Source organism: Poecilia reticulata, linkage group LG13 (genome assembly GCF_000633615.1).
Source record: "Poecilia reticulata strain Guanapo linkage group LG13, Guppy_female_1.0+MT, whole genome shotgun sequence".
Taxonomy (NCBI): Eukaryota; Metazoa; Chordata; class Actinopteri; order Cyprinodontiformes; family Poeciliidae; genus Poecilia; species Poecilia reticulata.
Window position 1 is genome coordinate 27,012,596 of NC_024343.1, and position 116,098 is coordinate 27,128,693.

Sequence of the window (116,098 nt, forward strand, 5' to 3'; positions counted from 1 at the left end):
TTCTTCTTCTACAGAAATGAATAATTAATCCCAGGTCTTTAGTCAAAACACCTAGAGATACTTATTTTCCTGGGTAATTTAAAACTTTTTAAATCTAACTCAATTTTGTCTGTCCCTGATAGGGTAGAAGAAAAGTACAGGAGGAGGCTCAATCTTACCCTGAATTCTGTACTTTTATTAGGGAACAAGTTAATTTTCTCATTTTAACAAATAGACCATCCGTTCCAAATATTTTTATTTCTTAGGAAATATTAAAAACATTTCTGAGGGGCCAAATTATATCATATACTAACAGACACATTTCTGACCTTGAGAAAACACACCAAATTGCCCCAACTAAGGACATAAACAGAGAACTGGTGAATCTGAAACTATAATACAACACTATGAATACATATCAAGCAGAGAGAGCAATAATTAGGTCCAAACAACAATTTTATGAACCTGGAGAAAAGGCACAGAAAGTTTTGGCATGGCAGCTTAAAACTGAGGAAAACAAACAAACAATTAACGCTACTGAAAACCCCATAAAAGTTATAGCGTATAATCCCTGAGGAATCAATGAGGCCTTTAAAAAGTACTATTCAGATCTTTATACATCACAATCTCAGGGGGATTTATATGAAATCAAGCCCTTTTTATCCTGTATTGATTTGCCTTGCTTATCGGAGGAGGACAGGGATAACTTAGACAAAACCTTTCTTAGGGCGGAATTACTCTATGTTATTGAGTCACACCCAGGAAATAAATCCCCTGGTGAGGATAGTTTTCCATCAGAGTTTTACAAAGAATTCCTAGACCTTCTAGCACCACTTTTGATGGATGTTCCCGAGGAAGATAGAAAAAAATGGGGGTTTCCAGACTCCTTTGCTCAAGCTGCTATAACAGTCATCTATAACAAGGGGAAAGATCTTCTAAAATGTTCTTCTTATAAACCAATCTCACTCCTCAATACCGATTATGAATTAGTTACAAAAATGATAGCAAAAAGTTTGGAAAGGTATCTACCCTTACTGATCAACCCCGATCAAACTGGGTTTATTCTAAATAGATTTTCCTCTAATAATTTGAGATGACTGTTTAACATGATACATATTGCTGACAAAAAAGATACCAAGTATAGCTGTATCATTTGATGCCAAAAAGGCTTTCGATATGGTTGTTAGGCAATATTTCTTAAGGCCCGAATTTCTTAACGAAATTCGGGCTTGGTGTTGGCTTTGTCAATTTGATACAATCTCTTTATAGATCTCCTCTAGCTAGAGTTGTCACCAATGGGATCACCTCTGATTCATTCTGGCTGTATAGAGGCAACAGACGGGGAGATCCAGTTAGTCCTGCCCTCTTTGTGCTCGCCATCGAGCCCCTGGCTGAGGCCATTAGAATAAATTCTAATATTAGTGGTTTTGAGATTGGTACTGACATACACAAAATTTTGCTTTTTGCGGACAACATTATTTTATTTTTAACCAATCCAGAAAGCTCTCTTTGTCACCTTCCAGAATTACTGAGTAAATACAGCTCATTTTCTGGATGCAAAGTTAACCTGGAAAAGAGTGAGGTTTTACGGATGTCTGTTTTTGACCACAGTAAAGTTAAAAACCTGTCTAATTTCAAATGGTCTCCTGGGGATTTCAAATATTTAGGGGGGTTTGCTGATAGTAACCTTAAAAACCTCTTTAAACTCAACTTAGCTATCTTCCTTCAGAAGGTGAGTGAGGATTTAGGAAAATGGATGGATTTACCTCTCACATTACTGGGCAGAATTAATGTCATAAAGATGAATATCCTTATGAATTCTGTACTTGTTTCAGTCACTCCCAATTCACATCCCAATAGCATTCTTTATCTCTCTTAAAAAATCAATTAGAAAATTTACATGGCACGGTAAGCCACCAAGAGTCAGCATGGATGAATTATTTCTCCGGTATGAGGATGGAGGTTTGAAGCTCCCTAATTTTTAATTGTACTATTATGCGGCTCAGTTTAAGTTCTTGGCACAGATGTTTGATTTGCAGACTCCTCTTTCATGGCTCAAAATTGAAACAGGGATAAAAGAAGAGATGGCAATAAATTTGCTTTATAAGTGGGATAATAAAACTATCGAAAATCTAACTGATAACCCTTTAATAATACAGTCAATCCAAATTTGGTATAAAAGTCGTGAACTGTTTAGGTTAGCAGGTTCCCTTTCTCCTAAAACCCCGGAATGGGGAAATGTACTACCAAAGATCTTTCAGTCTGGTAACTTTAGATCCTGGCAGGAAAAGGGAATTTGCCAATTGGAGCACTGCTACGAAAAGGAAGTATTTATGTCACTACAGCAGTTAAAAGAGAAGTTTAAGTTGTCAAATAAAAATTTCCTTGGCTATATCCAACTTTGCGACTTCATGAGAACTAATCAGAAAGGAAGTTGGAAGTTGCCATCCATGTCTCCCGTTGAGGAAATGTGTCATGCCAATCAGCCATTATGGAAAATCATCTCAAGGGTATATACAGCACTCATGTCAACTTTAACTATAATAACTGGTATAGAGAGTTCCAGAATCAAAAGGGAAAAGGATTTGGGAATATCTATTGAGAGGCAATTATGGAATAATTTGTGCAGAGAAGGTCTCACCTCTTCTCTAAATGCTTGATTTAGACTAGTACAATTCAATTTTTTATATCAGTTGTATGTTACCCCACAAAATTTACATAAATATAACTCCAATATATCTCCTCTTTGTTTTAGATGCGGCATGGAGGAAGGAACGTTCCTCCATTCCACCTGGCAGTGCTCTAAATTGTAGGGTTTTTGGAAGGCAGTTTGCGAAACGCTATCAGACATTCATGGCATCACGATTGATAAACTTCTGTTGTTTCATAAGTGACTACAGCCAGTCGTTTAATACATTCAAAAAGATGAAAGTAGATGAGATATTTCTTGGGAATACAATGAGAGCAGATGCTTTGGGGTGGGATGGGATACTGTGTCCATTACACTTTCAATAAATGGATATTCGTTGTGCATACCAGAAAGGGAACGCATACCCAGTCACATTTTTATTTAAATAGCATTTCGAAGCTTTGGTTTGGCGCCTTACATTTTTGCGTTCACGATTGCATTCTCACTGTGTATTTATCAGAAGGCAATATTTAAAATCTTAAATATTTTAGGACTCTAAATATTTATGAAATATTTAGGAATATTTAGAATTTTTCCTAAATATTCCTAAAATAAGAAATTCAGATTACAAGGGGGCATCATCAAAAACCTGATAGATGACTTACAAACAAAAGTAAAAAGAACGCAGTGCAAGAAATGCAGAAAATAGTAATTCACCAAAACACAGAGTTGAAGAAGGCACCCATCCATCTAGCTGTGCTCTTCGTATGCAGAATCGGGTCAGGGGTTACAAGGCCCAGGACATCGATTTCCCTGGTACCACCGTTCAGCTCATTTCACAGACAGAAGGGATAAACAGTGTCTTATGTTCTGGGACCAAGGAAGCATCCAGATCAAAAGTTGTGGAGATCCTTAGCTTATCTCTAAGGCGTGCCCCTCCTATAGACTAGAGGAGGTTCAATCTGCGCTCTTGTTTCCAGGATTTGCTCCTTTTGGTCATAATTTGGGCTGTTAATGAAGAAGTATGTAACTTTTGGAAAAAAAAAACATGTTTTTTTCCATATTTTTTAAACACTATCACTATGTTGTAACACTATGGTATGAGACAGACAATCTGAAAAAAATCAAGCTCCTCTGCCTTCTCCCTATGGACCTGCTTTCATTTGAACAACAAATCAAAGCCAGGAGGAGGGTCTTAGCGCTGTCAGTCACCCTTCTGACATCTCCCTCTTTGTTGTCTGCTACGCTACAGCTGGTTCATCACGACACCGCAGGCTGCCATGAATGCTCCAGCTAGTTAGCGTGGCCACAAATGACAGCAGATAAAGGGTTTTTCTGGAATGGTTAGTCACTTCTCTGCCATTAGCACGTTTAGCACCACAAACATTAGATTGAGTGACAGCACTAAGACACTCCTTCTGGCTCTGATTGGTTATTTTTGACCAGAAGTGATGCATTTCTTTAGACAGCTATAGTAGGGCTGGGAGATGGTGGAGGAGCCTAATCGTTTTACAGACAATGTCTCATATTGTACTGTCACGACATGGACACAGACATGTATGTAAAAAACATATTTTTGTAAAAGTTATATGAGCTTTAACGGTTGATCTAAAAAGTTCAATGCGTTAATAATTCATAATGCAGAATAATCACATTTCCTAATTTTTTCTCTTTTTTAATGTAAAAGCCTCCCTCCCATGGAAAGTTACTTAGTTCATAGTAGTGCGTTACATGGTCTTGCACTGCATTCAACAACGCACAGTGTGTTAAGTCAGCGAGATGTACGAGGAGGGTCAGACTAGTGTACTGAGTAGAAAATTTCACTTTAAAAAACACAGTGGTAGACACTTGGATTAATCCAAGGTAGTCGACAGCCCACTTATTGCAATGATGAATTATTCTTCCATGCTTCAGTGGAAATGTTAGCATTTCTACATTACGTTTGAAACAAAAGACCTTCTTCTAAACCTTCCTGAACATGTAAAGAACTGAGACATTTGGTTTGAGCCAATAAAACAATAATAGTTTTATTGTCTCAATTATAGCTTTATTGCATTTTTATAGTGTATATAAAAACTGATTATTATTTTTTTAAATGAGCATTTTTCATAGAGTTAATATCAGTGATTAATTGCGATTAATCACAGTGCTAGAGTGTGATTAATCTGGTCACATATTTTAATAAGTTGACAGCACTAGTCATAATACATATTTCATGTATAGAGAGGTAAGTCGGGAGCGTTTTGCTTCCTCTCGGGTCTTTTTTCACCACAACAGACTGGAGCAATGCTTGTATTGCGTCAGGCAAGACCACAGTCCAAATATTTATCCCGTTCTCCATCCTGCCATCATCTTGCAACAGGACAACAAGATGCTTTAGCTCCTTTTCTGGACCCAGAGGCTCACACCCTACCCAGAAATAGCAATTCATCTTCTTCTGGTTGTGAACCATCGCTTTGGAAGAGTGAATCTCTGTTAGTTCACATTCCCCTGTAAACTGTTCAAGCGCACGCTAAAGGCAATGGCTTGAGAATCCTAACAGTACGTAATTCACTGGCAAACAGAAAACTTGAAAGCCGAACATCCCCTTACCAGCTTTCTACAGCTACACCTTGAAATTCTGTCAATGAACTCCTAAAACAGGACTGGTGAGAAAGGGAAGCCCCTCGCTTTGTTCAGTCTCCAGCTCCTTGTTTCCTTCCTTGTCAGAATTATTTCAAAAACATGTTCAGAAACCTTCTTCAGATCCACAAAAAAAACACATTACAAACTCTGATTCTAAGTTCTTATAATCTGCTCAGCAAGTCCCTGAAGGTGAAGATCTGGTTGTATGTTTCACAGCTGAAAAAGCTGCACAGCACCTTATAAATCAGAGGTGAGCCTATTGGCCTGAGCCTCCTTCCCAACACCCTGAAGGGAAGCTGAGAAGTGTGATTCCTCAATAGTTGAAACACACCCACTTAAAAGGCCAGGCGCATTATTCCTGTTTGATACAGATTAGGTGTTGTCCCAGTCTGCCATCTGACTTTGAAACCCTCAACGCCGTCCAGAGCAGGAGTCTACAACCTTTAAAAGTCAAATAGACATTTTTTACCCTCAGTCCAGCTAAATAAAACTAGTTGAATATTACATGACTTTTTGAAAAAACAACTTAGAATTAAAAAAAAAATAAATATCTACTACAGGAAATATGTTGTAATTTTTAAAGAATGACTATTTCCCCCTATTTTAAGGTTTTGACATAAAATAAAACACAGAAAAATGTCAAAAATTTGATGGCTACGTTTTCTTATGAGGTGTTATTTGTATATGTCGAGCCTCATAAGAAAAATAGATCTAAATGAAAAATGACACGACAAAAAGATACCAGAATTATCCCATGAAAAAAACCATTTGCTAAAAACTTCAGTGTTTATGTATAATTTTTAGTCAAAGTCATAAAGAGCCAATGTGGAAGGTCCAAAGAGCCGCTTGCGGCTCTGAAGCCGTAGGTTGCAGACCTCTTGGAATATCTTAAACATCTTTGGTCACAGCATTTGGTTATGTAGTACCAAGGTGTGTGTCGAACATTTCAGTTTAGTTTAAACAAAGAAAATATTCAGGGTGAAAAATAATGTCAGGGAGCAGCAGTAAGGCATTTAATTTTATTTTTCAGTTTTAATTAAAAGCTTTTGAAGACTGTGAATGGACCAGGAGTCACAAAGACGCTGCTTTTAAAATGGGCAGAATCTTATTAAACTTAGAACCCATTTACAGATTTTTCATCTTTGTTAACTTCTAGGTGAAAATCATGATTCACTTTCCATTCTTTGAATATGAAACTATCTACTTTGAACTTTTAAATCACATATTCAAATAGAGAAAGCAGCACTTTATCATCAACTCGGCGCAAAAGTAAGTGTTTCAGACTTTTAACAACTGGGGAAGTTCAACTTTAATCACAGAGTGTGAATTACACGCGAGCTGCACTCAGATGGTCTGATTTACCTTTTCACATTTCATTTTTCAGCATGTCCCATCTGGAGTTGTCAGTTATTAGCATATGCTGATATCTCGAATGTAAAGCTCTGCAGATCTGCCACAATCAAAGCTTCATTCCCTTTTGAATTTTTAATAAACAATACATTATTTACATTTCATTATTGTGCTGACATGTTCTTTTGATCTTTATCCTCCAACATATGGATCATGAGTGGCGCATTACAGGAAATCACTGTTTTTTAATGAGTCTTGCAAAAATAGACAATCGTAATTAACACTGATCCCTCCCTACAGTTTGGCTGTTCCATTCCACAGCTCTTCAGGAAAATGCCAGAAGCAATCTGTACTCTCCTATGATGTTTAAATTTAGAAATTTTTACTGCATAATGGTGACAAATATGGAGAGAGGCTCCTTTTTTCTTCTCTGCCTTTGGAAAATTATCTTTGTTTAGGTTAGGATGAGACTCTTGTGATAATAAATAACTCGAAATGTTTATATTTTGTCACTTTAGCACATATTAGGTGTTAAAGAGGCGGGTGGTGACAGTTTTAGCAAACTATGTGTGAGATTAAACACATAGTCTTTATGTGTTACTGTTTTTGAAAACATGTGAAGTTATTTTTATGATAAAGGAACAGTTTTTCTGCATGTGCCAGTTGCCTTCCTGTCCTGGTTTAAAGTTTCAAACTCAAATGTTTCCTTAAAACTGTAAAGTTTTTTCAATCATGAGGCATTACTTTTATGCGATGCTGCGTTTATGTCAGTGCATACTGAATAATCCATGGTCATAAGAGAAAATCTGTCTTGCATTAATATTTCTGAAGAACACTGATGTGTAAAAGGTGAATTATCTTTACACCCCCAGGCAGTACCTGTGCAGTCAGAGCATCCAAGTTAAAGCACGTGGGGCTGTAAGTAAAAAAAAAAAAAATCTTTCCACCAACTCTGTGCCATGCTTGTTCAGAGTTTTACTCAGTAGCTGGGTATTTGAAAAATGTCTAAATACTTTGGACTCCACCATTCTTACCACATTGTTGTTTGGTAACACGCTGATTTACAAAGGAAGTCTGTCTCCTGAGCTAAGTGAAACCAGGAACGATATGAGGACTGGCAGCCTGAAAAACACATGCAATACTGAGTCATACGCTTTGTCATATTCTACATTTTACAGGAAAGGCACTCACTGAGAAGGACATTGATCATAGCAAAGCCATAAAAAAGCAACAGCTGAGAGTATTCTGACATTTTTAAGATAAAGTGTCCCCTACATGAATTACAGTGAAGAGGCATTTATGCTTCCACAGGTTTTCTGTCACATTTAACTTAATTTCAATAAAAGTGTCAAATGATGATTCAATTTATTAAGAGAAAGAGGAATCCAAACCATACTGATCATATGTAAAAAAAAAAAAAAAAGAAAAAAAAAGAAATTTCTCCCATAAACCGAACTGCTTGTGCCAACCTTAACTGGCAATCAATGTTCTACGACACAATGGAAGAACGTGTGTCTACTCTTCTTTGCTAATTTGTTTCAGTTTCACCATATCTGAGAGTTTCCAAGCATGTTTAATTGGTTATAAATTAAGATTTGACATTGCTTTGGATCATTATCCTCCTGCAGAACCTAAACACACTTGAATTTAATGTCATGAACTGTGTGATGAACATTGTCCTTCAGGATTTTCTAGAGAGCAGAATTTATTATTCCGCTAATTACAGCAAAGGCTCTAAAGTCTTAAAGGCTGTCACAATCCTGTCAAAATGTTAAAAAATATATATTCTAGACATAAATAATGCACTTTATGTTTTTGGAAATGTGCCTTTCTGCTTTTGTTTGTCAATAGAATAATCAAATTTTCACCTGGGGCTTCTTCTACTGTTGCAGTCTCTTTGTTAAGCCAGCAGGGCTTTAGAGGTCGCTCTGGCTTCTTTTGTGACATCTTGTCAATTTGTGGATAATGGCTCTCACTGTGGTTTGTTGGAGTTCCATCCATCCATCCACTTTCTTTCACCCTTGTCCCTCAGTGGGGTCAGGAGGGTTGCCGGTGCCCATCTCCAGCTAACGTTCCGGGCGAGAGGTGGGGTACACCCTGGACAGGTCGCCGGTCTGTCACAGGGCAACACAGAGACACACAGGACACACACTCACACCTAGAGGTAATTTGGAAAGGCCAATTAACCTAACAGTCATGTTTTTGGACTGTGGGAGGAAACCGGAGTACCCGGAGAAAACCCACGCATGCACATGGAGAACATGCAAACTCCATGCAGAAAGACCGGGGCCGGGAATCGAACCCAGAACCTTCGTGCTGCAAGGCAACAGCTCTACCAACTGCGCCACTGTGCAGCCCTTGTTGGAGTTCCAATAACTTTAAAAATGTCTTTGTAACCTTTCCAAGCTGATAGATTTCAATTACTTTCCCATCTTCCCACCTGTGCCTGAATTTGTTTAGGTCAACGTGGCATGTTGCTTTTTCATGTTGCTTTATTTCACTCCATCTTGTCAGTTCCGTTTAACTGATTTATTGATTCTGCGTGTTTGGCAGTATCCAGCCTTACTTGTGGTCGGTGAAATAGGAAAGAAAATGTGGTTTATTGCGGTTATTTATAACTTAACGACAAACTTCTATTGCACAACAGTTCAAGTTTATTTGACCTTATGCAAAATGTCTTTTAAAGGGTGTAAAAAATGTAAGTGAACAAAACCTTTCTCATGTCACTGTATGTATTCAGTTGCATGCATAATAATCCTTTGCATATATTATTTTTAATTGGGAAACTTTAACTTAATTTATCTGTGGTATGTTTTTACAGACTACATGTCTAATGCACTGCAGTGAAATATTGCATAGGTATTTCTTCAAATCTTGTCAAAGTGGAATAAACTGTTCAGTGCATGTGTTCCAGTGCACAATAGTGAGACTTCAGTGATAGTTTTCATGCATGTGTGTGGAACCGACATGCAGAGGGCTAACAGGAAGGGACCACCACACACAACCAATGTGTGCTTTGAATTGAATGTAACCTTAGCTCACTTTGTGGAAGATGAGAACATCAGTCAAGTTATGTTCAGCTTCTATGAAACAAGAACAACAAGAACAAAAGGTTATGTGGTTTCTACTATGTGCTACCATGTGAATAATTTGTGACCACTGAGAGTAATAATCTAGCTTTCCAATATTCCACTAATGGTTAAAAAAACCCATTTGGCTATGGGCTTAGCACATAGTTTAGAATCATTCACAGTTGAAAGAGACTGTTGGGTAGAAATCATTTAAACTGTTGAAAGACAAATCTTCCAGTGACCTAAACAATTTACAACCATATTCTTTTTGCATTTCTTTGGCTTACACCATTGTTATTTTTGACCAGGAGCTGTCCTTTAACTCACTAGAATGCCTTAATTCATCCCTGAAACTTGGAGGGTGGAGAATTGCAACTTTCCATTATTTTAGGGTCCAAATAACTTTCTTGAAAAGCCTCCAGCTGATCCGAAGGGCTGCAGCAGGGGTTCTGAGTTGAACTACATAAATCTGCTTTTTTTAGCAGCTCTTCATGTGCTCCCTAAATACCAGAATAGATCTTAAACACTTCATAGAAGTATATTATTCCAAAAAAGCACTTTGCTTTCGGAGTGCATACTTGCTTGTGGTCTCTAAAGTTTCTAACTGTAAAACGTCCATGCACGCTTTCATGCTACTATTTTATGTCACTAACTATGTGGCACTCTCTCGTTCTCTCGCACACAGTTTGTGACTTTTTGCTCTGTGATTTTTTTTTGTCCAAGTCATGATGATGGGTTTTTCCCCGTGGGCTGCTGACAATGGAGAAACTGTCCTTCAGTATTAGGAAAAGACAATTAGCAACAACAACAAACAAAATCATTTAATCAATGCTTAGTTTCTAAATAGCTTAATGTAGCCCTGCTCTGTCCCCAATAAACTAACACCCATATGGTTTGTGTCAGCGCTTTCCTTTTACTTTCCTGACTATGAGTCTAACTCACCCTCTGAAACAGAAAGTAATAAAATGGAGTTTAAATGTTGGATTATGTATATAATCAGTCATTGCAGTTAACAGTCAAACAAGAAAATAAAAGACAAAAATGTGCTAGCTTTCTATATTTTATTCACCTTAAAACTGGTAGGAACCTGGCTTTGTTTCCAACTTTGGCAGTGACGCTAAGACTAAATCTTCTATGCCAACTGATAGAAGAATGAACTGGCCAGAGAACAGTCATTGCATTCATTGACTTTCAGCCATAAACTGTGATGACCGGATTGCCTTAAGGAGATTCTTCTGCAATTGACCCATGAAAGTAATAACAGTCTGGTCCAGATCCAAAGCAACCTCTTTGAAAAATTGACCATGAAGGTGAGTGTGCTCCAAGGAGACACGGTCCCTCCATTAACTGTAGTCATCAAAAGGAAAGCGAAGGTTTGACACAAATATGTTCATGTTATTATTATTTTGGTGAAAAAGTATTCACTTTTAAACCAAAAATCTACCAAGTTTGCCCTGGATGTCTGTAGACAATTTAGGCATTGTTTAGATGTGGTCTAATGATGGCTACAATTAAAAACGGAAAAGAAGTCTGAGCAGCTGTCACACTTTGAAAAAGTAGAAAACCATTTGAGGTCCAGGCCACTGCAACAGATCACAAAGTGTTTAAAAAAAAGAAAAACATTGTAGAAACATCCACTGTCACCTGCAGGAGTGTATGGCTGCTAGCTGCAGGCTAGGGATCAAATAAGAAAACTTAATAGCAGAGGTCTTCTACTCCAGTCCTGCATCTTTAAGCTGGTTCAATACTCCTGAATCGGATTGTTCAACGACTGTCTCAGCGTCCAATCACATTTGACCAATTCCTACTTACCACCTATTTAATTTGATTCAGAATCATATACGTGTAAATACTACAGCAGACTGGTTCAAGAAGTTTGAAAGCCGTGGCATATTAATAATAATGATAATATTCTTCTTCCTATTTTGACAAATGATGAATTTTCCCCTGCTTTGCATTACAAGATGAGTAAATCATAATAATAATAATGTTGTTGTTTTTCTTTAGTTTTGCTGATACTTAAAGGGTAATTCTGTCTAGTTCTGAACTTGGATAAAAACAGAGTAAATTCATCTTTGAATGAAAATTGCGTTGCGTCCCAATCGTTCTGAAGTTGCTTATAAAGTGTTTATTGGTGTCTTTTATAGCTGTGGAGGCTTTTTTAAGAGATACCAGAAGATTAGTAGGTTCAGTTTTGCATTGGGTTTATTCTCACTCAAATCTTTAATCCGTCTGTAAAATACTCAAATTACGTCAGTCTGTAAAATACAGACTGATGTGAATCAGTGATGAGAAATACTTGCCATCAGCACCGCATGCTGCTGTGAGTCATTACTCTGTGGCGAATGGCTTCATTTTAATTCATGTAGTGTCTGCAATATTTTTCTCCCCACCAGACTGACAGATTGTAACACATTTTTCCCAGAAAATGAATAATTACAGATATTATCATATAAACGTGATTGAGAGAAAATAAACATGCTTCAATAAATATTTTTTTTCAAATTTCAAGAGAAAAAGCACAATTTTAACTTGAAATGTTCACCCTAATTGACAAAAAGGACTGAACATATGTCATACATTTAAAAACAATGTGAACAGAGTTGCTGTTAAACTCGTCTGAGGGACTGATTTATTTTTTACGGGCTTTCCCTGTATGTTGTAATATATTGATCTCTGACATTGTTTTGCAGTCACAACTAGTTCAAAGGTATTTTCAGACACTATTTCAACTTCTGCCTTCAGTTAAATGTAAATGATTCAACGGTTTTGCAAGCCTCTCTTGCAGAAATGTATTTTCCAAACCTGCGTAGTATTTTGAATGTAGAATGAGAGGTACATTTAAATGCAGCCATTTAAAAAGGGTGAACTTAAGACAAGTTAAAAAGGGTAGAAACAAATCAAAACAAAGTCAACCCTGAAACACAAGCAGATGGCCTTGTAATGGGAAGCAGGCTGGCCTAGTTGCTAAGTGACAGGGGCTAAGAAGAGAGTCCATAGTTTTGGCCGCGGTTTTGCAGGAAAAACACTTCTCCTCCCTAGTCTGAGCCACCCTTTTTCTCCATAGTGCTGTGGTTCTGACGCTAGTGGGGAAGGATGGAAGGCAGGCCTAGCCAAATGAGAAACAGACACTCTTCACCCCAGTATTGCCTATTTCTCCCTGTGGCTTTTTTTTTTTTTTTTAAAGAATTCTATCCAAAAATAGATTTGGGGCTCGCGTGCCATTGGGTTTTGAAACCTTTTTTTTTCCCCCACTCCCTCTAGTCACGCAAGTAGCCTGGCAAGATCTTGAAAAAGGAGCAGGGGAAAAAACACAACTCATGAGAGACATGAAGATCGTAGGGGTGGGGGGAGTCTCTTTGAAGAGTTTGGAGTAAGGATCATGTTAAGCTGAGGATGGGATGCTTTGGACCTTGGCCATCTGTTGAAACAACAAGAAGCAGAGACTTCCGTGCAAGCTTCAGGTATGAGGCGTTTATAGGTAATCCAAGCATGAGTGGAAAGACACTGCTCTGCTTCATGTGTTTAATGAATGGAAGCCTGGCTTTCACCGCACAAGAGTCTGTTCCCTACTAAAGCACAATTGCAAAGATTCCCATGCCCTCTCTGTGTATGGGATGGATGTCTGCCACTGATTTTTATCTTTTCACAAGTGTCTTCATATAAAACCTCATCAAAATGAGAACACCGCCTTGGTTGTAAAAATAAGACACACCCTTTACACCTTGTTAAATGCTTTTAAAAGTCTGTTTTGGTTGAGTCGCAATAGAAAATACCTTTAAACATAAGGCAGAGAGAGTGACGCACAGCCAGAGCATCTTCTGTGCAAGTCATTCTTCTTGTTGTCATTTTTCCTGCAAAGCTGGAATCCTGTATCTAATTAGCAGGGGTATTCCTTGGAAGATGTTCGTAAGAGGTGTGACCATTTTCTTTCAACAAATGTTATATGCAAAAACAAAATCTGGCCACTGTGCTCTTCATCCTAAACTGCAGTCACTCTGTAGATTCTGTTACTTCTCCAGGTACGCAACTGATAGACCGATTCATCCACAGTATTTTATTGTTGCATTGAGAACGGGGACCACACATGGGAGAGTCGGTGCTAGTCTTTACTAAAGTGGACCAGAAAGTGGATCCCAACGATTGAGGAATTGCACTTCTCAGTCTAGAGTTGTAAAGGAAGTTGTAACTGGTCGGTTGTTGGATCTGGGAACAGTGAGACTTTCCTGGCCTTGGGACAGGTAGTAATTTCAATACTCACTGATTTTGCAAACGGCTACATTTGTCCATCCCCTAGGAGACCACGATGAGCAGCATCTGGAAACCGTACTTGTTATGGCCAATGGGCTTTATGTTCAATGTGTCATGGTTTAGGGGTTTTGCTCTATGTGTCATGATCCTTGAGATTTTCTTGTTTTGTGTGGAAGTCTGGATTTTTCCAATGTATTTACATGTTCTGTTTTGTGGTTACGTTTATTTTATGTGTTATTATGATATTGCTTTGTGCACCTCTGTTTTTTTTCTCCTCCTGTTTCTGTTTACTGTTTTGTTAGCTGAATCCCAACACATGCAGTTTGTTAGATGATTAGCCTTGACAAGAACTTAGTTCTTTTTGTTGTTGCCAGCATGTCATCAATGTTTCATGAGTGAGCTGTTCTTTGTTTCAGTCTTGTTCCGTTGTTTGTCGGTGGATTTAGGATGTTATAGTCTGCTTTTTAGTGTTGTAACTATTTTGATTCTCAGAATTTAAAAAAATCATTTTTCGGGGGAGGAAGGGGCTCTTCATCCTGCTGCCTCTGCTCATGAGTCTGCATTTGGGTTTTTCTTTGTCAAGTACACATGCAACCCACACCGTTTGCCAATACTAAAAGGTTTGTTTAAAACTTCCCATTAAACTGACAAACAATACTCTGGGAAAGTCCAATGAGGTCACAACAAACCAGAGAAAAAGAGAGCTGCTCAGGTTTCAGAAAATGTGATGGAATAATGAGGAATGCCATTCAAGTGGTCTGCTATCAGGTGATCGGGAGTGATGCGAGTATCTAAGCACGTAGCCAAGCTCTTCAACACAACAAACTTGCATTTCTCAAGAAGTAGAATTTCCACGAAAAGCTTATACAAGACATTCAAACTCAACATGTGGTTTGAGCTAGAATGAATTGCGGCAGCTTTTAAAGTTGTGACGCTCGTTGTGTTGCAATAAAAAGACAATGTTGCATCCATTTGGAAGTGTGCAGCACAGGTACCAGAGCAAAATTACTCAACATGCATGAAATGACTTGAGCAGCATATTCCTTGATCAAAGTGTGCAGCTGATCAGCATGGGTAGCAACACTCACTTCTCCAACAGGTTTAAGGATTTCAAAGAATGAATGTTTGTTCTGTGGAAAACAGCTTTAAGCATGAATATCATAAACACAGAAAGCTAAACAAACCATTGCTTCACTTGCTCGCTCACTTTACTGAGAAACTGAAAAATAAACGTCAATAGCAACGTTTATTTATGATGTAAAACTAGAAGTACCATATCTATATTCTTTCTACAATATAGTTTACCACAGCTTGCTCATAGTTTACGACAGCTAGCTCACAGTATCTCAAAAACACCCATTTAGTTATATTACAATGAAAAATATCAATTTACTTCACTGATACTTTTGTGATAGACCAACACAAATCAGTCCATTATCATGAGGTGTAAGAAAACTGGTGAATGTATATATTTTACATATCTGAAAAACTTGGCATGGTTGGCAGAGCAAACTTTCACTAATAGTTGTTTTGAGGTATATCTCTACCAGTTTTGAATATCTAGAAAATGACAGTTTTTGATCAATTTCCTTTCCAAACTAGTCCAAGCTCAGTCAGAATGGATAGAAAGCAGTTTTTTGGCATTGCTTTTCACACATTTCGCCTTGCGTACCGCTGCTCACACCTCCTCCTTGCTCTTTGCTGCACTGCTCCTAGTTTACTACAACAGAGTCTAACCATGAATGCTCAGGCTAATTAGCATGGCCACCAATAACGGCAGATAAAAGGTGTTCCTGGAACAATAAGTTGTATCCCTGTCATTAACACATTGAGCTCAGCATACACAAATGTGACTGACTGCGTCAAGACCTTCCTCCTGCCTTTGGTTGGTTGTTTGCCGTGTCCTTCACATCGCCTTCTAGGCCTGGTCACCAACACATCTAAAGATTTTCTGTTGGTAATAAGCACAATTAATACTTTTCATTTTGACAGATTCCATGAGCCTGCTAGCTACTTCTCCTGTTATTCTGTTTAGATGAGCGAACATGTGTTGGCAAATTTTCAGTATTCCTCAGTTTTGGATGATCAAGTGGGCAGTGGTCCATGAAATATTCAAAGCTAGAAAAATGTCCGGTAACACTTTATTTGACGCATAAGACTGACATGACACTCTCAAAAACATGACAAAAACATGACTTAACACCTGTCATGAACAAAAAGAAGTCTTTCAGTGATTCTTGAGAATAGGGACAGAACAGGTCCTATGGATAAAGCACAACATTTGAATAAAATATACACAAAATGCATTTTTTAAAAATATCTGACTAAACAAACCTGGGTCATGTGAACACATCAATGTATATTTTCCTGATGTTTGCTGAATATTTTTTTTTATTTTAAACATTGTAGTCAGTTAATGATGCCTGTAAAAGCCCTTGTCCAGGAGCAGAACTAAATACATTATAATAGTTTAAAACAATTTAAAACAACAACAACAAAATACTAAAATTATATATTATGACAATTAAGTATAAGTAGTCATATAAATATGCCCTGCGACAGACTGGCGACCAGTCCAGGGTGACCCCGCCTCTCGCCCGGAACGTTAGCTGGAGATGGGCACCAGCAACCCTCCCGACCCCACTGAGGGACAAGGGTGTGAGAAAATGGATGGATGGATGGATGGATGGATGGATGGATGGATGGATAGTCATATAAATAATTATAAAAGTATCAATAAATTGAATGAAAAATAATTTTATATATTTTCCAACTCCATTGAAATTTGTCCCTATAGTTTTTGTCAACACCATCAGACATGAAAAGAATGTAAAAAAATCATGCATTATTGGGGGGCACCAGAACTTCTGAGGACCCCATGACCACTTCCTTTCTCTTCCTTTGCTGTAAGGGCTAGTTAGCTCTGGTTAACTTATGTTATTCTTAAGTTTTTTCTTCTTTTTATTCCTAAGTTGTTTGTCACAACCATGATGTGTCAACACCATAACTGACAATTTACAAAACTCTGATGAAATTTTGTGAAATAAAAGCTTAATTTTGGTATATTATAAAGACTTCATAGACCTGATGAGCAACAATATGGCCTCCTTCAGAGTAATGTCATATAAATTAAGGTAGTTTGGGATTTTGTCAACTCAGTCAGATGTAAACTCCATCACAGTTTTTCTGACTCTTTCAGTGAAATTGTTGTCAAATCTCACTCAAATGTGCAATGAATTCATTTTAATGTATTTTACATAAATTGCATTACTTCACATGTATCAAGTTTTTTCATTTTACTCACTAGTTTGTCATCAACTTCAGTTCTGTGTCAACTCCGTCATGCACTGTCAACTCTGTCAGATGGACTTTTTGTTGTTTTTTGTTTTAAATAATATATTTTTTGTTTTTTGAGAAGCATTTGTCTGTAAAATGAGTAAAAATATCAATAATAGGGTATTTTAAAAATCATTTTATATTTATTTTTGTCAGATGGTGATGACAAAGTTCTGGGTCAGGTCGATTAAAAATGTAATTTTTTAAAAAATGTTGCAACTGGGGAGCCTGCACCTTAGCATATTTACATTTCCAAAACATTTGTCATATTTGCATACATAAGGTTGAGAAATAATAAAAAAAAAAATATGGGAAAATTAAAACCCATTTTGTACCTATTCTCAAGAATCACTGCTTTATGAATGTTTATGACAGTTGTCATGAAGAGTCATTCAGTAAGTAATGACACTTTTAATGCAAAGTTGCTCTAAAGGTTGCATTGAAAGTCCATTAAAAGTGCCAACTTTGCATTAAATTGTCATTATTTACAAAATCATGCAAAGTTGGCACTTTTAATGGATTTTTAATGCAACTTTTAGAGCAACTTTGCATTAAAAGTGTCATTATTTACCAAATGACACTCCATGACAACTGTCATAAACATTCAGAAAGACTTCTTCATATTCATGACAGATGTTATGTCATGTTTATGACAGTGTCTTAACAGTCTTATGCACACCCCATCAAATAGAGTGTTACCAAATGTCCAAAATGTAATCTCTGACCTGGACAGTGTGTCCCTTGGTCTTCAGAGTGCTGCTCATTCATTCAAGATGGCCTGCACAGAGCAGCTGTATTTAGATTAAACACACAAAGGTGAACATTTTATACTAATAAGGGGACTTCTGAAAGTAATTGGTTGCACTTGATTGTATTCAGTGGTATCAAGGTAAAACAGAGCTGAATACAAATGCATACCATTTTGGGGCATTTTCTTTGTTAAATTAAATAAAATTCACGATCAGTTTGTGTGGATCGGCCATATAAAATCCCAATAGAACAAATAATTTTGCAATTGCGTGACAACTTAAAAAAAGTACTTTGTCAAGGCAAGGTATACTGGTTCTATTATTTTTTTTTATCATTATTTCATGGATTTCTAACCTTGAGGAATACAGTTTTTAAAACATAGGCATGACAGCAGTGACAAATCACTGAAAGCCACAACAGTGAGCATGAGCAAAAAGGCAGCCTGGCACTGAAGATTGCATGCTAAATGCAAACCTTTGTGTATTGACCTTGTGTTGATGGGAAAATGATAGACTTCATTCGATTTACACACAGCCTTTAATTTAAGCTTGGGTAATTACTTGCCTTTTGCCCTCTTACTCATATCAACTGAGCTCTGTTGTAAATACACTGACTTCTGATGCCAGATTTGGACCACAAAACTTATTTCATAACCTGAGCCGGTTATGAAGCTATAGCTTGTCTGTGTCCTCAAATTGCTACTAGATTCTGTTTACTTTGCCTTGCTGAAGTAAACCAATCTATCCCGTCTTGTTGAAAATGGATTTTTCTTATATTTGTTTTAGGACGCAGCCTGCAGTGAGGTGTTCAAGAGCCACTACTTTCTTGCTGGTCATATTTGATAGCGAGTGAGTTTCGGAATGGAGAATTTATAAAAGCTTAAATAGCAGATATCCTTTGAGAAACCATCCGTAGGAATGAAATTGGATGATTTTACGACTTTTTTTTTTTTTACAACAATCTTTTTTCCACCACAAGTGAACACACCATACTTAAAGGGCACCTATTATGCCGGTGGGTCTTTCATTTTATGGTTTGTATGAATGGGAGTTACGGACAGCTACATAATTTCCTTTTTGGGATCAATAAAGTGCATGTCTGTCTGTCTTTCACATTTAGCATGTTCTTATACTTCTATTTTGGTCAAAACTGCTTCTAAAAACAGTTCAAAACACACTGAGTGTTCTAAAAACACCCAGACATTTTTGGTAATAAGTTAATGTATTTTTTGGGTGTATGGAATTATAGTATTATGACTGCAATCCCTGCCAACGCCTCACAGAAAAACCCAAGTTCACATTATGTAATAAATATGTTTAGATATTTCTAGGCCATCAATGTGAGCTTGGAAAAATGCAACAGAGGCAACAATGAGATATCAAGAACTTTAATCAGGCACTTTTTCCTTAAAACATCACTCAGGACAAGTTTAGACTTGATATGCAGTATTTTCTGTTATGTTTTCTCTTCAATACTGACCGTAAAAGAAGGCAGATGACAATTTTTTTTCAACATCTGTTAAATAAAAATGTTACATAAAGCAAGGTGCCTTCATTCAGTTAAATATGTAGTGCTTATTTTGTCATGGTCAGGATATTCTAACATTACTGTAAATAATTTATCAAGCCCCTCTTTTTCTGGGCCTGTTTTAATAAGGTTACAGTTAAATGCTAGATGATAACATAACTATAAAACTGGCAACTAAGTAGGGGAACTACAAAGTTAAGGAAATAGACTTGAACATGTCTTGTTCTGTAAAAGCCAAAAGCACATTATAATCATGAAGGTGATCAGATCTCTGCATAAAAACAACTGAAACATTCCTGCTTGAAGATCAAACATCAAAAATGTTAAAATTTGTTAGCTGATGATAAAAAGTTTAAATAATGTACACAAAGGCTTACCAGAAAAAAGATATGTCCCAAATTAGAGTAAAATAATGGCCCTGTTATTGTGTTTTTACCAGTACAAAAAAAACCAAAATGTTAAAGTAGCAGAATTGCTTACATTTTCTGGAATGGTTCCGCTGCAGACAGAGTAGGTGTTTTTCCATTTTTCACATACCTGCTTATCAATTTTCACAATATAACATGAAAAACAGTAAGGCTTAAAGTGATAAATTAAAGCCGTTGCTCTTAATGTACAATGGGTGTCATGTTTTCCTTTCCTTTGTACAGTTTAAAGGAGCGTGTGTTAAGGACATTTCAGCTTTTCACATTCATTATTATCAGTTGAACATATGAACACAGAACACTTTTTTTCTGACTGAAGTTCCATTTAGGAAAGTAAAGAAGTCTCTTCTACTACAAATATTTACAGTTATCTCATACAAATACCTAAACTCATAAAAGCTTGATGAGGAGCTTCATTTGAACCACAAGGTTGAGAATATGTACAATGTCACCAACATAAAGTATGGACATACAGTACAAGCTACAAATATACAGATATATTCTGGTGTGTTCTACCCCTTGACACTTTAATGCTTTTGACAGAAACCACATGTAAGTACAAAAATATAAACAATTACTTTGTACAAAATATTGACATCATGTATAAATCTCCATCTCAATGTGCAAATTAACACTGATCAACAAAATAAAAATACATAAAACACACAAGCACACACAGAAAGGCATAATCCTTTTTGGCCTGTAAATGATGTTTTGTCTCAGAAAGCACCACAGCTTCAACTTTTTGGTCTGAATGTAACACTGTGTACTTGTTCTCTTGAGAAACACACCAGAAGAGAGCTTAGCATTTCAAGTTGCAGCCTACAGTCCTACAGTAGCACAAGTTTTGAACAGCAGTGACTGGGTTTTAATCCAGCAGTTTAACATTTAAATCTGCAGATCTGCCTCCTCACTGTGTTCAAAACTGTGCTCAGTTGTGCTGATCAAGGAGGCAGAGGGCCCCTGTGAGACACTGAAGGGTGTAACTGCAGGAGAACGAGCTGCCAGCGGCGACAGAGATGGGGAAAAACTAGGAGACATTGCGACCGAGGAGATGGAGCCTTCAGCGCTGATTGGAGATCTTCTTAATGAGGCCAAGTGAGAGAAAGTCCTCGATATGGCAGGCTTTGGAGGTACAGTTTTGGCCCCAGGGTGGGCCACAGAGGTTATGAGAGGCGGAGGGTCAATCCTTGACTCTGCTTTTACTTTATGATGAAATGACCTGCGGGAATGAGGAGGAGCAGTTTCATCTTTTAAACGTGCTATTTCTGTAAAAACATTAGCTAGGGGTTGGAACTGGGGGCACCAGTTAAGAAGGTAGTCCCAGTTGTAGCTGCCCCTCAGCTCTTCATCACTGGCCACAATGGCTGTAAGAGAACCGTCCACAGGAGGCTTCCCGTCCTCTGGGAAGGTATAGTCTTTAGGCTGGGAGATGCTGAGTCCTCGCCCGACACCCACATACCCACCCCGTTCATCCCTATACACTGGCACCTGGCCAGCTATTAAAGTACTATTTGTGCTGCTCAGTTTCTTTCCTTTAAACCAGTCTAAAGGTGGTTCACAGGAAACATCTGACAGCTGATCAGCATCCTGCTGAATTCCAGAGTCTGGACCTCTGGCAGATATACGCTCCTGCATGGAGGAAGAGATGCTTGACACTCGAGGATACTCATTAATCATTCGGATCTCATCATCCTCTGCTGCCTCTGCAGAGCCCCGGCCACTGGAATGAGAAGGATCCAGGGATCCCCCACGAGTGTATGGACCCCCAACATTACCACTCTGATCAGATGCGTACCCAGGAAGTGCCTGATGGTATATAATTTCATTTGCTGCTAGTTTTGTTTCCTCAAAATTATGTAGCAGGGTTCCTGAAATTGTGTTTCTTTTATGCGTTCTTTGCTCCCTTTTGTGGCGTCCCAATCTCACAAAAAATAGTGCCACAGCAATTACTATTAGAATCATTATGGTCCCAAGTGAAATAGCAATGACACTGACAAGCAGCATATTTATGTCTGTGTTAAGGCCAAAAGATGTATGGCTCACATCAATGGTAACTTTGGCGACGGCTGTGCGAGAAGTCTCTAGAGGGCTGTGAGCGGTCACATCCAGAGTAATCAGGCGTATCTCTCTTTTAGATCGGCTTATATGCCTAGAATTGCTGTCCATCTTTGTAGCAATTTCTCCTGTTGATTCATTGACTTCAAAGTAAGGAGAATTTTCCAATAACGAGTAAAGGACAACGCCATCCACACCTCCGTCTTCATCTCTAGCTTGTATTTTGCCAATGATCTGACCTTTCCTTGCCCCTTCTGGCACTTCAAATGAGAAGTCTGATGAGATGAAAACAGGATCATATTCATCCTCCCCGGTGACATAAACCTGTACTGCTACAGTGGAAGAATAATTGCCAGCATCCATGGCGACAGCTACAAAATGGAAGGAGTTGACCTTCTCAAAGTCAAATGTAGAGCGTGCCCGTACTTCGCCTGATGTTTGATTTATGAAGAAGTCCTCTTGTCTATCTTTAGAGGTATCTAACATGTAATACTTCAGCTGTCCAAAGACTCCCTTGTCATGGTCAACTGCATGCAACATGGTAACTAAGGCATTGGGGGGCTGGTTCTCCCTGACACTTGCAGTTACTGATTTGAGAGGGAAGAAAGGCCTGTTGTCATTTATGTCTTTAACCTCAATATTTACTGCGGTCAATGCATAATGGCCTTGACCATCGGTAGCCTGGACAACAATCATATGTAACAGCCGAGTTTGGCTGTCTAGAGGTCTCTGCAGCCTCAGTACTCCAGTCCAACGATCCACCTCAAACAGATGTGTCTCATCTCCTGAGCTTATGGAGTACTGCACCTCTCCATTGGGGGCAGAGTCTGGATCTGTGGCTGATAAATGCAAGATCTCCGTCCCCATTGCTGTACCTTCACTGAGCACAACACTGTAATCTGTTCGACTGAATGTCGGAGGGTTATCATTGGCATCTGTAACACTGATTAGGACGGGCACGCTGGAGCTTCGCTGGGGGATCCCCCAATCTGACACCACAACAGTCAGGTTATAAGTTGGGACCACTTCAAAGTCCAGCTTTTCCACCAGAATCAGGCTGCCAACTGTTTGGAATCCCCGGCCCTCCAAGAAGTGCACACTGCTCTCAATCTGGAAGGTATTACCAGCGTTGCCACTGGCGATGGCAAAATCAAAACCACAGTTTTCCCGGAAAAGGTCTCCATCCACAGCTTCTAATGTGAGAACAGTTGATCCAGGAAGACCATCTTCAGAGACGGTGGCTCTGTACTCCGACTGGTGGAAAACGGGAGCGTTGTCGTTAACGTCGGACACTTGGACCTGGACAGTGGCGATGGAGGATAGAGACGGAGAACCATGGTCCCGTGCCTCAATTGCCACAAGGATGGTGGGATATTCAAAATCCAGTTCTGTCTTCTGGCTAATGAAAAGAGTCCCTGCAAAAAAGGGGATGTTTTTAATTAACTTTCAAAAAAAGTTGCTCATTGTAAACAACAGAGTGCCTTTCACTAGTCATCACACCCTAAGATCCTTTTCCCATTTAGTCATATTACAAGCTCATGTTTGAATTAGTAATGGGACTCAATTAAAATTTTAATCGAGTTAATTTCAGGGTTTGTAATTAAAAAATCGCAGTTAGTCACATTTTAATTGAAAGCCATATCTCAACAAAATAAGCAACATTTTCAATCCAAAAACACTTTTTGATGCCAAATTGTTAAGTAAATGGACACATAAGCTCAACAACAAGAATATTTCTTGTTCTTGATCTGTAAAATAGGTTATTCAGCCATAAGATTACCGCAAACTGCTATTATATCCATCCAGCTTTCCAAGTCACATAATTATTAAAGAGATGTATGAATCCTTTTGCAAAGCACTCCAGCTACTAGCAATAACTACTCAAAAACAAAATAGCAATAATAAATATGAGGAGTGTGCAATTTATTGTATATAACAGCATCACAGTTACACACTGCACATTTAAGCATTTGTTTATTTATTGCACTCTATGTCCGCATCACATTTACCAAACTTATTGCATATTGGACATTTTCATGATCTCATGCTGCTCTGATAGCTTCATTATCAGGAATATATATTTATGTATGATGCTATTACTATATTTGGTAGAGTTTATATCAGGTTTAGGTACAAGATGAAAGCATAAAAATGAGTTGAGGCAAATGAGCTAATTATATTTAAAAAGTGACAGGAGTAAGTGAGGCTACAGCAGCTCTTGTCATTTTAGTGCAAATTTTAATAAAAACTAATGATTAAATAACATGTTTAGGTTTATACTATGTTTTATTGAAGGAGAACTTTAAAAATGTTTTGCTTTCTTGTTCTAAACATGGAAAGGACTCAGTTAAAGCATGCGCAAGATTATTATAAACTTATAATATGCACACATTATGCTTACCATTGCTCGGATCAATGAAGAAAGCACCCTTAGTGGATGACATTACTCTGTAGGTAATTCTTCCATTCTCACCAGAGTCACGGTCAGTGGCTGTTAAGGTGATCAATGCACTGCCTGCTCCGAGGTGTTCTGACACGGTCACCTGTTCAGGAGCACAATGCAAATCTATAACTAATGTCTAGATAACTTTCAAACAAGAATTTGCTTCTCTAACAGATGCGATACAGAGGTATGTTTAAACATGTTTGAAGGTAATTTTACCTGGTACAAATCTTGAGTAAACGCAGGGGCATTGTCATTCACATCATCCACCAGCACAGTAAGATTGGCTTCACTTTGATGTTCAGAGTCAGATGAGCGGATTGTTAGGGTGTACCATGTCCTTTCTTCATAGTCGAGAGACCCTGTCAAAGACACTCCTCCCCCATAATGATGAACTCCAAACATGCCTTGGCTGTCAGCATCTAGGTGGAGTGTGTAGGAGAGCGGGGGTCCCGAGTCCACATCATTTCCTGTGACCTGAGTGATAACTGTCCCAATAAGAGTGTCTATATGTATAGGGGATATGGGGAAAAAGAAAAAAGAAAAACAGTCAGTTAGGTTGCATCTGAAATGAAGCAGAGTCTATAATGAAAAACATTTTTTTTTTTTTTTCCTTCATGAAGAAATATCCGGTTCTGAAAAGCCTTGACTGAAGACACAGGAAATGAATGCAGAAACACTGGCAATAACTTGTTTCATAAAAAGGGGTCTGATTTTTAAACACTGAGCTCCAGTGAGCGAGCTGCCAGAGAGCATGATGCGAGGCTTTATGATAAGATCACTGAACTAACTTCCACTGAGATTCTTACCCTCAGGCACACGGATCTCTCGAGGCAGAGGAATCATGGGGCTGTTGTCGTTGAGGTCGACGATGATCACAGTGAGGGTGGCGGAGCCAGCCAGCCGTGGGGTTCCCCGGTCTGTTGCCACAACAACGAGCCTGGTGCCACAAAATTAATATCAGTATCTGAACTGCAGCTGAACCTGGACGGATAAACCGTCATAGCAAACAAGACAAAGAGCAACCACAAACCATTTTTTTTTACTTTAAACTCAATGAAAAATACTATAAGAATAGAACATACATTAAAATTTAAGTGAGTACTTAAGTAAAAAATTATTATCTTTAAAACACTTCAAGCTATGACAAGCCTAACATAGAAAGAAGAGCTAATGACTGACAATAAACTCACTTTGTTTGTGTCCATATCTCCCGGTCCATTATGGCACCAGTGGTGATGCTGCCAGTCAGCGGGTCAATTCTGAACAAACCACTCATGGATGATGACCTGATGGAATATGTCACCTGACCATTCTGACCCTGGTCCAGGTCATCTGCAGCAACCTGAAATGAAAATGTCCATATTGGAGAGAAATATGTTTTTTAAGATAAATATTTTCAAATATTGTGTTAGTGTACCTTGAACTTTGATGTCAATTGTTCATTACATTTTATAGAACCACATTTTATGGTATTAAGAATGAATAACTATTTACACTTCTAGAATTGGAATATGTTTTTTTTTTTTATTCTAATCTGACCGTAGGTGCCAACTCAGTTTGTGTTTCAATTTTATTTTATTTTTTTCCAAATTCAATTTCCTAGGTTTTTCCAGCAATTATTTATTTATTTAACATTATGAACATTTGACTTCCAAACCTTCACCAGGTTAGGTTTTATTAGCTGCTCTTTTCCCACCTAAAGCATAAATTATCACTTTAGTGAAGTTGGTTTCTGGTCCAGCAGTTTGATAAAGCGCTGCTTGATTCTTTTGTGCTCTGGACAAGCTTAAATTATTTAAAATATGAATTGATCAAAAAAGGTTGGGATGAGCAAAAGAAGATTAATCAACTCAGCATAGATAAACATAAAAAGACCATTTCCCTCCCAAAAGTCTTGTCTATAATTCAGGTATTTAAAGATGAAACAAAAGAGGATCAAACTTTAATTCCATATTCAGACTTAGGAAACTTGTCCAATCTGCTTAACGACTCAAATTCACTTTTAAACTCCATGCAGCAATAGAAACATCAGAAAGGGTGGCTACTGTACCTGAATAATAGGAGAATTGTGACCTTGCGCCTCTTTGATGTATGCTACATAGTTCTGGAGCTGGAAGCGGGGTAAGTTGTCGTTCACATCCTGTAGAATTAAGTTGACAGCCATGTAGGAGCTGGAAGATGCTGTCTCTGCTTTCACCACTAGGCGGAGTTTTGGAGTCTCCTCAAAGTCCAGTCCTTCGGATTTCTGCACCCAAATTTCACCTGGTTCACGGGAGAACATTCACATCAGAACTTAATCAATGACTTGGACTGGAAAATATTTCCTCGCACCTTTTGCAGCCGTGAGTAAACCTACCAGTAATAGAGTTTATCCCAAAGGACTGCATTTTATTTCCACTGAAAATGCTGTAGATGATCCCAGTTTTAGAGCCATCAGGATATTGAGCTTCAGCTTTTGTCACTGCTGTGCCTAAAACATCAAGAACACACAATATTGAAACATTTCAATTTAGCTTCCTGTTTACATCATGATACATTATGGTTTATTCAAACCTTTAGCAGCGTTTTCTTGCAAACTGACGTCTCTAGCCGTACGAGAGAAACGGATCCCTCTGTAGTTTTGCTCCCTAATATAAATGATAACAACTCCCAAGGAAGACTGAGCAGGGTTTCCTTGGTCCATGGCCTGAACTATCAAAGTCCTTTGGGTTTGGGTGAGAGTTTGAAGCTTTTCTGTCGCCTGGATGTCTCCTGTTAGTGAGTTGATGGTAAATCCTTTGACAGGGTTGGCAAAGCGATAAAACACAGATCCATTAGCCCCAAAGTCCTTATCCTCAGCTCTCATCGTGGCTAAGATTCGCCGATTAGATATGCTGCTGGTAGAGATGTTCAGAATAAGTGGATCCTGAATGAAAAACGGTGCGTTGTCGTTCACATCTTGGATGTAGACTGTCACTTCAGCAGTTGAATTTAGAGGGTTGGCAGGGGATGAGTCAGTGGCACAAACCTCAAAGGTGTAAGAGGCGGTTTTTTCTCTGTCTAGGGGTGCTGCTGTGATGATGCGGCCTGTGTTCTGGTCTATAATAAACATGCTCTGAGAGCCATGGCTCAAGAAGTAGAAGATTTGACTGTTGGGTCCATTGTCCAAATCAATGGCTCTGACCTCCAGAACCAGGGAGCCAATGGGGACGTCTTCTGAAATGTCGGCAGTAAAGCTGCTGCTTTCAAACTGTGGCCTGTGGTCATTGACGTCCAGAACTGTCACTTCAACAGTGGTGCTGCTACTGAGCGGAGGACTGCCTTTGTCCTGAGCTACAACTGTTAAAGTATACCCAGGTCTCTTTTCTCGATCCAGCGGCCTTGAAGTATACAACACGCCTGATTTACGGTCAATGTGGAAGTTTCCAGATGGATCCCCAGCTGCCAAGAGAGAAAAATTTAATAATGACAGTTAAATATTGTCACCCTAAACTAGAAAAAAATAACAATAAAGATGTGGAAAACAAAAAAGGCAATTAAATACAAAGTAACACCTGTAATTCTGTAGCTAATCTCTCCACTGTCTCCTGCGTCCGGATCTGTGCCTTTTAGGGTGAACAGAGGTAACGCATCCAGATTTTCAGGCACCTCTATGCTGTAGTAGAGACGTCCAAAAACAGGGGCGTTGTCATTTACGTCAAGGACCTTGATCTTCACTGTTGCTTTAGCAAAGTTGGGTGGGAGGCCTCCGTCTTTTGCGTAAACTGCCAGATCATTAAAAACACACAATATAGTTGTAATAAATACCAAACAATCTGGTGTTGATAGAATTTTAAAGCCCACAGTTCCTTGCAAAAATATGGTTACCTCTGAAACCTTTCCATATTTTTGTCATCTTTTGGAAATTGTGAGATTGTATGTGTTAAACCAACACAAGATATTTGTGAAGGGGGGAAAAAAAAGATATGTTTTTTTGTAATTTTTGTGCAGTTTACATGAGAAAAGTGTAGTTTGCATTTGTGGAAAAACTCCACAAAGTATTTGCAGCTATTTAAACAGCAAATCTATTTATAAAGTTGGATTTAGATCTGGATTTTAATGGCCTAATTTAAACCATTGAACAATTTTGTTCAAAATCACTCCACTGTAGCTCTAGCTGTATGTTTACAGTTGCTGCCCTGTCAGAAAGTGAACATTCACCCTAGATTGAAGCCTTTTTAAGTCTCTAAGACAATTTCCTCTGTCTTCCCAATTAACTATGACTGGTTTTACTATCCCTACTAAAAGGGACAGTAAAACTAAGCTTGGGTAAAAAAAACCCCAAACAAACAAACAAAAGTTCAAATGTCTTCTGTTTGGTTGTTTAAAAGGAAAACACTGGGTCTTACAGGGCTAAGCAATCTCCATCCATTTCTAAGCGATGCGTTTTGGCATGCTTAAATTGTGGATGCTTAAATTGTGGAAAACAGACATCTAACAACCTTGCTTTAAACTGATCTGTGTGGTTTTTTTCGTTAGTCTTTATTATGCTCTTTGCACACTGGGCCTTCCGAGAACAGATGTAATTAGAGTTAGACTAAATTACACACAAGTGGAATCTATTCACAAATAAATGGATTTTAGAAGATCGTAGGCTGCATTTAGATTATTTTGGGGTAAAATGAGCTTGATATAAATGCCCTCCACATCTCAAATTAAAAAAAAAATCTCTTTTCTCCTGCTTGTGGTATAACTTCAGTAATGTGAAAAAGTTAAAGAAGAGTGAATAGTTTTGCAAGAAACAGTTAAAGAACAGGTTTTTTTCTGTGATAGCTTGAGACACACAATGGACATTACCTGTCACAGAGTAATAATCCTGAAGCTCCCTATCCAAAGACTTAGTAGTCGTTATGATGCCTGTGATCGGGTTGATGGTGAAGCTTCCCTGTGAGACACCATACGTCACGAGCCCATTGGTTCCTACAAAGAAGCATGCAGTCACAACTCATTCATTTAGACACTGATTGTAAAAAGAAAAACAAAACATTCCATTCTAAAATCTGCAAAGGAAGTTAATAATTGCTGTCTCATTTTAAGCCTTTATTCTTGTTTGCTGTGAAATTTGCTGTTTAAGCGCTTGGCAGTGATGGCAGCCTCCCTTCTGTTACACGGATGCCAGATTGCGTGCTAAAAGAAAGCAGTCTGGCAGCCTCACTTGTTTACTTCGCTAATTGCTTTTAAGTAGAAAGTTTATAATTTGCTTTTCTGTTTTATGTGCTTCTTAGTTCGGGCCAATGCATTTTCTCTGTATCTCCTTGCCTCCTGTGATGCCTTTATAATTGGAAACAATTGTTAACGTCAACGCAGTGATCACAAAAAAAGCAGGAGTTAGAGTAGAAATAGATTCTGTTTACTTTTTCAGTGCAAATTAAGGTTTTCTGTATACAATAACATGATGAAAAGAATGCTAATATGCATTTCTGATTCCTAACACAATGCTAAGAACACTTTAATCCCCAAATACTTTATATCCAAATCACATACAGTAGGATTCCATGTTCTATGTCTTCACCTTGATCCAGATCTGAGGCCAACACCGTTAAGACACTCGTTCCGGCAGGTTTATTCTCAGAGATTTGGGCTTCATAATGACTCTCTTCAAACCAGGGCGCTTCATCGTTGACATCAATCACATGGACACACAGCACCTGGCTAGACGAGCGTTGAGGTATCCCATGATCCTCAGCAATTACTGTGAGGTTAAAGATGTCTTGTTCCTCACGGTCAAGATGTTTGAAAATAGAAAGAGAGCCTGAAAACAAATGAATGAAAAGTCAATTTTGACAAAAGAAAAAAACAAAAAAACCTTTGCAATAATACAGCTTGTTTCACAGAGTCTGTTACATACAAAACCTTCAGTGTGTCATCAAAGGCAGGAAAAACAACTGCTTTCTAGGACTGTGTGACTGCATCTTATTTAGAGGGTAAGTGTGAAAAGTTGCCGTGTGAAGGCCAAATCAAAGCTAATATCCTCCACATACACAGCTTTGCCTACCTGAATGCTACCACCACCACTGTTGTAACAGCCGACCGGTCTGGCCACAGTTTACGAGATTTTCCATTGAGGAATACCACAGCCATCGAGAAAGAAGCTGTAAACACACACTCTAGACACGCAACAGCCAGGCCTGCCGTGCTCCGGAGAAATTAGGGGCACCCTCGCCTTTTCATTATCCTGCCTTTGGAGGTTAGAGCTCACATTGATTTAATTTCAATTTCATGCTATTAAATGGGATGTAACCGTTTAAGGCAGACGGGGCAAAGACTGTTTTGTGTTGAACTTCTTTATGTTTTTTTGGGGTTTTTTTTCACTTTGTTTTGCTTGGAATGAGATAACTTGGCCCTAAGCTTTAAGCTGGTAAAAGTTAGGGCTGGGATTTTTTTTCACCTAAATTTGACTCCTCTCTGATCCTGCCCTGCTTCCAGACACTGATAACATGTGAGAGGAAACAAAGATTGTGGGTTATTCAAGAAAGGATTTTGGATGTTCTAACCCCAATGTCTTACACCTGTGTAGGTTTTTATGGCGCCACATTCTAACTGTGTTGCTTTTAGACATCACAGTTGCCTCCTACATTTTACCACAGTATCTAAACATCCCATTTGGTGCACTGAGGCATGCAAATGCTTCTTACTTCTCTGACTGTAGTTGACTCAACGAGGTAACCCTTGCAGAATCTTATTTTTCCATTAGCCTCCTTGTGTAGTTCCCCAAGGTCCCATCCTTGGACTAATTTTATTACCCATCTACTTTGTAGACTCGCTGTGAGACTCAAAATGAATCCTTCCCTGGCAGATTTAGGTGTGAAGTAATCTATTTATTTCATCTTTCTTCTAACTGATCCGTTTTTGAAGTGGATCAACTGGAATTCCAGCTTTAATCCAAAAGAGAATAGAAAAAGTAAAAGATTAGGGGGTTGGAAAAGCAGCCTTTCAGTCTTTTGTTTTTCTTGTTTACCTAAATAATTTACATAATTTTAATGGTCTTCATGGTGTACTGTTTTGGATGATGTGGTTAGTGCTTTATAAATAAACCTGAACTCAAATAGAACTGTACACTCTTCCACATATAGTCTTAAAATTGACTGAAAATTAAATTAATCATCATTGCCCTTTGACAAAGAGCGATAAAAATGTGCTACGCTCTGACTCCTAAAGATTCCTGATAATTGGCTTAATGGCTCTCTCTAAACGGGTTAACAGTGTCACTGTAACATTGTGATGACTCGGCCCAAGACCCAGTCAGTCAACCCTACAACGGGAGCCGCCCAGGTGCTCAGTGGATTAACTTTGTCATTATTTAAACAAATAACCAGCGCGCATGAAAACACTTCAAGATGAAAACACACTGGGCAAAAGAAGTGACATGGACGACGGATTCTGAACGTTTTCGTCCTCTCAGAGGGGGGATCCCAGCTGGGGACTCGAAGGAGAGGTGGAGCAAATGTCGACACGTGTCTCAAACACCACAACAAAGCCCACAGGACCAAATAGCTCAGGGTCAGTGTTGACTAAGTGGCAGCGCAGTGTAATGCGAGCGCAGAAACACACAGAATGTGAGTGGACACGTGCGCACGCACGCACACACACACACACACACACGTGCACGCACACACACACACACACACACACGCACACGCACACACGCACACGCACACACACGCACGCGCACACACACACACACACACACACACACACATATACAAATATGCGTAACTGATCCCTTCTCTAATGGTTCCCAGAAGCCTGGCCAGGAGGTTCTTTGGTCTTTCATGGGAATAGACCTACAATAACAGATGATGGGTTGTTGTGTGTGCACGTGTGTTTCTCGTGTGTGAGTTTATTATTTGGCAGGCTGCTCTGTTCAGCCTTCAACTGTGGGAGATAACTTAAGAAAGGTAAAGTAGGAGTGTGTTGGTTACTGCTTCTGTGTGTGTTGCAGAATTAAAGACAGACTAAAGATGAATACATTGTGTGTTATTGCTCACTGAAAAGGAAAACCTTTTATAATATAATTGTCGCTATTAACTGAACATACCTGTATTAGGGTTGAGGTTAAACGTGCCGCCCATGTTGCCTGAATGGATTCTGTAGGTCACTCTACCGTTCTCCCCTTGATCTGCATCTCTGGCCATGAGAAAAAGCACCACGAAGCCCACTGGCTGGTCCTCCATGACGCTGACCGCTGTTGGTGATGTGAACACCGGTGGGTTGTCATTCTCGTCGGTTACGTAGATCCTTGCTGTGACAGAACCCCAACGCCTCTGGCTGACATTGACGGCCGAATCTGTTGCCTTGACAACCAGTATCATTGTGGATGTCGCCTCGTGATCTAGCTTGTGACCCAAAGAAAGAACACCAGTGACAGGGTCAAGAATTAAAAGGCCAGGGGTATTTGGCCACTGCTGGAGAATGGAGAATGTCAGTTCGCTGTTGGGCCCACTGCCGTCTTTATCCATCGCCTGGAAAGTGTAGACAGAAGAGCCAACTTCCATGTTCTCAGAAATGACAATTGTTATGGGATCCTCAGCAAACTCGGGAGAGTGGTCGTTGCTATCTTCTATGTTGATGTCCAAGTTGACAAGCGTGCTTTTAGGAGGGACCTGCGAGAAATCATCCACTTCGATTCTCAGGCTGTATCGTGTGTCTCGTTCATAGTCAAGAGGACGAGCCAGATACACGACACCAGTGAGGTGATCCACAACAAAAGTCCCATCTCGATCTGTTCCCCCGATCACTGTGTAGGTCACCTTGCCCTCTTCTGCAGTTCCTCTATCATGAAGGCGAACTGACCCAATAACAGTGCCAGGACTGGCCTCTTCCTCCACAGAGTTGAATGAAATGGAGTGCAGGCTTGTTTTAGTGGCTTGACTGTTTTTGCTGATAACCTGCAATTGAAGGAAACCAAAGTGTTAAAATGCAAAGCAAACAGAATGTCAAAGGACGCTCCATTTATGTAGATTCCTGGGCAAGCAGCAACAGATTTTACAAAATCCTCTCACTTGCGCAGAATGTGTTCAGTGGTAGTTAATGAATGCAGTCACAAAAACGGTTTTATGGATAAAAGAGCTGCTACTATTAATCATTTTGAATATGATTTTTGTATTACTGCCAGGACAAATTATACATGATAAAAGTAACACAATCAAAGGCAAAAAATAGTTCAAGGATCCGACTTTAGCTCTGGGAAATAAATTGCTCGCTTTGTACTTTTTAAAGGGGCTGTTTATTCTTATACAAATATTACAGCATTTCATGAAAAGAGAACATGTGCAACTAAATATCTTGCTTAAAAGGGATTGTAAGTTAGTTTTGTCTGATTTAAAGAGAAATGAGATGTTTGCACAAGAAACTAGACAAGAATACTTGGTGAGGTTTTGTGTTTTTGCACCATAGTTATTTTTAGTTTTTGTTTCTCACAGTTGATTCCAGTTTCTTGACTAAGTATGTACTCTTAACAATTCTAATGTAAAATAATCATAACAATAATACATTCTTGAGAATAGTTCAGATTAAAAAATAAATAAATTCAAAAGAATATTTAAAAGGAAGTTTTATTGCTGCACTAACAGACAAGGAAAACACGGCAAAGCTCAATTGAATTAACCAATAATTATGACTTTCATGTTTTTTTTAAATAATATTTGAAAAGAAAGAAAAACTGGACTTGTATTTGATGGATATGCTAGTTCTATTTTCCAGGAACCCATAAATTGAAGTTCCTTCCAGGACTCTCTCTACGTTTCCATTTCTGTTCCGCATTATATATTACCTTTAAATACCACCAGTGCTGTGTTTTATGTTGAGTGTAAGTAAAGTTCTGCTACTTTTCGTAAAAAGGGCTACTGTACCGAAAAAATTTTAAAAAAGTGTTGAAGTCATTGGGTATGACCTTGATCTGAGAATTCTACAGCTGGTTCTCATCATAACCCAGCTGGGAGTGTTTAATTTAGACCCACTTTTCCATTTCAGAACGAAATTTCCCTTCAGAAAATTCACAAGAGGAGAAAAGGGAGGAGGGTGGGAGGCGACCTTGTCAGAAGTGAGGCTGATATGTCGGCAGCTAGTCTGAGGGGCCCGGAGACATGGATCCTCTCAGCCCTGGGTCCATTCTTTGATATTAAATAGGTGTGTAGTGAGAGTGTTTGCGCTGGCTGAGCTCCAGTAGGAGTCTGACCTGAATTGTGAGGGAGCAGGAGGCGCTGCGCGGGGGTAGTCCTCTGTCAGTGGCTGTCGCTGTCAGAGCGTATACAGCCCGTTCTGAGTGGCTAAGAGGGGATGATGAGTGCAGCTCGCCAGTGATTGCGTTCAAAGAGAAACGCTCAGCTCTGGGACCTTGGAGAGACACAAGATGTAACAGTTAGCGGGAGATGACAGGTGTAGGTAGACGGAATACAAAAACCTGACATGCTAAAATGAAGACATCCGTTTGTAATCGGGACATTAAATATGACAAATTATTATGTCCACAGTCTAGTTTGTTTCACTACTAGCGGGGATATAATGAGAATTTGTGGTGTTTCTTACATATGTCTTCAATACATTAGAAACATTATCATAAATGTATTTCAGTAACTGGCTAAGAAAATAGATTATTTACACGCACACGCTTATATTTATAAATCTATATCTTTTTCTGCTTTTTTAGCTAATGAAACTACAACATCTGAGATCAGAATATTGCATCACACCAATAAAAATACATTTCACCACAAAAATGTGGGTTTAATGAAAAGTACATTTGCAATCTTCTGGACTTTGGTGCTGTGTTTGTCAGTCTGCATTTCATATCCTGTTCATTCCGTAGTTTTAACATTCCTTATAGATTTGTTGTACAAACTATAATTAGATGTTTTGTGTTTTTAATTTTCTATTTTTTATATGACCTGAGTTCATTAGTTGCATTTGGTTGATCTTAGTTCCTGAATTCCAGTTTTTTTTTTGTTAGCTCTTGGTTAACAATCTGTAGGATTTGATTTTCTTTGTAGGCTTGTATCATCTATTTACTTGTTTCAGTGTCTCAGCTATCTGTAGACCCAAACTGCTTCACATCTATACCTTAACTAACCTGCCCACTAATAAAGCTGCCCTTTAAAAATACTACTTGGTTTTCTCATTCAGTGTTGAATTCTCATAAGCTGTTTTCTTGTGTTTCCCTTGTGTATTATTTTGGATTACCCCATGAACCTTAGCTTTGGTAAGGTATTTTAATTTTCTTTTTTAAAAATAAAACTGTTCATTTTCATGAGCATGCCTCCTTCCCTCCTTCCTACATTTGGCTCCTGCTCTTCATCTTTATGTGACATTGTTGGGTGACACGTGTCAACAAAATCTTGTACCCAGTCAAGAGCATGAGCCTGGTATATGTCACGGCTCAAATTGCCATCTGTGCCTCTGATCATGTAAGATCACCAAGTGAGTGCTTTTAACTTGACATCCTGTTGTGTTTATGGATGGAATTAAAATTTTGAAGGTTAGTATTTCATGGCTAACTACCGTACTGAAAGAGCTGGCTAATAAAGAGCTGGCTGACAACACTTAGAAAACTACTGAAGAAAACCCTATTGAATTTAAATCATTTCTCTGGCAGCATGTTGTGGAATGCAGTTGAAAAAAGAAACTGATATATTGAGTTTTGGGTTTCAATTCCAACTTTCTCCTGCCACATATCGATGTGTTCCTTGGCAAACACTTAACCCCAAGTTTCCTACTGATCTGAAAGTGACTGGATGAGTGAGGCTCAAATTTAAAGCACTGTAAGAGGTCAATTTGTCTAGAGGAGAGCTACATATATTCAGTTAATTGGGATTCTTTAGAACACAGTGCATGGTGAAACATTTACTCTGATTGTAAAAACAAAAATGTGGGCTTCTTCATTTTCCCAGAAATATTGGTAAAATATTGTCTCATCTTTTTCTCACGTACCCAGTATCACGTACTGTATCTTCCTGTGAGTTGGACGAATTATCAAACCCCTCCTGAAAAGTCTTTTTATTCAAGTACAATAAAAAAATATTAGGACTAAAGAAAATAATTGAATCGTAACATCAGCCATTCGCCTACTCTTAGAATCCCGTGAATCAAAATTGTATGTTTTGCTCCTCTAAGCAGCCTCTATAAACCAAAAAACTTTCAGGAGTATAACAGAAAATGCAACAAAAGCAGCAATTTTTTACCTCTTACTGCATACAGTAGGAAACCAAAACATTTTAAGCTGTCTCTTGTTTTATTTAATTTGTTAAAATACATTTGTTTTTGCACTTCAGACTTTCAACACATTCCAAAACCAGTTTCTTCTCTAAACAAGAAATTCAGGCAGCTGCATAGATGCTTCAGCTGTTATTTTATCACATTCCTCCTGCAAACACATTTTTCTATGTGTTTGCAGGAGGAATGTGATAAAATAACATTGCATTTTTTTGCATCCATTTTTTGTTTCAAGAATCTTCTTACTAAGGACAAGTCAGGTCATACGCTGGTGGATATCCAGTGTATGTTTTTGTGCATCTGTGGTTTGTTCTGTTGTTATTTTTAATTAGATTTTTTTTAATGTACATTACTCGTGTTAAAATACTGCTTTACAGTTGTCTTGCAGTTAAATGTGGTTAGTGTCAATGAAAAGAAGTGTGTCTCCTAAAATCTTATGCCTCTTAATGAAAGTGCAAATAACTTTTCCATGTGCCACTGATGCAAAATCCATGCCATCACAGAGTCTGGATTTTGAACCTGTTGCTAATCATAGTCCTTTTTGACTCTGCTTCGGAACACACTGTGTCCATTTATTCTAAAAAGAAATCTGGAATACTGATTCTTCTGACCACAAACCACTATTCCATTATGTGAAGTTCAATCTAAGATTTGCTCACTCACTGAGAAGACAATTGTGCCATTAGACAGGGTTAACACAGGGCTTTTCTGTTGCACAGTAAATTTAGAGCTGATAATTTAATTGTGTATTGCCCTGTGAGACACTCTCCCAAACCTTCCCCGTGCGCAGATGGCTACATCAACAACAACTGACGCATTACGATTCTTGATCAGGTTCCATTTGAGGGATCAGAGATTGTCCAGTTTAATCTTCCACCCACCTTCTCCCAATGGCATTTGCCTAAATTCTGCCAGCATGCAAATCCTCAGCCATCTTCGTTGGAGGAAATTTCTCCTTCTCACACATTTGTTGGCAAACAAATGTGTGAGAAATGTCTTTTCTCATTTTTTTTTATTCTCCACAACAACCCAAACAGTTGCAACTAATTATGATTACCATCCCTCGTTGGAGCCATTTGTTGTTTTTTCCCTGCAAAATTGCCACATTCCAACTTTTTGGAAGGTTTGAAATGTGTTAAAGCAGAACTGACTATATATCATCATCATCATCATGAAGAGTTGACAAAATTATTTGTTAGCGTAGACGCAAAATAAAATAGAACAGTTAATAGATTTATTGAACACATTAAGCTCATGATTCATACATAAATCTATAGGAAATGACTACATAATGTACCTGACAAGGAGTAGATTATTGTGCCATTCTCTCCTTCATCTGGGTCTTGGGCTTGCAGAATTCCCAGCACAGCTCCAGCAGATTGACCTTCTTTCACCTATTGGTTAAAAGCAAAATGCACCGATGTCATTTTAGACATGAGACTCCCCTCCACCCCCTATTTGCTCATCTATGTCCCTCAGCTATGACATCACCTGTATGATGACATTTTTGCCCGACTGACTGTGGATGAAAGTTGGGTCATTGTCGTTGTCATCGAGTACAGTGATGAAGACGGTGCCTGTCGCTGAGCGAGGCGGTGAACCTCCGTCTTGTACCACCACCATCAGCTGATAGCTTGACTGCTGCTCTCTATCAAGAGTCATCCTTGTACTGATTTCACCTGGGGAGGAAAACGGGGATGGATGAGAGGAGGTTTATGCAGAGAGACTAACACACCGGAATAATGATGAGGGACTTAGCAGTCAGCAGGCTTTTATCAATGACACTCAGGAGTAACAGACATAAGCGCGTGAGAATTGAATGCATTCGCTTGCTCAAACACACACAGACAAATTTACAAGTGGGTGAGGATTGGCAGATGTTTTAGACGTGCAGAACGGAGCTGGAGACTCATCACAAATCAGAGCATGAGTCTCTAACCAAAGACCAACAGGCTCAATAGGCCAATTAGAGTCCAGAAAGATACTCCATGCTGTTGTCACCATTATCTGACTTATTTATAACCATAATCAGGGGGCAACTTCACACTCTCATCTTTAAAACATTACTCAGTTAGCTGACTAAATACTGTTTTTTCTTTCCCAAAAGAACCCTGAAGATTTCACTGAAAAACTGTTTGCTGAAGTGTGATGTTTTTTTTATTCTGCCATGCAGGAGTGTCCTTGAAGGCAAATGTTCTAGATAATCAACAATTCACCTAAAACTCTATTTTAGAACTAACTACGCATTTCTTCTGGTTTAGGTCTCTTCCCCACTGATTAGTATTTGCATGGATTTACAAACTCCTCTTTTATACATCCTGGAGTAAACCCAAGCAGTCGTAAGTGTTGTTTAAGCAGCCGTCTAATTGACTGCAGACATTTTTCTGCAAACCTGTGTGGGTGTTTATCTGGAAGTGGCGGTCAGTATGCAGGAAGCGGTAGCTGAGCCGTCCGTTGGACCCGCTGTCTCTGTCTGTAGCCAACACGTGACCGAATCCTGTTCCCGTGGGCAGATTTTCCCTCACAGCCATGAAAACTCTCTGCTGGGCGAGCCGAGGGGCATTGTCGTTCTCATCGGTCACAGATATGCGCACCGTGGCACTTCCCGTCTTCTTTAGCCCTCCGTGGGTCACACTGGCCAGCACTGTTAAAAGAAACATGTCCTTCTGCTCTCTGTCCAGAGAGCTCTTTACAAACAGCCAGCCGCTGTCTGCAGCAATGCCGAAACCCGCAGCATCTCCATCTGGACGAAGGTGATACATCAGTGGGCTCAGATGACCCAAGCCTGGGACCTCTCTGCTCATGGCCCTGACTTGCAGGAAGCGAGTGTTTATTGGGGTTCCTTCTTTTAGCTCCACTCTGTAGGTGAGGGTGTCAAACACAGGACCCTGCTCGTTTTCTGCTTGCACATGAACCACAAGCATAAGGGTGGCACTAAGCGGGGGCACGCCTTTATCTTTGGCAATCACCAAGAGGTCATAACGGGGGTTAGCTTCATAGCTGAGGCTGCCGACAAGTCGGATCTCTCCAGTACTGCGCTCTATGCTGAAAATCCTCTGGATTCCATTTGGAGAGGAAAGTTCAAAGCTGAGTTGTCCGTTGAGTCCCGAGTCTCTGTCCTCTGCTTGGATCCGATACACCACTGTGCCCATCTCTGTGTTCTCTGGCAGCAGCAGGGACTCTGAGGATGAGGGCAAAAACACAGGAGGGTTGTCGTTGATGTCTGCGATGATGATGTGAACACGGGTTTGGCCAAACGCAGGAGGATTGCCACTACGGGCCTGCACTTCTAAATCAAGAACAGGCTGGGTTTCGTGATCCAGTGGCAGACTGGTCCTTAAGGCTCCAGTGTCAGAATCCACAGTGAAGTAGCCTGCTGGGTCCCCAGAGCTTATCGTGTAGGTGATGCCCTTGGAATTGCCTGGAGTGACAGAAAGACACCAAAACAAGAACTTAGTTTTGAATCTAAAACTTTAGCAGTTGCGGATATCATTTAAAGGGGACATATTTTGCAAAATTATGATTTTATACATTTTTACACTTTTCAAATACTTCTAAAAACAACCTAAGTGATAAAAGTTCACTCAGCCTTTTTGTTTGGCAACAAGTTCATATTTTTGGTGTCTGGAAGTGAGCCGTTTCAAAGACCTCCTGATTCTGACTGGCGTTACCTAGCAACCCCAGCCAAGCCCAGCCCGGTTATGAGGCAACCCAACCAGAGCTCCTTTATGTTTGTTCAGCTGGTTTTATCGCAGCATGCGCTCTTCAATGGCTGCTGGAAAGGACAAGTGTTTTGTTGTTGACTTACCATCCAGAAACCACTTGCCACATTCTTGTTGGTTGCATTTCAAAGATGTACGGTTAAATAATTGCACATGTGTTTATAGGCATTTTCATGTGCGAGTGTAAACATTGAGTTGGGCGGGTGCTTGGCCAACTCATTGCCTAGGAATGATTTTGTGCCAAAAAATATTATAATGAACAAGTTGTGAATGGTCCAGAAACCTTTCCTAGTTCTCACCTGTCTTACTGCTGGCTTGGACGATGCCGACCACTGTCCCGCGCAAGGCATCCTCTGATACAGTAAGGTGGTACTGAGTCTGTTCGAACACAGGTGGTGCCACAAGTCCTGCCATCACACTGATGTTGACTCTTGCATTGTCCAAGGCTAAGAGTCCCCCACCATCTTGAGCAGAGATAACCATGGGAATAATGGAGTTGGCTTTCCCATAAACCGATCGAGACAGGGAGATAACGCCTACGAAATGGTTCAAAACAAAACATTAATTTATATGCTTAAAGGAAATGTGTTGGCGTGAACAAGAAATTTCATTTTCCAACCTGTGTCTTTGTTGAGAGTAAAATACGGAGAGGCTCCTCCAGGTACCGCCTTGTATGTAATTTTGCCGTTCTCGCCAGAGTCTGGGTCATAGGCCATCACTCTGACCACAGATGTCCCAGGGGCACTCTGTGTGCTCAAACTAACAGCATAACTGAGTGGATAGAAAGCGGGTCTGTTATCATTAATGTCAACCAGATCCACCTTCACGTAGGCTACTGAACTCAGTCCACCCTGCGGAGGAAACAGAAAGATCCACTGTTACACGTACACAGCAAACCATGAGCAGAAAATAACACACATGAAAGAGAAAAGGTTCTGGTCAGGCCGTTGCGGATCAAAAAACACATTAAAAGGTTCTGTTGGAGTTCTAACCCCTGTGCTGCACAAGATATCATAATAAATGTTTAAGATTATTCATCACTGATTCACTTTAGGCTATTTTACTACCAGAACTATTTTTATATCAGAGAAACCCCCCCACTCAGATGTTTTGTAGTTGCTTAGAGGGAAAGTTGTGCAACAACGGTAGAAAACAGAGAAAGCTATTTTCTCATACTGTAGCTCATATGGAAACTGTTAGAGAATGACAAAAACATCATAAAATTCTCCAATTAATGTCAATAAATTATGAAACAACAAAAAGAATAACAAATATATTTAGATATATGACGGGAGGCGGGCACGATTTTGTATTGTCCATGTGGAAATCAGCATCTGCTGTAATTGGGTGCATTTACATTTGTGTTGATAAAAATATGCATTAATGCACCATATCGCTCTTCATATTGATTCTCATGCTGTGGAGAATTGCTTCGTGTGAAATTTCACCAAACAGTTGTTTTGTGCTGTGAAGCAGAACATTGCTTTGTATCTTACCAGCTGCAGACAAAACTATTGGCCTTTTAGTTTAGTATACTGTAAATCCAGATTAGTTGGTCCCAAAGGCTGAATCGAGTGGGAAGCTGAAAGGGACCATGACCAAAACAGACTTTTGATGTTTGAAGGAACTTCAATCTTAAAAATGTCACATTATTTATGATCATTTAAACTGTAGTCAGGCTTGCACAGAATATCATTATTTATATAGTAAATTATGGTTGGAGGCGGTGTGCCATGATTGAACTTCCTGTGTGAAACACACATGTAAAGCATTTCCAGTGGAGAAACAGAGCAGAAAAAAAAATATTTTTTGGAATATGAACTTAAAAATGTTCACCTTACAAGCATGTCTCCAATGTGAATGAAAATAAAACCTAAGTGACATTCACAGGATAATGTTTTTGGTTTTAATTAGAAGCTGAAACAGTAAAATAGAAAGAGTTTAAAAAGAGAGAAAAAACATATTGAGAAATAATGGTCAATCATTAAAATAGTATTCATAAAAATGCATATTGGTGAGAATCTGATTTAGCCCACATGCTATACAATTATTTGTTTCTTTGGGGATAATAACTTACTGTCATGATAGGACGTCCAGCTGAGGTTAATTATCTCAGCTGGACTAATGAGGTCTTAAAACAACTTAAGGATTAGTTTTGGCTTGTTGTTGCAGTTCTATTTTTCAGGAGCTCATACACAAAAGTAATTTTCATCTTTATTCTGAACAGATCAAGTTTTACTGGTACAAACAACAGATCTAGCTAGTGCATTTAGATTTCACCTTGTGTAAAACTGTCCATTTTTTTTTTCATTACATTATGTGTTATGTCTTTAGTATCACACAGTAACATTATTGGAAGTGCACCAACTTCTATTTTTTCCAAAAAGTCCAGAGACTTTAACTCTGAAATGTAAACTTAATGACAGCTTACAGGTTTAAGAAACAGCATAAACTATTGTATAAACTGACATTGTTGAGACTGGAGTTGTATTAAAATGCTAAAAGTCTATTAAGCTAACTAACTAATCTGGGTTTTTAAATAAATGAAGACACAAAGAGAGTTATCTTCTGCAGGTACAGCATTGACTGCTTATTTCAACATAACCTCCTTTCAGAAATCCTGGACTATCCCATTAAAGGTGAGAATTAACAAAAGCTGTAAAGCCAGATTTGTGAATGAACAGAGATTAATAGCTTCTCTTGGGAAAGAGAAATGTCTCATGATCCATACTGGGTGTGTGTTCCCAAGGCACCTGAGGCTGTTTCATTGTGTTTTATTTGAAAAGAATACAGTGCAGGCTTTTCATTTGGACCAGGTGGCAAAACCGAGGGAGGTGGCAGTCCAGCTTGTTAAAGTATTACTCCCTGACAGTTGAGGTATTTCTCCATCTGATTACTTTAACATACCCAAAAGTCATTTTCCTTCATTTTAAACCTTTCCATCCTTGAGTATTTTTTGGCAGCCAGTGAACAAGATGGTTGAGCAAGTCTACCTACCATGGAGAACTTTTCGGACTTTCATTTCTTTACTTGGCACTTAATTTCAGAGTTTTTTTGTTGTTTTTTTTCTTCACTTTTTTTATTTATTTAGATTTTTTTTTTTTACACTGCTGTTTCTGTCTTTGCTCTCCCGTCAGTAAAAAAAAAAACAGAAGCATGGCTGCCATGTTCATAAGGTTACAATGGGGCTTGCAGGATTCATATTAAGCATAAATTCAAAGGATGGTGTCTTACCCCGTCTACTGCCGTTACGGTGAAGTCGAAACTGTCCGGCCCTTGATCCCTGTCTAGTGGGGCGTTAGTGCAGATCTGGCCCGTCTGCTTGCCAATGGTAAAATGGGAGGGAACAGCGCTGTTACTGCCAGAGCCGAGGGAGTACGACACCGAGCCAAAGGAGCCGCCATCCGCATCTGTCGCAGTCACCTACAGTAACAAAAACATGTCAGTGGTTAAAGATTGCTGCTCAGCACGTTAAAATGAGCACATTAATGCGCAACGGTGCACTAAAGTGGCAATATATTAAAAGCATTTTTATGTAGAGAGATGCTAGCGGGACGGTCAATCAAAAAAACAGGAGAAAGCATCTTTAGTGTGCTCTCTGCTGTTTATTTGAGCCAAACAGGACGTTTGGCAGAACCTGACTCTGAGGAAAAGAAACATTTTGGCAGGATGTTGGTTGACTTCCACAGGCTCTCAGAGAAAGCTGCCAACAGGATATACAGCCTGCTTCATGAGCGGTGTCTGTCTGGTGACAGGGTCGGCTGGCCGATGAGAAGTTGCTCTACATTATGAGTAGTTTTATTCATGCTGCACATCGAGAGGTGGAATCACCGGTCTTGTAAGAGCAACTCACAAACCGTCAGCCAGGAAGTGGATTTAATTGCTGCAGGATCTCCCAGGACAGCAAAAGGTAAACAGACCAATCAGATCAGGCCCCTGGGTATCGGTGGCGTAATTGTTAGCAAGTGTGGGCTCTAGATTACTTTTGGGGGCAAACCTCACAAGTTGATTAGATTTCACCTTCCTTCCATGTTTAATAAATGGAGCTTTTGAGGAAAACATTAATGGGAAGAAGTGCTCGGGTGCTCCGGCTTCCAGTGACACATTCATCAGGAGAGCTGCCAAGAAAAATAAGGCAACCCGTGCTTATCATCAAACCTTTACTCTTTTTTTTTTTTTTTTTTTTCTTTTTTTAAGAAGGCGTTGGAATGACTGTGAGTAGTTGGAAATCATTCATTCGAGGTGATGAGTTTGGCTACAGTCATTGAGCCTCCATCTCTTTCCTGAGCAGATGGCAGACGGGGGCTCAGCAGAGAGCATGGCCCACACTCTTCAATGTAACTCCTAACAGAGGGCGAGTGCTGTGTAGGAGTGAGAGAGTTGTAGAGCTGGCAGCGATGCAAACCGAAGAGAAGAATAATAAACCACACGAGGAGAGAGGAAACTGAGCGCAATGCAAGAAGGCTACTCCATTTTTTAACACGCAGGGAGGCTGCAGCCGACTTCAATGTTTTATTACGTTTTGGGGGTTGTGTGCGTGTGTTTGTGTGTTTGTGTGTGTGTGTTTAAAGTCGGGAGGAGTATTTACAATCACTCCACATCTTAATGTTGATGCCTGAATCTTGATTAAATAAAAAAATCCGGAAGTTTGACAACTTTTTTTTTTTCTACAAAAACATGTTGGAATAAGTTTGTCCGTCGTCAGAGCAAACACTGAGCTATAGAAGGGAAGCTCCTCATTTTACCCATTATTACAGGGTAAATACACCCTCCATATGTTGGACATCTATCAACATAATCTTATGATTCATTCAGGTTGACCAGTTCTTGCATGTTGTAGTTCAGAAAGATTTTTTGAAAATGTAAACTTTTTTAGTCTATATGTCCTGTCCAATTTAGGCACAAATAAGAAAGGTCAACACACCTCATCAACCTAAATATGAATTCTTGAATAATCTAAATGGAGTACTTTAACGCCTGAAAGAACTCCTAATTTAATTTTTTTAATTTAACCAACTACGGGGGATACAGAGTTTAAGCGAAACATATTAGTGTCGTCTTACTGAAACACTGAGAAGTTGTCTCTCCAGGAGGCAATGCCAGCTGCCATTTCCAAAGCACACAAGAGACCACAAGCAAATTTAAAAAAAGAATTATAATTTCTCAAAGCACAAAGCATAAATCCTGAGAGATGAGTGCAGCTTTTATAAAAAGCCGCTGGCATTAAGAATTTTTCAGAAGACATGATTCGGATGAGAATTTCAGGAAGTCTTGAAGCGAAGCTTGGTAGAAATATGCAAGTAAGCATGATATGCAAAGAAAGACATCCAAACAATGCTTAAGTTGCCAAGAAGATTGAACACAAGATCCCTAAATTATAAGACACCTGTCATGTTGCAAGAAGTAAATAGGTTTTATTGCCATTGCTGTGGAAAGGCACACTTTTTTGTTAACAAATAACTGAACTCCATTTTCACCTGCCTTAGCGATATCATCTCTATGAGGGCATCTCAGTGAGTTAACTTCACAGGTTCAGAAGTGCTGCGGCTCTATAAGGTGTGTGTTTATTCTGGGTGGAAACGATGATTCATACTGAAAAAAAATCACAGTGTGCTTTTGTGAAAACTGAACACGACCCTAAATAATACCCAGAAAGCATTTTGTTCACAGCTTAAAAATGCATTTTTAGATAAAACCACATCGTTTCCATCCATCAGTTCCATACAAATATGTACATATGCTTGTTTTTATTGTATTATTCTCTGGATTTTTGCTTGACAGACTTGAAAAGTTATGTCTTTTTCCACACTTTGAAATTTATTCTTGGAATAAAGATGAAATTAGGTGGAAATGCTATTTTGTACTTTCTGGTATTTTTGATATTGCATTTATCTAAATGTGGTCTAAACAAACATCTCAATTTGGTTTGTGCTTAGAACAAGGTCTACGTACAGCCTCAATGTTGAAATCAGCTCCATTGTTCAGTATGCGATCAGAGAGGGAGACATTCATTTCATAGAAAAATATCAAATTCACTCCTGATAGTTTGTCTTTCTGAAGTTTTTTAGTTAATATCAAACACTACAACCATTATCAAAATAAACTTTGGTGTTTAACTGGACATAGATATAAAGACACTGTTTCAATGTCCAAAAGAAGTTCGTAACACGTCCTTGGCAATGCACTGCATTGGTTTTACACAAGGTCTGTTTTCACTGGATTCGATGTTTGAAAGCAGAAGTAACCTTACCTCATCTGCAGCAGCCAGAAGTATTCTCCCTACACTTCATGCCTGTGAGTGAGACATGATGGGGGCTGTCTTATCAGCGGGGGAAAGGCAGCGTTTGACTTTTCCCTTCATAAGTCAAGTTTGTGGAAATCTGGAGATAACTGGGGTGCTACAATCAAATTCAAGAAACTTCCCAGATGGGAATTTTTTATTGACTGTCCAAAGAAAAGAAGCTGACTTTCAGCACAGAGTGTATGTGTCTAAGCAGATCTAAAGGCTGTTGGTTTTTTCTGTCCTTACCACAAGGTGAGGCAGGTTCTAAAAATAGTTTACAAAAGTCTTGGGCTATCATGTTTTCTGTCTTTTCATATAAATTTCAAACGATTACTTCTCCTTACTCTATCTTTTTTTTTTGCAGCTACTGTGTGCAAAAAAAAAAGAAAAGAAAAGTTAAAAATCTGCAAATAAATGATGCAAAGCTGAATCCACTGAGAGGTAAAATAAAGCCAATGTAATTTTTAATCATGCTCCCTGTGTTTTAGAGCGCCCAGTCAAACAAATCCATGTCACGAAGTCCTCATTGAAACCAGCCAATCAGGACAGTGCCACTGCCAATCCAAACAGGCTGCAAATGACGGAGTCGACGTGTAAATGTTTGCCAACTGAGAAATTGCCATTCACGTGTATGCAGCTTAACATGCACATATCCAGTGAGTGCAGTGGAGATGAAGAGGGAAGGTGCAGAAACATGTGCTCCTCTCCTTGTTTCACAAACTTATTTTAGTGCAATTTGATAAAAAGATAAATCAGATAGGTGTGTCTGATATATTAATGTATTGCAGTTGATCAATTTTAATATACACGCAACTAGTGAAGAAGCAACTTCTGTGAGGTAGCCATCTCAAACCTCTGTAACAGCAGGACCAATGCAGTCCAAGACTAATCAACATGGAAATACTGGTGACACGACACGTAGCTCATTAAAAGACAGCAAGAACAAAGAGAAAGGCGTGGGTTCAATAAAACCAAACGAATGGGCGACTTGTAGAAATCTGGAGTGAGAGATGCTTTGAGCTGTCACAGCTGGTGTGAAGCCATGCATTCTCCTCCCTGTCTATTGTCCTGGCATCACTTCAGAGAAAAGCAGATGTGAAGAAAATCAGCCCAGTACCTCCCAACCCCCTACCCCCAAGGCCTCTTTCACTACTTGCTAAAACAGAGGAGATACATAGGTCAGAATGTTTGGGACATGTTTAACACCACACAAAAGAGCCGGGCAGAGACCGCAACGTGCCGGTGGAAGGAAGAAGCCCACGCAGCTGTTGACAAATATGTCAAAATAACGCACGTTTGAAGCTCAAGAAATATTGTTTGGATTCAGACCAACCATATGTGAAATATTTAGTTGGTTACATCAGATGAGTCTATAGGAGTGTGCCATCAAATTTGCCCTGAGATGTTTGGGTCTACTTTGTGACAAAAAAAAACAACTTGCAATGTGACATATAGAATGTATGGAATAAAACGTGAACTATGCTACAGCACCACTGAAACTTATGAAGGCTGACAGAGGGCAGGCTCCACAAGAATAGCAGAGTGACTCCATTTATGTCCTTTTTTGCAAATATGGCTGCCAAGCGCTCTTTCTATAGAAGGTACAACTGGCCTGGCAACTGGCTTCTCCATGTTTGACTGTACAGTTTCTGCAACTGACAAAATGCATTATGCGCTCTTTGTTTTTCCATCCATGTAAAGTACTGTAAGCCTAGCTCATGTGTTTTTTTTTTCCATGTCTTCTTCCTGTTGTTTCCACACCCAGTGATAGCAGCAGATAGTCTCTCATACTGAACCTGACTCTCTCTGTTAAAAAGGAAATTGTCCCTTTCCACTGTTACTTCATGCTTGCTTTAGGATAAGGGATTGCTGAAATGTTAGTGACTCAGTGGAATTGGCTGGACTCCCTTACATTGATAAATTGCCATTAAATGTGAATATATTGCGCTCAGGATTACTACATGTCTTAATAAGTTATAATAATCTTAAGGGTTAGTCCATAAAAGTCCTAAATGAGTCCAGACTTTTCTTATCAAGTCTTAAAATGTAGTAACCCATAAGTAGCTTTCGCTTTAGAGATAACGAGCAGCATTCACTTGCTCTGTAATAAAGAGCTATAGCTGAGAAATTTGGGTGTAATTTTGTTGTGATAGAAACTACAAACCCAGTGACACAGGGAAGCGACAAGCCATAAAAAATGCATCCACCGAAATGTACTCTTCCCCACAGAACTGTGAATAAGTTTCAGTCTTGAAACTATCTTGCAGCTTAAATTTGAATGCTTAGGTAATTAAAATTGAAGTATTTTCGTCATTTTATCCACTACCAGCTCTGTAAAGTGTACATTTGAAGAGGTTTGACTTGGAAAACAGATTTCAATAGTTGGCTAAAACCTCCAGTCAATAACTGAAGCTGTGCTCTGAACTGTGGGAGGGATTTGAAGTTGTACGTAAACTTGAGGTGAAAGCACCACAGTCATATGCCCGAGCTGGAAAGAAAAACAATCTGCCAAAGTTATATTTAACTCACACAATTCATTAAGTAAGTTCTTAAGTTGGATTAAACTGGACTGTGTGTCATCGGATCAGGATGTTCTCAAGAAGTGGAAAAGTTTCAGTTGGTTCCAAAACCATATGAGTCAAAATGCACTCTGAAATGTCTGTCTACTTTGAACCATGTCTGATTATATAATAGGAGTGTATTGGAATGAACCGGATTGATCTGAATTATGCATTGAGTTGACATTTTTTGTGAAATATTTCCACCTAAATTAACTGAACTGAAAGTCAGAACAGAAAACCTTGAGGTATTACAACAAAGTCCTGTGGCATGTTTTTTTAATGCAAGATCAGATAAAAGTGTTCAGATAAAAGCTCCTAAAACATATTGTTATTGTTATTACTACTTTTCAAACCCTACTAAATTTGTTTTGTTTTGGTAGTAGCCCGGCTTTAAATAGGTTAGGAACCTGTTGAAACAACAGTTCATAGGAAGGGCAGGAATAATGGAAAACAGCAGGATTTACCCCTGGGGACCATAAATATCCAGAGTGAATTTCATGGAACCAGGACACAGTCAACTGTCTAAGACACCTTATCATTTGCATGTGTTGGAAGAGGCTAAATGTTGACCTAAACTGAGGTTCAGAGGGCCAAACATGGGGTCAGTGTACTGAAACACAGCAGCACGCTCACACTTCACTGATTTTCATTAAAAAATAGCAGACCTCTCTTGCAAGGCATCCCAGACAAATGCTATTAAAGGCAAACACTGAAAAATAAGTCTCTAAAACTATCTATTTAAGAGTAATATAATTCGAAATAAGTTATGTTGTAAAAGGCTCAAGATTGATGTAAGCACAGAAGTACTGGTACAAATTAAATATTGCAAAATGCAAAAACATCAGCAGTTCTGCATGACTGGAACATAAACAATCTATTCCAGATTTAACAAGTTAATTGTCTGTCCATATGTGCATTTGGGTGAATTAGGGTATCCCCATGAAGCACAGTATAACTGTCAAAGTCAATAACTATCTTAATCACACAGATTTTTAAAACATGTACCAGTTGCCAAATCGCATCCTCCAAATCTGTCTTTCACTGTGCAAATGGGTTCAAGTAATGATTTAACCAGAAATGAACTGCAGATGAACACTAATAAAATATGATGCACATGCTGCGGGGTAAACATGACAACATTTAATATTTGTTGCTAAATGTTCACATCTTGACACAAAGTAGGTGATTTGTTAGACAGAGTAATATTTGGCTTCCTACAGAAAAGCTGTGCAAAGCAATATCTACTTTTTTTATTGCAGCAGTTCCTACAGTCCTTGGAACTGGATTGTATCAGCTGTCCTCCAGAATAAATGAGGCTACCACCTGACAAAAGAAGGAAACATTTTTTAATCTGAAGTAAACAATGGACCCCTGAACCAGGACGTTTAATCTTTCTGAGCAGTAAGTGATGCATTTTTGAAGAAGTGGGTTAAGGATAGCAGGTTAGAATGGTGCTCGGTCCAAAAGTCTGGCAGAGGAACAAAAGGGAGGCAATATATAGTAACTTGCAGCTGGATTGCTCACTTGGGAAAGTATTACATTTCCAGCTCTTCCCTGTCATACATCGCTCTCTGTAACCAGCACACTGCTGGAAAAAATAAACAGAAACATCATAACAGTGTTTCTGTATGTCTTACCTCAGACAGAGTTCAGGTCAGTGTGTTGAAGAACTACTTTTAAGTTGTCATAGAAATTCCTCTTCACTCCTACTGCACATAAATCCACTAATGGCTTGGCAACTTTAAGATCTCGGCTATACTGTCAAGGTAAAACTATATGCTTCAAATGCTTGGGTTTTCTAATTTCGTAAGTATCTATTTAGTAATTTAGTTTCTTTACATGTTTTGTGTTAAAGCTTAAATTTGTGGTGTGTGGTTTTCATAAACTTGAGGTCAGATCTAACTAATTTTAGGACATGGTAAAAAGACAAAAATGTACTTTTTTGTAGTCTTCTATAACTCTGGAATAGCAAAATTCCTTGTGAAGATGAGGGTTTTTAAAAAATGTCCTAGAAATGCATTCATAAATGGACTGGAACTCTGCCATCACAGAACTGTGCAATTTTCTGCCAGGGACTGGCTGGTCAGAAACTCAAACATTGGATTTATTTATTTTTTTTCTGATTGATGCACATCATGAAAGAGGCATTAAGTTGTTCTGACAACAACAATCTTCAGTGAGGAAGTTGTTGTTAAAGAAAGAAGACTCAAAGTTAGCTACTGTCTGAAAATATTTCATACAACGTGTCAGAACACGAGACTTTTACAGATGTGAAAGTCTGTAACAGTCTTCCACATCTGTGAATCACATCTTTTCCATATCGGTGCGTACACCACGTCTTGTTTCACAGATTACACAAACAATGACACTCTTTGGTGCGGATGCTATTATCCAGTTTATGTATCAGTAAGGTATTTCAAAGTTAAGTCGGCCCATGGATGTGACATTTACAAAAAAATATACTTTCCTGAAATACGTTGAGGCATGTGTGTGATTTATTCTGTCTGTGATATAGTACAACTTTCAGCAAATAGCAGGAAGGAGGATGGAGTAAAGTAAAGTATATTGGTTTTATCTGCTTGAGATGTCACACTCTGGAACATGGTGGACTTGGAAAACTATTTGGAGTTACAGTAAAGGTCTACAATCTCTAAGGCCGGGGTCTCAAACTCACTGTGAAAATATAGAAGATTTGGAAATAGTTGCAAAACTTTGAATTTCAATAAGGAGAAAGAAGACAGGCAAAGCAAAAACAGTATCCATATCTTAAATCAGAATAGCTTTATAATACATCTCGGCATTCTTTGTAATTTAGGACTTATCACAAAGTTCAGGTTGCTGAAAGTTAGGTGGTCTGCGTTTTTTAAGCTTTCATTAGGCTTTCTTCTAAAACTCTAGAGTCTGTTTCTCATCAGGACCTTGCATCTGGAAGTTATTAGGCATCTTACCTTTTAAGGAAAAGGGGAATCGTAAAAAAGCTAAGTGAGCAGAGAGAAAAGATATAAAAAGGTAAAGCTAGTAGATCTCTGCGGAGAGGGGTGCACAAACTCAAGCAGACATGCAATTCTAGTTTTTCTAGGTTTAAAATTGTGAATGCAGTTTGATAAAAATCCCACTCCTATAACAGTGACAACAAAATATTCTGCAGCATGAAAACAGTGGATGGACACGTGCAAATGCACTAAAAACTTGTCAGTGTTATGGGATATCTACAAACATGGACCAGATTATTCAAGATGGAAGAATGAAACGATCCAGATGACTGCAACATGAAATCTTTCTAAACTATTCTGGTGAACATCAAGTCAGTTTACATTTGACATAAGTCATGATCCAACAATCTAAACCGATAACACCAGACTTATAAAAAGAAAATGTGTTGAGTTACACAGCAAAGACAGTTTTATTTGTTGATTTTATGTTGAAAAGTACACCAAAAAAAAAAAAGTTTGAAAAAAAATAAGACTGCAGGACTGCTGCCAGGCAAAGTGAAGGATTATTGTAATGTCGACTTTAAAAAAAATGCTTTTAAAGATAAATATGACAAAAACTCAACTGGATATGTTAAGTGTATTGCTGATGTGAGGTTAACCCCTGACCACCTGGAATGACAGATGTTCCCTCTGAGACGCTTCTGCTCTAGACGTTAACCTTTTTGTTTTTCGAAGGTCAAACAGAATAACAAACAGCCACATATTTTTTCAAGGTAGACAGCAAATATTTATCAAATGGAATAAAGATTTTGACTATGCTAAACATAAATGACTCTAGTAAATCCCTTGAATATATTAAAAAGCTAATACCTTATAACCTTACATCTAACCTTTTATTGGATTTAAATATGGTTCCCTATAGCTGCTATAACGATGTTAAAGTTTTTTGTTTTTTTTTTGGACTTATATTTTAAAATAGTAAATCTTTTAATCAAGTAAATAAACTTGACTTGTTTCAGCCACGAACACAAAGCAGACGTGTCAGACTGACTGCCCTTCAAAGAAGGATCAGCGGACACCTTTGAGGGAACCTCTTATAAACTTAGAGCTTAGTCTCGCTATGTGTAGTGACGTTAGAAGCATGCTGAGTAGATTCACTGAATAGACTGAGGTAACCTCATATCAGACACCCGAGAAAGCAGCCTTGTCAGGCTATTACTTGGCTCCGTTTCAGCTACTCATCCCTTTCACAGTATCCAATAGCAGTGCCGAGGCCTGGTCTGGTGAGTCAAAGCAGGCGGTGAATATCAGGGACTGGGTAGGTGGGAGGGGAGCTAATAAGAACCATCCGCAGCGTGGGGAAACGAGAGCACTGATGTGGGTTAGGCGAGTGCTACAGCTGCTTGCGGTGGGTGGGAGAATGCCTACTGAGCCTGGCATGCACAAACAAACTGCAGATGTAGATGAAGAGTCGGAGTATACCTGGGCACCATAAATCAATGAGTCTCTTTGATTAAATGACAAGAGAATATTCAGTGCATCAGTGGTCTCCCTTCTCAGCAGCACTGGCCAACACTGCTACATTCCTGCTATCAAACTGAGTGGACTCTCCTCGATCAGATGCCAGGCTTCGCTTAAGTGTCAGTATGCACTAACTTATCAAGCAGGTACTTTGCTCCACTTTACTGACCATCAAGGAAGGACTTGATATTGCATTATACCGCATGAAGCAAATATATCTATTCACTGGCCACTTTAGTAAAGTACACCTTGCTTGTACTGGGTTGGAAACCCTTCTGCCTTTAGAACTGCTTTGATTCTTTGAGACAGATTCAATAAGGGATTGGAAACATTTTTCATTGATTCAGATCCGTATTGGCATTATACCATCACACAGATGCAACAGATTTTTGTCGACTATACATCTTTAGTTCTAATCTCCTCTTACCCTACTTTCTGAAGATGTTCTACCATATAAAAATGTATTCATCCTGGAGGTCTTTTGACTACATTGAACTCATTATGAAGTTCAAAGAGAGGAAAAAGATCCCACACAGCACTATGCCACCTTCACCAGCCTGCACTCTTGGTACAAGATCTTATAGATCCATGCGTTCATGTTTTTTACGCCAAATTCCAACCCTTCAATCTAAACGTCACACCTCCAGAGATTCACCCAAACAGGCAAAGTTTTTCAATCTACCACTGCACAATTTTTGTGAACATATCTGAATTTCTAGCCGCAGTTTACTGTACCAATATGACGGGAGTGGCATTTGGTGTGGTCTTCTGCTAATGTAGCCCATCTGCTTCAAGGTTCAACATATTGTGCATTCGTTTGAGCTACTGTTGCCCTTCTTTCATCTCAAACCAGTTTGCTGCCAGTCTTCTGACAGCAAAAAGCTATTTTTCACTGCACAACACTGAAGATGCTCTCTTTTTCAGCCATTTTCTGTAAACTTGAGCAATAGTTGTGTGTAAAAAAAAATTCAATGAGATCAGCAGCAACTCATCTGGCACCAACAACCATGCCACAATCTACGTGACGTAAGTCCCCTGTCTTCCCCATCCATCCAGACACTTTTTGCTGAGTTTCAGTAATTTGTCTTCATCACGTCTAGAAGCTTTAAGGCATTGATTTGCTGTTGCATTGGTTGATTCACTAAAAATGCTAACAAGTCATTGAGCCAGTGTACCTAAAAAAAAGTGGCCAGTGAGTGCATTTCTTTAAAATGCCAGATTACAACAAATAAAACAATGATTTTAAAGGTACACCAGGGAATAGTGAATCCTTTCCTCTATTTATCTCTGGTTTTACTCAAAGTAGCCTTAAAAGGCCTTCTTAGAGTCATTGCTTCCAAGCCATAGATCACATCCTCAAATTATACATAAAAAGTGGTGCTTTTCTCTCTTAATGTTGATTTTCTCTATTACACTAATGCTATTTGATATGTAATAGAAAGCTAATAAAATAATAATAAAAAGCCTTGTTGTTCCTTCAGAGAGCCGGAGATGGATAGAACATAGCAGAGAGAGTTGATCCTCAAGTGAAGATGTTGACAAACAGTGTAAAATATATGTTTATTCACAGACACTGAGCCATTGTAATTTTTTCTGCAAAACATCAATTAAACTAGACAGCTTGGTAAGAAGAGATGCACTCACACACAAAAGTACACACTTAATTAACTTTTGGTGTTTTAAATGTATTATTATTGATGCACCAATCTAACATTGAACAAACTGTAAGTGTTTGTTCACTGTCTCCTGTCTTTCTGCATTTATCTAACAAGAACTTTCACATGGGTCTAAATATGAACAAATTAAGTACTTTTTTCATAAAAAACCTTTAATATTAGGTGGCTGCAATATATATTTTCTCTGTCAGTAAAAACAAACAGAAAATCTGGTCAAAATCTGAATCAACAGGAGAGACCTGAAAACTAAACTCGAAATCTGTGTTAGTGGCAAAAATCTAAATATATTCATCTCTTTCTAGCCTAAGATCATATCACTCCCTGTTTCTTCCACAAATCATCTTTTTTTTCTCCTGGCTCTGTAATACATTTTAACATCCATGAAAACACAGAAATGTTTTGATGCAAGCCTGCTAATTTAAAAAAAAGCTAATTACATACCAGCACAAGCCGTACAGAGCTACACTTGTACTCAAATAATCAGCCCTGAAAAAATATAATAACTGGATTATTCTAAATTGGAGGCTGCAAAGCAAGGCATGGACGAGGGAGGTGGGGAGGGAGGGAGGGGTGAGCCTGGACTCACAGGGTCGTGGAGGTCCACTGGAACGATAAATATAAACATACTCTGTCACTGACTGATAAACACTACAAACAAACCAAAACTGCTCAGGCTGTGTTCTGGCATGAGCTGCATCTCTCCTGTAAACTATGTTAAACTGCGAGCCCAGAGCTGAAGGTTAGACGTGGTTTAGACTCACGGAGACAGCGTTGCTGTAGCGTTGGACACTGTCCAGATAGCTGACTGTCTGTTTAGATCTTTTTATTTCATTTCGCCAACTCGTATAATTGCAATTCAACATAAGCACATCCTGAGATGACAGAAAATTATGTACTGATATCCAGATGGATTTAGGAACAGTAATATGCAACAGCTGTTACACTGGTGGCTTGTCGTCGTCATGCATTGAATCCCAACTTTAATCCTGCTGGGGGAAAAAAAGATCAGATCATTGGATTTTCCATATTTACACAAGCAGATTTTCCACTTTTTATGAAAGATACATTTTTTCCTCCTTTAAACCTGGATAGTTCCTGTTATGTCAGCACATTGTTCCCGTTTGGCATGCTCAGCCTAATTTCTAGGCATCACTGGTGGGTATCAGCATTTGATTCATGACATATTTTTCTTTCTTTTGAGCCTCCAAAGTCATAGGCGGGATTCATTTCCTCTCCACGATATTTATTTAGCTCTCAGCAAAATATTTAGGTGATAGAGTAATTATATTTTATCTTGTATACATGTCCAATCCTCTCCTTCATGTGATTCATTTCAAACAATCTCCTCTGAGTATACATAAGGTAGTCAGTGAGCACTTTAGTTGTTTTTCAGTGCAGAGGGGACTTCCACACTAAACATGTCCTTCCAAACAAGCTCTTAAATGCAACATGCACAAGTCTGAATAAAACATTTTTCATCCATGTAAAAGATAAGAATCTGTTTGGGTTACACAAAACAAACCTTTGGCCAGGACTTCCTGAAAGTATACTTACACACACCTCAAATTCACCTCACTAACAATCCAAGAGCACTTATTTATGAGCCAGAATCTGCTCAGTGATTACATTTCCTGCTTTCTGCAAAGCAGGGAGGCTTGCATAGAACGAAGTTGTTATCATCAAGTGTCTGGAGATATGCTTCAGTATTAATTACTTTCCCAGCTGTGCAGGAAAACGTCTTGTGTGTAAATGTTATGTGGAGGGCTGTTGAGAAAGGAATCCGCGAGGTGTCCACTTAGTGAGGCGCAACAACCGATTCTGAGCCAAAACTGTTTAATCAATAACTTTGGAATTTCAAAAGTACACAACTGAAGGTTTAATTAGTCTACAAAGCTGCCATCTATCGTGCCATGTATACTGTGCGCATTGATGCATGTGTGGTACATGAGTCTAAACATCAGAAATATGTGGGCCACTTTTTGCGGCTCCAGATTTGAGCAGCAAATGGTTTGAATAAACCTAATTTGAATAAATTACACTGTTTTTGCTGAATTGGAACATGTGATGTGATTTTTTTTTTGGTCATGTTTAAGGATCAGCTGACCATCTTGAATGAAATGTAGTTAGAGATCAAGTAATTATTATTTGAATTAATCAAGAAATATTTATTGAATTAATCAAGAAATATTTGAATTGTCAGTTTTACTTTCAGTTTCAACTATTAATCTTCATCAACTTGCACAAAGCATTTGCGTGGTGTTGTTTGAGGTTTAAAATCCCAATAAAAGTGTTATTGGATTACTAAAAAATCTTAAGAGAGAGTAGCACAACAGGAACACATTTTCACTCAATGTGTAGACATAGTTGTTGAAGAAATTAGTCAAGAGGAAAGAATCACAACAGCAAAACGCTGTGAATTTTTTCAGCATGGTGCGCAACAGTGTGATGAGGTTATAAGGTTCAATTAGCTGTCATTAGATGTCATTCCACTGTTTCCCAAATGGTAGTCATATCTGTGTCCTATCCAAAAAGAAAAAAAAAAATTCTGTTACATCATTACAAAAGTACCTTAAAGACTTTAACCTTATCAAGAGAAGAAATAAGAGAGAAGAAATAACCTTATAAGAGAGAAATGCTTGTAGCACAGCTGAGATTGCCCCTTCCTTAGCTCATTAGACTAAGTCAACCGCAACAAAATTCAGAGTTAAAATGAAAGCAGATCTTAAATTTGACATTCAGATCAGGGCAGATTAAACTTTTATCAGTTGAGGCAGCTGGCCAGAATAAAGCCAATTTGCTTTAGGAAGTACTTTGAGATGCCGATCTATGCCTTTGTCACCACTCGGCTAGATTGCTATAATGTGCTTCATGTAGAAGTGAGTAGTTCGTCCACTGCATAGAAAATTAGGCTGTAAGTCTGTCATCCACCACACATAAATATGAAAACATTTTAGTTTCACTCAACTTTCTGTGTATATATTTTAAAACTAATTTTAAAGTTTTATTTGTTTCTACAAGCCCCCATGTTTTTTTCTCCATCCTTCCTCCCTGAAACCTGATTTCTAATGTCAGCGTGTTAGCTGCTCCTCATCTTACATATGATTACAGTAGCCTGGACGGAGCCCTTACATTTACTGACACAGTTACTAAATTTAAAAAAAAGTTGACTTTCCTACCTTTCCACAATAAAGAAGTATTTTCTCTGTTTTAACATAACATCTAAAAATGTTTCTCCATTTTGCACTGGCATTTGCCCCCTGGTCTGAGATGTTTATCTTATCAACTTATCATCTTATTGTGTTTTGCTTTATTTTGTTGCAAGGCTGATCTGTTTTGATGGGTTGCAAAGCCTTTTTTTCTCTTATTCATTGTTCTGTGCAGCACTTTGATCTTAAAAGGTATTTTGTAATATAGTTTTTGTGCTGTGCTCACCAGATATTAATTGTTTGGGTTTTTTTTTATTTACCTGGGTCTACAGCTTAGCACTGTTTCAAATCTCCTTTGTACACAATAAAACAACAGAAAGTCTGTGATAGAGGTGTGGTAAACATTACTGCAAATGATCTGCAGTCTGCAAAACCACTGTTACTGTGTCCCACAAAAAATGTCAATACTTTAAAGACATTCCTCCAAAGATGCAAGTGTAATTAATCAGCTCTCATGCAAACCATTCTCATTTTTTTCTTTGCAGAAAAGAAAAATCTGTCTTTCTTCTTGAAATTAAATATGAACACAGTGGTGTGTCATTAAATGTTTTAGTTGTTCTTGGTTGACCTATCATTGCAAAAAAGAAATCATTGCTTTCTGCTGAGAAAACTGACACCACAACCTTTGCAAGACTTTGGCTGCTTCAAGTGCCTGTAGCCTCAGGTGGTCTCAGTGTACGACATGTTTATTAATGTAAACAGAAGATGCCTTGTTTATGCATATTTTTGAAGCTTATGGATTTAACAGCCTCATTTTATCTTGGAGAAAAAGCCTCAAGACACTTTCCACATATTTATATCAGTAAACCCGAAAATGAAGGGGTAAAAAAAAATTAATCTGCAAGTTTTTAAAATCCATGATTTTACATATAAGTTGATGTAAGAAATATGGATGCAGTTTAAATAGTGATGATAAAAGGTTCTTTGTGGATGAAAAGAATTGAGCCATAAAACTTTTCTGAGCCTGAATTTGTTCTGCATGTAGTCTGCAAATCCCATTCTGTTAATAGTTTTGTACTGCAGATTCAACAAAAGCTCAATTTTCATTAGATTTTCAACAAGCCATGTAATAAGAGCACGATGGGCCTTTTGATGCCTGCATGTTCACAACTGAGACCAATGTGTCCCACACAGAGACAGGGGTTCAAAAGCGTGCCAAATCCAATCCAATGCAGCAGAAGGTTTTGACAAACATGTGAGTTCCTGTGTCGCAGGTCAGCCAACCTATTTTGACCTTCAGTCTGCTCATCGTCTCACCCTCCTTTCATGTGTTGGCCAGCGGAAAAGTGAATTATGGTGCCATTAAGTGAGGAGAAGTGATGTGGATCACAGATTAATTGGCACCTGACGTCTCCCCAGAAACCTTTGTGCTCTTCCATGACCCAGTGAGCTATAATAAAAGACTTCACTGATATTCCGAGGAACGATATTAAAGGCATCTCAGACCGGCAATCAACCTTCAAAAACACCACAGTAACCCACTTATTAAACAAGGAAGCCAAGCAAAAAGCAACCCACCATTTAATGCCTTAATATGTTTCACTATGGTTCTGCAGCACTGAGAGTCTATCATTTGGTTTTTGGATTTCACGCTTCATTGGTTATGCTGGAATCTCATTTCCAGACATCACTAGCATTTCTTTTCATCTCTATTTGCAGCTTGTTGCTCAATAAGTAATGAAAATTATACATCAAATTGAACAAGCTAATCAGAGATTAAGTGAACATAAGAACCAAAGAAGGAAACTGAATCACAACTGAATGCAGACCTCATGTAAACAACAGTGATCAATAAAAAAATCATCTGAAAACGCTCTGAGGAAGTCAGTGTTACCTTCTTTGCTGGTTTGATTGTAGACTCTTTATGAAAAAAGTGCATCATACCTCTGAGTCTAATCTAATTAAGAGGTTGCACCAATAAGTGAAACCAATATTCAGTTTTCTACGTCCCAATCTGAACTCAGCATTTTTAAACAATCAGTGCTGGCAATCTGCGTATAAGCTCTACTGCTGATACCTGTTTTTAGTTTACGCTCTGTGAATATGGCAGCCCCACACCTGGCGAGACACACAGCCTTAAACATATTTCACCCTTTACAATGACATTTACAGGGAAATAGAAGATCCAGCGGCTCCTTGTGTGTCTCTCTGTGTTGTGACTTTCACTCTCTGGAACTGAAGACTACTTGCAAATATGACTCGATGAGTTATATCAAAGCAGAGAGTAATTTTATGTGATATCATAATTCTATCTGAACTAATCCTAGCAAAATATTACGCCGACAAAAAGAAAGGGAGTGAAAAAAATTCCCTCTTGCAATAATTTGAGAGACTTAAAAACGCATTTTCTTTCTTTTAGCTGTTTTAACAGATCCTTCATTACTTTTATGTGGATTGTACATTTGATAAGAAAAAAAATATTTTGTGTACTGTTATAGGATATTGTTTTATTTTATTTATTGTTTTGTGTTCAAGATCATTTTTGTAATGTTCTTTGTTCAAAATAAATGACATTTTGAAAAATGAAAAGCTATTTCAATACAGAAAGTGAATCAAACTAACATTAGCTTAGCAAACAGCTGACGAGGCAAAGGTCATTTAACCTTTGAGCAAACATATGTTGGAGCAACATAGCTGTCCAGAAGAAACAGTTTTTTGTTGTTGTTTTTTTTGCCTTTTACTTTTGAGGAAAAACAATACTAAGAGTGGCTGCACCATATAGAACATAACTGGTGAGTGAGTTGTAATGTCATGATGAAAAAAAGCCATTGACTTGTTTTTCCCCATTTAACAAAATGTCACATCTCTTCACACCAAAGTAGCAGGGGGAATTCCTCGCAAGTCAATGCAAACTCTCTGATTAGCAACAATCTGTCCATCAATCCTCTCCTGTCTCCAAGGTAGTTTGCCCCAGTTTCATTAGTGTTTGACAAAGAAATTCACCACAGCGTGCTGGACATTCTCCTGGTGTGTCCACTTGCTTATAATTGTTTGAAAAGATGAACGTGGCACCTTCAGGCATCTGGAAATGATACGAAAGAATGAGCCATACTTGTGGAGCTAAATAATGCTCTTGCTGATATCCTGATAGATTTCATTTGATTCTCTTCAGATATCACAAAGGACAGCAGCATGATTTTACTGGTGTGTATCGATTCAAGTCCAATGTTTATCGGAGGTTAAAAAATATATCTATCTAGGCTTTTACAAGAGCATTCAAAAGCCTCATAACCCTAATGTATGTAAGCTTCCTAAGTTAGTGAGCATAAATAATTTGGTAATCATAAATGACTTAAAATAGTCAGCTTAGTCTAATTTAATGACAGGAAATGAGAAAATGGGTCTTTTTTATACAGTGAATGTAAATATCTGGTTTCATCCACATTAAATTTGTGATGTATACTTCATGCTTCATTGCTGTGCAGCCAGCCATTTGCTGAATAATCCAATTAAATGAGGCACTAACCCTGAGAATCAATGCTGTTTTTCAGTTGACATTATTATTTATAGCTATGCATCTGTCTTCCAAACATACCCATAACAGCTAAACTAATGAGCCCATTAAGGCTGTATTACATCGGCACTGAATGGGGTAATGTGTTGCATCCTGCTGCGAGAACCCAAATCCTAACATCTGTGACTCCGTTGAGCACTTTGACTCAAGACCCCTTTGACGGCAGCAGAAATAAATCTGAGTTTTAATCCTGGAGAAAGATTTATTTAAGAAGTGGAATGTGTCACAGGGCGTAAAAAAAAAATGCTATACCAAACAGACACAAAAAAAGAGAAAGGTCACAGTCTGCCTCTTTTCTAAGTTCATCAGCAAATAAAAGGAACTGAAAATGTCGCCATGAGGTACTTTTTCTGAATTTTTTTATAAAGAAATATATAGAGAGAAAAACCTGTTAGATGATCATGAAATAAACCAAACAGTACAAAATGCCTACTATAAGAATTAAATGTTTTTATGGCTTTTTGGAAAGGAAAAGCTGAGAAAAGGCAACATTTATCTAGCTTGCGATGGAGCAATAAATTGCTCCTTTTAATGACTTCTTGAAGGCAGCAGACTTTCCTTTACTTTGATTTAGGCACATATGAGATCCAGTAAAGGAAATATCTTTCCTCCAAAAATGTTTTTTTTCTTTTCTTGATAAGCACTAACCCACTTTATAACTTCAGAATACTTTTCACTTCTAATATCCCCCCTGTTTTCTTTTTGTTGCTCTTAGGCTCTCAGACAGCAGAGCCAACTGTGATAAAATGTCCTTCTCGGAGCAGGCATGTCCTTTTACGTCTAAACTGACGGCAGATTTACTCCCATATGGTTTTTATATTACAGGCACATTTTTGAACAGATTCTCTCGGCACCTGTTCTGTGACAAATTGGTCAAAGCATCTGGCTGCTTTGTACTTCAGCAAAGTATAGTCCTAATATAAAACTGTCAGTATATTTCAAGTTCAGTGTTAGTGCAAAAGCCAAGGTGTATCTTCAATTGGTGATAACAACACTTGTGGTCATATTTCAGTGTAATAATACAAGAGAGGTCACGGAAACAGAACAGCAGAGAGGGAGGCGGGACTCAGACCTCGACCAGATCAAAGAGAGGTTTACTGAGGGTTTACTGTGCATTTCAACAACAGTAGTGAGGATGTTGAACTGCCTGAGAAACACTTTCCATTCTGTTTAGCAAAATAGCAGATTTTCACATTGTTTTAAATTTTAGTCTCAAACTTCAGCGTATTTTATTGATTTTATATGATAGACCAAGACAAACTTTCACATATTTGCGAATTGGGTTTTCAAAATCTTTTAACAAAACTCTAAAATGTTTGTATGTGGCACGATTTACTCTGATATCCAAGAATGAAATGCTGTGAAGCCTACTGTCTTCAGAAGTGTCCTAATTATTAAAACCTAAAACTCCATAATGGAGTTTTACTTTACTTTACTTTACTTTCTGCAGAAATACTACATTTGTGTGCGCATCTTCAAAGTATGCTAGAGAACATCAGCTAACATAAAGGAGCATCACCAAACAGGTCAGCCATAACTTTCTGATCCACATACAAAATGAAATGTGTGTCAGAAACGATCCAGAACACAATAACCCCACAGTTTAAAATGATATTAGCATCATGCTGAGGAACTGATTTTTTTTAAAATCAGTAATAAAGAAGCTCTTTCGTGTTCAGAAGAGAATGGGTGGAGTTAAATCCAAGCAACCCTAAAAAATATATCTTTGAGTATGACAAAAGATGGCTGCAAAACATGTAAAAATGTTCAACTTGCATCTGTGCTGAGACAACATCACAGAAAGCAAAGTCTGAGAATGAAAAAAAAAACACTTCAACCCCTCATCCCCCATTCCAAGTATCCTCTCAGGCTGGGGCTGTCTACGGCTCATTCAGCAACAACTATACTGTGTTTTTCTTCTCTTTAACAGATTACATCAGCACACAGAGTACATCCCCTTTAATTACAAACATTTGCTGTATTTCACAAATCTGGAGCTGATGTGAGGGGCTCCGACTTTCATACGTGATGCGAGAGACACGTTTGAGTACACATAAATAGTACAGGTCATTGCAAAGGGCCTCTGAAGAAAGCCATTTTATGCATTTACTGCACTTTATTGCAAATTCCCAGCTGCGGGCTGCTTAATCCATCAGTCCAACAAGACCACATACAAACACTGGAAATATTTTGTTGAATACCTAAAAACTGGGGTAATGAAGGATTAACCGTGGTTTTCATAAGGAAACTCGAAGCCATGTGGGGTGTTTTAGAGTTAATTGCAGTAGAGAAAGAAAAACAGCACAATGAAAACAAGTTTTAATCCAAAAAGCCAGTGGGTTATGGGGACTGTGGATTATTGGTAAGTCATGGGATCGCTCCAACTTTGGTCCATTAGCATAGCCTAAGAAACCTAAGCTTATTTAACAGGTTTAGGATTCAGATGTCACATGCTAGATTCTTTGGAAGGGAAACAGGTTCTGTGTGTAGTGATACGATAAGCTGATCAAGCAGCCCTCAAGGAGATTACAACTAATTTCAGAGGCCAAAAGTTCAGAAAAAGGAACTACACAACTCAGAACAACAGTTGCATGACCAAAGTTAGAATGATCATGTAGTATTTAGTGGCTTCCAGCAACATCCAAGTCACAAAGCCAGATTTTTCCAGACTTGAATTTCTAGAGTTTGAGTTTGCAGATCCATTGTCAAAGAATAATTAAAAAAGCTCATCGTGAAATGTAAATATTTTTACAGATTGAGTTGCAGCTATGGAATGTGGAAAAACCTCAGATTTTCAGGAAAGTTGGATTAACATAAGGCTAGGTGCAGGACTGGATGGATGGCCAAATGGATGGATAGATGCATATTATAATGTATTCCAAATAATAACAATAATAAGCAAAGAAAAATTCCTAATGTGCTGCCTAAAGCAAGTGTGGTGTGTAATAAATGGTTTATAAATGTATTAATCTATAAAGTTTTGCTGCAACAGGAGTATTATTCTATTTTCACTCTTTTGCAGCAAATCCATCACTAACGCTCCAATCGCATGTTGCCTAGAGAGGACACTTAAAAATCTTCTTTCATCTTAATCTCCCATTGTATTTCTTGACAATTTTGCTGTATCCCTGCAAGATACATAATACAGAAACAATCTTTTCTGAAAAATGTTTCCCTGCACTCAAACATCTCAGTAACCTTTCAGCGCTTTTTCTGCTGTTCTGAAACACGAAAGCGCAAACGAAAATTCTGTGATTAATGTTTAATGCAGAATGATATCAGCATTTATTCAAACCATGTGCTTATGTTACTTCGCAGCACCAACAAGATGTTTAAGTACTTGTGGGTCATGATTACGGCATTTTCTCAAAGTCCCATTAAGCAGTTTTGCAGGGAAACAGCAATTTCTTTGCCAAAAACCTGCTCTGGAGATCAAAGCCTCGGTTTTACAGATATTTCCCTTCTTGTGCTGCACACTGTGTGGCCTTTGCTGAAAGGTTCAAAGGAGTATAGCGCTGGAAACACACATTAACCATTCAAAACTCTCACTGTTACAATTATGAACTGGCATAATGAGGGCTTTTAGCATGCTGAAGTCTGACTTTTAGTGAGCTCTTCTTTAATTGATATTTCAATGCCAGTTGAAAGCATCTTCCTTTCAAATAACTATTACCTGCTCACATCCCATAAACTCATTATTAGCATGGATCTAATTTCAATATATAGTGTATATTATATTATGTCTTGACTCCTTCTACAGTTCATTGTCTGCTGGATTGCTGTTAATGCATAGACAATGACATGAGGAGGTGACCGTCGGCACTCTCAGACCTGACCTCAGCAGAGTTTATGAGGTGCTTTTTGAATGTGATGATGTCACCGTCGGCTGTAAAAACATGTTCTGCAGCATCTGCATGGGTCCTAACTCAAGTGTTCATATCATACCCAGGGTAGTGGGGAAATATTCTAAAGAGATGCTGAGGACTGAGAAATAGAGAAACGCTACTCAAGTGCTCATAAAATCTAAATGTTAGCTTAAATGTTTCATCACACATTAAAAAAAAAAAAAAGTTGCTCTCTGTAAAAGCCAGAGCACTTTGCATCTAAGCACAGCAGTTTCAGCAGGACTTTTTTCAACTGTTTTTTTTTTATTTACATGATTGGGACTGTCATTCTTTTGGTTGTAGCTTAGAAAACAAAGTGGAAACATTGATCTCGGTGTATCCCGCTTAGTTCTTTTTCTAACATCAAAGCAACATGCCTTAGGAACTCAAAATTTAAATAACCCAGAGTATCCACTGGATCTATTCTGCTGTAATATCTATGATCTATTTATAATATCTGAGCTGTAATATCTATCTGCTGCAATATGTATGCTGTAATATCCACTGACTTTCTCACAATAGTTTTTGAGTTTCAGATCTATCAAACTTACTCCCGATTTACTGTAAGAATACCTGTCTTTTATTATTATTATATACTTTGGAATTCAGTTACATCAAGTTATTGTGGCAAATCAATTCAAAAAGAATAACTTATATATTATACAAAGAATTATTTTTTTCTATTTGTTTTGATTTTGCAGGAAATTAAACCCATCCTAGTTTCTCATAGAATTATAATATAACGTAAGACTACATATAAAGAGCTTTAAAAAAAAAAACAAAAAACAGAAAAGTCAGCCTGATGAAAACATGTCCATGTATTGTCCATTATATGCAATCAGTACTTGGTCAGGGCTCCTTTTCCATGAATTCCTGCATTAATGCAGCGTGACAGAGAGATGCTCAGCCCAGGACTCTGCTGTGGTGTTCAGGAATGCCAGATTGTTTTCAGCTCATCTGCATTGTTGGTTCTGGTGTCTCTCATCTTCTTACCATAAAGCACTCACACAGTCATTAAAAAGAGGTTGCATTTTGTGCCTCTCCACCCTTCCATTAAACTCTCTTTTTTGCTTCACATTCTTCTCAAGGCTGCAGTTATAAATGGTATTTATACCATTTTATTCTGTCCCCTTCCACTCAATTTTCTTTTAATATGCTTGAAAATGGCACTTCTAGAACAGACATGTCTTTGGCAAATGTTGTTTTTGTTTGTTTGTTTCCTACCCTCCTTTTGGAGGATATAATGTCTGCTTTTTGGGAAAACTGTTGAGTCAGCAATCCTCCTCACAATTGTGTAAGCCATAACATCTTTCTTTAACCCACTGGATCACTTTGTTGCGAATCTAGAGGATATGTAAATTTCACTTGTTGAACTGAATTACAGACATAAAGAATTTTAATCCCTAGTTACCATCATCCAGACTGCTAAATTAAGGAATCCAGTAATGATGGCAAGAGTTTACAATTTCAGAGTTGATGCTAGCAAACAAAGTCAAGTGACTTTGTCCTGAACTTATGATCAGCAAGACAACATGAGGAAAAATAGGTAGGGGATGCTTTAGATTGGCTGGAGGATACACCCAGAGTTTAAAGTTTGGCAGAGCAAGACGCACTGGATCTTTAAATCTCACTCAGTGTTGTCAGATCAAAGCAGAGGACATGGCTGCAGACACTGGGATGAATAAATAAGATAGTCCAATAATCCCATGGGGTGTACAGGGGCAGGCAGGGGGAAAAACTAACTAAAGGCAACAACTGAGTTTGAGGAAAATATACCCAAAGAAAGAAAACATCAGAAGAGATATTAAAGCGAAACAAAATAAAACGAAAATAAAACTTAATCCGGTGACCTATGGAGCCGCACGGAGAGTGATGCAAGATAAAACCTTTTGATGTTTGATGTCTTGGTTCTTTTAATGAATCTGGAAAATGGAGTAGGACGATGGGAACTGAGCAGGTAACGTTACCTGTCAGCATCTTACATGTTTAAGTAACACATTACATCCATTATGTACACCATAACATAGAAATGTATGGAGTATATTGTAAAAACAAAAACACAGAACGTCAGAACGTTCTGAAGAGAGAGATCATTAAGGATGTCTTCTTTTGTTGTTGAAAGTTAACTCTGACTGCCTGATCATCAATGTTTTTTTGTTTTTTTTTGTCTTTTTTCCCCTCAGTTCCTCGGGGAACTTTAGATCCAAGGTGTGAGCTGAAAGGGAAATGACAGGAAGTGAGGATCTATAAACAGAATCATGAATGGAATGAGAGCATATGTGATTACATACATGAAAGGGCGGACACAGAGAATCCGTCAGCTCAAGAATGATCAAGACAAACAAAACAAAGAGCTATGTTTATCTGCAGAAATCACCCAATATCCTAAATCATTACTGCCAGTCTCTGAATGGTGACCTACAAAATAATAATATATCCAGTCATTTGGAAAAATAATGAAATACTGATGTGGCATTAAATTTCAAAAAGGCTGTGAGATGTATACTATTTCCATTTTTGTTTATGTCTTCTTTCCTGTGTGTCTGATTTTCAAACAGCAGGTGGGAAGTCACTCTCAAAACCAATTATTAACCTCAGCATGAACCATTTTTAGCATCCTAAAAGACGTTTCAACTGTCAACGTTAGACATAGACAAACAGCAGGGCCATTCTTCTTATGTTTTGGTCTATTAAATTTAATATCAAAAAGAACAGAGTAAAAAAGGAGTGTACGTTTAGGAGCAACAAATTGATTTCCTCCACTGACACTTCTGTGAACAGGGTACGTTATCCGTGGGAAGGTTTGGCTTATAGGAAGTTTGGCTCATGAATAATTAAGAGTTTTACATTTACCTTGATCTACTGACTTCACAGTGAGTACATCCAAATGCATAAGTCTGACACTTTTATAAATAAAAAACTGAAAAAGTATCATTATGTCTTAGTTTATGTAGCCATGATTCAGAAAGGAAGAAGTCTAAATTCAATCTACCTTCTGTGTGTGACAGACCAACAGAAGGCAGTGGATAGAAACAATGCTAATTTGTGTAACCTCACATAATACATAGCTAAAATCTGGAAATACTTCAGACCCTCTCAAAAAAATTAAGATAGGTTATAAAAATGTGGTAAAGCAATTCACAGACTATAACTTATGATTCATGTTCATTCATGGTCGTTTGATATTTATATATTTTTTTAAATCCTTATTTTAAATCCACAATGCTTACATTCTGTGTAAACACTGTTTTCTTGCTTTCTTAAAACTGGTTAACCTGTCACAAGATAAGTCTAAGCATACATGTTTTTGCCTGACTTACTTTTTTTCTTTACTATTACAACTTCACAATTCTTTTAAAACAAAATGACAGTGTGATCTTAGTCGCACTTTCCTGGCACATGTTGCCACAAAGACAGGGGGTCTGTGTGAGGTTTGGCTATAAAATGTATTTTTCTTGACACGTAAGGCCCTAAGGGAGTTAACACATGTTCCACTAGAAGCAAACAATTGTTGTTTTTTCCAATAGTTCCTTTCAAAAAAATTAATTCCCACTTGTCACACTCTTTAGGTTTGCACATAAGTTTTCTAAATGACTGTGAAGAGAGGTGTCATTGTCCCACTGGTACAGAAAAAGAGAGAAAATAAAAGGAACTGGTTGTGGAAGAAAAATGTTAAATGTGTTTTAAGTGATAAAGATTTGATCCTAATTATTTTTTGAATAGAAATCATTGATGTGATTTACGCAGCTAGAGTTAATGGGATTTTTTTAATATACATCTTAAACAATAACCCAATGTGTGTTGTGTGTTTAAAATGACTAGGGGAATAAAACTTATTCATCACTGTCTTCTTAACAGGGTTTTATGCAGATTGTAGAGAGAGAGAAAAATGTGTACAGTATGGGAAACAGAAAAGGTTTCCAAGACGGGTGATTGCTCTGCATCAACGAACTGGTAAATACCTCCTAAAAGCAATTTAAGTTTTTCATGAAGCGATAGATAAAAAGTGTGTCCAGTCTTTGCATTGCAAAATTCAATGTAAGAGATGTCAAGTAATATTCACCTTCATAAAAGCCAAAAAGCCTTTTTATAATAAAGCCAAACCAATAAAGCCAACTTAAAATGGGGTACAATGAAACAATGCGTAGCTAAACTTAACCTTAAGTTATGTGTCTCTGACCAACAATATGTAAAACCAACTGGCTTTCATGACAAATACACTCTCTCACATCTATAATCCAGTTAAAACCCACAGGCTGGAATTATGCACCACACACTTTGGGATCATATGATCTTATAAGACTTTTCACCACAACGTATCTTTATATTGGAGATTAGGACCTCAGTAACACACAACGCAAGTGGAGGGAAACCACCAAGCAGAGGAACACTCCTCCAATCTAATTAAAGGCGATATTAAGCACTAATCCTCCATAATTTTTTTTTTTAAGCCAGACATAGAGTAGAAAGCAAAGTAATAGAAGTGAGATGTTCTCATCCACTGTGCTGCCTGAATGTTCTACTTTACTGCATACGGATTTATAGTCCTTTGTTGCACATTCCCCAGGCTGTAATGGATCAAACGCTGGAACACTGTAAAAACTGAAGAAATAAAAAACATATCATCAGAAATTAAAAATGGCATTTCTGAATGACAAACAAGTATGAATGTTTTAAGTCACAACTACAAAATGTAAAAAGGATAAAGAAGTATTTCCATTTGAACTTCTACACTAGAACACTAATCCAAGTTAAAAATACATACTACTAACTGGACACTTATCGCTCTCACTGAGTTACAATCATTTATGAAAAGCTGATCAAAAATTGTTTAAATATGACTATATCATACCTAACCTACCATACAGATGTTGGTTAGTACAATTTGGGCAGCAAATGTTGATTTGAGATGAATTAGATACATAAGTTCTGCTCTGATCCTGTTTTTGGTACAACAGGTGTTCAGAAGGTGGCTTGTATTTTTAATGGGAATTCTATACAAAGTACTTTATATATTTTACTTTATATACGGTTCAGTACTTTGGGCGAAGGAGCAGAAATAAAAAGAATGAAACCTTGAAGGGTGAATGATTAAGAAAATAAGGAAATAAAAAACAGCACTTTTAAGAGCTGGTTGCTACTAAAATCTATCCTGTTGGAACCTCCTCATTATTTCCAGTGTTTTCTGATGGCATATTCCCTGCATGTTCAAAATTAATTCAGCCAGAACATTTACGACTGGAATGAAGGAAGAGCTTCCTACCAAATGTCAGAGTGACATGCTGGGAATAAGAATGTCTCCAAGCATCAATTTTTTATTGAAAAGTAAGCATAATGACTGCTGCAACCTTTATGTCTGGAGTAACATGGGTTTTGCCTACAAACATGGCTTCTTAGTATTTTGTGGTGTAATGCTTTGCCACTATTATAGTTCTCTGCCTACAGCCTAAACCTGAATACCTGAATCTAAATCTATATGTGATTTTTGCATCTAGTCGTGGGACAAATAGTAACTTCAAGAAGTAGAAATCTTAGTATGTCTGAGTTCACTTAATTAAGTTTTAATTAATTAGGCTAACTAATTCAAACTTAACTTACCATCCTGCGTCATGAGACCTGATCAATCATAAACAAATTTACCAATCACTTATTGCGCTATACCTCAATGTTAACAAGTCGTCCTGGACTAAGTTCAATAAAACTATTTAAATTGTATTTTCTATAAAGGCATGTCAGCTGTTCATTCAGGCTATTACTTTTAAACGATTGGTAATGATAGTCATTTGTCTTAGTTTTGAAAAGAAACTGTGAAATGCTGTTTTGACTGCAGAGCTGTATAACTCTGACTGCTCTCCCTCACACTCAGAACATGGTGCTGCTTCTAGATTTATTATAAATATATATATTTTCATGATTAATCACAAGGCTTCCCTACATAACATTAAATCTGAGTTGGACAAGGCTACCATATGTTTTGTATTTGAAAATCTTAAGTGCAAATCTGTATTTTAGAAAATGAAGGTACAGAAAAATGTTTTTGAGCTACAATCTGTCTTGTAGAGGAATAAAAAAAGACATACTGCAATTATTTTTGAAAGAGTTCTTTTTGCACAGATACCGCATTCCAAGAACAAGTGACGGGGAGAGACAGCTCTGTAAGTACAGGCTGTTGTTTTACTTTTCTAGTAACATTGTCTTGCTTAGACAGTAACATGTTCAATTTAGGCCATTGAAGAAAAATGTGTTGTTTTTTAATTTATAGTTCCAAAAGAGAAATCGGAACCAACTAAAATCCTGATCGGCAGGTCAGAGATTTGGAAAATGACCGTGGCTGGAACAAGCACCTGAGTAAATACTACACATTTCAGTACATCTTTGATCTTTCAGGACATGACCTGAAACTTAAGTCACAAAAACTTCCTCTTCCATTAAAGTGTCTATTGCTTTTTATTGTTCTTTAACCCCCCGATGTTCATGGTTTCAAATATCTTCTTGGATATCTCGGTGCTTTTAACTCGATCTGGAACACTAAACCTCTCCGGCTCAGATTTGCTTCGGTTGTATTAGTGGATGTTGTTTTCTGTTGGGTTATGTATGATAACCTTTGAACATAATTGAATGAGGCTTTAAGCTGTACTAAAATAAAAGCAACGGGGACAAGAGCTGTGCCGCTGCCCCAAATTTAGCTTATTCTCTCGATTTTTCTAAAACCTAGGTCTGAGCTAAAGTGGAGTCCCCAAGCTACTCGTAAGTGGGCCTCTTTGGGGAGGTGGACAACAGCTCAAAGACAAATTGTCTGCTCTTCTACTATCATTGCAACCAAGATTTTTGGGCAGTTTGCAAAAAAACAAGAGTATTACTATGGCTTTTTACTGCAACATAAATGTAACTGAGAATTGGCTTGTGTGTGATTTTAGGTGGGACAATTGATCAAGAATAACAATAAACAATTCAATTGTTAACATCTTTCTATACAAAGAGGCGTCTTTAAGAAACTATTACGATTAGTGGCATAGCTTACAACTTTGAATGTTTTTTGCCTGATCCAATGAAACGCTTGCTTATTGGGGAAGAATGTGTTTAATGTTGTTATATTAACACTTAAGCCTGCAGTCACAAAATAGTCTATTTTGACTGATCCTGCAGAGATAATAGGAAGAAGCCTTTGATTTGAGGTAATTTCAAGTAATAGTTTCCAGAGCCATTCAGCTCAGGGGAATGCAAAGTAATCTGCAGAACTTTTTAGAAGATCCAACGAGGTCAGCCACCTCATAACACCCACCCACATTTACATCCCTCTACCACAGAAATTCAAAAGCGGTGAAAGGAAAAGAAAAGAAGGAGGTAGTCACACATTAGCGAGTGAACAATAGGGGCTGTTCAACTGGACAATAAATTCATGTCACAGTGCTCTAATCAGCACTAATAAATGGTTGTCGGCCATAATGAAAAAAAATAATGTAATTCTTTGACAACATTGTGCCGTAGAACTCAAAATCAAATTCCTTTCTGTTTTTTAAACGCTGGTTTTTCTGGAGAGTGTTTTAAATATCACCATGGCAAATGGAAAACAAATCCTCAGCAGCCAGCGCTGTTCTGTAGCGATCTAAGCCAACAAATTAAGAACGCCTGGTGTACTTTGTGAAATCTTGTTAAGGATACCGTTGACGGACAGGGACTTTGTCACTGTGCGGACAATGGCTTCACTCTGTTGCTGGGTCATTTTCATTAATTAAGCAATGTGGCGCTCAAAAGTTAATCCAATCTCTCAGCCGTCCTTTCTCACGGTTTGACGCCTAGCTTCTGGTCAATTCTACCAGACCTGGCGCTTGACACCACGAGCAACACAACAATCTCCGCAAGAGTTTTAGGGAGGATCGAGGACAGAGAAAAGGAACTCAAGTAAACTTCTCATGAATAATCTGTAAAAGGCCAGAACAAGTACCTCTTCTTGCATGTTTTATTGTGGCCTTAATACGACTAAACCTTCCCGGAGAATAGTGGCTGAGTTCACAGCTACTGTGGGTTATGTGGAAAGAGCTCAAAGGTCAAATCTGTATTTTGTTGCTTCATGATTTATAACTCCTGCTTTGTCTCTTTCATCATGCAGGCATCCCTTTGGGAAACACATCTGTAGAGAACAAATGTTACAGTGCTATGAAAAGTATCTAACACTTTACAGATTTGAGTTTGTGTTTGGTAACATTTGCATTGTTCTGATCAAACTGATTTTAATACCAGACAAAAGTAACATAAGTAGATGACAAATGCAGTTCCATATGATGTATTTTCATTCAAACCAATTTGATTGTCTCATACCATCAAATCACCATCAATATATTTGATTTTCTGTGTGCCATTTCATTTTGTGAAATGTGTTAGTTTTATGCCAAATATAACAGGATGTTGTTCTCTTACCAAAAACTTCCACTTCTGTCTCATCAGACCACAGAATATCTTCCCAAAAGTCTTGGGGATCATCAAGATGCTTTTTGGAAAATGTGAGAAGAGCTTCTGTGTTCTTTTCAGTTAAAAGTACTTTGAAACGCTCTCATAAATGACATTTTTGCCCAGTCTCTCTCTCTCAGCTGAATCATAGACTCTGACCTTAACTGATGGAATTGAGGATTGCCACATTATGGCATATGGTTCTTTTTGTGAGTGTTCAGTGTGCTTTTTAGATATTCCAGTAGAGCAGCTATTCTTAGAAGGTTCACCACTGCTGTACACCAACGTTTCAATGTTTTATATTGTTGAATTTATGGATAATGGCTCTCGTTGCTGTCTGCTCAAGTCCAAATGTCTTGGAAACTGTTTTGTAAAAAAAAAATCCAGACAATAAAGTGTAAGCAAATCTGTTCTTGAATTTCTTTAGATAGGAGCTTGATGCGTTGTGTTATGAAATATTTTAGTCTGCTTCATTCTGTCAGACAGGTTCTGTTCTTGCTTTGGGACATCAGACCTGAAAGCAGGTCTGATGGCTTTTTGATTGACTAGGCCAATCAAAAAGCACAAGGGTGATGGTGGTACAGGTCACAAACTTTCTGAGAATCACAGCTTCTCAGAAAGTAGGAGTCAGTTAAAAATATATAATTTTATTCAAAATCGCAATGTATTTTATAATAATAATAGTAAAATAACTTCTACAAGTTGCAAATAACTACATTTGGAAACAGATTATAACTATTTAAATATATTAAAGACAAGAAATGTTTCACAAATATACTTAATTTACTATATATATATAATTTATTATGTTCTGCATTATATTTATTTTTATCTCTTAGGCTAACCTTATAAAGTCAGGGGGTGAGGCTAACACAGGTCTAAATGAAGGCAGCTGATCCAAAACTCATTAGTGACATTTAAATAATGTTGATAATATGTATCTACAGTTAGATTTTAATTGTGACACAAAATATTTATTAAATTTGGAACGTTTGGCACGCAACGTCTTCAGAGGTTTAAACCTGAAATAATCTGACTGACTTGGTTCACTCTTTGAATCGGATTTTTCTCACCAGTTTCTCTTTTGAAGTGTTTGCTTTAATTCTCGGTGTGCTACAATGTGCCAATATAACAACTGCTGCAACAGTTTGCCTTATTCATGCAGACAAAGAGCCTCAGGCCTCCTCAGGCTAATGGATCTAGCAGATCACACAAACTGCACAGACTGAAAGATAAAAGTTAAAGTGGAGAAAGCAGCAGAGGTAGTAAACTTGCAGAGAGACCCACTCAGGGTTGCATTTCTTCTTGTTTCCATTTGGAAAAAAACGAATTCGACAGAGAATCCTGGAGCACAGTTTAGAAGCGTATGTCTCTAATTTATGAGTGGCGGCTCTGGAGAGCTGCTTACCCTACTGTTGGCCATCCTTTCACCCCTGACCTTTGCCCTTAACCACTCTGATCTTCTGCTGCAAGACAAAAACAGAAAAACAGCTCTGACCTAAATTCTTCCTACTTAAAAGGCTATTTAATCTCATCACCTTCTGAAATGCTTCAAATACTACAATATTTTTCTAATTTACTAAAACCATCAAGAATCCAGTTTTGCAAGGCAAAAACCCAGCAGATTACAGCAGTCAGTGCCATCTGTTATAAGGATTTGGGTTTACAATTATGAAGGAAGGGTTATTTCCAAATTGGAGAACAACTGCAGGATCATCACACCACAAAACTCAGTAAAATCCCCCATCAAATAGCCCAATTTTTACAATTGTGCACTTCAGATTAGTGGAGCTGAAGGGTAACATATGGGTTTGATAGTCTTTGAGGTTGGAACACAGACAAGCATGCAAGAGGGATCCATTAGTGTGCAAATGTCCTTGTTGCACAGTGCAAAATAAAACGTCAAATGTTGGTATTTAACTCCACATCACTATTTCTTAATCCTGTTATGTCCAACTGACAACCAAACTCTTCAGTGTGGAAGCAGTTTCTGAGTGAAGACGCAACATCAGCTATTTTCACCTTCAGGAAGAGGAAAATAAGCTCAATAAGCCCAGGCAAATTTTCCTCTTTTCTCGCTTTGACCTTGGATCTCAAAGAGAATGTCACACATTTTTGTGACAAATATGTGTGACAGATTCCGATGACTTTAAAAGAGACTGAAAAAAGTGGATGGGTATCACTGAAAAGGATATTATTATACTGTAAGGACTGAGTGACTCACTGCACTGGAGAAATTAGATGTTGGAGAAACACTACCCAAATTAAGTGAAACGACACTTTAGGTGACACTATTCCCGCATTCTTCCTGGTGAGCCCTGGAGATAAAGATAAACTTCACACAGTGGTACATCACATAAAGGAGTTGTGTAAATGATATGCATTTACAAACTGAAAACATGTCTATTTAATTTTTTTTTACCAGGATGCAGACAGAACATGAAGGAAACCAGAAACACGAAAAGAAGTGAGGAATGGGCAAAACTTATTCTGCAAGATGTCTTAGCTTTGCCTACGTTGGCACTTCAGAGCAATCTTGAAAAAATATTTTCCTTCAGTCTAGCCGTATCTCAGCAAAGTACTGGACTAACTCAGTGTGACATCTGCTTCTATTGGGTAAAAAAAAAAAAAAAAACGTAAAGAGGCCCACCCCTTCAAGATGCAGTCCTGAAAACAAGTCATTCCCTTTAGACAAAACGTATACACAAAGTCAAAAGAGCAGGAGAGCAAGCCTACTGTTCACTGTGTCACTGGGGAATCTGCAGGAACACAGAGGTGAGGGGGGCTGCGGACCCTGCATGCTCAGGTTTGTCCCAGAGGGGTCCCGTGCTACTTCCATTTCACAAACAACCTAAGAACTGCTTTGCAGGATGCGGGAAGTGGTGGAGCCAGCTTACAAAACACAGAGAAAGATATAAGTCTGAGTCTGGCATGAGACCAGGTTTATATCTCAGTGACTGAGCCCTGACAAGAGGAAAGGGGAGGAAAGCTCTTAGCAAACTCTGATAATTTAAAATGGAGATTTCCTGCTTAATGGTGGTTTAAGCAGCTAATGTCAAATAATGATGAAGTTAAACAACTGAGATCCAAAGCTCATTTATTTTGGGCTTTAACTTGAAGGAAACTTCAGTTTTTATCATGACTGTTCCTGGAGTGTAAAGTTCTCATGTGCACAATTTGCATTCATTATCTTTACAGAAAGGCAATTCTTGAAATGTCTTATTATGATGACTAGTTTAATCAAAGACACAAAGAGCTTATATTTACGTGACCTTCTCACCCTCTTTAGCGCTCTTAGCAAGCAAAAATGTTTTGAAAAATGACTTACTTCTTCAAGTGCAGAAACCTTTGTCGGAGCCTTTATGAAATTTGCAATAATAGTAACTTTGTCTCAAATGGCTGTGGAGATGCAACGTGATAATAAGATTTTCAATCAGAGCAAAGACAGAACACTTATGCTGATTGTCAGAGATGAGAGGAAGTTGCTTTGTGTTGATTCACTTGCTCCTCCTTTCATGCAGGTGAAATCCTTCATGTAAGTGATATAAAAGGCAACTAATAAGCTCAGTCTGCTTTATGATCATAAATTTCTGGTCACTGATTTTTTATATAAAATAGTCAATCAGGGATTTGAAAGCCTTATCTGCTTTCCATCTTGTGATAAATTCCCAACCTATTCATTTTGGAATCCTGTCTTTCAAACATTCCAGACTTTTTAATATGGCTTGAAGGCCATGTGATGCTTCAAGGAAAAGAAGATGTAGACAACAAATGAATTCATGGATAGATGGATGATCTTCTGTGACAAAGTGGTTCGGTTTACTTTTACCTCTTGTTCTTTATTCTTATTTATGATTTCTCTAATCTTTCTAAAGTTGGTCTGAATGCTTTATTTAATTTTTCTTTGCACTTTTTAAAGTTGTGTTTGCATTCTTCATGGAATTAATGAGCATTTTCCTCTCGTGTTAAGATACTGTTGTAGTTCTTGAAGTATTCACAGCTCTTGGTTGTGGATTAGCAACATCTCACAGGAAATGGCTAATAACTACACCAGAAATTGGAATAAAAGCAGCATAATCCAGAGTAGACTTTTGAAATAATTTTTGCAAAAGCTCTCAATACCTCTTTGGTTTGCAAAGGTTCCTGCAAACATGTTACTCTAATCCTCTGATTATCTTCTCTGATTTGTAATATTAATTGTCTCCTGCTTAGTTTCTTATTCTTCCAAGTCTTTTTGCAATCTTTGCACTTTCTGTATTTCTAGATCTCTTTTTGTAGGAGTAACTCAGTCTCATCTAAAGCCGCAAGCCAAAATAGCAGATGCCACGCCATTTTCCTGTCTGGCTCATTTTAACTGGCTTTATTTGGACACCTCTCATTTCCTTCTCTTAAGTCCAGTAAGAGCAGGCATCCCACGACGAAGCCCTTCGTTGACCTCGATGATGTGACACACCGCAGCTTTAGCCATATGCCTACTGCTCCGGGCAGGAGGAAGCACATCACATATTTGGCTGCTTTCCATCTATTCAGACAGACACTTAATATTACCCTTTATCCCAGGTCTTACTTTCTAAAGTTGAGCAGATAGAAGCTGGTTTAAGTTCGAAAGATAGCTGGCGGCTGTCCCGTCCTGCTATGACCTGCTGTGTTGTTATCATCTGTCTACTGGGTCAAAAAAATCAGAATTGAAACGCATGGAACCAGTTAGCCAGCACAGAAAAATACGACTCCACTATGTGATGACTTTGGGTGGAATTCATAAAAAGGATATTCAGTCTAGTCTCTTGAAGGATTACATATGGTGCGTATAATCTGGCAACAATCACTTACATTGCATGCACACAGGTCCCATTTTCTCTGTTTGCACTTGAGTTTATGCAATCTGGTGCTCATTTTCCACATCAAGCCCAAACACAGTGTGGTGACTGTCTCATGAAACATGAAAGAGGAACCAATTAAAACCAGTTGGCTGTATACGTATGAAATAACCACATTTAACTGTAATCCCACTGTTATTTTAGAAGTAATGAACAGGCAACACGTCTGAAAGGAGAAAATGTGTTTCAGTTAATGCTCCTCCCAAAAATAAATAGGGGGGCTTTTGAACTGATCTCCTTATTTTCCTGTCCGCCTAAAAGCTATTATGCACAAATGAAGTTTAAACTGGTATTTTCCATTTTAAAAGTAGATTATACCTCAATGAGTTTATACTCCTTTTCTCGTTTCATTGCAGCACAGGACGGTGGCTGATGGATCAGGCTTTTTGGTGACTGAAAGCTCAGAAGCAGATTGCTACCAGATGAAAAGGTCTCAGAGTGCAAAACGGCGGTTTTGAGTGAATCTATAACTCTACCGTTTCTGTTTTATCAACTAAATAACACCAGTATGACATGGAAAGAGAAGAATCCCTGGCTCCAAGCAGTCTGATCATGAGACTAAATAGCATTTGCTTAAAACAGGTTATTCTGTAAAACTAAAGGTAATTGGGCTTTAACATTTTAAAAGGACAAATGATAAATTAACCGTATGACTTTCTTGCGGAACTCATTTCACTTTCGTTGTTAGATAATAAAGTCCAAGAGGCATGATTGACCTCTGTAGAAAGTTATTCTTGTGTGTCAAAAGAAAAAAAGAACTTCTCTGCCTTTAATAGACTCACGTGTGTTAGCAACAAAGTACACGAGAAACTAGAAAGTTTTAAACAGAAATTTTCAAAAGGTTTAATTATTTGCCGATTAAATCTCACATGTGTTTGCAAAGTAAATATCTTTAGAACAAAGGAACAAACTATTTTATGGCATCTTTATATCTGTAATGTTTGTTATTTCCCTTGTGTAATTTCAAAGTGACAAATCTGAAGACACGCATGCTCCAGGAAGACAAAACTAATTCAGGCCAGACATTCAGACATTTTTTAACTATGTGTATACGGTCCCTTTAATCCGCCTAATATGTAAAATTCAAAACAGTTATGAAAATATTTTCCTCCTGAATATTCTCCAGATGAGTGAACATGTTGAACTGTCAAGTTTTCTTTTCTTCTTTGTCAGTCAATATCTCCCAGATGGTAGTGCCGTCTTCCTGATTAGGATCAGTTGTTTTTATATAAAGCATATTTTACTTGCTGCGCAATGACAATCTAAAGCAGAAAACTGGTGTCAAAGCTTATGGCCCCATGCTGTTTCAGAAACCCTAGAACTGACAAGCATTCTCAGCCTACTGTACTATATATTGATCAAATATAAAAAATTTTGTTTCCTTTCCACGCTGAAAATGAACCCAAATAAACACTCACTATTGAAAACAAGACAACAAATGATTCTAGAGATGGATTGATCCAAGATCTTGGGCAAATTTCAGATCTCTGATTCCGATTCCAAAGAGCTGACCTGTCACCTCAAAAAATATATTTCCAAGAAAAAAAACATAGAGCATCAGTTTTATTTATCATGGTTTATGCTGCTAACTTTTCCCAGTGGAATACATAGGCCCTAACCTTAACTGTTAGATTTACAAACGGCAGCCAATATTTCCAAATTCATAACATTAAAGGATGCAACATCTAAAACAAATCAAATGCAGTGTAACTCCCTGCTGTGTTACTCTTGATGAACAACCAATATCCATTTTTACACTTTAAAAAAAATCTGAAATCTAAACAAAAAATGGAAAAAACTAGCTCTGTAGATTAACCTATTGGTTAAGAACATACCAGCACCAAAGAAAAAAAACATAGTTACAAAAACTATTTTGAAATTGCAGATATGGTCCTAAAATGGTTAGTTGCTGACATTTTTCTCTTCTCACACAGGGAAACTAAGCCTGTATTGTAAGCACAACATACTGTAACTGCTATAGGTGCTTCCTTTGGTATTACTGTGGCAAAGCTAGTCAAACTCATACTATATATTGGGATAGCTATAGTTGCAGATTAGACTTGTTTTCCTAGTTGAACAGAACTGATGTTTGAAGCTTGTTGCGATTATTTCCAAAACAGATGAAAAGTTCTATACTAAATCATGATTATCTTGAGAAAAAATAGCACATGCCGATACAGTTTTGAATAATTTGGATAAAAGCGTTTGCAAAAATCCATGTAATCTCCCCACGAGGACAAAAGGCAACATTCTGTGTTTGGGTCACCGCAGCTTCAGACATGCGATGATGATAAAAAGCCTATCCCGCCCATGCCTAGAGAATAGTGTCTGCAGTGGAAAATGAAACACTGTACAGCTGCGATGAACCGTACCAAACAGAATGGAAAAACACCATGAATTAATAGTTCACTAGGGGTTTGGGTCTGTCTGTTTATGTGTGTATGGTTGCTTTTTTTTCTGATAGGTCTCTGTGTTGGTCCTTTAATGAACTGACAATCTGTCTATGGCGTACCCCATGTCTCACCCAGTGCGATCTGGGATAGGCTCCAGCCCCCAGGCAATCCTGAGCAGGACGAAGCAAGTCTGGAAAATAAATGGATGACTGACGAAGACATTATCAGAACTTGCTGATAGCCAAGGCACGTTGCACATAATTACCTGGAGAAAATGTAAGACCTCTGGAAACACAAAATTAACATCTGCATTGGACCAATGTAAAAAAAATGATATGAATACTACCACAGACTTTAATGCTTTGTTTTAGTTACCAACTCAGTATTTGGCTCAGATGCATTTATTCCAACTTCCATAGCAAAGTTGGGAAGTTTTATACTTTCTTGTCTTATTTGATTCTATTTTTGATACAGTTAGTAACAGTGTGCTTTTAAACCACCTCCATAATTGGGACCAGTTTTGTTTATGTCATACTGTTGTTCTTTGGGTGAAATCTTGCACAAAGTATTTCAATTAATTGCTATGACATCAGAGATGATATGAAGATTTAAATGTCTTTGAGTCTTGACGACTCCCAGCCAGAAAAATCTAATGGATATGAATAGCTTCTAACATTTAAAGGTTATATGACAATATTTCAGCACTTCAAACATTACATTTTCAGATTCAAGGCAAGAATTGTCGTGTTTTGCGAACTGTAGAGACCCAAATGCCGGCAGGAGATAGGCAGAATCATGAGGAGACAGTTATTTAATCAGGTGAACAAAATCATACAGTCTGAAAAACTGTTTGTGATTTGTATATTACACATTATTATTTTATTTGTCAAAACAAAAGATAATTGTTAAAGTTTTCTTAGCTATATTCCAACTGAGAATGTACAGCCTGGTGGAATAAACCATCCTTTATTAAGAATAGCAATGCTTTTTGACAGGGTTTGTGATAGGTGAAACATGTAATGTATAAGTTAGAAAATATGAATGGACACTGGGAGAGATGCAGTGCAGTTTGGCAGCTTACACACATCTCTTGGTGCATTTATAACACATCGGATGTATTTTTCTGAACTGCACAGAGTCAGAACAGGTTACTGACTCTTTATCAGAAGCACTCACGCTTCAGAAAAGAACAGGTGTGAAATGTATCACTGGGTGATGGATGATGGGTGGAGCATCATCCAGCACCAGGTGCCACAATTATGGGTTGATTCACACAGAATGTTTGTGATAAGTTCCAGAATAACTTTCTTAATAAGTTATAGTTTTGTCAAGAAGCACAGGTAAAAAGAGAAAAAGAAAGATGCAGTCCAACCCATCGCCTGTTGACATTTGGTACCAGCTCCCATTTGACTTGCAGCAGGTTCTTCTAGAAATGGGAGCAGCTATGTTGTCTTTCAGACCGATACTACAGAGCCCCCCACCCCCAAACCCAGAAAGCGGGAGAGGTGGCTTGACACTGGAATCTTTGGGAGTCTTAGTGGTGAGAAAGATCTGTGGTGAGGCCCCTCCTTTTTACTGGGGTGGGATAAGGCAGGGATTGTGGCGCCTCTGAGGTTAGTGGGCTGTCTCATTGAGACACCATCTCCATCATGAGGCTATTTTTATTCCATGTTCTTTTTTTTTTTTTCCTTTTTTTTTTTTTTCGTCTACCCCACCAGACCACTCTTGCACTTTTTTTTCAACTTTCAAGTTCAGCCTGTCTTTCTGCGCTGTAAATGGTGTGTCAGTATGTATGCATAATGGAGGCATACAAAAAAACACTAAGTTGTTTGATTTTCGGATCTCAGTATGTACTTGCTGTTCTCATGCTTTTTTTCTGTCTCCCAGGAGCTTGCCAATACAGTTTGAGCTCTCAATCGCTGGTTTGGCAGTATCACTGCAGTGCAAAAAGCTCACATTCAAACTAAACAAAACTGTCCCGTTCTCTGTTTTAATTAAAAGTTACTTTAACCTTTGACCTTCTGCAATGATTTTTATCGTGCGATCCATAATTATCATGCAGGATATATAAGGCCTGAAAAGAGTGAACAGTCTTTGTTGGCATTATATTGCTCTAAATGTCATGATTGTATTTGTGAGGGGGAACGTTCCCCACATTTACCCAGCTAATCCTACATGTTGAGTTCATTTGCATGCAGCGCTGTTCGGCCCGTGAGTCAACAGGGGGCTGCCAACTTTCAGGAAGGGAGTTTACCATCATAAAGCAGCTGTCCCACATCAACAGCTCCTGCAGACACAGACAGTGCAATGTTTGTACCATGGCCCATTCTACACAAGAGCAATCCTGCAGCATTTTAGCAGCCTGGCAACAGCAAGCTCTGGGACTGAAAAGGCGTCTAGACCAGCCTTCTCAAGAGACTTTTAGTTCACATTAGCACTTTAGGTTAAAAGAAACATCACAACAAGGATACTAATGAATTTGAACATAATCCCTTCATTAGGACTCCAAACTGGAAGTAACTACAGTAAATTTTGTAGATAGAATGAGAGAGAATTGAATTCAAGAGAAAGACCAAAAGCATACAAAGTTATCTTAAGTTATTAATCTGCATTTGATTTAAGTACTGTGTCAATAAAATAAATCATCTGATGCATTTAGATTGAATTTGCTTTATTCTCAGCAACCTTCCATTACTTACTAAACAACCATGGCTAAACGAGATCTGTAACTCCCCACCAAAAAAGAGTTTTATATAAACTATGCTGTCAGCTGTCCTGGCAGAGCTGAATTCATTTGAATAATTTACTTTGCACAAAGCCGTGGAACTGTGGAAATGGTTTATCCATCAATCTAGTGTGGCATAGCTTGAGAAAAACACACTTTCTTCTCCATTGGTTGTTTTTGTTGATCTAATGACATTAACAAACAGCAAATAGAGGCAGTGATATAATAAAGTCTTCTTTGGCGAGCCTGGAAAGTAATCAAATGCTGTGAATCGGTTAGGTGCTGAATGAGCACACCGTTTCCTCTCTGTCATCCAGAGAGCACCCCACCACCACGGTGCTCATTTTCTCTGGTTTCCTTCGGTAACCACATCTAATGATTCCCAGGCTCAAGCAGAGACTGGAAACTAACATCCAGTCCAGCGCGAACACGGTTCTGTGAGTGGATCAAGTCTCTCTTTCCAGTCAAAGATCTCTGACATCACACCAATAATCCATATTACTCTACCACCCAGGCCTTAGGAAGACCCCAAACCAAATCGAGAAACTCCAGAAGGGGATTACAGAAGCTTACTACAAACCATAAAATGTGGACACTGACCAGTTCAAAAGCTACGAACTATGACTATTGTCTTGGTGTGGTGGATAAATCTATTTATAGACGCTGATATTTATTTTCTCACCGTTTACAGAGTAGCACCACACAAAGGCAACCTGGAATAATGAAAAACAGCATCATTATATATTGAACTACACTAAAACATATGCAGTACATGCATGCAGATTTACTTCTAGCTTGTACTATCACGTACTATACTTTGTGTTACTTGAAGTAACTTGGTGTTACTTTAGATAACATTACAATAATATGATGACAGTACAAACTAGCCATTCTTTTGATAACACAACACCCTACAGAGAATTAATGAAGTGCCAGAAACATCAGTTAAATGGACATAAAATCTTCTTTGAGCTCGAACCCTCCCCCACCTATTGCTTCACACAGTTAGTCAGTCACATGTTGGTGCTGTGTTATTAAATTAAATCATTCTAACTTAAACTATTACTGTAAAAATAAAACAATTTCTCGTCCAGTGTTTAAGTTTCAGATAATTTTGTTTTTCTCCTGCTGGTCTGTATGTATCTGTAGTGACCGAAGCTTTGTCTGTTGTGTGTCCAGGCCAAAAATCTTTTCAGCTTGTGTGTTTTGGCCTCATCTTGATGCACCCTTTTCCTGCTGCACAAACTCTTGCCAAATCCTGCAGCTTTGTTTCACCTTCCCAGACTGAGAACAGAACACTCTGACACAGACCGTTGCTGTTCGTCTCTCTCACTCCCTTCAAACATAAGACTTATTTATGTTTTTTCAATTTCTCATCTATCACATAAATTATTTGCAATGTCAGATCAACTGAAAACCTGAAAAACCTCTGAAAGGCAGTCTAAGAAAGGACTGGAAAAATATGATTGTTCTTATTTTTCTAACATGCAGAAAGTTTCCATCTGTGTAGAACCTGTAGAACCTGTAGAACCTGTAGAACCTAGCATGTTAGACATCTAAAACCGGTGTCTTGTACACCCTTAAACCCTGTCACCTTCTGTCATGTTATAACCACAAACTTTTATGTATTTAACACAAAGTAGTGGATAATTGTAAAAGTTGTGGATTTGATTTGCATTCCCCCCGTCCTGTTCTGAGGCACCGACAGAACATAAATGCCCTCAACACATCTCCATCATGAAATATGGCGGTGGCAGCATCATAATATGGGGATTATTTTGTTGAAAGGGGGTGGGGAGTTAATCAGAGCTAATGAGAAGAGAAATGTACCTAAAGGCATGGGAATCCTGAAACAAAACTTGTCGAAGGACTCAAAACGGGACATTCACCAGACATCCACACAAAAGTCAGTTTTTATAACCGTGAAGACAGTCGTTCAGTAAACTGCTTGGTGGGAAACGGTGTTCACATTGAGCTGTTTTATATGAGACACTGAGCTGATAGGGTTAAGAGTTAGCACAACTAGTCACAAGGAAGTGCACCAGCCAGATTACCACTTTGTGCCACACCAGCAGGTGACTGGTTGCTGCCCTTGTGGGGAAGAAACAGGCCTTGCTGTACACTAGATTATCTAGGAACCATTTGGATTGTGGAAAATGAAGGAATTTGTCATGAGAAATGTAGGCAGTCAGTAGGTTAGACTATGAAAACTCAGTCATCTGCAGACATTGTGCACAGAATACTCAAAGCAGCCCCAAGAATCAGGAGCCTGTACCGTCAACGTCTACATATAAATTTGATTGAGAATCTGTGGCATCATTTGAAAACTGATGCTATTCCTGCAATCTGACAGAGTTTGAACTATTTTGGCAAAAGCCATTCCGCAGACATGCAAAAGTAGTAGAGACACTCCTAAAAAGATTTGCAAATGCACACCACACTTTATTGTTTCATTTTCCTTCCACTGCACAAATATGCGCTATGCTGTGTTGGACGATTAAATCATAAAATACATCTAAGTTTATGGTTATAACATGACAAATGATTTCACATTGTTGTTTGGCCTGACATAAACCATTTGTGTCTGCTTCCCCACATGGCTGAACTGTGGCAGATAAAGTCAGAATGATAAGCGACAGTCTGGCTGCTTTTTGCGCCAGGAGACCGTACGATAGGTGTGGGATAAGGATGTTTCTTCTGGGAAATGTTTTTCAGACTGATAATTCCTCCCTTGCAAAAAGAAAAACAGGACAAATTGAATCTAATCATCCTGGCACTTCATTAAGGCAACCCCTATCTATTATCAGAAACCAGGGCGCTGGAAGCAAGAGGGTGAACAGAAAAAAGTACGGGCAGACATATCTAAGCAAAGCTTGGGGCTTAGGTTGAGGCGGTCCACATGAACTTTCGCTCATTTGTGTCCATCGTGACGGATGCAGGGGCCCAACCACAGTCCACATGTGAAGATTGGAGGCTTATGAGGGTGAACATGCTGACATATTCAATCCTCTGCAACTCTCATATCCTCTTGAAATAAAACTCTCAGCAGATATACAATATACATTCATCCGATAGCTAAGTTTATACTACGTGTTTACAGACCAGGATAAATGTAACCCTTCCAGTCAGCGGATCCTGATGTTTCCTTTCCCAAACAAACATCCCAGGTTCGGCTACACACTCTCCGGGCTTCTAACGTATGTTGATAATGTCATGTGAAAGCCGAGACAACAACACGGCTCAAAAATTAAAAAGGGATGAACCCTGAAAAATGGGACAGCTTAACTCTAAACAGACCGCAACATTTGGAAAAGCTAGAAGTCAAATAACTATGTTTTCACAAAGCTCAGCCTCGCAGGTTTAATAAATTGCCTTTCCTCAGGAAATATAGGAGCTGTCCTGTATAGAAGCTCCAGTGCAACCACAATGGTGAACCAGTTAATTTGGGATAATGATTAGCTCATGAAATCGATGGGGTCTCTTTTTAGGCTACTTTCTACTCTCCCCCAGGTTTTTCAATATTGCCATGGTAACAAACCACCACTACAGCTTCATATACACACCATTTTTTGCACTCACACTGCATGAGGTAAATCGCCTACTATTTCCTCACAGCATCTACTTGGTTTCTCACTCTTCCTTCTTCTACATCTCACATTTGCTTCTGTCATTTTACACCCTCATTTAGCCTTATTTTCTGCCCCTTATTTGATGTGCATCTTTTTTTCTTCTTCAGTTTTGCCCAATTAAATGTCACCCAACTCAAGCTGTGCGTTTTCTAAAATGGAGCCGATGGGAAGAAAAATCTAAAAGAGCTTATTTTAATTAGACTATTTAAAAGTATGATCAAAATCTTGTATAATTCATGTAGTTTCATGTGTGAAACAGTAAGACTAAAATTTTAACTGGTGGGGGAAAAAAATTAAAGCGAAAAAAAGTTTTCCTGCAGAGTGTCTGATATTAGCCCAGTCCTTTACCAGTAACGGAGCCCTTCCCCCGCTCCTCAGCAAAAACATTCAGCATACGTCTCTGTATGTGTGTCAGCATGATGAATAAAGAACGGAACCAGGGCATAGGGTGACTTCACACTTAAACAGCCTGTTTACGAGTAATTCACAGAACTGCAGGAGATGGGAGGCCCGGTGGAGTTTCCCAAATAAAATTCCTTTTTTACAAATACGTAATATGAGTAAAGAAAGGCTACAGAAAACTTTGAATGAGTCGACACAGGACCTGTCTGGCTTCCGAAAAGCAAAAGGTATTCTTTTTATTCTTTCATTATTGCGAAGACGATCATCAGTTAAAAAGAAACATGACACTGGAATCAAATTAAATAGATACCAGAAAACCTGCAAAACAGTACGCTTGAGGTTAAAACATCCCAGGAAGGGAATTGGCCATAAATAAAAAATGGTGCTGCAGCAGTGTTGACAGGAACGTTGACAGAGGAAGAGTGCGGCTTTGAACTGGCTGAAAACCAAATCTAGAACACTCCAATTTTCTTTTTCTCTGTTTGACTATGACTTTCTTTTAAATAACTACTTTGTACGGTCTCATTGTTGCAACACAATGCATTTCCATAACCTCACCTAACACTATGCAAAGCTCTACGTCTGAAAGGATTTGCCCATATAAAAGTAGATTCACATTTTTTGTTACTTTTGGCATATGGATGTGTGGAAACATGGAGCTAATACAATTCAATTTTAAGCAGAGGGTTTCATAAAAATTTCCAACACAAGTAGTTAAAGGAATTAAATTTAATTTGTTTCACCAATTCAGTTCAAGTAGTGAAGCTCAAAAATAACATAGATCCATTACACATATTCTTGTGTCATATTCACAAGAATATGTGTATATAAACATGTTATGGCCATGACCTACAGAATCACAGCGAAGACTACTGACTTGATCATTTCTTTAGAAGACAGTACTTGACACCTTCTATAATGAGGCTAAGTTGCAAAAAAAACACACATTGTCAGTGAAGATGGTCATTCCAAAGGGGCTATATCTGACCTTATCAAAATAAAGTTGTGTGGTAGGAAAACTCTCATTTCGAAATTGTGCAATAATGCACAATTTTACATTATTGAGTACTCATGCTATCTCAACAAGAAAGCAAATGGATGACGCATATCTGGTAAAGGAGATCTACAAGGGCGTCCTCACTTAGAAAGTGTGGCTCAGAAGCCAATCAGCAGGCAGGATACAATCTTGTGATTTGCCACATTCAAAAAACTTTCTGAGTTGAATTTGTGGCATTAATTAACTTTTCAATGAAATCATAATTCATTAGGCATTGGGGTCATTTAGCAATCAAGAGTCTCCAATTGGCTGTACAGAAGATTCTTTTTGCTCCACAGAAAACTTAGCAAATTGCTGAGAGAAACTGTGTTAAAGTAGACTTCAAATATATCTTAAATCAAAACTTTGGTCATTATATTGATTAAACAGGTATTATAAATCTTGTAAAATCTTTGATGAAACAGTTGGGCTGCACAGTGTGGCAGTGATTAGCACTCACGCCTCCCAGCACGAATGTACTCACTTCCTTTGTGTGTGGTTAGAGTGTTCTGCCCGTAAATCATGTGGTTATCTGGTTTTTTCTTCCTTCTGTACCAAGCCATGCATATTAGATAAAATAAAAGATTCCAATTTGTCCCAAGGTACGAGCATTTGCTTGAACGCCTCTACTGGCTCATTGATTGAACTAACCATGTCATGGATTCAGCCTCTCTCGCATTGACCACAGACCATTTCCCTCAATGAGCTTTACCTAGGATAAAGTATGGATGTGTAGAGAAGATGAATAATTCAATGGATGAATGAAAGAAACAGTGTGCTTCTAGTTTTAAAAGGTGTTTTCCATTTGAGCTTTGAAGTCAAACTTTTTGAATTCCAAGAGAGAAAAATCTACTGGCGCATCCCTTAATGTAGTCTGATTAATTCTGTGGTACATGTATGTGGTCCAAGATGTATTGCTGAACATGCTACTAAATTCAGATGATGTTATTTTGCTAATAGTAGTTGCCTTAGAGTTTTAAATGTTTTTAAAGAAGCAGTAAGATGTATATGCTTATGTAGTAGTTTTTTTTTAAATAAACAAAACCTTACATCTTCTGGTAATTATTCATAATAATTTTGGTACTAATGCATCAATGCATTCCTACTTGTAATTAAAAGCTAAGAATAAATCATAAGCTGTTGCCTAAGTTAAAGCTTTCTACTTAACTTTAGGACGCCAACCACAGATCTGTGCTGGTTTAGAAATCCAATATAATTTGCACATGTTCGCCCTACAGACCTAATTAGTGATACAAAAGAAAATCAATATCGGAAAAAAGGATTTGCTTACAGAATAATTCTCAAGTGGCGTTTCTCATTTGAGCTCAGAAGAGACATTATTAGGGAGGTTACCTGTTTGTAAGGACAAGACAATCCGTTCAAATCCGCTCATGTTTAAATGGGAGACAATACAATAATCTGTGGAAACTTCATGTGGAGATTGGAGGCTCGTGAGTTCGCAACAGGATCTGATGAAAGTTATCATGTATAATTTAGGTTTGAATGGAGACGGCGTCTCAAACCAGATGTCTGGATGCTTTCATTCCTGGGAATGATGCATTGGCTTTCTGAAGATATCAGCAACTTCTTGTGCACTAGTTTTTCTCCTGTTCATTGAGCTGCGTATTGAGGATTCTTTTAAAATGTCACAGCTGACTGTACACAGTGTTTCTGGATGCAAAACTATTAAGAACCTTGTTCATGCATCCTTTGAGGGTGATAAGCTTTGCTTGAAAGCCTGGAAGCAAGCCTACGTACGACGTGCTTAGGGGACTTACAGCTAACAGTAACATTTCAGGACACATTTATTGTGCTGCATTGCAGCACTGGTAGTCATTGGTCCTGCTAGAGATGATTGGGTGGGCACATTTTAGTCCTCAGCCTGAGTTTTGATGAAAGGTTGGTGCAGAACAGCAATGTGCATGACTTCAGTTTGGAAATCACAGCTAAGATCTATTCCTGAATCTCTGAGATGCTTTGCATTCCACAAAAAAAAAACTTTGTAAAACTTTTTAGGTAGGATAGATAGGGTACTGCTGAAGGAATTTGTGCCACTTTGTCAAACGTCTAGATGTGAATAAAAACACAACCTTACCTGGTTGTCTGCCCCAAATCACAGATCTTAAATTCAGCGTGCCAGCTCAAGTTAATTACGCCAGGAAGCCCCATATCGCTCTTTGCTCTGCACACTAAGCTTTACACAGCAATATAAACACAAGCTTCGCTTTTCAACACAAGAGTCAAAAGAAGCAGCGACATAAATCCAGCAAAACCAGACCAAATTAACCTTATCGATGAGGTAGACAACACTGGGGTAATTAGTTCCCCTGCTAAATCTTTAAATCACCTCTGAGCAGTCAGAGGAAATTACTATTAAGCCAAACGGTTGTCTTTTTATTACAACTAATCATCAATGTGGATGGAGTATTATAGGAGAAAAATGTCTGATTATAACTTCAAACTGATTTCTCCTCCACCTTTTACGTGTATGCTGGATTATTCTAGTTTTTGGCATTTGAGATTAAAGAGGAAGTCCATGGTACATGAGCACACACAAAATGGGAATCTGGTTAAAACAGTCTTCAGTCCATTTTTGCTTGAAGCCAATAGAGATAACAGAGGCGAACCACAATGTAAAAGTAGAGGTTCTCTTCAGACAGTTCTCCCCATCATTCTCTCCCACATGCTTTGCTTTACAAGGCTTGGATAAACGAACACGGTAGAACCGGGCCAGGTAAAAGAACCGGGAAATGTTTTACTTAGGATTGTTTTCCATTTCTCTTCTGTTCACTGGGATTTTCATTTGGTTTGGGGAATTTCAAACCAAAATGGGCAATTTTACAAGGAATGTTTAAATTAACAGCTGCTGTAGTAATATAACTCAAACTGTGGCTTGTAGAGGGGTCAAAACATCAAAAGCCATTGGCTGTAAAAGGTGTAACAAAGTTGAGATGATATGTAATCCGTAGTCCTATTTTGGTTCAATACAAACAAAAACGGCATATATTTTATAGCTCTGGTCCCTAAGCTCACACAGAAACTGAGACATGTTGTTAATATTAATCATCCACAAAATATCCATCGTTGCCAGAATAATGTTGATTCCCACATAATTTGACCCAACATGCCAATTCAATATCCATTCCTACTTGCTTGGCAACTACATTTCTGAAAGATTTCAATGTTCAATTTTCCTCCCGGGATAATTAGATCTGGTTGTAAACCAAAGCTGGTCTTTTTTGAGAGCACAAAAATGCTCAGTAACTCTATGCTCCAACACATGAATGAGTTTGTTAGGCTGAGAAACATTTTTCTAAATCATTATGGAGCAACCGGGGGTGTTGAGGTTGCTGGCATTTGAAACCGATGCATTCTTTGAAAAAGTCGTTCAGGATATGGAGACATTTGCTCAGTGGTTAAGATATTTTAAGGTTGTGTAATGTAAGACTGTTTTTTTTCCCCTCTAGGAAGATGCAAATTAGCCATGAATGGAAGATTCAACACAGTGGCAACTCCAGATACAGTATTACAAAACACCTCACCCTTTTTTGTGTGATCTAGTTTAGGTGGTTACTGATTTTTGTTACCTGGCAAGCTGTCACTCCGCATCTGCTTTCCAGTCTGGCGGCTTCTGATGGACAGCAGGGGCTTGGATGGATGATTTAGCGCAGATTTGCTTTTGAACAGAGAATATCATGAGCAGATGATGCTTCCTGATGCCCGGCTTGTTTGGTGGTGCCAAGTGCCTTGCACATGTGCTGTAGTACCGAGGGGGTAGTGAGAACAGAAGGCCTGGCAGCCGTCATCACAGTCAGTCTCAAGGTCTAACCCCCTCTCCATTAATTTGTCTCAAAGAAGGAGGCAAAGTGAATAATTGCCCCTTTTTAAAAGGTCAAACAAAAAAGCTCCTCTCATTTCTGAATGCAACACAGTGAAAACACATGCACCTGTTTTACTCTAATAGCTACCTTTATTGGAAGCCAAACCCAAATTACACTGAGACCCACAAGTCAGCCTACTTGGGTCATTCAGAGGAGGACTGAGCATCCACAGCCAGGCAGATGTGCTACTATCACCTGCCCTCATCCTGATGTCACCAGACCACAGGGACAACAGGAAGAAGCAAAGAGGCGTAACAGGATCACAGCGGAGACACAACAATGTGGGAAAAGGAAATTGGAAGAGATAAGAAACCTGGTGAAGCAGACAAGGCAAGGAGTGACAACCAGACAATGAGACAGGACACCACAGCGTCAGAAGATATATGTTACAACTGGGATCAACAACTGGATCCCGCAGCTGGGCCAGAGCTTTGTCACTGCTGCCAGAATCAGACTCCCCAGTGGACTGTCAAGTGTTTCCACTCATTTTCTCAGACTCTTTTCTTTCAAAACACCAACAGTCTTTCAGATAAAACTAGTAGTCATACTAGGAGGTCTGCTTCACCTGCAGCAGGCAACTTGGGAATCAGACTGTACTGATGAAATGTCATATCCCACTGGATATATATATATATATAAAAAATCTCTACTTTTTTTCCCTACCAGCTTTAAGCAGGAAATCTTTCCAGCTGATTTTTATCTTCCAGAACATTCACTTTAATGGCAATACCACATGTGGCTGATCACAGCCTCTGCACTTGAATGCTGAGTTTTCACAGTGACATGCAACAACTGACAAATTCACACAGCATGTTTTGTATTTATATGCAAAGTGAACAGAATGCGCTAGATTTGACCTTTCAGATACACCAAACTGCGTTCACCAAGGTCCTTCAAAAGGAACTTGCTGGAATCATGTCTAAAACAATTTTTTATCCCCATGTTGATGACATCCTGAATCTTCAATTTAAGATGCCAGATCTCTAATATACAAAGATGCCATAGTGGATTATGAAACTCAGATTTATTTATAAACTCATACTTTTGCACTTGGAAGTCAGGGGGTGTCCTTCGTGGTAGAGGTGGGGGAATTGATCCAAAATATTGTTACTAAATTGGTATCAGTATTGGATTAATAGTAGCGTGATAAGATCAATACACGAATTTTAGATTCCCTCATAAATGTTATTTTATTTTTATGTTGTTTTTCAACTTTACCTCAATTTGACTCAAATGAAAATTTGATTTACACTTTATTTAGAAAAAGAAAGCACACAGATTAGCTTAGATATTCTATTGACTATGTGTTTCATGTTAATATGTTACTAACGTATTTTGTAGACACCTAGAAACCTGGTCCAAATTCTATCGTAGGGTTTTATAAAATAATCTAAATTAAAAACCACAAAAACAGCTAAAGGTCATATGGTTGATGATATATCAAATTTAGTTAAAAAGCATCAGCATCTGTATCAGTATCGGCATCACTAGCCTTGTTTTCATTGATATTGGATTGATACTGCCATATGCAGTATTGCACACCTCTACTTCTGCCATAAAATTACCATCATATCATAAAACTGCAGTTATAGAGATGCATACCATTCTGGCCTTAAAAAAAATCTTTCAGCTCATTCAGACTGTTTGATCTTATTAAATCCCATTTTCTACTATCTTCTGAATTTAGTAATTCCTGTTAATGTTTTCCTCAAACCTTCCCCACAACTCTTTCCAAGCTATTGCTGTGAGACTGATAGTGAATTCACAGATGTCTACACAGACACAAAAAAAAAGTAGTCTGCCTGAAAAAACTGGCCAAAACACCCCACCTTCTGTTCAGAGATACATGACTGTTTATGTTCACATCACTGCCCCAGCTCAACTCGGGACTAAGTGTTCAGGGAAGTATTACATTCACCAACACATAAAGTAGCACATCCAGTTTCCTGCAATTTTGGCATTCCTGGAAAATACTGCAATCCCACAGAGCCACAGCGAAGCTTGGTTGTTATGAGGAGGAAAAAGAAACAGAGGTAAAACCAAATGCAGAGTCAGCTATGCTTCGAGCTAAACCAGTCTCTCAGTCAGACAGGCATGTCTAGCATTAAAACTGACAAGTGAACATTTCATTTGACACACACAATGGCCAGAAAATTTTCTGGTGAGAAATGATTGCATGTTTTGTGTACCAAAATACAACTCTGAAATTGGCATTTTCCTCATATCTCCATAATTAGCTTTTCTTATTTTCAGAAAGCTATGGTCTTGGAACATCTTTATTGTAAAATGGAGTTTTACAATAATTTTTATTCATGAGGCATGTCCTTTTTTATAGTCAGACAGGTTTCCTTTCTGCTAAAAAAAAAAACGTGTCCTCCATTTTTGTGGTCCTTTTGCAGAAATCTAATTTGGATAAAGGTCATAATAAACAGTGTTTATGCACAATCCTTATAAGGCTCGACAAAACTGAGATTAAACAGTGAGAAAGGAGAAACTGCTCAGAGCCAAAATTAAAAAATGAGGTAATTGTCTAAATAAGCAAAAGGACAAAGAAACTAATTTATATTTCTAAAGGGCAACTGCATTGCTAAACCTAATTTCTTATCAGGTAACTGTTTAAATTCCACTTTAGTTTTCAATCTAAATTAATGAGTCTATTAAAAACAGCAACAAAAAAAAAAGCAAAAAACATTTATAAATTAAATTTCAAGGCATCTGTGCAGACTTTTTGAAAGACTATTGAGGAAGAATAAACAAAAGCTGCTTCTGTGATTAAATTGTGCATACTTCACCTTTGTACTGATTGTAGCACAACAAGTGTAATGATTTTTATTTCAATTAATGTAATCCACTTTTTTTTTTTTTTTTACTAGCCAACACTGGTGTGAGGAAATGGTTTTTAAGAATTGAAATTAGCCTCATACGCTTTTGACTGGTGGTTGCCAGCAGGTGGCCAGTGTAGTAAAAAGAGTGGAGAAACCACGAGGGGCTGGTGTGAAAGAAAAGACATTCATTCAATCAGTCATACTTTTTTCTACACAGCAATTACGAGTAGTCTTTTTCCTCCGTAGACCGGCTGCTTTTATGTTGGTAGGAATGGAGAAGTGATTTAGAGTGCCACTTCACTGAGGTACCTCTTTCAACTAGGCTCCCTTTAAAGAATTCAGTGTGGAATAATGAATGTCTGAGGGTTGCTGTTTGAATGCTGGGAAAGTCTTAGCTGTAACACTTTTCTAAAATAAAAACTAGAAGGATCACAGTTTTTAATCCCAAAAAACATTAAAAAGTCATGGCCATAGCAAACAATCTGAAAAAGGGAAAAAAAACCTGACAGTCTCAAAACACAATTGATACCTTTAAGAGAACAGGGATTTTTAATAAAAGCACAGAGAAAGAATAGACTTTTAAGCATCATTCCGGGTCACAGCTTCAACAAAGGACAGTTGTTTTCTCCAGTAACTACTGCAATCAGAGTTTGTCTCAAATTGCTGAGGGGGCAGCAGTAGCAGTGATGAAAAAAGATCCATTCTCTAATGAAAGTAGGAAAGGTGACATACAAAAAACTTATTATGGCCTATCATCACACCCCACTAATGGAAAATGAAAGGGGATCAGATAAGAATTTAAGAGGCAGACAGACCAGCAGACAGAAAAGGAAGCCCCCCTGCCCATGTCACCTCCGCCACTTCTGCAGGCGCTTGTCAGGGTTCATTTCCCCCACAGCTGCCAAGAGACCCCTCTCGCTTTTCTGCTGGAGCCAATGGACCCCCCCAAAAAAGAAAAAAAAAAACAGAGGTACAATTCTTAGCAGAGACCCTCTATATTAACTCAAAACTGCAATGATATTTGTAAATTATTCTCTGGTGAAACATTCTGATATAACCAACTGAAAAGATTTATTACTTAAACATATGATAAAACAGCACATAAAACAATACATGACTAAGCCAAGAAAACCTCACTTTACTTTCAGTCAACTGAAAAGTACTGACAGGAAACAGATGAATGAAGCGGACGCACCAATATTGCGCCCCTGATCCACCACAGGAGGTACTAATAAACCCCAAATCACTATGAAGTTGAAGGGGTAAAACAGGATTAGGAAATAAGCAAGACACAGAATATGAAACAAAGCAAAGAGTTCATCTACTGCAACAGGAGTGCAGAGAACGGGAGGAATACACGGTTAACTGTTGATTATCTGATTTCTGAAATAAGCATAACATGTTTAGGATGCTTCACAACAACTTTGCTTCTCTTGAAAGTACTGAGTATAACTGAAAGGCCAGCTTGATGACTGTAACACAGCTCTGCTATAGGAAAGAATTCCCATCAGGGTAAATCTCGAACTCATTTTCTTAGGCATTGCTCAGGTGAATAGTGAAAGTTGTAAGCGACACCTCTTTGGTTCCATAATCCCTGCTGCACGGTCTGTAAGCACACATGGCCTGGTATATCAGAAGATTGAACTGCGCAATGAAAAAACTAAAAGTGATTGATATTTTAAAACTGATTATTTTAAAACTGAAATGAACCGAGTTATGTTTTAAAACTGATTATTTTAAAACTGAAATGAACCGAGTTATGTGACAATGGAAATTTATTGTTCAACATGCCCCCCAAAAAATCTATAGACATAGATTAATTGCTTACCTGGTGATTAAGTTGTATATAACACAGTGTCAGATGCTTATTAAGGTGATGCTAAAATTTTAAACAGATTTATGTGATGGGGTATTAAAAATGTCTCTCCCTCATTATCACTGATAAAATTTTGTAATATCCATCCTACATTTATGGATTCAGAGCTGATGTTGCCAACGTCTTGTCAAATGGCCATGCAGTAATTACTGGTTCGTCTAATTAGTTTCCGAATGTCACGGAAATGATACACATATTTGTAATGCAGTGCACAACAAAGAATGTCTCCTCTTGATACATACATGCAATCTGCAGAGAACATAATCTAAAATTTCTTAGAAATGAAATTTAGATTGAAATGGACAGAAGTAATTAATGCAGGATATAAGACTAAGAATACCACATTATGAGAATTGCATAAGCAGTTAGGTCCCTGTCTATCATTGAATTTATTGTGTAATAAGATCATTTGACCTCCACATTATTTTTAAAAGTTGCAAAAGTAGGCAGAATTCAGATAGCAAAAAAGTGGACTTAAATTAGTAATGCCTCATAATGCATTTCAGTTTGTAGCTCAGTGTTTGTAAAAAGTGGTTTTCCATGTCATACTTGACTTACCCACAGAAGGAAATATTTTCTACGCAGCCGATCTTCTCTGTTGAATTACAAAATTGACTGCTGCTAACTTATTTTCATTTATCTCTGGACCTCCCTGATCTGATTATAAAATTATTTAAAAACCAAGTGATGTATAGCGGAACGTGACAGAAGAGCACAGGCGCAGAACTGTGGAGCCAGATTTCATTGGAATAATCATAAACTGCTGTGCTGGTGACCCACAGAGTAAAATAAATAGAGAAACTTCAAACCTCTGAATTAATGATCACAATGCCCTTATTGTAAAGGTTTTTTTTTTTTAACCAGAGCTGTGGATGGAAAGGGGACAGACACAGTGAATTTCCTCTACTGAGAAAAAAGGCAGTCATCTGATGTCTTGCTGTGATGTTTGGATGTAAAGCTGGCACCCTGAGTAAGAGCAGTCTGTTCTCACATGGTCCGCCAAATACACATGACTGCAACAACTAGGCATGCCAAAAAAAAGCCTAAAAGCAGTGCCTTTCAGTGTCTACCTCACATTTAGCCAACCAATTTTACATGGTCTGGGAGCAGCAGTGAACATAGGGAACATGGTTCATGAACAAATTTTTAGTTGTTAGTTTGGTGAATATTTTTTACAACCAGCTTCAGAACACCTCGAAAGTCTCATTGAGATTTATAAATGAAAGTCAGAAGAATCGGAATGATGCTGCCTAAAACGAAACAGACATTTCTGTGTCTTGTTTGGCTGTGAGAGAGTGAGAGAAAAAAAAATAAAACATTTTAAATAAAGCTACAGGGCTAACCAGAGTACTTTATAGTATAGCATGTTTTATTCCTCTACATTCAGTAGAGGACACAAAAAGACACTATTTTGTTATGCTAGTTATGATAACCATACACATGGTGAAAAGAAGATGTGAAAGTCAGTTCAAAAAAGCACACTCCCTAACAACTTGGACTTTGTTTTAAAATAACAGTAAAACATGTTCTACACCCCCACAGCACCATGAATATTAATCTGCTTCTCAGATAAAAAAAAAAACTTTTTTGCAAAATGTTTTTTATATGTTCTTATACTTCTTAAAGAAAAAATAAAATTTACTAGATCTGTAAACTACATATCAAAGTGTTGTAAAAGCTGGAAATTATATGATTCCCAAATGTCTGATTGGTGCAAAATTAACGTGTGTACCATTGCTCTTATGAAAAAAAAATCACACAACTCAAAAAATATATAAATTACTTCAATGACATTAACACCCAATTAACTTCTGTCCCATTGTAATATCTGCCTTTTTCCATTAAAATTGCCAGACATAGCTGAGAAAACAACATTTCCAAGGAAACAAAACTACAGCTGAACAGAGAGGTGTAATTTGTCTGAACTTTAATTAATCTTGTCGTCTGTGGCCATTTTTTTCCCCCACAATGAACAAGGCTAATTAAGTTGCCTTTTAAAAGTGACATAACATATAATTCTTTAGATAAAGCCCTGAATTTGTCTCTGCCTGTGTATGTGAAAAACCCTTTTGTGTCCGAGCTGACAGGGTACTTTAAACTGCCCCTGTTACCCTGGAAACCTTTCGAGAGGTGAAAGAAAGGACAGCCAAAATGGAGATCTTCTTGGCCTAAAATTGCAGGTAAATCCTCAATAAGACCATCCAATTTCAACAGCTTTACCAATAAAAATAATTTGCCTCAGAGGAATGAAAGGTCACAATAAACTAACTGAAATATTGTCTGTTATTGATTCTATGAATTTAAATTAGTTTTGTCTTTCCAGAAATCTTTCCTGCGACTTGAAGGCAGCACCTCTGGAACTCGGCCTATACTGTAACTGGAGGAGTTCTGATTAACATTAATCTCTCTACATACTTTAACTAAAATAAAAATCCAGAGAAAAAAGTCCTACCTGAAGAATGCAGGTCCCTGGAGCTGTGTTCTCCTTGATGGACACGTTGTAGAAGTTTTTCTCAAAAACAGGCTCATTGTCATTTATATCCTGAAGTAAGATGTTAACCACTGATGTGGAAGAAAGGGGAGGTTTTCCTCCATCTGTGGCAACAACAGTTATACTGGGACTAGGGTTCTTTTCATAATCCAGCTGGGATACAGTGGTAATAATGCCTGTGATGGAGTCTATACTAAACCAGCTGTAGTAGCCACTTGGATCTTGAAGGATGCTGTAGTTAATATCTCCATTTGGCCCCTGGTCTTTATCTCTTGCAGTTACCTGCAGCACAAAGCTGCCTGGGAAGACCACTTCGGGGATCACTTGTCTGTACACCAGCTGATCAAAAAGAGGAGGGTTGTCATTGATGTCAGTAACCTGGATAACAAAGGAGGACTCCGCCCGTAGTGGGGGTGTGCCCGAGTCTGTTGCCATCACCCTCAGTTCATAGGTGTCCTTCTCCTCCCGGTCCAGAATCTGGTCCACACACACAAGGTATATGATGCTGTCTTTTGTTGTCAGGCCAAATTTTCCATCTCCTCCTTCTAACGACACATTCACATTGGCATACTCTCCGTAATCTGGGTCGGTGACTGAGATCCGGGCTACATACTGGCCTGGCTGGGCGCCTTCGGAGATTCTAGGAGACCCATCCTCACTTAAAAAGATGATAGTCATGGTGGGCTGGTTGTCATTGTAGTCTCTGACATGAATGGTTACAAAGGCATTGGTCACTTCCGGATGGGTTGCATTGTCTTGAGCCTGGACCACAAGCTCATGGACCCTTCTCATCTCAAAGTCCAGCGGCTTGTTCAAAGTGATTATCCCGGAGCGAGTGTCCACGACAAAGTACCGGTCGGGGTCACTTTGCCTCCTGTTGATTTCATACAGCACCAACCCGTTATCGCCCTCATCAGCATCTGTTGCAAACACCTGGAGGATGTTGCTTCCTGGTTGGAGATTCTCAGATATGATAGCATGGTAGCGGCTCTGGTTAAAAACAGGAGCGTTGTCATTTATATCTTGTACAATAATATCTAAAGTCATTCGGTCAGTTCGTTTGGGTGAACCGCCATCAAAGGCCTCTAAAGATAACGTGTAGGTTGATCTTTTCTCTCGGTCTAGAATGCCATTGACCACCAAGTCCAGGAAGAGAACCTCACTGCTTCCCCTCCTGGTCTCCAAGGTGAAGGCCTGGCCAACATTCCCGTCCTTGATAAGATAACCCTGTGTTGTGAACTGTCCTTTATCACTGTCCACAGCTGGCTCGAGAGGAAATCTAGTGCCAATGGCTGTCTGCTCAGGAATTTTAAATGTCACTCTTTCTCGGGGAAACTTTGGAGCGTGGTCATTTATATCATTTACGTTGATAGTCACCTCAACAGTCACACCTGTCATGGTGACTGCAATGAAGCTGTATCTGTCTCTCAACTCCCGGTCCAGAACTTTGGCGGTTTTAATTATACCCGTGCTTTCATCTATGTCCAAATCGCTGCCCACTCCAGTGCCCTCGTGGTCAGAGATGAAATACAAGGAAGCCGTGACACCAGGAGGAAGTCCAGCGCTGATATCACCCACAACTGTGCCAGCTGGTTGTTCCTCATCTAGCTGTAGCTCAAGGGTCCCACGGACAAAAGATGAATGGAGTGTTAAAAGCTCCAAGGCCACATACACAGTTAGCACTATCCTTCTGCTAAACCACCCCTCAGAGTGCAAAGGATCCATTTTAGACTTTCCAAAACCCTTGGCAGCTGTCTTCATCTTTGCTTCTTCGTTTTAAGCCTGGAAAAACAAAAAAAGAGGGAAACCTGAGTCATATCGAAGTGTCACAACACCAGGAACCAAGAAAATATTTACTTAATATTTCTAAGGTATTTTAAGAAAAAACAGGAATGTCCTTAACACCTTCTCATATGTTTTTTGGCTGATTTCTCTACCATAATACAGAAAAGGTCTAGTATATAAAATTTTCCAACATGTCTTAGCTCAGCTAATAAGTCAGCACCTTGTTCCTTTTTTAAAACTCTTCTTTTCTATGGAAGCAGCCAAAACCCAGACCACAGCATACCCCCTCAGAAAGGGAGTCTGGGGGTGTTTCATGCAAAGAAGGTGAGAAAATCACATTTGCCTGGACAACCTACACGTTTTCTGGAGGAGCATATTCACATGTGAAGCAGGCAGTGCGTGTTTCTGTTGCATTTACAGTGGATATGAAAAGTTTACATGCCACCTTTAATGTGACATGTGTCCTGCATTAAGTGAAAGAGCAATAAATCTGTTAGAAGGAAAATGTAATAAAAAGAGAAGCTGCAATAACCTGATTACATAAGTGCGTACCCCTTAAACTAATAATTTCTTGAACCACATTTTGATTGAAGTCCAGCCTTCCATATTCCACCAGGCCTTCAATTATAGAGAATCTAAACAACCATAAATAATATTTAGCTGCAAAAGTCAGCTAAGCTTGACTTTCATTTCCATCCTTTAGCTAAAGCCACAGTTTGCAAAGAGGTTACAAAGAACCACCATAGGTACAAGGGCACAAAAAAAATATTCACCGTGGTACATTTAAGACAACCTTTCAATAGGTTGTCTTTACAGTACAGGTGTAAAATAACCCTGTATTATTTGGTAAATGTGTGTGCTGAACTGACAGGGCTGTACCCAATATTTTTTGGTACAAATAATGCTGCGCCTCTGGATTTGACCCAAAACCTTCAGAAAGCTAAAGATGAAGAATGAGTTTATTGTTCAGCCTCACTGTGAGTGCAAGCAATTGACAAAACCCAACAAAATGACTTCAACAAAGGAAAACAGAGTACAGAACAAAATCCAATCGAAAATCAGTGTGGTCACCTGGAGATGGCTGTGGGAAAGAGATGCCCTCAATCTACTTAGGAAAACTTTTGCAGGACAGAGTGGGTAAATATCGCCAATTTAAGTTGCGGGATGCCGACTGACTCTTCTAAAAGAGAGACAGGATGCTAAAATTGTGCTGGTTTTGTGTTCACCTTTATTTTGGTATTTCATAAGCGATTTCTAATATTTCCTGAAGGCAATTTCAATTTCTTGCCTCCTCGCACAGCTCCACACAGTTTCACCTTATTTACTTTTGAGCGTAAATATCTCTCAGTTGGTCAGATCGTAGTGATTCAGGAAGATGTGAGTTGTGTGGGGGAAAGTGAGACAATAGAACATCCATCCATTTTCTTTACACCCTTGTCCCTTAGTGGGGTCGGGTGTTGCTGGTGCCCATCTCCAGCTAACGTTCCGGTTGAGAGGCGGGGGTACACCCTGGACAGGTCGCCACTCTGTCACAGGGCAACACAGAGACACACAGAACAAACAACCATGCACACACACTCACACCTAGGGAGAGGCCAATTAACCTGACAGTCATGTTTTTGGACTGTGGGAGGAAGCCGGAGTACCCGAAGAAAACCCACACATGCACAGGGAGAACATGCAAACTCCATGCAGAAAGACCGGGGCCGGGAATCGAACCCAGAACCTTCTTGCTGCAAGGCAACAGCTCTACCAACTGCGCCACTGTGCAGCCAATAGAACATATAATGTCTATTTGTAGCAAAAACCAGAAAGCAAAGCAGGACTAATCAGTCTTGAAATGGATAAAGAACAGTACAATCTATTAAGACCCTTTGATGTATGTTAAAAGATTATTTTTTGTCATTTGAAGTTAACCAGATTATTTAAAAATATAGGGTGTTTTCATTTTGTTTGTTTTTGGGTTTTTTAACCTGCTTTTCTTGATTCACATTCCATTTTTTAACTAACCACCATTAAAATCAAGAAGATGATCATCTTATGTTCACACAAGCCTGTCTCTCTGTCTCTCTGTCTCTTTTTGAAGTGAAGCTATTTATTTTCACTTGGCTGTCTCATGCCTGCATTTGGGTCTTACTCTAGACCGTTACGTAACATACATTGAATCAGAGGTGGTTAAAAAAGTATAACCTTAAGTATCCACAATTATGCAACCAAGTCCTTACAACGTATTCAGTACACATTTTCCCTCTAACAGATTTTTTTTAATCGTTTGAATTGCACAGGATACATGTTCAGTTTAAAAAAAAACAAACAAAAAAAAACACTTTTTGCTACCTTAAACCTATTTTAAAAACAGATTTTCCATAGCAAAAAGCATCCACAAAGAATTTGGCATTGCACCCACTCCACCACAGACAATCTGTAACTGAGAATGGGAGACACTGTGAAGCTGTGTGGAAGCAGTTCAACAAGATAGTCACCATCTGCTGAATAATCCTGAACCACTAAGTGTTTGGCACACAGAAAATTATCATGTCTTTTGAATCAAATGGAGAAACTGGCTTCCCAGTAGTGTGCGGTTCTGTCTAGATTGAAGTAATTCAAAACTACTTTCCTTGTTTTCAAAGAAAGTTCTACTTTAGCTTGGAGGAAACGTATAAAGACGAACGTAACACAGGATTGAATTTCTAAACAGCAAAATTTCTCAAGAGAGCTTTCCAAGACTCCCCCCAGTGGTTTAACAGACGCATACATGGAAACATTCACAACACATCTGCGTGTGCGCGCGTGTGTGTGTGTTTATGAGTGTGAGTGTACCCACTAAATCCCTCCCATGTGTCTGTGAGCGCAGTGTGGTGATCTGTCTCAGCCACGGTAGTAGCGGTGTGTTTGAGTGACAGAGTAGTAGGCTACAGCAGAATTGAAGGGCTCCACGCAGTCTACCTCTTTCCCTTTTTCTGGCTCGACAGCATTATAATTGAGGTCCTCTGGATGTTGGCCATATGTACACAAGATTCCAGGCCTAATTTCAGTCTGCCATAATTCAAAGCCCACAACACAGAAAATGCTAACTTTTAATGTAGTAAATTCCATTTCATGTGAGCAGAGAGAAACCTATAGGGTCTTGTTTTAAAGTATGTAATTTGATAAAGTGTTGCGAGTGGCTGTCTGTAGTTAGCAGCGAAACTAACTTTGATCCTAATGTCCTACATCAAGTTCAAATTCATATTTCTTTCAAGAAGACAATATAAACTCCACATAGCACAACCTTAAAAGTCAAGCACTAGAAATTCACCGTTACATTCCATCACTTGGATTGCCTTGCAAGTTCTCCTCTTGGCAAAAATATATAAGCACACATCCATGACAGGCTGAAAATCTTGACTCCGCGTGAACTTTTGTAGTCTCAGTATTGATTTACTTTACAGCAACACTGGGGATGAACTTCAACATCCAAAGCACAAAAGGGAGCATTTTAAGGCCCACATCTTTGACCAAATGCCACGACTGAAATAATGCATTTTCTAGTTGAGCTCCAGCCGTGGACCTCTGCAGAGCAGTTCAGCCTAATGGATATAGCAGACACAGCTGGGTAAGACAATTGCACAATACCAAGTTTAGTAAAGTGTGTGGTTTAAAAAAATATATATTTATATATATATATACATATATAGAAATAAAGCAAAACACATTTTTGTACTAATGCCAGTAAGTACACCAAGGGAGAAACAAACACTGGCGCACAAAAATAACGGCGATATAAGTTTAGTTTCTGAAACAACAGAACTCCAAAGTTAGACTATTTTATTAATGTAATGGTGACAAGAGGCAGTTCTGTAAAATCAAGTCTTTGTAAAAGTTCTCTCATTCAGAAAAACACAATATTCTCCCGTGCATCAGAGCCACAGATTATGTTGAGTAACTCCCACTGGAACTTATCTCCACGTATCGGAAACAGTAAACATGGACGAAGGTGCTCTGGTAGGCTAAGACTATTGAACTTTTTGACCCAAATGCAAAGTGCTATGTGACACTAAAACTTAACCTTAACACCAGTCACAGTGTGAAACATGGTGGTAGCATCATACTGTTAGGATGCTTTTCTGCAGGATGAACACAAGCTAAACACAAGGCAACCCTTCACGAAAACGGTTCTTGAGCCTACAAAAAACTTGAGACAGCACCATCCTGGAGGCCAGTGACCCTAATCAGACAGAAATATCTGCAATGGAATAATTTAGCTTGAAGCGTAATCATGTGTTAGATTGGCCCCATAAAAATGCAGACCTAAATCTATTTGAGAATTCATGGCAATGTTGTAAAATCTGTCTAACCTCCAGCACATCACCACTCATTCGTGCTCTCTTTGTTCTTCCTCTTCTACCCACCTCACTGTTCCCTCCTTCCGCCTCAGCAGAGCCTTTTCTCACTCTGCTCCCCAACTCTGGAATTCCCTGCTTCCTGATTTCCGCAATATTGACCCTCTTCTTACTTTTAAATCACAACTCAAGTCGCATCTGTTCTAGTTGGCCTTTTCATTGTAATTTCTTGTTTTTTTTGTGTGTGTTTTATTTTGTTTTCTTCAGCATCTGTTTTTTATTTTTGGTTTATTCTTGCATTGTTTTTTCCTTGTAAAGTATCATTGAAAGGAACCAGAAAATACACTGCATTAGCCAATAAAAAGAGAAAAGAGTCAATGAAAATGAAAATGAATTTTAATGTAATAATAAATTAAAATTAATTTTCATTGACTCCATTCTCCTCTGACAAAGATGAATGGGCAGAAATTGCAGCCTCTAGCTGTCCAAAGCTAGTAGAGAAAAGACTTGCAGCTGTAATTGCAGTGAAAGGCGGTGCTACAGATATTAACTCATGGTGATCTGAGTACAAATGCACGCTATACTTGTTCTAATCACCGATTTTTAAAAACATGCACTATTTTCCTTCCACTGAATAGTTAAATTCCACTTTGTGTCAATCCATTACAAAAAATTCGAATAAAATTCATTGAAGATGATGGTTGTACTGTGACAAAATGTGGAAAAAATCCAAAGCAATAATTACTTTTGCAAGGCACTGTATGTGTGTGAGTTTGTTTGTAAGAATTTTAGCAGTGGCCCCATTTATCTTCCTAAATCCTTTAAACTAAGCCTGTCAACCAAACAATACCAAACCTGTAGGTCTGAAACAAATATCTTTCTGAGCACTTTGTTAGATGAACTGAATTGAATGCTGAAAACATCGGAGCTGTGATTCATCTCCCTCTCTGTTATTCACACCTCATAATGGAAAATGTGTTCCATTTTGCTCAGAAAGCATATTTGCCAAAATGTACCTGACTTCTCAGGTTTCTCTGAAGTATTATTTACGTCTTGCGCTGCTGTAAAACCAAACACATCTCTGGTTAGGCATGTTTCACTAAAAACAAAAGCAAACTTCTGTCTCTCACCTGGAGCAAATACAGACACTGAGTGTGATATAACGACACAAAAAAAAAAAAAAAACTTTTAGAATTTGGAAGTAGTGGAAACTGCTGCTGCGCATGAAGCTAAAACAACTGTTTTGCAAAAGACCCAACTTCCAGGATATAACATTTGATCTAGTAATATGCATTTCAGGATTGTTTATAGATGAAACATACAGATTTTTAATCTTGTGTTATGTCTGTAATTTACCAAGATCATTTCACTTACTCAGAGAAGAACAGCTTGAGGTCCAGCAGCATAAATCAAAATACAGTAGAATATTCCTCAAAACCAAAGGGACAGCTGACCTACTTTAATAAACACAACTAAATTTTTATTATCATCAGAGTAAGAGGGACAACTATAGTGACAGACTTTGTAAAATGAGCATGTCAGAATTCCAGTTAACTCAAAGAAAACGTCTGTGGTTTCGAGACCATGCCAGCCAAGCGAGGCTCAGAGGAGCCATAATGGAAACCACAGACAGAACAGCAGATTGCCTGGACATGAGGATGACAGGCTTAGCACAAAGCAAACTAAAATGCTATGAATGTTGGCCAAACTAAGTGCTGCGTTTCTGTGCCTCACATTAGTCTTTGAAACCTCGCTCCGTGTGCATGTAAAAGGAGCAGGAAAAGCCATCATGGGCCTCCACATGCATGTGTGCTCCCCTGGTCATAACAAACACTGTGTTGAAAAGGCACACTCCCCCCACCTTCTCCCTCTGAGCCCTTTAGCCCGAGTATATGAGGGTGCGTGACAAGAAGAATCATCTTCTTACCACATCAAGAGCAGCATGGGTCTGTTTAACTATTTGTTTAAAATGTTCTAGCTAAAATAATAATGATATATTTTAAAGTGAAACTTTTTGTCACTGCACTGGCAGCAGCACACAGTACTGCATCAGTAAAAACACATGTGCATTTAGTTACAGTACCAGTGATGCAAGAAGACAACAGCTAAAACAAAAGGTCGCCGTATGTGAGAATACTTAAAGATATAGTCCAGGGTTTTCTGAAGTGACGTTCTGTTATAAACATCAGGATGTCTACCTGTAATAGATAACTCCCTTGGCATTTTCATTTTGTGTGAATCCAGATTAGATGGCTCCAGGAGCTGAAGTTAAACACTTGTTAGAGAGGGGAAAGGACCAAAGTGGACGTCCACCATATTAAAACCAACCTGATCTCCAAACATCACAGTGGTTCATGTAAACACTACTTTATGAAAAGTCATCACATTTGAAATGAGTGGTTATTACACAGGAAACTGAGGTCAGCCGAAGTGTTCCACAAATGACCCTCCAGTGTGAAACGAATTCTTTCCACTCAAAGAAAATTAAGGCAATGTGAAAAAATAAAAAAATAAAAACTTAAACCACTATAATAATTTTCCTTTTTACATCACCTTACTTTTATATCATAGAGTAAGTCTGGCTGGAAAAAACATGTTTTCCACTATCAGCATGTGTTTCACAATAAAAAATCATTAGTGCTGCACAGCCTCTGACCTTTATATCCCATGAAACAATCACATCAGTGTAGGTAATTGCCCACGCGTGTTGATGCTTAGCATTTGCATAAACTGTTTTGACTATTTCTTTTAGAATTTGTTCACAGGTGGCCTTTATTAACACCAAGCCAAACGGGGAAGGAAATAGCAAGAGGAGAGGATGGATATGAAGCAAATAGTCTAGAGTTGGAAGTTGAACCCTGGACCACTGTCTCAAGGAATAATAGTCTTTGTATAAGGTACTTCTGCTTTACTGCTGAGCTTCTCATTGCCTGTGCCATGACGGTTTTAAGACAGAACAAGTCTGGTATGGTCTTGTCTCCTCCTGAGCTGTTAAATCCAACTCCAAGACCAACTATTTGGTTTTAATGAAGATGCCGAGAGAGCTTTGCTTTTTCTTAATAACTTGCTTGTTATGTTTTTTACAAAACCTAAGTTCACAATTCTGGACAATTCTTTTAAGTACTTTTTAGAATTCAAGTACTTTTAGGATTTAAAAGAAGTTTCTGGAGTGTGAAAGCTGGACACCTCCAGAGACTGAATATGGAACAGTCAGTTTTATAAAAAGCTGTGTTAAAACACTGACAGCAGGCTTCCTTCTGTTCCAGTGCGATTTAAGCCTAGTCTGCATGCAAACATCAGCATAAAGTTCTGGACTGAAGTTGGTGCTAAGGTTTTATCTGTATGAACACAACTAAGCATATTTGTCGTGGCCAACTGCACCATAGCAACCGACACAACCACAACTCGGGTACGAGGTGATGGAACCCTGTGGAGGTTTAATGAATTCGTTAATTGAGGGAAAGGAAGAGCCCATTCACGGTTAATGAACATAAGTCCGCCGTCATGTGGAACCGTTTGGTTTGGGCTCAACTGGCGCAGGAATGAGGCGTAAAAAGCGCTGCAGCGGCTGCAGCAGCTCCGAGGACAATAACTTCATGCTGCACAGTTCGAGAGGAATGTTTTCGTCCCTGGGGGGCTTTAATCACAAGCGACAAAAACGGGCTGTAAATCTCTCTCTCTCTTTTTTTTTTTTCTTTTGGCCGCTCTTCAAAGTATGGGCTATGTGCGGGACTTTTGTAATTTTTACAAAGAGTTAGAAGTGGGCAGTGCTTCTAAACAAAAATGCCTCTTTTCAGAAAAATCTTGGAACTGTTATATCAAACTTTTTCAAGTTCAAAGGAATGTTTCAGCCACCTAAATGCTAAACAAAAGTTGACATAATCCTGTTTTAAGTTTTCACAAAAGCATCGACAGCGATTTAATGACCATTCTCAGATATTTAGACTGCACTGACAGTCACAATAAGAAGATCCGTACTGTGAATGATACTCACATTCATCTGTTCCTCTGTGCTCTTTTTCATGCAGAACTACAATATATCCACACTCTTATAAGTTCCCCGTTATGAAGCACAAAGTGAAAGTTGCATCCATCCCAGAAAAAAAAGAAAATAGTTGGGTCTCCTTCTTCAGTGAGTAGCCTGAGGAGATCTTTTCTGCAGAATTGGTTTCTTTCAAGAAATCCTTCTCAACCTCTTTCGGATTTCTTCACGGAAAGTGAAAATGCAAACTTGCGGCAAACTTTCCTCATCCAGGGGACGTTCTCAGCTCTGCGGCAGCCTCTGCCTGTCTGTCTGTACGGCTGCAGACACACTGCTGCGGCTGCTGCGCGCTAACTGTGACCAAGCGATGTGGGGGCCGAGCAGTGGACGTCCGTCTCCAAAATCTGATTTATTCAACACGTGACGGGCTGCAACCTCCTGCTCTTCTCCTCTTCAGCGCTGCTGCTGCTGCTGCTGCGGCCGTGATTGCTTTAAGGAGACACCGCAAGGAGGCAGTCCAGGTTTGTGCTAAACTCTGGTGCCACCAACCTATCCAAAGGAGAACTGTAAGTCACTTTATATGCAATTATTTCAAATACTAACCAGTAGAGTATCCCCCCTCCCCGCCCCCCAACCCCAATATGCACTGTTGCGTCCAAATATATTAGAATATCATAGGAAACTTAATTTATTTTAGCAGTTCAAATCTGATGTATTTTCCCCTCCTATTTCAAGAGTTTACTTTTGTTTATGTTGATACTTGTGGCTTACTTAAAATAATAAAACAATTATATGTGAGCAGGAGAGAGATTTCTGACTGAAATATTATTTGAAGGACATGTTATGACACTATCTGGCAGTTTTCCTGTAGTCTTTGACACCTTTCACAGAGAGGGTAATTCACAAAAGACCATGGCAAATGAAGTTGGCTGTTCGTGTACTTCTGTACCCAGGCATACTAAAGAAATGTTTAGTAGAAGGAGAAAATATGTTGCAAAAGGAACCAGGTGCTACCTGGACAAAGACGAAACAGGGCTAGACTCTAACTTTGATCTAAAGACCTCTTTTCAAATGACAGTAAATATTGAATTTCAATTTAAAATCAAAGCTCAATATCCAGTAATTAAATTACTGAAGAAAAAAAAGAACTTAAGTGCCTGCTGACAACCACAAGCACATTGTGTTGACGATGATGATGTATGAATTTCAACAACAGGAATTCACAAACAATACAGTTTTTTTTTTTGTTTGTTTCTTTTCAAAACCACATTGAAGAAAATAAGCTAACAATTCCACTTTGTATATGGGTGCATGTCATCACATGAGTCTAGCTGAACAGCTGCTTTTAATAAATATTATGGAAGATGGTAAACTTTTAACAGATTTTCACATAGATTTTGAAAGACTATAGTTGCATCGGGTTCATTCTTACATATCTGAGTGAGAGTTTGACTCAGAGAACTGCCCGAGCCATGATGACAAGTCTTCAAAACTTTATTGGGTACAAATCTCTTTGAGTTTTTACTGACTATTTCCTGTGTTTATTCACCACAATTTTCCACTGTTTGCATCACCTTAAATTGTTCCGTGATGTGCAAGAGAACCTTCAAAATAATAATGAAACTAGAATCAAATCATTTTACAAAACAGCCGAAGGTCCTGGGATCTTAATACTCAGTATTTACACTCGCACGTGAAAATGGCTGTAAACAGATGTACATTTATACAACCGTTCCTCTTCGGAAAGGAGAAGTAGAGCCTCCTCCCCAATCAACAATACAGCAAGTAGTTTCTGGATGGCAAGTGCAAAATGAAACACTTGTCTTTTCCAGCCGTCATTGTACAGCACACACAATGACTGCTGTTTTGTTGCAGCTGAAACCAGCTGATCAAACATGCTGGAGCTCCACTTGGGTTGCTAGGCTAGGGGTGGTGCTCAGGTGGGGTTACTATGTAACGATGTGGCACCAGTTGATTGTGATTTAACAATTGGGAGGTTTTTGAAGCAGCTCATTTTCCAGACACCAAAAAATATTAACTTGTAGCCAAAAACTGACTGGGTGGTTGCTTTGAGTGCTTTGGCTATTTTTAAACACAATTGAAACCCAAATGAAGTATAAAAATGCGCAAAACGTGAATTTGGCATGATAGGTCCTCTTCAAGTTTGTTACGACGATGCTTTATGAGTGGTGAGAAACTGCAGCACAATGTGAATGTCTATTTTGAAAACTGCCCAGACTGGTGACACGATCAATTAAATTATTTTTAACATGAGAGAAAAATCTTCAAGAAACTTATCAGACACAATGTAAACAACTGTAATGTAAAATAATGGCTCTGGCTTAAGGGCACTCAGGAATCTTTTCCAAGGGTTAATTTACTACTGCCCTAATATCCTCAACAAAAACACAGCATCACGAGAAGGCCCAGCCATCATATACAAAGCATTTTCCCTCAGATGTTAGCAGTCAAGGAGCCCCCTGGGGGTATTTTTCATCTAAAGTCTAGAAAAGAAACAAAGCCTGCAACTTTTCCTGGGATCTTGTGACTCTTGAAAGGAGCATCGGCTGCATCATCTGTCAGCTCCCTGGAGGAAGCCCACTTTTATCTCCCGTAGTGCAGGAGTCATAACCGTGCCTTGCTACCTTGTCAGTCACTGGAAGCATTAAAACAGACTGAACCTGTGCCATGTTTTGTTTCGAGCTGATAAATGAGAGCACAACAAAGTGCTATCCGCCGTGCCAGCGTCGCACTGAGGAACATCTGATACCGTTTGGACACATCTTCAGGATTTATGTCGTGATCACAAAGAAAAAAGCATCATACTTACTCTTGGCTAAACAAAATAAAGTAGTTTGATTTATAATAAACAAATCCAATGACAGTACACATGATTTAAAGCAATGATGCAGATGTATTGTTTTGTATGCTGTGAATAGGAAAACCAAGCCATAAATGAAAAGTGGTTGGACAATGTGTTCCCTGCCAGAGCACAAGATTTTTTTCAGCTAAATCCTTTTTTCTTTTTTTTTTTTTCCCTCCCGGCAGCCCAATCATCTACCCCCACTATGTGAACCTCTCTATCACAGAGTGGAATGACTTCCAGAGGTGCCAGCTTCTCATTATAACTGTGACTGCAGTGTACGCAAACTCACAGACATTTATGCACCATTCAAAAAAAAAAAAAAAAAACCCTGATAGTCCAGAACTCTGCTTCCACAGGGACAGTCATCTACTCTACCTGCAAAAACTGTCACAGTTTCAATTCAGGAAATTAGATTTTGTTTTAATACACATCTTGTTTGGACATAAAGTTTGATAGTGTTCAGAAAGGATAACAAAGCGCAGTGCATAAAAACATGCTATGTCTGCACAACTTAATTTCAGGGTTTAATAGAAGTTAGTGTACAAAGGTAGGGCTACACAAAAATGTGATAAAATGACAAAAAAAAAACATTTTCTTCAGTTTTCTGTTTTCACAAAAACTGATAAGAGGCAGTTTTTGATGAGAATGATGTGGTTCTCTACCCAGCGTACCAGTCAGCCAGGTGGCAGCAATAGCATCCAGTTAAAAAAAGAAACAAATCTCCTGCTTCACAAAAAGAGCTTTCTCTTGTTTATTTCTATTTTCAGTCAGTGTGGAGTGGCCGCTCTTCTATGGTGTGCATGACATGAAAGAATATGGTGGTGTGTCACGGTTAAAGTTAGTATCTGAATTGAATTTGAAATCTAAACTAAACTTTAACTAGTGTTTTGTTTGCTTGCTTTTTATAAGAATTGCTGCGTATGCAATGAATTTGGTTGTCTCTAGTTAAAAATCCAAAAAACCTAGACAATTAAACTGAGTCACTCTGGTAGCTCGCCAGGGTGCCATTCATTCAAAAACCACTGCTAAGCCTGTTTAATAGTGAGAGCTCAAGTAATAAATGAGATGACATTATTTATCTCGGGATTTTTAAGGAAGCCTGAAGGCACTTATCAAGACCAATTTTTTGTTTGCAAATTCATTTCAGTATAAGTCTTATAGACTTATAGACTTATGAATTGTCAAATTTCCTGTTAGCATTCTTATCAGAAAACATGTGATAAGAGAGATGAGAGAATTGCCTTTCACTGTGATGTATGCTCAAAGATGAAAAGATGTACTGAAATTAAAATGTCAAACTGATGCATTTAGTTATGGGTTCAGGCAGATTAGTACAGATGCAGTGACTGTAGCTCAGTGCCCATAGATACTTATTTCACTGCTCCTGTGACTCATAACAGATCATGAATTTTAAAAAAAAAACTAAGGTGTGGTAATGAAGAATAAATCTGCAGTTCTACTTTGAGGTTAGACCCTGTCCACATCACAAGGTTGTAGTCCTAGTAATTTTTCTGTCATGCCTATTTTAGAGATATTAAACCATGAATTGGAACAAAACCCACAGAGCTTGGCTCACTAAGCCCTGCTCAGAGGCCATGGCAGAAATAATAAACAGATCAAATTTAATCAATGATAAAGTTAAGGGTAGAAAAGGTCAGTCTACCAGAAAAAGTTACCATGATCTAAAACAAAAAGCTTAAAAACCTTTGAGTTGGTTTACCACAGACAATAGTCAGGATCACTTTTTTAGTTGCCCTTTATAACATATGAATTTCTGTATGTTTCTTGTTTACTTACTTTTACTTTTTAACGTCTTACAAAGACAACAGTGTGTGTGTTTGCAGCCGATGTTTAAACTTAGCACGGAGTTGAAGAAACAAGGATATTCTCTGAGAGCAGTGCTGCTTCCACTGTTCATGTCACTGATCCTATTCATCAGACAGATTATCTGTCTTGATTGTTAATCCTGCTAGATTATTACAAGTTATGGTTTCAGTAAAAAAAAGGAAAAATCACAGCTTTATCTTCATCTCCCAGTGTCCTCAAACAGCCTACCTTGAGCTTTAATCTTTATTCACGACTCACTCCATGGCTGAAATTCTCTCTTTTGAATCTCAACTCAATCCACAAGAGTTTGTCGATGGTCCATTAGAAGAAGAACACAACATGATATAAAACTCATCTGTCTGTCTGTCTGCCCTCGGCAACAACACCAGTGATGGATAGTAACAGATTGACCAGCCTTATTTGTCTATGAAATCTTTCATCTGACTTGGGATCAACCATACTTTCCCTGTCTTGGTAAAAATATAAGAAATAATCAGTATACAACTCAGCTCCAATCAGTTTTCCAGAGCTTCACAAATTCCCTTCTTGCTTTTCAGAACATTTCCCCAGACTGCTGATTAAGATTACTGGCTTCTCTTTCTTAATCTTTGCTGTCAGTCACAGTGAGCAGCATCTGAGTAACAGATTCAAGGAAAATAGGTAGATTAGATAGATAGATAGATAGATAGATAGATAGATAGATAGATAGATAGATAGATAGATAGATAGATAGATAGATAGATAGATAGATAGATAGATAG

At 38.4% G+C, this 116,098-nt stretch overlaps 1 protein-coding gene across 1 annotated transcript; it reads right to left on the minus strand.

The window, feature by feature from the left end:
• Positions 1-19,362: 19,362 nt before the first annotated feature.
• On the minus strand, positions 19,363-111,154 carry LOC103474984 (protocadherin-16-like). Its single transcript, XM_008426328.2, has 21 exons — positions 110,657-111,154; positions 100,517-102,337; positions 43,629-43,817; positions 41,014-41,245; positions 40,694-40,930; positions 39,065-40,093; positions 38,164-38,351; positions 37,970-38,066; positions 34,643-34,800; positions 32,504-33,353; positions 29,978-30,217; positions 29,263-29,385; positions 27,981-28,190; positions 27,001-27,867; positions 26,804-26,917; positions 26,498-26,709; positions 25,638-25,789; positions 25,254-25,384; positions 24,664-24,950; positions 24,403-24,544; positions 19,363-23,416 (listed from the first exon to the last, which is right to left on the minus strand). Exons 2-21 carry the CDS (start codon positions 102,314-102,316, stop codon positions 20,832-20,834), a joined length of 9,843 nt encoding a protein of 3,280 aa, XP_008424550.1. The 5' UTR covers positions 102,317-102,337; positions 110,657-111,154; the 3' UTR covers positions 19,363-20,831.
• Between the last annotated feature and the right edge of the window lie 4,944 nt (positions 111,155-116,098).

Excerpts from the sequence above, each read along its gene's own strand:
- LOC103474984 (XM_008426328.2), bottom strand. The coding sequence starts at position 102,316 with ATGAAGACAGCTGCCAAGGGTTTTGGAAAGTCTAAAATGGATCCTTTG. Across the intron at positions 40,094-40,693 it reads CCAAGCCAGCAGTAAGACAG|GCAATTCCAAGGGCATCACC; the intron begins GTGAGAACTAGG and ends CTGTCACTCCAG. Across the intron at positions 34,801-37,969 it reads AATAATCTACTCCTTGTCAG|GTCCCAGAGCTGAGCGTTTC; the intron begins GTACATTATGTA and ends TGTCTCTCCAAG.